Here is a 144179-nt window from a genome sequence, read left to right as displayed (position 1 = left end):
CAGAGGGGTCCATAGGCCCTCTCTCAAAGGCCAGTCTTTGTGAGATAGGTATGTAAATGGATGTCATCTACACCCAGGCAAGCCAAAAAGCTTGAAGATGAGCCAAGCAAGAACCAGCCAAGAGACATGAGTTGGCTCTGCTATCCAAAATCTTGATCCTGGCTGCTGGAGCTCACTAAAGACATATAGCGAAGGAAATAAATTAAAAGGTTTTTAAAGTAACCCTAACCACCAGGAAGTAATGCCAGAATATTGTCACTGGCTTGGCTCTTCTCTAGTCCTTCCACATTCACGAATGCCAGTAGATGGCTCTCAGCTAGCGTTTTTGCTCAGACCTAATTCCTTCCTTGTGTACTGCACTACATGATTCAATGATGGTATGGAGAAGGGTATGATCAAAAACACTTTTCAAAATAGTCAAGCTTTTTGATTAAAACACTCAATTTATTTTGCAAACTGATTAATTGTTTGTTACAACTAAACAAGGAAGAAAACACAATATTGGTTGTGCCCTATTAATTTAATTAATTGATTAATTAATATTTTTAAGAACATTTGTCAGTGCAGTTGACTCTATGTGAAGACAAGAAAGGCTAGGTCTCAATATTTGCCTTTCGTGAACGACGAGTGATCAACAGCACAGTTTAACAATTCACACCACAAATCTGTTTTAATCACTCAGACAAGCCTAAATCCCATGGACGAGGAGGCATGATCTCCCCTGGATTAGAGCGTGCACGCTGTTAATATGTGGCCTTTCCTTTGGAATTCATAGCTGTGGTAATATTTATACAAAAAAATCAAAATGATGCTGCTAATTTGAAACTAATAGCAGTTGAATGTGCCACAATTTATCTCTACATTATAGCTGAACATGAGATTTACTGTGCCAAAAATGCAGTGAGATTTCCCAGATATTTACCACCAATGAGAGAAATGCCTGCAATGCCTGTTGCAGAACTCCACACACAGAATTACAGTGACCTGCTGCTCATTTCAGGTTAAGAGGCATGCACTTGTGGAATTCTATGCCTCTGCGATAGTCAGGGCCCATAAACTGATGGACATACCCCTCTTTTTGCCAGTGAAGTTTTATTGTAGGGGCTGATCTCATGTTTTTCCAAATGTGTGAGATATAGGAAGAAAAGATAAGAGCAAATGAGACTGAGGGCTGGAGGAGCCGGATTAAAGTGTCAGTGACCATCACAAAAAAGAAAAAAAAATTCATCGGGCCTTGCGTTTTTTTAAACAATGTGTGAAATACCAGCAAACTGATTTACTGAAAACTAACTTTTCTAGTGATCAAATTAGACCTCCACTTCTGAATCATATACTGTTTTCCTCCAGTTTCTAATGTACACATGGATCAAAACAAAGAAAAAGTGAGCTATCACAGTGCAGATAATCGCTTGCTTTTTAATGTAAAATGGAAATGTGGTATAAATGGATATGAACATGAAAATTTAGTGTGCATGGTTGGACTATGAACATTGCTATTATTTATAAAAAGAAAAGGAGTACTTGTGGCACCTTAGAGACTAACCAATTTATTTGAGCATAAGCTTTCGTGAGCTACAGCTCACTTCATCGGATGCATACTGAGGATGCATCCAATGAAGTGAGCTGTAGCTCACAAAAGCTTATGCTCAAATAAATTGGTTAGTCTCTAAGGTGCCACAAGTACTTCTTTTCTTTTTGCGAATACAGACTAACACGGCTGTTACTCTGAAAGCTATTATTTATGTATATTACATATTATATTATGTAACCAAGATCAGAGCCCCATTGTGTCAGGCACTATACAGACACTTCATAAGAGGGTGTCCTTGCCCCAGGGAACTGGCAGGTTAACGAGACAAGTCAGACAAAGAGTTGGAAGAAAGAAAGTATTCTGGGAGATGGCACCAAAATTGCATGAGACTTCAGCCCCAAATGGTGGAAATATTGCAAGAAAATTTGATCTGGCTTTGATTTCCACTGGATTCCTGTTGCATCTAGAAAACAAGACTCCTCCTTCAGTCATCTTGGGAATTGCAGAGTTTGCAGTATACTGTAAGAAGCCACACTCTGAACAATTTGGGTAACATTAAATATTTAAAAAGCTGCCTCATTCACAGATCATAGTCAAATCTATACTTAATGAAGGAGGAGTCCTGTGGGAAAAATAGGATATGATCATGTAATAAAAGACCGCATCATAAATACACACACACAAAAGTGGGCAGGTGTTAAGATTGCTCCAGCAACCTTAATTTTTGAGTGCTTCACGTTATAACTTTTACATGGAGCCACTGGGGTTACTCCGGATTTACACCGGTATAACTCAGAGACAATCTGGAGCAGAAGTTTAAGTTATAAGAAAAAAAAGGATTTGTGAACTGCACCTGCTTTTGTGAATCCAGAAATAGTTTGAAAGGCGCATGAACCCTTGAACTCCATGAGACTCTCCAGTTCCATTATTTGTTATATTTTGTCCATGGAAGGACTGTCTTAAAAGAGATCAGGATGCCTTAAGGAAACATTTATTGACACAGTTCAATTACACTAACTATCCTTTTTCAAATCCTTTATGCTAGCATTATATATCTAATAGGAGCAACCTTTTTCTCCAGTTCTGAGACGAGAGAAAACTTTCCCTAGCTTGTTATTGAAGAATGCCCTTTGATGCTCTGTGTCCTGAGCTGGTAACAGAGTTCTCTGGTAAGTGACAGCTAGGCCCAGCTGTCAAAACATTCTGAGGACAGATTGTAATAAGGAACTGGTTGTGTGATGTGATGATACTCTGATCAACAGTCCAAATATAGTGTTGCTGTTCTTTCCTGTCTTTTGAGAACTGCTTCAATGACCACAACATGGGTTGAATCCTGGTGAAGGACTGAGTGCTTTTATTTCCCACAGCCTTCACTTTGCTGGAACAGGAACACTGGAAGATGGAAATCCACTTGTGGATGTACATTGAGGCACGCAAAATTAAAGGCCACTTTTGAAAATCTGGCCCCAAGTAACCTGCTGTGGTCACAGAACAAGTCAGAGGCAAAGTGGGGAACAGAAACCCAGGTTCTCTGATTCCCAGGCCCTTACTCCAAAGGATTCCACATGTCTCTTGTGTATTCTAGTCAGCAATATCCCTTATTTTGATGGCTAACACCCAGCAATCCATTTTACAGGGAACTGGAGAATTTGAAAACCATCACCCTAAGCAGAATAGTTAGGGATATTGGCAACTGCCATATACATGGCTGCTTCTCTGCAAGGTTTTCAGACATCTACTTCAGTCATGTATGAAATAAAAGGAATGTTAGTTCCCAAATCTTCCTACATTTAACTATATTGACTATTACTAGAAAAGAAAGAATCATGGAAAATTGGATATAAATTTAGATCAGAAGCTCTATGAGGCAGGAACTATTTCTTCCAGTGTATTTGTACAGCACCCCAGTCCTGAAGGGGACCTGCAGGTGCTACCTCAGTGCAAATAAATATAATGCAAAGGCATATAGGGTTCTAACTGTAGTTCAGAACAAGATCCACATGCTTGTAAGTCAACTGAAGATTGACTTATCCACTGGAACCTTGACCCTGCAAGGTGCTGGCTGCTCTTAACTTCCCACTGATGATTCAGAATTGAGTTGTTAGCTACATATAATAATCTTTGACTAAAAGTCCTAGGAATGTATTGGTATTCAATTAGCTACAGGAGCATTTTACTATTGCTCCATAAATGCCATATGAACTCTATCTATCTATCTATCTATCTATCTATCTATCCTTTAGAATAATTATAATTATAATTAATTATAAATTACAAATACTGAAATGCAAAAGCTTCCATATTTAGATTGCCATAATATCCTTAATTCTCCCCGTTATGCGAAGGAAACTTTAATTGAAGATTGATTTATTATTGTGATGATTGCATGTCTGACCTTTAATTTTGATTTAGTGCAGGTATATCCAATGGCTTTACTTCACAATGTGTTTCAGTGGGATATGTTAAGCAGCTGAGAGTATTAGGGATATTTTGTGAAGAGGGATGTACAGATTCATGGATAGCATGTCCTTTGCTCTTGCCATTATCACTTGCTTGATAATAAGTGTGTGTGTGTGTCTGCTGCAGGGGAAGTGTGATAGCAGATAGAGATCAAGAAAGGGATGTATTTAATTCATTTTGGTTCCTGTGATAAGTTAAATTTTGTTGCACTGTTTATTAAGGTATTGCTATACAAAAAAGATGTTCTTTATATATCATCAGAGATAATAAAATGTTTTATGTATCCTTGGGATATAAATAAGCTGTGGTTATAATGTGGAAATCTGAAAGCACTGGTGTTTGAATCACTGCAAAGTTCTAAAATTATTTACTATCAAATGATATAAGATATTGTCTGGATCTTCCATTTTTTTCTTCTCTGCACATTGCCTTTTACAAGAAAACTAGCATTATTACTTAAAGAGGTGATTTTCATTATCCTTTCATTCCTGGGTGACTGTGTGTGAAACTCTACCTGTTTTCTTCCTGCCAGAATCAAGGTATAATCCATTAGTGTGAGAAGAATTTTTTTTTAAATGTTGACTTTCCCCCCGAGAAACTTTAATGAAAAAACCAGGAATAATAAAATGTTATGCAAATATTCATGAAAAATGTTCCCCATTTTTTCTCCAGCTCCTGTTGTTTTTCTGCTGCCCGTCAATTTAGTTTCTGAGCACTTCAACAGGCAGTAAGGATAGAGAAACATAAATAGATAATGCCGGAGTAAAGAAACTGAACTCTGCTCACTTCAGTTAACAAAATGGGACACAAGATTGGGGGTGGTACTGGGTGATTCTTTAGAGATCTGATTTAAGAGACTGGAGTTACTTGAGCTCTATAATTTGGTGTGATACAAAATGATATTAGAATATGATATTTGAACACTTTTCAGGGAGTTCATTTTAGGGCAAGATATCAATATTGGGAAAAGCACTAGACTTTATGTTGGCATTTAATAGTATTTTAAAAAGAAAACCTTAAAGAATAAAACTAAGTGATATCAGGACAACTGGGCATGTTGCTTGCAACTTAAGTGTTAGCATAAATGAAAGAAGCATCAAGGTAAGCTTTAGAAACACATTCCTGTTTTACATTTGGCCTGGAGGCGATCAAGACAGGGACCACAAAGAAAAGGATCAGGAAGCAAAATTCAAGCTTTCTGAATTTTCTTTGAGCTTGATGGTGCATCCCATGATAGTAAATAATTTGTTCTTTGAATTATATCTGAGCCACCACACAGCCCCTGTGAAATAGTTATGTCCGCCATTCCATTAACCCTTTCCCATTAATTCTGTGGGCATTATACCTCACCATAAAAATTAACTCAAGACTGAAACTTGTCATAAAGAGATCAATTGTCAAAGACACATGACTGTGCTCAATGCAATCAAACACCTCACTGAATGCAGCTTTGCGTGTCTTTTAGAATTTCCGACAGGTAGTGGTTAACCTTCAGTATGCTGGCTAATCCGGAAGGGTCTGATACTTGGGAACTAATTGCTAGGTTTTCCTGTAGAAATAATATGACAGATATTAGGGAGCGATTCCAGCAGAGATGATGCAGGGCAAATGGAGACACTTGACTGAAGTGTGTCCTGACACCTTGCCTACCCATTGCCTACTCAAAATTCCCATTGAGGCACAGCATAGGACTCCTGAAGTGATCTGCTACCATGATAGTGGTTCCCAATCCGATCCATGGGCTAGGAGTCAGCAGCGGGAGGCCAGCTGACTGACAGCAACCATCCAGGAGAGTTGGGCAGGCAACTGTCACGGATGTAGACCAAGCAATGCTGGAGAGGTAATCTGGCAGCAGAATGGAGGCAGGCTGGAGATAATCAATGTGGTTCAGGGTTGGGTTGTGATTAGAGCTGGATGGGAAATTTTCAACAAAATACTTTTGCTGGCAAATGCCAATTCATTTTAACCAAAACCTTTTGAGGAAATATACTGGCTTCAACAATATTTCATCAGGAAGGTTTCTCAGGTCCTCGATGGAATTTCTGATCAAAGTGAGAGAGAAAAGTCTGCTTGAGTCAGAGTAGGGACTTGAACCTGGGTTTCCTACATTCTAGATAACTGCCCTAGACACTGGGCTAGTGGGGGGGGGGTGTCTTTCTCTCCCCCATCTCCCTTTTTTTTTCCATGAAACATTTCATATGTGGAAACCTCAGTGGAATTCTTGCTTTCTGGCTGTGATGCTCTGCAGAGGTTCAGGAAGTCTTAGGTATGTCTATACGGCAATCAGAGGTGTGATTGCAGCTCTGGTAAACATATCTGTCCCTTTAATGTAACTAGTGTGACTAAGAATAGCAATGAAGATGCGATGGCACAAACCCTGGCATAGGTTATACAAGGCTGCCTGGAACCCGGGCTATGTACTTACATTGCTAACTTGGGCCAGGGTCCTTGGTGCCACATCTTCAGTGCTATTCTTAGCCGTACTGGCTAAATGAAATCTAGTGTGGGTATCCCTAAGTAAACTGCAATCAGACCTCCTACTGAAGTGTAGATTTATCCACAGGAGAGACCTTGGAAGGTGAGAGGAGTGTCTTTCTGCTGAGAGAATTAGAGAGGGAATAGCAACTGAGAGGGCTATGGGGTTCTTCGTAGGTGGAGAGGAAAGGAGGAGAAACTGAAAACAAATATGTACTCCTCCAGTTCTCTAAAGGCTAAAGCTGTTAAACTTTAAATCCACACTACATGCAGGAAATAGTTGAAGCTCGCATTCCATCTTGCAGCCCACAGTTAGTGGCACGTTTACCCTTATGTTTATTTTGGATTCTACAGCTGGTGTATGTGCATATCTACCACCAGTCAGCCAGGTCTCCTGGCCCAGTCAAACTAGCTCAGAAGATTATTTTGAGGTAACATGTGAAAAGCTTCTTTTTTCTACCTGCTACTGAAGTTTAAATTATGCAAGTTAGATTTCTGTTCCTGATTTGTGTCGTGTACTCACAAGAAGAGACGTGAGAATCGATCACATTCGCTTTGTGCTTATTTCAGTGTGATGCAAATTTTTATGCATCTGACCAATGACATATTGTCCCTATTTCCACTAGCAAATGCAGCTTTTCATTCTAAGCATAAGAACATATATAAGAATATAAGAATGGACCTACTGGGTCAGACCAAAGGTCCATATAGCCCAGTATCCTGTCTTCTGACAGTGGCCAGTGCCAGGTGCCCCACAGGGAATGAACAGAACATCAAATGGTCCATCACCAGTCGCCCATTCCCAACTTCTGGCATCCCTCCCATCCTGGCTAATAGCTATTGATGGACCTATCCTCCATGAATTTATCTAGTTCTTTTTTGACTCTGTTATGGTCTTGGCTTTCACAACATCCTCTGGAAAGGAGTTCCATGGGTTGACTGTGCGTTGTGTGAAGAAATACTTCCTTTTATTTGTTTTAAACCTGCTGCCTATTCAACAACTATTCCAGCATGGTGGAATTTCACCACAGACAACACATGCATTTGTTTCAGGATTTTAGATTTAAAGTTCCCATGGCAACCTTTACTCCGCCCTTTGGTATATACCAAAAAGAAACAAAAATGTTTAAAAAACCAGCTAAGGTTACTCAGTGACAATTATGTATTTACCTGGCATGTCTTTCACAAAATCAAATACTTAAAAGCAGTTTTTTGGAGAAATTACATATGTATGTGTACCTGCATTTGAGATTGATCAATATTTGCCACTAATATGCAAATATATAATTTTTCTCTTTATTTTTCACAGGGTTTACTTCTTTTAGCATTACTGATTAAAGAATACATGCGTGGCAGCAACTTGTGACCACCCCCCCAACACCCTGTTTGAATTTGCATAAATCTAAATATGTTAATATAAATTTACATAAAATGTTGCCTGTTGATAGCAGGACTTCCAGCTCCTCCCCAAAACAGAAACATCAATGAATTCATTTTACATCCCCAGCCCTGCCCCTGCCCATCCTCACATTGATTAATTCTGCATTTCCTTCACCCCAACCTCACCTCTGCTTCTGTACCCCAGACCCACATCTGTTCTGTACTCTTCCAAGCTACACATTTCCTCCTACCACCCAACACACCCAGCTCCTCCTGCAGCTTTGGAGGTGGTTCTTCACTTTCTCCTCCCCCTAGTCTGGGGAGGGGGCAGCTTGAGGGGTTCAGGAGAAACCAGAGAGAGCTTGGATCTGCAGAGTCTCCAGGGAACATCTGCTCCCCATCTGGCCCTGAGCATGCTAGGGATGAATGCTTAAGTAGCACTCCAATCCTCGGTGTACATGTGGGGATGCTAGAAGCATGCTGTGGTGTTGAGGGAGGAAGCAGCCTCTCAGCATGTGCAGCTGCACTGATTGGCCCTCCCCGAGAAGGAGGGGTAATGGGGAAGGGATGACCAATGAAGGGTTTCACATCTGCTACAAGTCTGGGGTGGGGTGGGGGGGGTGGAATCAACCAAAGGGGAAATCTCCCGCTGATGGCTTTTCCAAACAGGTCCAGCAGTGGGGCTGGTGCTTCTTACTCCCTTAGGCACTTCTGAAAATTGAATCCTATATGTATGGTAAACTCTGAAATGCATTCAAATAGTGATAGGACCACCATTCCCAATCCTATGTGGTGTTTATAGAAAACTAATAGAGATGAGTCCCATAGGATTTCTTTCATTAGATACATAGTGAAAAAATGAAGATACACTGGCAATGTACCAATATTAAAATATGGATTAGTGTTAGCATACCCTTTGAATTTAGAATAATAGAAGTAAAACCAGATAAGTTTTGTTTGGCATCTATTGTATGCCCTTGTGAAAGTGGCATACCACCATCTGAGCAGGCACAATGCCATCCTAACAGATGGCCATGAGTGGAGGCAGCCAAGAGACCATGTATGAACATCAAATGTGTTTGCTAAGGGCAGGAATCCAGGCTGTGAATGTTGAAATTGTTTTCCAGCCCAAGCTTCCGCGCCTATGGCTAAGAGGGCTGTTCAGTCACTACTCTAGTTCCGAGACAGATGAACAGCAAAAATGACAGAATCACTTCCGCAGCCATATAAAGTAGGACTCTGTGTCTGGTGGGTCAGGATTAACACCCTGGGGAGGGAATATGGTAAAAGGTAGTAACTCCCTGTTTGGCTCTTTGGCAAAGGCCTTCACAACATTATCTTAAAAAGTAGCTCAGATGGATTGCTCAGTTTTAGATGAAAAGGGCAAGGAACCCTCTTCCATGACTTTCTCAAGGCCTGTGTGTGAGTAATAGAAATTGCCTACAAAATGCAGTCATATCCTTGTGACAGACCATGGGGGTACAACCTGGACCGTGCAACCACCGTGTCCCCTTTTACTCTCTAGCTCAGGGTACCTCTCACACCGCTCTGATGAACTGTACTCAGGGAGACACCAGCAAATCCCCCCAGCTCCAGCCTTGCACGCCAGAAATGGACCATCTTACATTGCTCAGGACCTTCCTTTGAACAATGCAAGCTCATTAATTAATTCACCACTTCATCAAAGGACAGTGGACATGCACCAGCCTTTGTAATCTGAGTAGATTCCCCAAACACTTAGTTTAGACAAACTCACTGGTAAAGATAAAACATTAAAATAAGTTTGTTAAGTAAAGAAAGACAGATTTTTTAAGTGATTAAGTGGTATTGGCATAGAGCAGTGTTTCCCAAACTTGGGATGCCGATTGTTCAGGGAAAGCCCCTGGCGGACCAGGCCAGTTTGTTTACCTGCCGTGTCGGCAGGTTCGGCCGACCGCAGCTCCCAGTGGCCGTGGTTCGTCGCTCCAGGCCAATGGGGGCTGCGGAAAAAAGCGGTCAGTACGTCCCTCAGCCTGCACCGCTTCCCGCAGCCCCCATTGGACGGGCACAGTGAACCGCGGCCAGTGGGAGCCATGATCAGCTGAACCTGTGGACACAGCAGGTAAACAATCCGGCCCGGCCCACCAGGGGCTTTCCCTGAACAAGCAGCATCCCAAGTTTGGGAAACATTGGCATAGAATATCAGAGTTGGTTATGTAAGAAATAAAAAGTAAAATTGCAGTCTAAATCCTCAACTTAATCAGACTAAGCAAGATTTTGGGGTGCATAGCAGAGTAGAAGCAGCGCCCCTGTCAGCCCACGAGATTTCAGGCAGACATTCGTGCAGGAACTATGACACTGCCTACAACATTAACTCCCACTCAGTTGCACACCATGTGTGCAGAGATAGAAAAGGTAGCCAAAGACAGCATGGCTCCTAAGGGTATGTCTACATCACAATGTAAGCACAGGGTTAATAGAAACTCAAGTTAGTAGTAGGCCCTGGGTTTGTAAACCTAGGGCTTGCATGTCTAGACTCATTTGTAACCCCAGGTTAAGAATTGTTGAACCCTGGGGCTCCAACATCTATACTGCATTATGCAGGCCTGAGTCCAGCTACCCATATGTCAAACTTCCTAGCAGTGTGGGAAAACTTGATTGTCCACCAAACTTGGCTGTCCAGAGGACAAAGAAATTTGGCCTGTGGGATTGTGGGATACTTTTGGTGGATTCCCAGAGCATGAGCCTAGTAGGACTGCATCTTCACTGCAGAGCGATAGGGCTTGAACCCTGGGGTCTTGGCTTGCCTCAGGCTTGGACACTCCACCCCTGGGGTCCTGGGATTTTGAGTCTGATCCATGGCTTAGCGCAATTTGTGTGTTGATGGAAGGGGGTTGGGCTTGAGCCTGAGTTCAAACACTGGTCTTAGACTGCAGTGTAGACATACCCTAAGTGAGCAGTGGTGATGGTGGGGTGGGGAGGCCGGAGATTAACGTGGAGGATGGAGTGCTCAGAGTCCTGGCACCTGATTTCTCAGTGGATCCTCAGGATCCACAGCATTAGATGGCTGCACCTTCTACTTTCTCTGTGTAGCTACAAGACACTTCTGAGGAAGGATCTTGATCACTTCTTCATCCTCTGCAGGTCTTTCTGCCACAGGGCAGCATCTGAATTTGAAAAATATTTTAAAAGATTCGTTGGCATTCACTCCTCTGAGTGTCAGCCTTTAGTGATCCATGAAGCAAGTAATGCTGATGAGTTCATGGTCTACATTTATACAGCACCTTTCATCAAGAAGGATGCTAAAAGTTTAGCAGCTGTACATGTATGTGTGTGGAAATAACTCTCATCACTGAAATTCAATCTTCAACAATGCACAACTGCATTACACAACAGTTTCAGACTGGAAGTGAAGAATAGCACATGCAATTGAAATCTCGAGAGGTATGTCTGAACACCGCACAAGACAGAGCAGGTTAAGTGAGGTCAATTAATCTGATAAATTGCACGTGGGGAAGAGCCAGGGCTCAAAAGGCTGACTGAAGATGGAGCCCAGCTGAGAAGGAATAGGTAGGGCTGGTATAAAGCCAGGAACCTGACAGCAAAGAGGGGCTTCAAAGTAAGTAGTTTGCAGTCACTCCATAGGAGAAGGAAGGTGTGTTTGGGGCTACAAAGTTAGGCAGTCTGCAGTCACTCCCTGAGATGGCCTTCCAAGGGGAATAGTGGGAGGAAAAAACCTAACTAGATTCAAGACTGAGCTTAATAAGTGTATGGCAGGGATGGTATGATGAGACTGCCTACATGGCATGTAGCCAATCTGTGACTGCTAGCAGCAAATATCCCCAATAGTCAGTGATAGGACACTAGATGGGGAGGGCTCTGAGTTACTATAGAGAATTCATTCCCAGGTGTCTGAATGCTGGGTCTTGCCAATATGCTTAGGGTCTGATTGCCTTAGTTGGGGTCAGGAGGGAATTTTCCCCTGGTCAGATTGGCAGAGACTCTGGTTTTTATTGTTTGTTTTTTTTTTTGCCTTCCTCTGCAGCATGGGGCACGGGTCACTTGCAGGTTTAAACTAGTGTAAATGGTGGATTCTCTGTAACTTGAAGTCTTTAAATCATGATTTGAGGACTTCAGTAACTCAGCCAAAGGTTAGGGGTCTATTACAGGCGTGTGTGGGTGAGGTTTTGTGGCCTGCAATGTGCAGGAGGTCAGAGAAGGGCGCATCATGATCATGATCATCTAAAGCAGGGGTCGGCAACCTTTCAGAAGTGGTGTGCCAAGTCTTCATTTATTCACTCTAATTTAAGGTTTTGCGTGCCAGTAATACATTTTTAACGTTTTTAGAAGGTCTCTTTCTATAAGTCTATAATATATAACTAAACTATTATTGTATGTAAAGTAAATAAGGTTTTAAAAATGTTTACGAAGCTTCATTTAAAATTAAATTAAAATGCAGAGCCCCCCGGACCGGTGGCCAGGACCCGGGCAGTGTGAGGGCCACTGAAAATCAGCTCATGTGTCGCCTTTGGCACATGTGCCGTAGGTTACCTACCCCTGGTCTAAAGTCTGAGGAGGCAGTTTGTGCTGATAAATCCACTGAGGGGGCGGAGGAGGCCAGAAGATAGAGCGGAGAAGTAAGAAGGAGTATCACGGTATGGGTGCAAGCAGGACAGAGTTGCTGGACATAGGGTCTCTGGACTGGAACCCAGAGTAGAGGGTGGACCTGGGTTCCCCTACTAGCCACTGTGGAAGTGGCATAGAGGGGGCAGTGGAGCTGAAGACTGCTTGGGACAAACATGCAATGGGACATTGATATTCCAGAAGGGGAAGTCTATAGTGACCTTGTGCTGGAGGGCTGAGTCCAAAGAAGGATTACCCTGAGTCTGAGAGACAGGGGCCATGGTGTGAGGAAAGGGGCATTGGAACTGGCAGGAGCTACTGCCCTAAGCAGCCAGGAGAAGGCGCCATAGCAGCGAGTGAACTCCAATGAAGTAGACTAAATATAATCATCCCAAATGGAATAATCTCCTGAGCAAATATTTATTGAATACGGAGACTTTGGTTTGACTATATTTGACTATATTTGAGCCCTTTAGTGTGCATGAAGCTTTGAAAATGGCCTGCAGGATTCAACATCAAGTACATATGTTAGATCACAGCTACAGCTATTCTGCCTACTAATACTCGGAGGACCAATTTCACAGCTCCAATACCACCAATGGATATTACTCAACAGAACCTTAGACTTCCATTTAGTTTGTTGTAGTCTTCAAGTACTTTTGAATACTCAGTAAATCAGCAAACAATGGGATTGATTTATGAATGGTTTGTGAAGCCCCCCACTTCTTCCACCCCTACCCCCAAAAGCCAAGATTTACTGAATTTTGTGTTAAATTAATAGCATTCAAACAGCTCTCGTATCTGGCCAGGGCACTGGGGATAAGCACCACCTACTCTTCTGATAGCATCTCCACTGCTGACAGTCTCGGTTTGTATAAAGTACAGAAAATCTCACCCTCAGCAGCACGCTCCAATAGGTTAGCCACATCTAGTGAATTACAAACACCTCCTCCTGCAGCACTTGCCATTTCCTTGGAATTTCTCATTCCAGCATTGACCAGGCCCAATGTTTATGACAGCTGACAAAATCACAATCCAAGATGGTCTGGCTTAAAGGCCAGTACCCCTTACTGCTATCCTCAATCGGACAAGGAACACCACAGAAGCATCACCTCACCAGTGCTGAGTTTGGATGTGTACACGTTTGAGATTTAGGCTACAACTTCTTGCTTGCTTCAGGCATGATTTTATTATGTTTTCTACTTAAAAAAATAAAGCAGCATCTTTCTTAGTTTTTAGCAGTTAACTGGCCACTACAGAGAGCAACATACAATAGAGTCTATGAAAGTCTTATTTAAAACTCCACTAGCTGCATGTGGCTGATTGCTAATGAGAGCCAAAGCACGTAACTCCTTTATCCGTTTAAATTAAAAGCCCTGAAAACTAGAGAAGGCCATTTTTACATTTGTATTGATGTATCTTAGGCTTTTATACTGCTGACCATCGCTGTAGTAGCTGATCGCCTGCCACGTAAAATCGATAGCAATAGCAAAGGCCTTCCTGGCATCTCTGGCACTTCTCTTTTTGGGGTTAAAAACTCTGAGTGGGGAGGTGTTTGGGCTTTAATTATATTAGATTTTATTTATTTCATTTTTACTTTTTAGTTGGTTGGGATATTTTGGGTAGAAGGGAATGTCCATGTTATGAGTGTCATTTTTTATGGATTCTTATTAGATAGAGCAATAGCTAGCTCCACTCTCTAGATGTGGAATGCTTATAATCAAATCCAAAAAATTATTGGACACATGCATGCATTTTACCTGTCATATTATTCGTCCAGTGAATGAAATGGTTAGTTTGTTTCTGCGAGATTGTGTGACTAAAAAGCAATGAGGGAGCATGCATAGTAAAGTGTGCTGGGTTCCAAGGGTAGTGCTGCCATCTACTGGGGATCTGACAGTGGTTTATATGCACGCATTATGTGAGATATTAATACTATTATGGGGCAAAAAGTATTCATACTTCCTTGTGTGTCCAATTTTACAGGGGTTCTTCAGACAAGAGCTGGATTCCTCCTAATGGGCCAGGAATTGCACAGTTGAACACTTTTTGTTGTCCTGCTGAACAGGACCAAACTGCACCCCTACCTGCGGTCATTTACTTGCTGCTGCTAACTGCATTTGCACTAGTCAGCTAAGGAACTACACACATTCCACACACTATAGACTCTAATTCCACTTGGATATATGGTGCATAGGTTGGCATATTAGGAGCATTGGGAGCATCTCCTGACAACACTCAAGACAGTGCTAGCAAAGAGTGCATCCTGTGAGCACTAGTGTACACACACACACACACACACCTTGAGTACCAGTGCAACAGAGAGCAGAATTTAGCTCTTAGCCATTGTAAACTGAATAAGGGGCTCATCGGCTTTGGAGGAAAAACAAACAGCTTGCTCAGAGTCCGACAGCACTGTCACTCCAGAGAGCAGTGGTGGGAGGTGCTCACAGTTGACACTTGGCTAAATTTTACATGTATTCTTTTTTTATGCTCCAAGTCTTGCAGATTCTGTGCAGCTCATACAGAATGGATATGTAGCACTCTGAAAAAGAAGGATGTTTATGAGGAATAAAACAGGATTTCAGTTACTGTCTATATGCATCTGCTTTTTTGCGTACCCACAATTTTGATAGATGCTATGGCCACTTCAGATACATTCATTGTCAAGGCTCATCTCTTTTACAAAGTGCTTCAGGAACCCTAGTTCTTTCACACAGGCACTGCGTTGCACTCATAGGGGAAAATATAGTTCTCTAGATATATTTAAGAGCCTAGAGCTAAGACACACTCTGTTTCCCTTCTACACACATGCACCCCCATGCACCTCCCCCCTCATCTTTTCTTTTCCTGTCTCCCTACCTACTGGCTAGAAAGTATTAATGGTGATCCTGCCAGACAGAAGCTACAACTCTCTCAAATGAAGAGACTTGTGCTACACAGCTAGGTTTTACCTTTACCTCTAAAGCACTTTACCACTTTAGCCAGGGGTGAAAGTAACTTAAAGGACTTACCGGTATGCTGGAGTCCTGAGCAGGGGGCGTGGCCTCAACTGGAAGAGGCGTGGCCTTTAACTACCCAGGCTCTTTAAATCAAGATTTAAAGGCCCCGGGGCTCTGGCTGCGGTAGCGGTGGCTGGGAGCCCGGGCCCTTTAAATCACCCCCAGAGCTACCAGCTGCAGGAGCAGCTGGGAGCCCTGGGGCTCAAGGGTGATTTAAAGGGCCAAGGGCTCCTGTCTGCCACTACCACAGTGGATCCCCGGGCTCTTTAAATAGCCGACAGAGCCCCGGGGCCTCCCAGCTGCCACCGCTAACCCCAGGGCTTGGACGGAGATTTAAAAGGCCCGGGGCTCCGCTGTGGTAGCGGCGGCCAGGAGCCCCATGCCCTTTAAATCACCACCGGAGCCCTGCCACCACTACCCAAGGACTCCAGCAGCAGGGCTCGGGCAGCGATTTAAAGGGCCCCATGCTTGGCCGCTGCAGGGAGCCCTGGGCCCTTTAAATCGCCGGCCTTGGGAAGCCGGTCCGATCCGGAACGGCATACCGGCTCTTGCCAGTACATCGTACGGGACTGGACCAGCTTACTTTCACCTTTGACTTTAGCCCTGCCTAAGGATAATAAAGGCCAGGTTAGGATAAAAGATTTTAAAAGAGTACAAATAATTACAAGTCAGTTTAATAGCATATTAAACATATTTCTAAGAGACTAGTATAACTTTAACTCCAAATCATATTCTCACCAGGGCTGAGAATATAAGATCAGTTTCTTTGGGTGCTTCACAGGCATAAATATTGCTTTTGCCAATATTCAGACACTGTACAACATAATTATTTAATTATATGTAGACTAGCATCACAAAATTCATTGTACAGGTGTGTTGAAAGCCATTTTATAAAACGCAATTTTATAATGCTATTTTACCGTGTGACAGATGCATTTTTGACAAACAAGATCTATCGCTGTACATTAACTGAGTAACAAGACAGTTCATTTCTAAATGATACAAGTATACTTCAGACAGTACTATTAAGTAGAGAGGCTGAAGTTCAGGTGACAATCTAAAGGGCTTGATTCTTCACTGCTTTGCCCCAATGTAGTAATTTACACCAGGAGCATGCATAGTGAGTGTCAGATGCATAGTGAGTGTCAGATCATTGTGCTGTGAAAGAGTTTTGCATCCCACCTTGCATTCACTTTGCACAGGTGTAAATGGCTGTGAATAATTGGGTCAGAGAAATCTAACCATCCATCAAGAAGCTCTGGGAATAGTGTAACTTAGTTCAGTGCTGAAGCACAGAGCCAGCAGAGGGAGCACAAAGTATTGTTTTGTGGACTCCACAGGAGCGATTGCTTTTTTGTTTTCCTGGTTTCTTAGTGGCAGATCTGTAGATCTGCAATACCATCAGGGCAGACAGGCTGAAATCCAATTTTCCTTCTACTTTCAAAAATTAGTTTCCTTTCTTTTACATTCTCTTCCCTCTGCCTTGTTGGTGATGGATTTAAGAGCCTAATCGGATCTTCCTTTTTCTAGACCAACAATAATGGAAACAGGACTACATTAGTTTGGTACTAAACCAAATGTCTGTGTCACCTCACAATGAAGATGCTGATTATATTTATCATGCACTCAGCTTCTCAATTGTCTCAGAACTGCAATGCAGAACTCCCACTTTCTCCAGCAAACATCTCTCCGGTTCACCAAGATCTCCTATGATAACAGGTCTTGGTATTTAAAAAAAACCACACAACAACATAAACACCATGGAATCCAGGACTCCTGTGACAGCTGTGACCTAGGTCCAGCTTTATGTATCCTAAGACCTGGAATGGAAAAAGACAAATCCCTATAGGAAATTACAGTGAAATTCTTCTGGTTCCAGAATTTTGTTTTTATCAGCTGTGAATTCTACAACATTCTTTCACTCATTTTCAAAAATACCACTAATCAGGGACACTTATCATTATTTCCCCTAAGCAGGAGAAGGTTGATAGGCATTTGAAATGTGTGCCCAGGACTAGTGCTGGAGTCCCGGTTTGTCCCTCCACAAGGCTATAGAAGTGTTTGCTTTCAGCCTCATGCAAGGAAGGGAAGTGAGCTGTGGTACTATGAGACTTCAGTGTGTTTAGAGTGCTAAAGGGCAAAATGATTTTGCTGAATTTTGAGCCCACTTGATTTTGGGGTTTAAAAGTTTGACTCTAACATTATTGGGTTTAGAGAATGCAGGGGGCATAGAAGTAGGGAAAAGGAGGAAACATCTAAGGAAAAAATAAATATGTAGAGTTTTCCTATCCCTAATACATAACACAGGCTGCCCTCTAGTTAAAAAACACATGGGCCAACTTCATCTCTGCCTTTAAATTCCTACAGAATATGTTGGTTCCTACTCTTTTTATTGGCCAGTTAAGTTTTGGAACAGAACAATGGATCTATTATTGGTCTACAACTTTCTGAGGCTATTGGTCCTGCAAAGAGATCACTAAAACCAGATGGAGATTGGGACAAATTTTGAGGGGTCCTGAACTAATGTCAGCTCCTGTTCTTACTGTACCCTTGATCATTCCCCATGGTCCAGGTCTCATCCTAAGTTTGTTGACTTGGGAGGCCTTGACCTGGGCTTTCCCCTCCTGAAACAGTCCAGCTGCCTCTTATGACAATTAGAGGAATTCATTCAAACCCTGTCCATCATCTCTGATAACCCCAACTATGAGCGGACCGCCGAGGTAACCCTTCTGGCTTCACAGCGTGGATGCTGACCCATTAACAAGTACTCTGCTGAATTTCATCATTTGGCTTCTGACATCGGATAGAATGAGGTGACAGAGTGCAACCATTTCTGCCTAAGGTTAAACAAAGATATAAAGGACTAGCTTGCTCTGGTGGCGCCTCCGCCCATTTTGAACAATCTGATTGACTTGTGCATCAGAATCAGTGATTGCCTACTAGAGCGGCTCGCGAGCGTACCTTGATTCTCCAGAGGCCACCAGCCACCCATGACACCTCAACCACACAGATCTTCCCTGGCATCAGCGCTCTTGCAAGCCAACAGCTTGGTCCACACATTGCTGACATGGAGAAGTGCCAATGCCAGGCTTTGGCTTGTGCTTATATTGTGGGGAACCTGGCCATCTTGACTTGATGTGTTCCGCAAAGACTCAGGTGGAATCGGGACCAGAAAACATCAAATCCCCAGTCCTAAAGGAGCTGGTTTGGGCAGAGCTGGTCTTCTCCTCACTCCGGCAGTTCCCAGCAGCCATAGACCACAGTAGGCACAGCAAGACCCCTGAGTCAGTTTTTGATGCAACTCTGAATACCTCTATTGATTGGACTACCAGTAAGAGGCCCTAGTCAACACAGGGGGTCTCAGATAATTTTATGGACTTGAACTTTGTTAAGGCCCATGCTGTTCCCACCATACGCAAGGATTCTCCAGATCAGGTCAAGACTGCTGATGGGTCTCTTCTCTCCTTGGGACCAATAACCCACCATATCTTGCCAATAATGGTTATCACCCTCCGGGGGCATCAGGAAACCCTCCAAATGGGTTAATCTGGGCTCTCCAGGCTCATGCCATTCTAGGCAATCCCTGGCTTAACACCCATGACCACCACACTGATTGGCAGAAGAGGGACTCTACATTTTAACTCCTGGCATTGCCAGCTATCTTGCCTCCCAGGATCTGAGAACCAGATTGGTATCTGAGAACAGACTGCAATTCACATCACCTGCTGGAGTACCCCAACCCTCAGGCAGCAAGATCACCAGGACCCTTAGCTCCACCTGTCCTGGCCAAGATTCCTCAAAAATACCGTGACTTTGCCAGTGTTTTTGACAAGGGGAAGGCAGACATCTTGTCCCTGCATTGGACTTATGATTGCCCAATTGATCTCTAGCCCCAAGCTTAGATCTCATTTGGTCAGATATATGCCCTCTTTGAACATGAATTTTGGGATCTCCAAATGTATTTGCAGGAGAACCTTCAGAAGAGTTTCGTCTGCTCATCCATATCCCTGGAAGACACTCCAATTTCTTTTTCTCAAGAAGAAAGCAGCCGTGTATTCACTACTGGGCCCTGAACAAGGTGACTGTACAAAACCATTACCCACTCACCTTATTAATGAGCTCTTAAACCGGTTATTAATGGCCTGTATTTTCACTACATTAGATCTACATGGGCCCTATAACCTGTGTGTGTACATGAGGGAAATGAATGAAAGACCGCCTTTCGTAATTGATAGGAGCACTATGAATGTCTAGTCATGCCATTCAGCTGATGCAATGCTCCAACAATCTTATGAATCATATATTCTGAAATAGGGTGGACCATTTTGTCAATAACTGCCTTGATGACATTCTGATTTTTGACAAAGTTCTTCATGACCAGCGTATGTATAGCATTCTTGAAAGACCATACCAAAATTATCTATATGCTAAACTGGAGAAATGCAAGTCTTACCAGGACTCCCTGGAATTTTTTTGATATATCATCTCACTGAAGGGACTGGCAACGGAACCCTCTGCAAGGTGATGGCTGTCATAGATTGGGTGGCACTGAAGGATGTCCACGGAATCCAGAGCTTCTTAGGTTTTGCTAATTTTTATAGAGTTACCCTAGGATTCTCTGATTTGGCCTGCCCTCTGATAGCTTTGCTGTGAAAGAGAGTCCAGTTTTTATGGTCTCCAGAAGCAAAGCTTCCATCTTGATCTACCCCAATCCTGCCAGACCATTTACAGAGGAGGAGGATGCTTCAAACTTCATGCTAGGGGCAGTTCTTTCCCAACCTGCTGGTCTCGATGATTGGCTTCACCTGTGTGCTTTTTACTAGTGAAAACTCACTCCCGCTGACATGAATGATGACATCTTGGACAAGGAACTACTGGCTATAAAAGCAGCCTTTGAAGAATGGTGTCATCTTCTGGAGGGGGCTGGGTTCCCAGTCCAAGTTCTGATGGATCATAAAAACTTGCAATACCTAAAGATGGCCAGGTATCTAAACCAGCTGCAGGCACGCTGGTCCCTTTTGCACAATTTGAGTTTGTTGTCACCTACCAGCCTGAGACAAGGAACAGGAAGGCAGAAGTGTTGTTGAGTACTGCAACCTGGTGAGAAGACTATGGACCTGTCTACATTTGAAAAACGACAGTGGCACAGTTGCAGCTGCACTGCTGTCCTGCTTCAGTGTAGGCATTACTTATGCCAACAGGAAAGATTCTCCCATCCACGTAAGTAATCCACCTCCCTGAGAAATGGTAGCTAGGTCAACAGAAGAATTTATCTGTGCTACTGTCTACATGGGGATTTAGGTTGGCTTAACTACACCAATCAGGGGTGTGGATTTTTCACACCCCTGAGTGCCCGAGTTATGTTGAATTCATTTTCTAGTGTAAATCAGACCTATGTTCATGATTCTCAAGCGTTATAACATCATTTTTTCACCATAGCCTCAAACTTGTTACTCTCCATCTTCTCTCAGTTACCTAGCAATCCATTTGCCATCCAAACCCATCAAGCCATGGACCAGGACCAGACTGCCACAGTCTTTGCATTCCAGAACAGAATCCTATACCATGAAGCGCGCATCTATGTGCCCACAGGGGCCTCTCATCTTCAAGTCCTACATCTCTACCATAACACTCCCTTAGTAGGCCACTTCAACTGTTCCAAGGCCTGGTTTCTGGGAAATTTGCATGCACCGCTATTGCATCCTATGTAGATTCCTGTGAACTTTGCACCCGGACCAAGACACACACACCCCTATTCAAGACTGCTGGGTCCCCTCCCTCTCTGCCTCAGCCTTGAACCATCATTTCCATGGACTTCATCATGAATTACCACCCACCGAAGCCCACACTACCATTAACCTAGCTGGTACATTTTGTTCCATGCTGGGTGCATCCCTCTGCTGAAGAGACAGCCCGCCTGTTTGTGAGCAACAACTTTCATCTCCATCATTTGCCTACAGGCATGGTATCTGGCTGGGGTGGAGCCCAGTTTATCTGCTGCTTTTGGCAAGAATTCCTACGATGTCTGAATATTGATTTCCTAACATCACCAGCCTGTCACCCAACCACCAAAAGGCAGGCTGGGTAAGTCAATCAGTACCTACATTGTTTCCTAAACTATCATCAAGATTGGCTGTCCTTGGTCCCTCAGGCCAGATTTGCTTATAACAATGCCACAAGTCCCTCCACCAAGCAGACTCCTTTCTTTGCTACCTCTGATTTCCATCTTCATGCTCATCCAGAGATCCTCTCTGAATCATCCATGCCCACTGTTACTGAACTCACAGCCCCACATCCAGCAGGTACCAATAAATCCAGAGGCAGTTAGAAGTCACCAAAGCAACCTACATATGGTATGCCAACAAGTCCCACCAGCCAATACTTGGCTTCAGGGTAGGGGGTAATGTGTGGTTGTCCACCCAGAATCTATGATTGACTTGCCTTCCGTGAAGCTGGACCATAAGTACCTGGCAATTTTCCAGGTCACAAAACAGATTAACGCAGTTACATTCAAATTACAGCTACCACATTCCCTCAAGGCTCACCTAGTCTTCCATGTATTTCTTCTAAATTAATTAGTCAAGAATCCCTTCCCACTCCATACTCGTCCCCTTCCTCTGCCTATAACCGTTCAGGGACAAGAAGAATATGTGGGCTGGCAGATTCAAAACTCTCCCTGAGTCTGAAGAAAACTACAGTATCTGATTGGGACAGGAATGGCCCAGATGAATGTTCATGGGAACCTGCAAAACAAATCCATGCTCCGGATCTCCTGCACTTCTTCCACCACGCTTGCCCTGGGATCTGAAGATGGCACCCTTGGACTCAGGGGGCAGGTACTGTTGGGAACTGGGGCCTGCAGCACAGCTAATCTCCAGGCAGCCTCATCAGTACAGCTGGCCGCCTGATTGGTCACATCACCTGGTTGGCTGGAGGAGGCAACAGGCCAGTTCTTAAGCCAGCAACAGCTCACTGGCAACTCAATGCTCATGTCCACCTCTCTGCCTGCTCCTGTGTTACCTTGTTCCTGCTGCTTCTGCTTTGCATCCAGCCTTGCCTCAGTCCCATCCTTGCCGTGAACTCTTCCTTGCTTGATACCCTGCTTACCCCAATTCCTGCCTTCTGGCTTGACCTGTGGCTTTGGCTTCTGACTATGGACTCTGGTTTGACCCTCAGCTCTGGTATCTAATTCCTTGGCTCCAGCTTCTGACTACTGACTCTGACTCTGACCCTAGTCCTTCGTTCCTGATGCCTGCTTTGACCACTAGGTCTGATGCCTGCTCTGACCAGGAAGCTAGCCCACCTTCATCCCAGTCAGCTGACAAATTAGTCATTCAGATCTCACCATATTTTACTGCAGACCCTAGTGTGTTGTAAAGCTGTAAATGTATTTGAAAGTATTTCTAGAGGACCCAGAGGAGGTTCAGAGGAACAACCAAAGGGTTAATTGCCACAACTTACATTTACAATGGCAAGATCTTCCTCTTAAAAATTCAATGACGCTAAGTGACATTTAGTCCTTGGCAACTTTCTTAGTGAGGTTTTTTTTTCACAATAAGCAAGCCCTTAATGGAAAGTCCTTTTAGCAATAAGGCATGTATATGCTCATAAGTTCTTTCTAATACAGTAGTAAAGATTTAATGGGGTTTGACACCTCTCTTGCAGTATGTTTTCAGCTATTAAAGTAATAGCTAGTGGTATAAGGGACAGGTGGCAGTATCTACAAACTGGGCTAATGGCCCATCAACATATGTTTAGTGTATTCCAAACTATACTTCACATCCTCCTGTTGCTAGTACATTTCCTCTGGCCCCTCTTCTCAACAAAGAAATTTGGAGAGGAAAGGAAACATTAATAAACCCAAAGTGTTTAATTTAACAACAGATATAAATTTTAATACTGCTGAGAAGAAGGCTTATTTGACAAGAGAACAGCTCATTGCCGACTTCAATAATTTTGTTGCCAACATCAGTGAAAGGCTTTGACAAAACAAAGACTTTTTTAAAAATAGAATTATGGCTTTTCCGCAGCATTTGTTATTTGATCATGTCGTGCTACAGTATCACTTTTTAATAGGTTACAAAAGCGGAAATGTCATAGGGCAATTTTGTATAAATGTTTGTGAGAAAAAGGCAATGGCTGGAACCATGGCTTTTTCACCAAAATTATCCGCTTTCCTGAATGTGTCCCTTGGGCAAAATTTCCTTTTTGCATTTTAAGAGGTAGTATATTCTAATGGACAGGGCAGCAGAATGAGATTCAGGACCCCAGAGTTCTTTTCCTGGTTCTGCTGTTTGACCTTGAGCAAAAGTCTGTGCCTTAGTTTTCTCTCCCAAACCTTGTCTTTTTGCACTGTAAGCTCTGTGGGGCAGGAAATCTCCCTTATTATATGTTTGTACAGCCTCTAGCACAATGGGGTCCCATTCACAGGCAGCACCTCTAGATACTTTCAGAATACAACTAATAATGACAGTGATCCTGGTGATACACTTATATACAGTAAGTGCAGTCCTGCAGGTTCAAAAACAAATTAGATCAGTTCATGGAGCTATTAGCTAAGATGGTCAGCAATGCAACCCTGTGCTCTGGGTGTCCCTAAACCTCTGACTGCCAGAAGCTGGGACTCGACAACAGGGGACAGATCACTCAGTAAATTGCCCTGTTCTGTTCATTGCCTCTGACGCATCTGGTGCTGGCCACTGTCGGAAAACAGGATACTGGGCTAGATGGACCATTGGTCTGACCTAGTATGGCCGTTCTTAAGTTCTTAGGTGAATTCAGGGGTCTTCAATTGTCTAACAGGTGCAGAGTTCTCTCTAAGAGTTGTTAATGCATTGGTACGCCAGGGCATAAATGTGTAAACACAAAGGATGAGGGCCCAATTCTGCCTTGTGCAATCCCCACTGAAGTCAAAGTATTGTACAGTAAACAAAGGTAGAATCTGGATGGTTCATTTTATAGATGGATCAAAGAAGGTGTTTTGATTGTGCTTGGTGTCTGGCATTATCTCTAAATGTTCACTGGCAATCTGATTTAGAAGCTGTTTTATACATGATTCTCAGAAGTACTGTACTTCTGGGAATAACATCACAGCCACACCCGACAGTGTATTAACACGATTGGAACTTTTGGGGTACACATCCAGTAATGATGATGACATTCCAAATTAAAGTACCCATTGGGTTGGAGGCAGATCAGAAAGGCAAAATAGCCAAGCTAGCTGCGGAATCTGAAACATGCCTCTGTTTAGAAACAGCAATTCTGAGCTGAAATCACTAGACCCACTTTTTCCAAAGTATTTCACCTTTTTCATGGTGCTTTTAACTTGTTGAAGAGACAACACTCTTACCAGATGGGAAGCACCCTTAATCATAGTGGGAAAGGGTGCAGCAGAGCCTCTCTTGCTGTCAAATAGGCTGTAAGTTACTAAACAAGAGGGTCGAGAAAGGAGACAGGACTGGGAATTGAAGAAGGAAACCTAGGAAACATTCTAAAAAGTTATTTGGTATTCAGATGGCAGAAAGGCTGTCATATTTGCTAGAAGATGAAGGTGTATCCTCAGGTGAGGGGTGTTTTAATTGTTCATTTAATTCAGTAAGTATCAACCTTTGGTTAAAGCAAAAACAATGAGGAGTACTAGTTGCACCTTAGAGACTAACACATTTATTTGGGCATAAGCTTTCATGGTCTAAAACCCACTTCATCAGATGCATGGAGTGAAAAATACAGTAGGAAATATATATAACAGTACATGAGGAGATGGGAGTTGCCTTAACAAGTGGGGGTGAAGACAATTCAATTAAAGTGGGCTATTATCAACAGGATGAAAAATCACTTTTGTAGTGGTAAGCAGGTCAACTTTCAAACAGTTGACAAGAAGGTGTGAGTAACAGTAGGGGGAAATTTTTTGGTTCTTGTAGTGACTCATCCACTCTCAGTCTTTATTCAGGCCTAATTTGATGGTGTCCAGTTTGAAAATTAATTCAAGTTCTGCAGTTTCTCATTGCAGTCTGTTTTTGAAGATTTTGTTGAAGAATTGCCACTTTTAAGTCTGTTATTGTGTGTCCAGGGAGGTTGAAGTGTTCTCCGACTGGTTTTTGAATGTTATCTTTCTTGAGGTCTGATTTATGTCCATTTATTCTTTTGCTTAGAGCAGGGGTATCAAACACTCGGAGTTATTTGCTGAGGCCCGCCAAGCTCCCCCCACCCGCTGCCCCCCTTCCTACCCAGCGCGCCATGTCCCCACTCCTCTGCCTACCTCCAGGTGCTTCCCGCCACCAAACAGCTGTTTGGCACTGCTTAGTGCTTTCCAGGACAGAGGTGGGAGGAGTGGGACGCCGCGCACTCAGGGGAGGAGGTGGAGAAGAGGTGGGGCCGGGGCGGGGATTTGGGGAAGGGGTGGAGTAGGGCCAGGGAGGGGGCAGAGTTGGGGTGGGGACTTTGGGGAAGGGGTTGGAATGGGGGTCGGGAAGGGGTGGGAAGAGGTGGGGCGAGGTGGGGCTTCATGGAAGGGATGGAGTGGGGGTGGGGCCGGGGGTGGAGGCTTTTGTACCTTTATATGAAAAGGTGTCAGTGATGCGGCCCTCAGGCCAATGTACTAGTCCTCATGTGGTCCTCGTGGTGATTTGAGTTTGAGATCCCTGGCGTAGAGACTGTCTGGTTTGGCCAGTATACATGGCAGAGGGGCATTGCTTGCACATGATGGCATATATCACATTGGTAGATGTGCAGGTGAACGAGCCCCTGATGGTATGGCTGATGTGGTTAGGTCCTATGATGATGTCCCTTGAATAGATATGTGGACGGAGTTGGCAACGGGCTTTGTTGCAAGGATAGGTTCCTGGGTTAGTGTTTTTGTTATGTTGTGTGTAGTTGCTGGTGAGTATTTGCTTCAGGTTGGGGGGGCTGTCTGTAGGCGAGGACTGGCCTGTCTCCCAAGGTCTGTGAGAGTGAGTGATCGTCCTTCAGGATAAATTGTAGATCCTTGATGATGCGCTGGAGAGGTTTTAGTTGGGGGCTGAAGGTGACAGCTAGTGGCGTTCTGTTACTTTCTTTGTGGGGCCTGTCCTGTAGTAGGTGACTTCTGGGCACCCTTTTGGCTCTGTCAATCTGTTTCTTCACTTCAGCAGGTAGGTACTGTAGGTTTAAGAATGCTTGACAGAGATCCTGTAGATGTTTGTCTCTGTCTGGGGGATTGGAGGAAATGTGGTTGTATCTTAGAGCTTGGCTGTAGACAATGGATCGTGTGATGTGGTCTGGATGGAAGCTGGAGGCAGGTAGGTAAGTAGAGCGGTCAGTAGGTTTCCGGTATAGGGTAGTGTTTATGTGACCATTGCTTATTTGCACTGTAGTGTCCAGGAAGTGGATCTCTTGTGTGGACTGGTCCAGGCTGAGGTTGATGGTGGGGTGGAAATCATTGAAATCCTGGTGGAATTCCTCAAGGGCCTCTTTCTCATGGGTCCAGATGTAACTCGGATTCACCCAGGCTCCAGGATAAGGATAAGATGAAAATCTCACTTGGATATCCTTTTTGTTTGAAATTGGTGGAGTGGGTCAGCTTGTCCAGCAGCTTGTACATATGCAAGCTGCAGGAGTAAATCTGCAAATATTTGATTTAGAGTTAGAGCTTGTAAGAATAACCCCAAGTAAATAACAAACAGCCCTCTTGTATTCATCTCCTATGGAAACTTATAAATTTCTGTTTCTGTTAAAAATATTAATCCAATATACTTTTGTGCTGGCAGTGCTTTGCCATTGACTCTGTTGCCAGTAGATCACCAGTATAAATTTTGTCTGTGTTAGAATTAGAACCAATTCTCTGTACTCTGCAGTCCCTCAAAGCACTTAAGCAGCTGCTTAATTTCAATTTGAAGTCAGTGGGATTACTCAGATAAGTAATGTTAAGCATGTATAGAAGTATTTGGCTGGAATGGGTCAGCATGTGCAGCATCTTGCAAGATCGAGCCCTAAGGATGTTTTCCCCTTCCACCTAAAGGACTAATGAACATTTTCCCTTGGAGTCATGAGGAAGACTCCTCCCACAAAGTCTTAGCCAATCAGCACCAAGAAAGGCTCCTTTGTCCAATAACTAGAAGAGTTTTCACAAGTTATCCTTGGTGACATTTATTAAGATCATAAAGGTAACAGATAAATTGTCAAATGTTTATTCTGCTTAGCAAATATGTCCTCCGTCACCTGAATCCACTGTCTTCTACTCACTATACAAATTTAACAGGAAGGGGCAAAAGGGAATGAGGAAAGGAAAATTCACACATCAAGGGCCTGATTCCCATTTCATCTTCATCAATGTAGATCAGGAGTAACTCTATTAAGTCAATGGAGTTACCCCAGTACAAAAATCTGTGTTAGCAAGAAGAGTATCAAGCCCTATTTTGCCTTCTCATTTTGGAGCCCATTTCTGTGTTACTGATATTGACAAACATCATACTCCATGAAAAGTCCCACCTAAGTCAATGGGGAGAAATAGCATCAGAACTGGGCCCACAATTGGCAGCACGTTCTTTGAATGGCATGAATTTGATTCCCTTTTCACCAAACAGTTATCTATATTATCTATATTTATCACTCTCACATGGTATTAGAGCAGTACCTCATGGAGCATGTGTAATGTGAATGTAAATATCCTATGATACGACACGGCAGGTGCAGATACAACAAGATTGTGACATGAAGCAATTCTTTGCAGTACTGGCAACTTCTGCCTATTCTGGCTTCTTATACAAGGCTATAGTAATAATAAATAAGCTGGGTGCCTCTATGTGTGTAATGTCCTCTGCAGTTGTTAAGAAAGATGTATGGTATGTATATTTGATAGTAAAGAACAAGACTATAGGTTCTTAGCTGTTGAATTTAGCTCTATCGTATCAGGACTCAACTCCTCTAGAATGTGGTGGTCAGGGTCCCTCTATACTGCTTTTTCCGGGGTAATGAAATAAGATTCCTGCCATTTAAAATCATTCCAATTTTTTTCCCCTGTCTTTCTTCCTATATCTCTAATTTTTTCATCAGAATCCCTAGTATGAAATAAATCAGAACTTTCTTAATAGTCATTTTAATTCAAAATACCATGTTATGATTTCTTTAATATAGCTAGAGCTTTATCATACTATGAGTCTTAAAATACTTGCTTATTTCTCCTTCTTTAATAATTCCCAATTCCATTTGGGCCCTGATTATTATCTGGATGTCAAACCATGCCCAAATTATATGTCCATAGTACTGGAAGATGGAGCCCATTTTTTAGAAACTGGGCCTTAGCCTTTCTTTAAAATTACCATCTGGCTATTGCACCTCATGTTTCAGTAAAGTCTTTCCATTTGTCTCAGATTGGTTTGTTCCCCTTTAGCTGCCATGCCTTGATACTAAAGCAGAGATGGTTAACAAATATAAACTGGGAAAAATCAGTTGATCGTCAGTTTACTAAAGGCCTGATGGAGAGCTATAGCCGCAGTAGCTAATGCAAAGTTCTGGTTAAACATTGTCCTACCGTTTGCACTCTGCCGTCTGTTGTTTTTACACAAGAGCCTTAGCAGAGGTTGGAGGCAGTATTGACTTTGTAATTAAACTATTTTAACTTCAGGATTTTGTAATCGCCACATTTAAACCATCTGTTGTAGTACAAGGGTGATTTCCCCCACCCCCATCCCTTTTAAAGTACAAAAACTCCATAACGTTTTTAATTGCAATGTAGATTTCACAGCCTCTTGTTTCGTGGAGCTAGTGTGCCACCATCAATAGGGAAAATGAGGATAATTTCCTCTCTCTAGGACAACAAGCAAAAGCGCACACACTGTATCAGGAGACTTACAGCGGAGTTGAAGAAAATGCTTTTGGCTGGATTATGATTATAACCGTAAATCCTGGTCCCTGCTGCCCCCTAGGTTAAGGGCAGAAATAAACTGTGCCAACCCTTTTGTTGGCATGGGTTACTTCCCCCATCACATTGGTTCAGTTGTGCTGGCCAGCACACTGAGGGTGGGGTGGAACCTTAGCCCCACCCATTCCTATGCTTCCCCCTTGGCGCTGGCATGGTGTCTGGCAATGGAGATAGCCCACACAGAGGAGTAAAGGAGTCCTTATGCTTGGTAAAAGAATAGAGAAATTTAACCTGGGGTAAGAATGACAATAACAATAAGAGTGTGCATATCTATCTGTCTGTCCAGCCAACCAGCCCCATCACTCTAAGTAGTCTGTACACTATATTTCATCTGAGGCTCTCAACACTTCAGAAACATTAACACCCCTGTGATTTCCTTGGACAAGTCATTTAGGGCTTGTCTACACACAAAAGTTGTGCTATACCAGTATAATTAAAGCAATACAACCCCCTATTGTAGACACATTTATTGTGTATAAAAGAGCTTGGCTGGTATCCCTTATTCCCATACTGGAAAGGGAATAAACTACTTTTATAAGCACTTTTATACCAATATAACTGTGTTCACACTAGGGTTTTATACCTATGTAACTACTTCAGTAAAAAATCACACACCTAACCAACATAGTTATACTGGTATAACTTTTAATTGTAGACCAGAGATTAAGATCTCTCTGAGCCTCTGTAAAATGGGTGTAGGAGTCTTTTCTTTCTCCCATCCTTTGACTTGTTTGTTTAGATTGTACCCTCTTCAGGTCATGGGCTGCCTCTTACTGAGTGTATGTTCTGAAATAAAGCTATAAGTAATAATAATAACTAAAGGCAGGTAATGTATATTTCCCCCTTCCTCCCCTGATCTTACAGATAAGAAGATATCAATAGAAGGCTGGATCCTGATTCCCAGTCCCCTGCTCTGACCACTTATCACTACTGCCCGACCACACCATTAAATGTAAAATAAATATTTTATATTCTTGCTTATAAATATTTGTCTTTATTATTTATTCATTCAAACAACTTTTTGGAGCCCTCCTTAGAAATTCTCTTTAGCCCTATTTTACTGTCCCTCATTTCAAACCTCAGGTCTTGAGTTTTACCAACCATCTTTCCACTGCCAGGAAGTTGGAGGGAGCTCCTTCAGCTCAGATCCTGGCTACTCTGTCACCTCTCAATCATTAATAAAACAAAAAATGTATTTTATATCTCAGCGCAAAGTTCAAAAGGAATTATCTCAGGGTTCCATGCCCTCTGCTATACAGGAGGCCAGACTAGAGGATCACAGTGGTTCCCTCTGGCCTTGGAATCTATCAGGTGCAAATGGCCTGTGGTTTATAAAAATGGCAGAGTATCTTTAAAGTTGTACTTTAACAGTGCTCACTTTTTGCTGTCGTTCTACATTGTCTGGTACAGAAGCAGTTGCTATCAGCACAGATAAAAATGGTGACATCAGATATGTCACATGGCGTATGTACCTGAATATCAGGTATCCAATTGTTCTTCTATATGACGTGCTGATCACACATGATGCACAGGCCTAAGCTTTGATCTCAGCCCAGATTTGTTTGGCATTTTTTGTCTCAGGAGCTCTTCTTGAGGACAGCAGATAAAGTGGTGCTTAACAGAGACAGGTTTTTTACTGTTAAACAATGCAACCATGCTGGAAGTTGTAAGTTTGTATTTGTGCTTGTGGAGACATAGAGCTCGTCAATCTCTTGTCTATCTTAAGTTGCCTGGTCATAGATTCAGTTCACAGAATTGCTCACCAAAAGTGGAAATGTCTCCACAATTCTTGGAGGCTGATGAAAAGTTGAACAGTGTGACTTGAATGCAAATATGTGAGAAATTCCATCTAAATTAATTTTTAAAAAGCCCCCAAGCCCCACATAATTAGTTCCTTATGAGCCAGTTTTTTCAGCTCACATTTAATATACTATGTGTGTGACCTATTTAATGATACTGGGATTAAAATGCTGATACTGGGCTTTAATAGTCCTTAGTGCTTTTTAAATCAATGGCAGTTTTTTGACTGACTGACTTTCACTGGGAGAAGGACTAAACCCAATGTGTTAGGGATGGTGGTATTATTGTCATGATGAAAATCAAACTAAAGTGTTTTAACAATGATTATTATGAGGTAAGTAATATGTGTGCAAATGAACATGTCCTGGCAATTATAAGGAAAATAACTGCTGTTTGTTTTGTTTATGGTCCGTGTAGCCCTTCAGCATTTACTACTTCATAGAGTCATTTGAGTAATGGCAGTCAGGGAGAAACGCTGGGTGCACTTTAGAAAATCAGGTCACTTATGTAGGAAGTTAAATAGAGAATTGTCAATTATCAATTAACTGAATGAAGGGAACCGTTTTCAAGTGTTGAGCCCAGATTTTTAAAGATATTTTTAGTTGTTGTTCTGCTCAGAGTTGTAAATCCTCAATTACTTAGCCGGCTAAGTCCTATTTTCAAAAGATACACAGGCACTTAGGAGCCCGAGTCCATGAGTCTTAGGCTGCTAAGTGCCTTAGTCACTGTTGAAAATTGAACTTAGCTGTCTAAATCACTTAGGCTTTGCAACTCTGAGCAGAGCAGTGCCAAAATACCTTTAAAAATCTAGGCTTTGGTACCTAGAGTTAGGCACCTAAATTCCTATTTGCCCACAGAAATATATGATTTTCAGTGATGCTAAATGCCAGCATCTCCACTGACTTCATGGAAGTTGAGGGTGCTCAGCGCCTCTGAAAGTCAAACCACTTATCTAATAGAGTCACAGATTATAAAGTCAGAAGAGTCATTAGATCATCTAGTCTGACCTCCTGCAGAACACAGGCCAGAGAATGTCACCCAGTTACTCCTGTATTCTGCCCAGTAACTTGTGTTTCACTAAAGCCTCTCTTCCAGAAAAGCATCCAGTCTTGACCTGAAGACTTCAAGAGAGAGAATCCTTCACTTCCTTGATAGTTCGTTCCAATGATTAATCACCCTGACTGTTAAAAAAAATTGTGCCTCATTTCCTAACTGAATGTGTTTGCCTTCACTTTGCAGCCACTAGTTCTTGTTACACCTTTTGCTGCTAGAGTGAAGAACTCTTTGGTATGCGGTGTCTTCTCCGTGTGAAGGTACTTAAGTGCCTAAATCCAGATTTACAGTACATGAGTAAGTTAAGTCACCAAAGTTTGAACATTTGGCCAAATCCTCTAAATTCCTTTTGATATTAATCGTTGTTTAGCAATATATTATGCATTTAGGGTGGAAATTCACCTTTCAGATTAGGACTTTAGAGGGAGTTAAACGCTGAGGTTCTGCGTAGAGGTGAATGTTCTGGAAAAATCATGGAAACATGATTTAGCTTTGTTCACTGTGTCACGCACTAAGAGTTGTCTCTAATAGTGTTAAAAAAAACCACAGAGAGTCTTCTAATAGAAATTGAAGACAATTAACGTGGGCTTTAACAGGACTCCAAATATAAAAACTTAAACATATTGGCAACTTCAAAAATAGATATGAAATAGCGCTATAATGGCAGTGAAACCCAAAGGAACCCCATGTGAGCAACTTTTCAGGAGCATGAGGTCTGTACCTGTGGCGACCATGGTGGGGGTTGGACCAGCTCACTTCTAGAGCTAAAAGCATGAATATGAACTCAAGATCCCGTAGCTGAGGGCTAGAAACTCATATCCTCTGTAGGTTGGCCAAGGGGCCATGTTCCACACACTAACCAGTGAGCTACATAGCTACTCTATATAAAAAGAGCAGATTCAATATAAAGATGCTACTAAAGGATGCTAAAAGTCTCAGCTAATCTCTGAGACCTGCTCCTTCTCTATTAAAAATGAGAGCAGGTAGAGACGGTATTAGAGAGAACTACATTCCAGATTAGAGAACTACAAGCGCTGCATTTGGGTGGCAAGGGCTGTGATTTGTCCACTTCTCTCTTATAGTTACAAGCAATTTTAATTGGAGTGTAGGTTGTCTAAAAGATGAAACTTTATACATTAGATGTAATTATTTTTCTCTGTCAGTTGATTCAAGGAGGTGACTGTCTTGTAGAATAAACCTTCCACACGAAGGTGAATGTTAGGATGGGAGAAATACGCTATTAATTTACCATTATGAATGTACAGTACAGGAAAAAAACATAGAATATCAATCTCTTTTTAAATGCAGAATTTCACTGTATGTCTCTTTTTACTGTAGCAACCAGGGCATAAGGGCAATGTGAACATGTGGCCCTTTATTTGATCAAGGATAATAATCAACTAAGCCAAGAGAAAGGGAAGTAGATTTTCCTATTTCAATCGCTTAATATAATCTTTTATGCATTTCCAAATGGGTGTCTATCTGTGCTCTCATTGTAAGAGGGGAAAAACCTGCACGTAACAAGAATCTGAACAGGATAGACATGGAGGCTTTTAAGCATATGAATATTACTGAGCTCATTCGATAGCATTGCTTATTCTGCCTTTGGAAATGCACAATATGGACCTGAATTTCTGCCTCCTATCACCCTCATTCCCAGACCTGCTCCTCACCCAGAAGCGAAAGGTGGGCAGAAGGTCCCACTTTTGATGATTCAATCCCTTTAGAGAAGCTGAACTCGCAGATGCCCTGTTACCATGGAGAGCGGCAGTGGGATTTGTGGGCAGGATCTCCCACCTGGATAAGCAGCTTCCCTGCCTCTGGGAAGCTGCATTCACTAGTTCCATTTCCATTACCATCATTATTTCAATAATGTTGAGCTTTGAGCAGTTTTTCCTGTTGTGTGCCAAGCTGTTAGAAGTGATCTGCCGAAGCTTGCAGATGCTTACCCACCTGGGACATCATGCTGATCCCGAGTGCGGACAAAGCCTCTATTTCCCATTGAGATCTAGCCTGTCCAGGTGTATGTGGTACTAATGACCATTCAGACAGCGACCAGTTGCCCCCTTCGCCAATTCAAAGTCAATAATCAGCATAAGGGTATCTTATGTACTGCTGCTTTGTGCACTGAACCGTCTCGTCATTCTCCAATTGCATCATCTGCTGATCATGCGCTGTGCTATTTTGAAAGCATGCAAAGATTTTATTTATCTGGGATTCCAAAGGTACTGATCTTTGCAATAGGACAGAGATGTCTTTCGCAACTCACAAGAGCATGGAGGCTTTTTTATATAACACATCAGAGGTACCGGAGTCCCAGTGGTCCCCTCAGAATTACATTCATTTGAATTTTGATTTTCTTTATGTCCATGGCTGATGTCCATCTTGGAAATTATGCCATTTTTTGAGCAGCAGTCTTCTCGCTGATAAGTTTTCCTAGAAAGTGTCTGTCATCCACGAGTAGGCCAGAAATTTTAGGCTCAAGACCTGTTTGGATTTTTTTTTCCCCACAGAAAATTTCCACTTTTCTTTGGAAAACCAAAACCCCTAACCCCAACATTTTGGGGGTTTCAACCAATAAAAAATAAGTTTTTGGAAGTTTGTAGCCAAAATTGTTTGTCAGAAAACTCCCAAAAATAGAAATTTTTATGTCTGGGGGTTTTACAAAGAAAAGGACATGGGAGGGGGGGATGAAAGGAGGGTGATGCCCCATTTTCTGGCCAGCTCTAGAATTTATATTTCTGGCTGACTCCAGGATGGCAATAATAATATTTGAACCCAGGTTTTGGTCACATCGCTATACTTTTCCTTTTTGTGATGGTGATGCTCTGTGGGCAATGACTCGATGGGGCTCTATTTTTCTCAGGATAATTCAGCATAAGCAAAAAAGCCTGCTTGGAAATCCAGGAGGAATGTATCCGCCTGTACTATCTTGATGTATAATCAGGATGGTGCACAATCAGAAAGGATCTGACTCTTCTGAGGGGCAGCGTAGTTCGATGGAAAAGGGACCAACCAGGAAGTGACTTGTAGGTGTGCTTTTTCTAGTGCTAATGTTCTTCTGCTAGTTGGTATGCAGAGTATTTCTTCATGTGAATGGTGAAGCAATAGGAAATATTGCTTATCATTTCCATGTGTGTTAACACCACAGAGGTAACAGGGAATCTAGTATCTCTGTGTTCTGTTTTTGGCCTGCCCAGTCCTGTCAGCTCCCAGTTCCTGATGGCCTTCTACTCCAGTCTTTCACTTTATTAACTGTATCCCATGCATTCCTTTCTTTCCCATCCATTCATCAATGTTTTTGTATGTTTGCAGTCCTTATCATCCCTGTTTTGTTACAATGGAAGATCATGAGACTTGATATCTATGAGTTGAATATTTATACTTTCTGTCTGTGTCCTCTGTAACTGTCGCCCTCTCCATTCTAGTTGCTGCTGTCTGCATACATTTGTGGAGTGAAGGGGCTGTCTGGCTTGGCTTTCTTTGGCCTGCCCCCCAGCCATAACTGTTTTCTGGCTCTCTGTATTCTTCTTTGAACTGGGACCATTTGTGTTGGCAATTGGTTGGCAGTGGCACTAGTCACACCCCTTGTGAGGTTTCCCCATATAGTGATAATGTCTATCGTTCTATGTCCCAGGGCTATGCCACTGGTGACCTGAGTTGATGACTTTCCTTTTTCTGCCAGGTTCTTGCATTTCTCTGCCCCATCTTTAATTCTTTTCCTAACAGATTGTTATTAGTGGTGCCAAATAGCTGTGACACTGAGAGGAGCTGGCTCTACTGTACCTCCACCTTTCCGTGAGGGACTCTGACAGTGGTCTTGGCTTGTGCATTTGCAATTATTCCAGCTTTGGAGATGGCTCAGTTTCTCCACAAGCCCATAGCCCACAAAGCCATGAACATGGGCCCATTTCCTTGCAGCTCCACCGTCTTTTGTAGTTTCCCTTTACTTTCCACAGTGCATTTGTAGTGAGGGGCAGACTCTGTTCACTGGTACTGACAGTGGAGCAAAATCCCACAGTCAGCTTATTTTCAGATGACAAGTAGTACACCTCTGTATCAGTTCTGGAGATACATTCTTTCCAGTCCCCCCATAATTAAGGACAGCATCAGGGCCCATATCTATGAACTCTCAGCTACTTCTCTGGTATTAATATTGCTGCTTGTGTCTCAGTCACTTGCATTTTTATCTGTTTTATTGTTGAACAGAGAGCAGAGTAGAGGAATTCATTCATCCACCCACTCATATACTGCACAGTCCAAGCTCACTGTCAGTTCTCATCTCCCTTTTTTGAGGAGTGGCTCTCAGATTTTGGTTTTTGGAATATTCTTATTTGCTAGTGAATAATTGTGTCACATGCAATCTATACCTGCAAGTTTTTATCACTTTGAATTGACTTTCTGGAATATATATACTAGAAATGACACATGAATTTGTATACAACATATGCTCAAACTATTTAGACAGTATTTCCAAATGATCACTCTCCACTGAGTCTATTATTTACTTCTTTAATGATGCTACAATGCCAAAAATAAGAATCTTAAAAAGTTCTTAATGATCTGAATTCACATAAGCAAGCTTTAGATTGATCTTAGAAGGAAATTCACATTAAGTAGTGTAGCATTAAATATACCAAACTACACTTTTGACTAGACTATAAGGCCATAAAGGCACCGACTGCTCATTTGAATTGCTAGGATATCAAATCCCATGCTATTTGCCCTGTTTTTAATTAAATAACAAACTCTGAGTCTTCTGACCATATAAAAGGCCTCTTGATTGGTTGAGCCATTTAGATGATTATTTAAATATTAGAGGCTTGTTTTTTTTACGGCTCCTGCTGTCGGTAATGAATTACATCTTATAGTAGTTTAATATTTTAGCTGGCCTGCATCCAGTGTCCATTATAATGTTAATCTGCTAATATTTACTGATGGGTATTGAGATATTGGGTCTTGTCTTATCCAAAGATGAAGGGTTTAGGTGAAGCACTTTATGACAAAACCTTTAATTAGCTGCACAGATCCTTTTTCTGGATAACAGTTCCCCCTTTGGTTATATCTAGTCCCTAGATATTGTAGCAAGTGGGTAGAGTCACTCTCTCTCCTATTTGGCCAATCCCCATTGTGGTGCAGCCTTGTGAGACTTTTACCTTTGTGGTACCGTATATGGAGTTTGAAATCTGTATTTAAGTACTTCCCCTTAACTGCTCACTGCTTCCTGTATGAAAGGGAAGACCTAATATAAAATGCCAATTTATAAACTATAGTAAATCAGCACAATGATGGGGGAATAACATAGATGAGATTGCAGCTCTACTTTCTTTGTTACATATTCATAATCTCATAGATTTTATGGCCGGAAAGGACCATTATAGCCATCTAATCTGATCTGCTGTCTAACACAGGTCAGAGAATTTCCCCCAGTAATTCCATAGCTTCTGGCTGAGCTAGATCATATATTGTAGCAAGACATCCAAACTTGAGTTAAGTTTTTTGGCATAATGTGACATCATTTCAAGTCTCTCATTTGTCTTACAACATTTGTATAGTGAAGTGGGTCTCAACCTGTTTATCATTGTGGGGTGTTACCTGGGCCATCAGTTGAGAACCACAGTGCCCCCCCCCAATTGTCCCCGACAGATCCCTATGCCCAGCACCCTAGCCCCCGCCCAGAGACCCCTCCCCAGAGTGGGGCCAGGAGCGGATCCCACTGTGGGGCTGGGCAGCAGGACAGCCCTGGACCCCGCGGCGCGGCATGGCAAGGCAGGGCAGCCCCGGACCCGGCCACACGGGGCAGGGCAGCCCTGGTGGACCCAGACCCTGCTGCGCCGGCGGGGCAGCCTGGCATCCCGGACCTTGCCACGCAGGCCTGGCAGCCTTTAACACATAGCTGGGCTGCAGCTGTGTGCTAATTGGGCTGCATGCAGCCCGCGGGTTGAGAACTACTGGTATAGTGAGACTAGCATTGCTACCATTAGCAGAGATGACTTAAAGACATATCACAATATTTTTCTTGTTTTCTCTATTGTAGCCAATACATGTATAATCCTGTCTCAGATTGTCTAGATCAGTTGCCATTATGGAATACGGCGTTGGAGGGGCGTGTGCTAAGCAGTACTGCGGCTTGTTCCAGAGGCTGATATTTTATGCACTTCTTTATCGCAGTGTTTAAAATGAGAGGGGATTGTTACTTTGCTCCATGATAGTTAAATGGATGTTTTTCACAAGGGTTATTTTCTATGCTGTGAAACCATAGCAGATAAATGTGCACTCACACTGACTGTATTATTGCCTTTCTGCTGCAATCAGGCTTCCATGACAGAAGATACGGTAAAAAAAAAAAAAAGGAAATTAAGTTATGCAGGAGATGAAACTAAACTGAATACTGCATCATAAACCCATTTCCCCCCCACCATAAAAACCCAGTGGCTCCAACACATGGGGAAGTTCTAATCCTCATCTGAGTTGTGTATAATGGACTGAACTGGACGAATAAAACTAAACAGCCCCTTAAATTTGGGAAATTTGCATTTACATCCAAATCTGAATGCTGTGGCTTGAGACCATTTCTGTAGGATCCTGTCTAGGGTTGCCAACCTTCCAGGATTGTCCTGGAGTCTCCAGGAATTAAAGGTTAATGTTTAATTAAAGATTATATCTTCTAATGAACCTTCGCAGAATACATCCAACCAAAATTGGTGACTGTAATACTGTCTCCTCTTAAATGTATATGATGACAGGTTAGCATTATGTGTTTATTCCCATCAGGGCCAGCCCTAGACCTAATGGTGCCCCAGGAGGGGAGCATCTTTGGCACCTCCCCTCCATTTGTTAAACATTTGAATACCTTATTTTTCACTGCATTCGTAGCCCATTTTAGGACCGATGTGTGGTTTGCATGTTTCTGCATCTGTTCTTTGCTCTGTTCATGTGTAGGAACACATGTTCCAATAAATCCCTTCCTCCACTCACCGTTGCAGCCCCTTTCTATAGAATTCTTGAAAATGCTGTATATAGAGGCTCATGGGCAGGGCCAGCCCTAGACCAAATAGTGCCCCCCAAGCCTGGCATCCCAGGTCGCCTGCCCCTAAATCCGGCTCTGCTGCCCGCCCCCTCCACAAACACTCCTATAGAATCATGACCCTTTTAAAGGGAAAGTTATTAAAGCATAACTGGAGTTTTGCCATATGTTTTGATCATCTGCACTACATTCGTGTTGGGTACACAGAGCCCTAGCCAAAGGCCCACTGAAGACAATGACAGTCATTCCATTGACTTCAGTCAGCACTGGATTGGACCCATACAGCACAAATATTTTCAGAATTCCAGGAGATTTTGTGGCAGTTTCCATTTAATTTCAGTTATCTGGCAACAATATCAGGCAGTGGTATGAAATATTTAGAGGATAATGTTTGCAGTCTCTAAAGGTGGGATTTAAATAAGAAAGGTGTTTAAAGTTTTATTATTATTATTTTAAAAGAAACAAACTGCCCTAAAACATGGTTAATTCTTGTGGACTCTAACTTTAACATAAGTAGGAGCATAAGGCACTAAGCATTCGAAATTGACATTTTAATGCACAACAGTAGAAAACTTAAGAATTTTGATTTAGATTGATTTGAAGCCGTAAAAAATTGACCTTGTAAACATTTCCATAGGAGGTAGAACACATACATTTGACTATTTGTCAAACAAGAGAAAGTAAACAGTGACTCTGCAATCCTAATAAATAACAAGCATCACAGGCATTAAATAAACAATTTTTATACAAAAAAGGTTTACGTGAAAGACTGAAACAGTGTATTTAATAAATTAAAAATGGGAAAAATCATCTCTTCACAGCCAAGACATGTCTGCAAGAATCGTTGGTTCTTTCTGCTCAGCCTGAAGTTATGACTTCAGAACCGCATTGATGCTGACAATTTCTGAGCAATTCATGGGCAGGGCACAATCTGACTACAGCTTGTTTTCTGTGTGGGTGTTAATATCTTCAGGCTGGGTTCCTTAAGACCAGTTTTTAATACTTTTTCATCCCAGTCATTGATGGGCTTTGACAACTAACAAAACCACCGGAGGCTAGAACTGGAAAATAAGTGTAAAAAAATAAAATGCCTCTCCTAATTCAGGTGTCTCCAGCAGCTGCTCCCATGAAGACCGTGGTGATTGGTGGTAAAGATGGCACCATCTCTCTGTTGGGCTGCCCATGGGAGTCCAGCGTTTCCTGAGAGGGATACTGGTTAGATGTTCCGTACATGCACTGGGAGGAGGATGCAGCTATTGCAGTTTGCATATTAGAAGCTGTGAAAAGAAAGGTAACTATCACTGCACGTTGTCTGTTCGATTCTCTCTATCTTAATCTACAGTTTACTTTAATTAGGTACAGGCCTGTATTCAGACATGCCATCTCCCTAAACACAGGTAATGGGGAGGGCAGGGGGGCTGAAATCTGAACCCATTCTGGATTCAGATATGAATTTCCCAAATGGCTCCTCTCTTTCTAAAGGGATAATCTAAAATCCCAGATCTGAAGGAACATCTCTGAATTTTTAGGATGTTACAAATCCAGCTGAACTTCACAGCAGGAGGCCATCTCTAACACAAGGCGTGCAAAATGAAGCATGTTTGCTATTCCTCCTCCTCCCCCATCAAGCATCATTCATTCCAGTATTGACTCTTAAGGCTTGTCTACACTTACAGCGCTGCACCAGTGCAGCTATGTTGCTGTAAAGCTTAGTGAAGACGCTAACTGCACCAATGGGAAAGGTTCTCCTGTCAGGGTAGCTACTCCACCTCCCTGAAAGTTGGTAGCTAAGTTAACCGGAGAAGTCTTCCCGTCAGCATAGTGTGTCTACACCAGGAGTTTGGTCGATACAACTGCAACGTGGCAAAGTCACACCCCTGAGCAATGTACTTGTACCAACATCTGTTAATAGTGTTGACCAAACCTCAGACTGCACCATTGCCTCCAGGTGTAAAAAATCAAACCTTCCACCTGGCAAATATCATCACTGGACACAAAAGGCTCTTGATGAGGACAATCCCTAGAGTGTTTTTTCCCTGCTGAAGTTTCTCTTAAAGAAGCCAGCCAGCCAGCAGTGGCTATTTGGAAGTCTCCAGAAGAACCATAGTTAAACACTGTTTGGGGATTTCTTTATGACTGGCACAGGTGAATACAGCTCTTTAAGAAGTTATTGCAAGGAAAAGAACAAGGGCACAGTTAAGTGGCAGGATGAGTGGGCAGCTGTCCATTCGTAGATTTGGGGAATCATTTTTAGTCTGACTGTCTTGCCCAAATTGTTGCTCACACTTATTACCATGATTGTTCTCACAATCAGGAGACTGTATGTGCCAATAGCAAATTAACTGTTTTCAGATTTGCCAACAGGGATACCTGACTGGCATGTGCAGCCACAGAATTAGTGCACAGTTCCACAAAATTTTTTGCATATTTCAAAAGTGTGGCCCTTTTAGTCAAAACTAGTTTAACTAGAAGACAGATGCAAATCTCTCGGAGAAAGTGGGCAAGAAGGAGCCAGAAAGAGAGCTGGGGCGATCATATTCAACCACATGTGGAGGATAGCCCTGAGCATTTCAACATTGCTAAGTCTTGAAAATTGCTAACCATTAACCATTAAAAAAAGGGAACATCACCAATAACAAGTTATCAAGACTCAGGCTTCAGTGGTTTGGAAACTCCAAGAAAAGGCATGATCTAGTAGAGTGCAAGTGAGATGGGATTCAGGCTGAGCTGAAAACAAATGCCCTGTTCTGTGAGCATTTTTGAGATTTTGAAAAAAATTCCCATCCTGAATCGTGACAAAAAATCAAAATCGCAGAAATTTTCCGAGAACTGGCAGAAATATTTTACAGTTTGGGTGAATGAAAACATTTCATCGTGATAACGTCAAAATATTTTGTCTGAATGTCAGTCTTCCCCCGCCCACCTTTAAAACCTTTTTTAAAGTCTAAATAACCAACATTTCTAAATGAAAAGTTATTTCGACTCAGAAACCTCAAACTTTTTGTTTCAAATGTCAAAACTGGATATTTTGGCAATTTAGAACCCCCCCCCAATGGTTGTGTTATTGTCATGTGAATTCATAAATTCATAGATTCCAAGGCCAGAAGGGACTACTATGATAATTTAATCTGACCTCCTGTACAACGCAGGCCATAGAACTTCCCCACAATAATTCCCAATGCACAGTTTTCAGAAAAACATCCAATCTTGATTTAAACATTGTCGGTGAGAATCCATCACAACCCTGGGTAAATTGTTCCAGCGGTTAATGACTCTCATCATTAAAAATTTACACTTTATTTCCAGTCTGAATTTGTCTAGATTCAACTTCCAGCTGTTGAATTGTGTTATATATACCTTTCTCTGCTAGATTGAAGAGTCCATTATTAAGTATTTATTCCCCATGTAGATACTTATAGACTGTAATCAAGTCACTCCTTAACCTTCTCTTTTTGAGTTGGGAGATTCATTGAAGCTTGAACAGTTTCAGTTTCCCACAGCTAGCATTTTTGGACCAAAAAAAGTTTTGTTGAAAAATTCCTGACCAGCTCTACACGTGATCTGTCTAAAATAGAAGACATTATTCTTGCCTCTTTTGCCTGTTTATTGCACAAGATAGGCAGAAAAGTGGGGAAAAGAAATCAAATAGCTGAGGTCTAGAAGCAAATACATATTATGTATATAGAGCCTAATTATGCTGTGATTTACATCTTCCTTGCAGTTCTTCTGACCCCATTAATAATATTGAATCAAAATAAGGGTCTAGTATAATGCAGCTGACTTCCATGGAGTTAAAGGGGGATGAACTAGTCCTTTATTCTTAATATTTACCTTTCCAACCACCTTGGGATCACACAGTTCTCACTCTGGTAAAACTCACTGACATCAGTGGATGTTTTGCCTTAAGTAAGGACTACAAGATTTGGCAAAGGTGTTTAGACTACACTGTATTAAGGTGTTACCAGGTTCATAGTGCTTGCTTGATCATCAGAGGTACTTACTTATGGGGGTCCGACAGACTATTGAAGATGAGGAATCTGTATAGTAGGAGCCTGCCTGTTTTCTTCCATTGTCATCTAAGATGTTGAGTGGGTCATGAATGTCATTGTATGGCGGCAGTGGTCGAATGCTGCTTACACTACTGATTACAGAAACATGCTGATCCACCATTGAGCCAAGTCTGTGGGATTCTGGGTAGTTTATGTTGTTTCCATAGTATCCTATTGATAGGAGAAAAAACAAAAAAGTAAAATAAAATAACTACATAAAAAAGAAAGATTGCTCTAGTGGCTTGACTGCATGACTGGGAGTCAGAAGATCTGGGTTCTACAGCCATCTCTGTTAGTGCCTAGCAGCGCGACCATGGGAAATCCATTACCCCTCTGTGCCTCTGTTTCCCCATCTGTCCAATGGAGGTAATAATACTTCCCAGCGGCACTGTGAGATTTCAATTAGTTAATGCTAGTAAAGTGCTTTGAGAACTGCTGACAGATCATGCTCTTGAAGAGCAAAAATGATTATCATCAGAGATGGGTCAAAACCAAACGCTTGCAGCTGAACCCATTAAATTTTAGGTAGTCTAGGAATAGCATCTCTAAGTTGAAATTCATTGTTCCAGGTCAGCTCCAAAACCAGAAGGGGCCAATTTTCTGGGTTCCTGATATGCTGTAGAGAAAACCTAACTAGAACAGTCACCCTTACAAGAATTTGGTACAGTGGAATGCAAAGCAAAACACTTAACTTTTATATGGCCTTCAATTCAGACTTCAAACCCTAGCTCAAATATCTGGATCTAGTTCCAAACCAGACTTCTTCATTTTCTATTTATCCTTGTTTTGTTCTCTTGAATATGTATATGAAAAACTAAACAAGGATTATTTATAGAACTAATATAAATTAGCTACAAGTCACTGGTTGTAGTGATTATGGTACAATAAATCCATTATGTAAAATCCACTTCTTTTAAGTTTTCCCTAACTAGCTACAGTATGTAGTTCTTAGTGAATTCCTTGGCACACAGCTTATTAAACACTAAGGCATTATCTATGTGCAATGAAGAGAGAAGAGAATCTAAAAACTTGCCCAAGATTTTGGCACAGAGTGAATCTTTCAATGTAAAGTCAGAGTCAAACCTATCTCAGCCACAATCAAGTAGTCAGAGGAGCATCTACTCAGCTTCATATCCCTAATTCAATTCTGTGCTTTTGAAAATTTGACCCATAACAGTAAACAGATTTTGAAATGGATAGCCAAGAAAAAATACAAGAGAAGAAAATTCTAATTATAATGGTATTGCATATGTGCTGTGCCTTTCATCCTGAAGGACCCGAAAGCACTTCATAAACTGATCTACAAGTCACAGTCCCAATAGGAATCATTTCACCGACCACATCTCTGGGGTGGGACATGGCCACTGTTTTAAGTTCACAGCAATCCACACTAGGACCAAAATCCTGAATTGCAACCAAGCTGTGCTTTAAGCTACTTTTGTTTTGCTACCCTTGCCTGGGGGCAAGCTGGCCACGGGACTTGTCCTGGTATTAAGAAGAGCAACTTGAGGGTTGCTCCATTTGATACCAGCTGCCGAAGGGGCTCTTCCAGCAATGGAGATTGCTGAAGCACAGAGACATGGGCCATACTCCCTTTATGCTCGACAGGCCAACTCTGCTAGAGGCAGGTTAGCACAGGAGCTGCTAAGGCACTCTGTGCCACCCGGGTATCCCCTGGGGCAGTAGGAATCGGGAAGTCAATCCTCAAGTAGCTAGTTACACTGGCTTTACAGTTGCTTTGTGTCATCAAAGCAGTGGCAACCAGCCAGGGTGCACAGGAGGATTGAAGTTGTGGACAGGAATTGAAGAACACCTTATGTGCAAAAGACAAAGAGCAAGTATTGCCTCTGGGTATGAATACATAATCCGAGAGAAAAGAAGATGATTATAAAGATTAATACCATTGGAAGCATTAGGGGGATATGTTGCTCCTGGACAGGCAGCAGACACTGAATTGCCCAGGAAATTGAAGCTCCCAGTGTTCAAAAACTGCATATTGTGTGTGTCCTGTGTAGTCGAGGAGGGACCGTAGTTGGAGGGAGACCTGGGATTGTATGGAGACACAGCACAACTGCTACTGAAGTAGTCTCTGGAGAACTGCTGCTCACTCAAGGCTGCGAATCGACTGTGCTCTGCCCTGTGGTGATAAACTCCTGAAGGGGTAGGGGTCTGGGGCCTGAACATGGCCTGGTAATTGGAATTGCTTCCATAATAGCTCTGATTGGTTTGTGACAAAGTCTGGTAAAGGGGCTCTGAATAGGAAGAGCAGTGTGAATGTGTGGATAACACTGGGCCTACACTTGGCGGTCTCCCAGCCATTGGGCCCTGGTTGATAACACTTCCTCGATTGGCCATGGCTGGGGAAATGGGTGGAGTCATCAGATGACCAGTGCTTTGAGAGAGCTCCAGCTGACCTGAAAGAAACAAACATTAGTGTTTGGTAGTGTTCATGCTGTGATATTCTCAGATGCTGACTAGAGTGGGTTTTTCTAAAACTGTAAATATAATACAGTGGTGAGTGTGTGTTATGGGTTCCCCTCTATGCTGCTCTGCAGAGGATCTGTGGGCCCTCAGTTCAATCTCTGGTGTGCTGGCCAACATGGCAGCCACCACATTCAATGGAGGAGGGGGGCACCTCTGGTATTCAAACTGCTGTGGACCTCAAATGTTTGAAGCAATGATGCTTCTATCCACTGCTCAAAGGAAGTTCCTCCTGAGCATCTGAGGTCCACAGTGGTTCGAATCTACAGATGTGCTTCCACTTAATGTGACAACCACCCTCTACTGGCTAACATGCCAGGACTGAACTGGAGAACTCTAGAGCTAAAAGCATGAGTGGCTCCAGCTCCAGCTCCAGGGCAAATGCTCTGCAGCTAGCGACTGTAACAACTCATATCCTCTTTGAATTGGCTTAGGGGGGACCCATAACACAATCACCAGTTGATTACATAAAGTTTACACACTGTTATTCCCCCTTTAGTAACTATAGACTAAAAGAGCAATTATATCAATAAAGAGAAGATCCTGATGCATAGAATCACAGAAACGTAGGGCTGGAAGGGCCCTTGAGAGGTCATCTAACCCAGCACCCAGAGCTGAAGCAGGACCAAGTGTACAAGACAATCCCTCACAGGCGTGTGTCTAACCTGCTTTTAAAAACCTCCAATAAAAATCTCCACAACCTCCCTTGGAAGCCTATTCCAATGTTTACCTATCCTTATAGTTAGAAAGTTTTTCCTAATATCTAATCTAAATGTCCCTTGCTGTGGGGCGATTGAGCCAATTACTTTTTATCTTTCCTTCAGTGGACATGGAAAACAATTGATCCCTGTCCTCTTTATAACAGCCTTTCACAATTTTGAAGATTGTTCTCAGGTAAATCCTCAGTTTACTTTTTTTTCAAGACTAAAACACGCCTGTCTTTTTTAACCTTTCCTCAAAATTCAGGTTTTCTAAACCTTTTATCATTTTGTAGCTTTCCTCTGGATTCTCACCAATTTGTCCACCTCTTTCTTGAAGTGTGGTGCTCAGAACTGGACACATTACTCCAGCTGAGGCCTCACCAGTACAGAATAGAGCAGAGCAATTACCTCCTGTGTCTTATATATGACACGCCAGTCAATACACTGTTGACTCATATTCAGTTTGTGATCCATTATAACGCTAGATAATTTAGAGCTATTTGAGTTATTCCCCGTTTTGTAGTTGTGTGATTGATATTTTTTCTTTCTATGTGAAGTACTTTGCACTTGTCTTTATGAATTTCACATTGATGAAGTCAGACCAATTCTCCAATTTGCAATCCTGTCTTCCAAAATGCTAGCAACCCCTCCCTGCTGGCTGTAATTCACAAATTTTACAAGCGTACTATCCACTTCATTGTCCAAGTCATTAATGAAAATATTGAATAGCACTGGATCCAGGAAAGACCCTTGCAGGACCCCACTTGATAAGTCCTCTGAGTCTGACAGTAAACCACTGATAACTACTTTTTGAGCAAAAGTGCTGACTCTGTGGGTGCTCTGGAGCTCAAGCACACGCGGGAAAAAATAGTGGATGCTCAGCACCCACCAGCCATTGTGGTTCTGTGGCCCTAGGGCTGGCCATCAATCAGCTGTTCGGTGGGCCCCGGGGCTGGCTGTCAATCGGGGAGGGGCTGGTGGGAGGCACTTGCGGGAGAGGGTCAAGATGAGCGAACTGTGGGCAGGGGGACATCGGGGGAGGGGGTGGAGTTGTCAGGGGAGGGGGTGGAGTGGGGGAGGGAAGAGGCGGAGCGAGGGCGGCACCTCAGGGGAAGAGGCCCAGCAGGACCAGGGCCTTGGGGGAAAGTAGGGGTGGAGCACCCAGCGGGAAAAACAAAAGTCAGCACCTGTGTCTTTGAGTATGGTCTTTCAACCAGCTCATAGTAATTTCATATAGACCACATGCCATTATGAGAATGTCACATGGAATGTGTCAAAAGCCTTACTAAAATCAAGATATATAATGGCTACAGATTTCCTCTTATCTAATAACCCTGTCAAAGCAAATAACCCTGTCAAAGAAGGAAATTAGGTTGGTTTGCCATGATTTGTTCTTGGCAAATCCATGTTGGCAATTCCTTATTACCTATTATTTTCTATATGCTTAAAAACCAATTAATACCTGTTAGCTGCATATTTTCACTGTCCCCAGTGGAGAAGGGGTTCAAACCAGAATATAAACTGCTGTGCTGGTTGGCAGACAATGACACATACGTTTGCTCTGCAAGGCACTCATTTTTGACTGAAGTGTCACTAGGAAGGGTAGCAGCTTTGTTGCGGTTTGCGAGGAAGCAAGAGCTTGGTGATGCGGTAAAGGCAGCTTTACTTGCATCTGGAAAAGTATAAGAAAATTCTTTTCAGAGTAGCAGCCGTGTTAGTCTGTATCCGCAAAAAGAACAGGAGGACTTGTGGCACCTTAGAGACTAACCAATTTATCTGAGCATAAGCTTTCGTGAGCTACAGCTCACTTCATCGGATGCATTCTTGATTGTGATTGTATGCATATATAGCATGTAAACTCACTGTCTGTATACATCAGCATGTGAACCGGCTGATGAGAATACAAGGGGCCTGTTAGTGATTCATTAACATTGTTTGGTCTCTTATTTTAAAACAAAAATCCTACAAAGCCTCCAAATTTGACATAGTCAACATATGCAACTTTATTAGTGTCACTCTAGTCTTCCCCTTCCCTGCTCAAACGCCTTCCATTGTGTTCTATGTCCATAGACCTACATCATAACAGAAGAACTGCTCATAAATGAAGCAATACCGGTAATTATTTGGGTCAAATGTATCCCTCTGGAAATGTCATTAAAGTAAGTGGAAACACTCCAGCCATGAAGTCAATTGAGTTACACCAGGAATGAATTAGGCTTATAACATTTAATCCTTAATCATATGAAGGGTGGAGGAGGGGAGCTCAAAAGCCCATAAAACTCATACATTTTATAGTGTTGCCTGGCAAAAAGGTACTTGTTCTTTCCAGTACTTCTCAAGTTCATTGCTCACCCTGGGTGAAAACCTGGCGCCAGTGAAGTCAATGGGAGTTTTGCCATTGTCTTCAGTGAAGCCAGGATTTCACTTCAGGTCCTCAAGTCCCACCCGAGTCCCCAAGTTGAATGCAAATTTTTCATAGCACAAAACTCTGTAAAGCTGAATAATAATAATAATAATTAATTAATAATAAAAGGCCAATTTCCCCCCTCAGATTAAATCAATGGGAACTGCTTGTATTAAAGAGCAGAATTTGACCATTAAGAAACGAAAAGCTGAAGACTGATTTCATTTAGACTGGTGTAAATCCAAAGCAACTCCATTGAGCCCAGGTCTCTCGATTTATATGGTGTAAATGAGACTTGAATTTGGTCCAAATACAATTTCTTGAGCTTTACTGACCTTTATTCATCTCACAGCAAAGTGCCTGGAGTATGATAAAAGTGTCAAGGTTAAAGTAGAATGATAGCTGGAAATGCTTAAAATGCTCTTTTAAAATTCCTGTTGTGCCTTTGCTCATATTAATACTTCACCAAGGATACATTTACACTGGAATAAAAGACCTGCAACATGGCCGCAGCTGGCGTGGGTCAGCTGACTCAGGCTTGTATGGCTCGGGCTGTGGAGCTAAAAATTGCTGAATAGATATTTTAGGCTTGGGCTGGAGCCTGGGTTCTGGCACCCTCCCACTTTGCGGGGTCCTAGAGTTTGGGCTCCAGTCTGAGCCCAAACGTCTACATAGCAATTTTCCAGCCCTACAGTCGGAGCCCTGCAAGCCCAAGTCAGCTGACCCAGGCCAGCTGTGGGTGTTTAATTGCTGTGTACATGTACCCTAAAGGTGAAATACGGCTCCAGTCCTGTAAAGACCTTAACTTTAAGCATATGGGTAGTCCAACTGGAGTCAGCGAGACTACTCATGTACTTAAAAGTTAAGTATGTGCATACGTCTTTTCACGGTCTGGGCTTAAATAAATAAATAAAAACAAAAGGAATCAAATGTAACAATCAAGTTACCCAAATTCTTCATATACTTGTCCAATAGATTCTGGAGTTCTTGTTCTTTGTCATTGTTGAACTGGGTCTCCATGGCAAGCAGGATGTACTCATCTAGTAGCATACGGATCAAATGAAAAGAACCTTGGCGGGGGTGGAGGGAGAGAAGAGAGAGTGTAATGAAATTATCTTTGTGACCATCTCTCAACACTTTACAAGAAGCAAGTGAAACAAACAAATAATTGTTGGACTTTAAATGACCTGCCAAGACCAACAAGGAATAGTGCCTAACTTCTCGCTCTAATCTCTGTTTGCACTGGCCCACCTAGCTCAATATGTTTACTATCCTGTAGGCTATTTGGCCACTAATTACATCAAAGAAAAATACTGATGAAAGTGAGACATGCTTTATACATGAAGAGGGCACACACTGGAGGTAGATAAGGCTGCACTCCGCTAGAATGAGCCTGACTCTGCTCTATTTCTGTTTGTCTTGTACTAAATAACCAGACAATGGTCCACAGAGTCCTGGAGTTGATTTCAAGGAAACACCACATTCAAACCAGATCTCCCACTACAGCCTTTTCAAATATCATTTGAATGAAAAATAAAAATGTAACATCCAATACAGAGATCAGTTGATAAATGATGCGCTAACTGTAATTTGTGCTGAAAAAATTTCTAATTTAGAAATATCAGTTTCTAAAGTGTCTAAAGGACACTAAAATGTTAAAAGCTTCAAAGTATATGAAGTGTGAACTTGAAATCTTAAAACAAATAGGAGCAGGATGGTGTGTGTGATGTCCATTATCCCAGAGCTAAACCATAAAGATATTTTGTTAAATTCCTTGTAAAACGGCTTGATGTGAAAAACAATTATTTTTGCAAACTGATTCAGATGTATTATTCTTATTTAAAATCACTTATCTGGACCTCTTTTCTTGGGAAATATGATTGTGTATTTTATTGCCAAGTTAAATAATCATAATATTACCTTGTTCTTACATAGCACATTTAATCATTATTATTCGTGGTATTATTATTGTTATTTAGATCTCAGTACTTTACAAAGGCCAGTATCATTATCCCCATTTTATATGTTGGGAAATTAACTCCTAGCACTAACTCAAAAATGACAAAGAAATATCAAACCTTTAAAAATTGACATTAATCCTAGGGTACCAACTAATTACTGCTAAGAATGTTCTTTAAAAATGCAGTTGGCAATGTATATAGAATAATTATTTGGGCTCTGGTCAGAGAAACATTCGCCAGAAGACAATTCCATATGCTTGGGAAGTCTGGATAGAGTTCCAAGCAGGTAGTTCATAAAGGAGGGGTTTTATAAAGCCAAGGGTACCAAAACTTGATGCGTTGTTTAGGGTGAGATTATGCATCACTCGGGCACCAAAAAAGCTCCATTTGAGAAGGAAATCTTGAGCTCTCTTCTTCAGTGACCTCCCATTTTGTTTGCTTGCCTAAAAGAGAAAGGAAGAAAGAGGAATCTATAAGTAAATTATGTTGACTCCTACTTGTCGGGAATCTTATTCAGCCTGTGCACGTGGCCACACAACACAGCAGGGGAGACAGGAGAGTGGTGTCTGCTTGGCAGTTCACGGGATATCTTGGGCAGTCTGGCAGGACAGTTTGGCTGCATGACACGCGCTCTGCATGCACATACTTAGTACTTCAGAAAGGATTAGTGCGCGCTCTCGCTAGTGCAAGCGGGCTGGGGACCCGGCCAGGCCTCCAATGAGGCAGGCTGCTTTCCCTTTTGGCTGTGAGCTGGATGGTTTTTCTGCTGGGCTCCCGTCCTAGTACTCAAGATAGTAATACCGCTCTATACATGTATAGGTAGAGAGGAAAAAACTCTTTGCACTGTATTATGCCACCTACAAACAAAGAGCTGGAACTGATCCCTGTGCTTAAACTTCATATGTATACTATTCAGTGGGCCATTTCGCTTGTCAAACAACAAAATGGGAAATCTAGTATCTTAACACTGGGGCTTTTAATGCTAGCGGCTCATTGTTGTCACTTCACCCTGACAGGGCTTTGCTTCATGTGCTAACATTATAACCTGTCACTTTTGCAAACAGAAAGAAGCGGTGTTGTGAATTTGACAGTGACTGCACTTTAACATGAACAGAAGGTAGAGGGCAATGGGAGGATTACATGTTCTGTAAATGATTAGCTCTGACTCAACTAATCTCGACTCCTACGGGGGACTATTGGTAGGGTTTGTTTTTTTCCTAACCCTGGGAAAACAACCCTGGAAGCCATACCTGCTTGCCTTTGTATCGTATTACATAATAGATGCTAAAGGGGGATGATCTCCTATCTTTTCTGCCTGCTTTGTTTATCACTGATTGTCTAAAAGAATATCCCACATCACATTTTAGATTGTAACAGTCAAATTCTGCCTTCAGAGAAGAGGGCTGAAACCTCACTTAAATCAGTGGGAGTTGTGCATTTGTGTATGTAAGACAGTAAATATCATAATGCTGCTTTATAAATCCATGGTACGCCCACACCTTGATTAGTTTGTGTAGTTCTGGTTGCCCTGTCTCAAAAAAGATATATTAGAATTGGAAAAGGCACAGAGAAGGGCAACAAAAACAATTAAGAGTATGGAACAGCATAAGGAAGTGTTATTTACCCCTTCACATAACACAAGAATCTGGGGTCACTTAATGACATTAATAGGCAGCAGGATTAAAACAAACAAAAGGAAGTACTTCTTCACACAACACACAGTCAACCTGTGGAGATCTTTGCCAGGGGATGTTGTGAAGGTAAAAACTATAACTGAGTTCAAAAAAGAATTAGCTAAGTTCATGGAGATAGATCCATCAACGGCTATTAGCCAAGATGGTAAAGGATCAACAATTATGATGAGATAACTGGCTCTGTGGATGAGGGGAAAGCAGTGGACGTGTTGTTCCTTGACTTTAGCAAAGCTTTTGACACAGTCTCCCACAGTATTCTTGCCAGCAAGTTAAAGAAGTATGGGCTGGATGAATGGACTATAAGGTGGATAGAAAGCTGACTAGATTGTCGGGCTCAACGGGTAGTGATCAATGGATCCACGTCTAGTTGGCAGCCGGTATCAAGTGGAGTGCCCCAAGGGTCGGTCCTCGGGCCAGTTTTGTTCAATATCTTCATTAATGATCTGGAGGATGGCATGGATTGCACCCTCATCAAGTTTGCAGATGACACCAAACTGGGAGGAGAGGTAGATACGCTGGAGGGTAGGGATAGGATACAGAGGGACCTAGACAAATTAGAGGATTGGGCCAAAGGAAATCTGATGAGGTTCAACAAGGACAAGTGCAGAGTCCTGCACTTAGGATGGAAGAATCCCATGGACCGCTACAGACTAGGGACCGTATGGCTAGGCAGCAGTTCTGCAGAAAAGGACCTAGGGGTGACGGTGGACGAGAAGCTGGATATGAGTCAACAGTGTGCCCTTGTTGCCAAGAAGGCCAATGGCATTTTGGGATGTATAAGTAGGGGCATTGCCAGCAGATCGAGGGACGTGATCATTCCCCTCTATTCGACATTGGTGAGGCCTCATCTGGAGTACTGTGTCCAGTTTTGGGCCCCACACTACAAGAAGGATGTGGAAAAATTGGACAACGTCCAGCGGAGGGCAACAAAAATGATTAGGGGACTGGAACACATGACTTATGAGGAGAGGCTGAGGGAACTGGGATTGTTTAGTTTGCGGAAGAGACGAATGAGTGGGGATTTGATAGCTGCTTTCAACTACCTGAAAGGGGGTTCCAAAGAGAATGGATCTAGACTGTTCTCAGTGGTAGCAGACGACAGAATGAGGAGTAATGGTCTCAAGTTGCAGTGGGGGAGGTTTAGGTTGGATATTAGGAAAAACTTTTTCACTAGGAGGATGGTGAAGCACTGGAATGCCTTACCTAGGGAGGTAGTGGAATCTCCTTCCTTTGAAGTTTTTAAGGTCAGGCTTGACAAAACCCTGGCTGGGATGATTTAGTTGGGGATTGGTCCTGCTTTGAGCAGGGGGTGGGACTAGATGACCTCCTGAGGTCCCTTCCAACTCTGATATTCTATGATTCTATGATTCTAAGGATGCAGTCCCACACTCTGAGTGTCCCTAAGCCTCTGACTGACAGAAGCTGGGAGCGGACAACAAGGGGTGGATCACTCAATAATTGCCTTGTTCTGTTCATTCCCTCTGAAGCATCTGGCACTGGTGAATATCAGAAGACAGAATAGTAGGCTAGAGGGACAATTGGTCAGACCCAGTATGGCTGTTGTTATATTATATGAGGGCTGAATTAATCTCTAAGGGCTCTATTCAGCATTGTACTTAATAATAACAATGCCTATTTCTTATATAATGCTTTTTATCAGTAGATCTCAAAGTGCTTTACAAAGGAGGTCAGTATCACTATTCCCATTTTACAGGTGGGGAAACTGAGGCACAGAGAAGGGAAATGACTTGCCAAAGGTCAACCCACAGGTCCACGGCAGAGTCAGGAATAGACCTCAGGTCTCCTGAGTCCAAGTCCAGTGCACTAGCTACTAGATTACACTGCCTTCCCTTAATGTACTCGCTTACATTAAGGAGCTCAGTAAGATGATATAGGACGTTAGCATTACAAACCATTATATTTTCAAACAAAAATAATTGAAAAAAAGTTCCTCTCTCACTGGAAAGGCTTGATTCAGGATTTGGTATTTGACTTTAGATCACTGATCTCACTATCAGCTGAAGCACTGAATTTTCCTCATCTCTTTGTTCTTCTAGATGCTTACGAATCACAAGCTGGGATGTCATTTATTATTCCAGATATAACCTGGAACTCTGAATGCAGGTCTTAACAGGCAAGGAAGACCCAAATTTAAACTATTTTGTTTTGAAAATATACGTGTGGTTGGTCACAGACAAGCATAACAATCTTAATTTAACTGTACACAAACCTTCACTCTTATGATTTTAAATTTGCTTTACAAAAGATTTTCAATTCACAATTCATTATTTTATAAAAATAATTCCCACCAAAATCTTGAGTAATACCAGTGCACTCAGCCTAAAATCACAGCGAGGCACTTTCCATGCGGTTATTCTTTTCATACAAGAAATCCTTCTGCAGATTAGCCAGTCCTGATTCCATCTACCACTTTTTCTTACACCACACTTAATGTCACACAAATATCATTTCGAAAAAAACAAAGATCTCCGTCTCTGAGGACCAAATCTTGCTCACACTCATTTGAGCAGTGCCACTGATGTCATCTATACAAAGGTAAGGTGTGAGTCTTTTATTTATTTTTACATCATTTTGGAAGTGCTGATTTCAATGTCGTAGTCATATAGAATTGAGGTTTTCATATATAAAACACTTGCGGTGAGATTTTCAGAAGAAGTGAGCACTGGCTTAACTCTGACCTTATTGGAGCAGATCCTCAGCTGGAGTGAATTATCATAGCTCTATTGACTTCCATGGACTGATGACAATTTACAGCCACTGAGGATCTGTCTCATTGAAAAATCATTGTCTTCAGGGAGAAGAGAGTTTGCCCAAAGCTGAGTACTTCTGAAAATCCCATCCTTGAAGTCAGTGGGACTTCACTTACATGATTAAGGGGAGCAGGATTTGGCCCTGAATCAGACAGAGCAGTTGAAAGGTACCTTGATAACCCTTTGCTCAACCACAGTATCCAACCATTCAATAAATGATTCCACAGTGGCATTCTTCTTTAGCAGGTCCTTCAGTTCTTGGAACACTGTAATAGAGTCATCTACCATGTAAAAAGGAAAACACATCGTTGCTCGCTCCTCTGAGTATGAGAGAAAGCCACTCACCAGTCACTGACAATTTTGTAGCATGGAAAGGAAAGGAAAGAATTAGAGCATTGAAAGAATGGAAAATTCACCAAGGAAGCAAGCATTCTTGTTTGTGAGCTTTTTGTTTTTGTTTGTTTGTTTTGTTTTAAAAAGCTCTTCCACATTGCAAATTATGGGAGACTTTAAGAAAATGGAGAATTTTCCCATAAAATAAAATTACACACTAAGATACTGACATTTTTCATTAGTTCCAGGATCTGTTCTTGGAATCATGTCTAACTCTAAATTTAATAGGACAAAGAACAGCTTTACCATACTGTAATATGGATGATCGAAACAATGGATGACTCTCAGAGTGTCTTAGGTTTCTCTGACTTCTTAGGTTCTTACAACATACAGCAAAACTAAGCTACTAACCCTTCCAAGATTCTCCTTTTCTATAAAATGTCTCATTACCTGTCCAGTGAATTCCCAGCTAATCTCTCTTTTCTCTCATGCTAGGAGAGCAAGAACAGAAAGGAAAATATTAAAAGAAAGAAAGAAAGAAAGAAAGAAAGAAAGAAAGAAAGAAAGAAAGAAAGAAAGAAAGGAAAGAGCAACTAAAATGAAAATGTGACTAGATTGTGAGGCATTTTTAAGAAAAGAAAGAACAACATATACTTTGTTCAACCTTCCATGATCAAAGTAACAAAATGTAGAAGAACATAGATGCTGCTGCTCTCAATTCTGCCAGTTTTTGTCCAAAATGTTCCTTAAGTGATTAAAAAATATCTTTTGTCACCACTTAGTATATTCAGGCACTGAGGAGAAGGTGGCTAAATCCCTTTATTCTGAGCCAATAGCTATAAGAACTGGTAAAAAAAATAGAAAAATGATTGTGTGAAAAAATTCAAAATTTTGTAGCTGTTTCCATTATCTAGTTTTTGTGACATTGTCTAGGATATATTTACTGACATTTTTCATTTTAGAAAAAAGGCCATTTTCAACAACAACAAAAAGGTTTTTATGCAAGCAATGTAATCCAGCTCTAGTAGCTATTAAATAAAGCTACAATTAAGTATTAAACATGCTTTTAGATCTGTTTCTTAAAACCCGTAAACCCCATCTTCACTATCAAATGACTGTTAAAGAGACATTTTTCAGAAACTAATCAGCTGTGTTGACCTGTGCAGATGGTGGCTAACTTTTAAAAAGAGTTCTCATGACAATTATCAGATAACACAGATATTTTCTCAACAACCATTTTAAAAATGCCCAGCTGGGATGCCAATAACTGACACAACTGTAAAAAGAAAAGGAGTACTTGTGGCACCTTAGAGACTAACCAATTTATTTGAGCATAAGCTTTCGTGAGCTACAGCTCACTTCCTTGGATGGATTCAGTGGAAAATACAGTGGGGAGATTTATATACATAGAGAAGATGAAACAATGTTTTCAAGACTGATATTTGCATGCAGAATTTGGTAAAAGCTTCCCTTTTTGTTGGACACATTGGGGCCATTTAATGGCTTTTTTAAAATTCTGGAGGTGAATCCTGAATTAGCATAGGGCACTCAAAACCTGTAAGTGCAAAGACATTTTCTTCAATCCATCGTCACACAAACTAATTAAGCATAAAATGCAATTTTTTTTATTTTACAAAATATCTTACCACAGACTTACATTCAGTGTAGACTTCCCCATCAGATTCCATGCTGCCTGAGACTGTGAGAAGAGCTTGAGACCCAATGCTATTCAAATCTACCTTCTCAATATCAGCCACCATGGAATTCACCACATGCTGATCAAAGAGGGCTGGTCGAGCAATCTGCAAAAGACCATAGAGTTAAATGCTAAAATCTGCACCTGTGGAAAGAACTGAATAATTTGTGGAAGAGGAAGGACCATGCGCTCTTTCCTTCCTTTTTTCAAGGCTGAGGATTGATGTGGCTTTTTCACTGATTAGATACCACCATAAGAATACAATTATTTCAACATTGACCAAATTGAACTGCCATGACTGAGTGAGAATTGATTCAAGCTCCATATTAACTAACTCTTAGCTTCCCCTTGCTTAGTTACATATACATTATAATACTTTGTTCTACTAAAGTGCCTTCCATCAGAGGCTCTCAGAGTAAATTTTCAACTCCACTGTGATATTTCTGAGTAACAGCCGTGTTAGTCTGTATTCGCAAAAAGAAAAGGAGTACTTGTGGCACCTTAGAGACTAACCAATTTATTTGAGCATAAGCTTTCGTGAGCTACAGCTCACTTCATCGGATGCATACCGTGGAGAGTGTAGAAGATCTTTTTATACACACAAAGCATGAAAAAATACCTCCCCCCACCCCACTCTCCTGCTTGTAATAGCTTATCTAAAGTGATCACTCTCCTTACAATGTGTATGATAATCAAGTTGGGCCATTTCCAGCACAAATCCAGGTTTTCTCACCCCCCCCACCCCCACCCCCCACACAAACCCACTCTCCTGCTGGTAATAGCTTATCTAAAGTGACCACTCTCCTTACAATGTGTATGATAATCAAGGTGGGCCATTTCCAGCACAAATCCAGGGTTTAACAAGAACGTCTGAGGAGGGAAAACTGGGGCACAGAGAAATTATATGATGTGTCCAAGGTTACACAGGAAGTCTGTGGCAGAGGCAGGAATAGCCTCTTGTGTCTTAACCACAAGACAGTGTTTCCTCTGATATAGTACACCAGATAATAAGATGATGTTATTTCATAATTGTGAATGACTGCATGTTACTGGTGCAGAGCTAGCACCACTTACATGGGTAAATCACAAGTTAATCCAAAAGGTGATGAACTCACTAACCACTGCACTGAGGAAGTCATCACTGGGAGAAAGATCATTTGATATTTTCCACTTTGGGAATAAACAAATACCCTTTTATCCCACTTCATAATTTGCTTGCCAAAGCATGGAAAGATTTGCAAAGAAAACTCCTGTGGGGATTACAGTGTTGTCACCTGAAATGGTAACAGACTCATGGGTCCAATGACTATAGCTGGTCAAAATATGGGAAAGTTTTTCATGAACCTTTCACTGTACAGTGTTTTGTAGTGATTCAAATTCTCATTCTGGTCTCCAAAGCTTACCTGAGCTAGGTGTAAGAATGATGTCTGTCGTTTCAGAGAGGAAACAAATCTTCGTGCAATAGGCAGTTTCTTAGCTGCCAGGTCTTCTGGTAGATTTTCTAGAGATGAAACAACCCACTGTTCCCAGTTTTTAGCAAAAGTTCTTATATCTGCCAATAAACTACAATAAAAACAATATATTTAAAAAAGGCCAACATTATGGTAAAATATTGCATCAGTTTAAGGGGAAGAGTTTGAAAAGCCAAGGCCATCGGAGATAGCAGCAGCACAAAGACCTAGACAGACAAATAATCTGCAACAATTTTTCCCCCGGGGAAAAGAACAGAGAGGCTCTACGGATAACAGATAATAGTCACATTCTTAAGGCATTGTTGGCAGGTACTTAGATATCATGATGATGGGTGTGATGCAAGAACCATAATAGTATTCTGAAAATAGTGGAAATTAAGCTTTCGTCTCACATAACAAGCATGTTCTAGTCCCCTTTGTCTTCAAAGAACCTTCACTCAACCTATCTGCCTCTCCAGCTGCTGCCCCATCTACCTTCATCCCCTTCCCTTCCCCTTCAGATTCTCTTCCCCAAACTGGCTACTTTGTGCCACCCAAGTAATACGAAGGAGCTGGAATCTGGCCTTAGCTGGCCAGCTGAGAGCTCCCCTTTCAGCTAGATGGTTTAGCTAACTGTTGGGATATATGCCATGGCACGAGAATGGCAGAGATGTACAAACGGCTACCTTTAATGAATTAACTCTAGCAGAGCTAGCAGGAGTCTGTCTACCCATGCTGCGAATCACACCTCCCAGATGTAGTGTAGAAATACCTGGGGGGACTATACTCATCTGGTATAAATTAGAGCAGGCCCAAGGCTGCCATAATTAAGGCCGGCATTGGAGGTGGTAGAAATTGGCACCTAGAATAAGGGCCGTAACTGGCTCCTTGACATCTCTCTCCTTACCACTCTCCTAAGAGCCTGGTGCAGGAAAAGATCTGTCCCACGGTGTCAATAGTGATTATGGGCCTAATCCTGAAACCCTCAGTCATGTGAGTAGTCCCACTAAAAACTTATGCTCAGATAAATTTGTTAGTCTCTAAGGTGCCACAAGTCCTCCTTTTCTGATTTCATAGGGCCCACTCACACAAATAAGGGTTTCCATCATTGGAAATTTTAAAATGGCATCATCATTCAGTCTACTTTGATTACAGCTGTAATGTGAAAAACAGCAGCGGAACAGAGAGCAACATACCAGTAGAGTCAGACTTTAAAATATTTTGGAAAAAATACACGCAGGTCTACATCTATACATTCCATCAGTTCAGACTGTAGTTTGCCCTGTACTGCACCATTTTAGAAAGGTACTTAAAATTTATGTTGTGACTGAGTAAAAATGTTCTAAGCTTAGAATTCTATCGTCACATCGGCTGTTTATTCCATCTCTCTTTGGAGCATTTGATTGCCTAACCATTACCCAGAATATAGCATTATAGTAACTGCCAAGTACCCACCTTTCTGGCATTTCTTGCATTGTTGCAGGGATGAGTACATCTGTGAGGACCTTGAAAAAAGTAATAGAAAATTGATTTACACCTCCATAGTCAACACATTCATACAAAGAAATTTAACTTCTGAGAAATTTAATTCCCATTGTAAGTTCCTGGAGGACTCTTCCATTTACACCTCTTTGAATCTTTCCTCAGGCCTCTTAAGGAAAAAAATTCCAGGTAACGAGAAAAGAACTGGACATTAAAATAGGGGTCTCTTTGCTTTGTTAGTTTTGGATATTTTAATGTAACAGTTGAAGCTCACAGCATTGTCATGTTTTCGTATCTGCTGCCTTTATTCTGATCAAGGGAGTCACACCAAGTTAGTTATAATAATGCATTTCATAGAGGTCTGCTCCAGAAATGTCTCCAAAATTCCCCTGTTTTTGTCACACCTGAGATTATTGTTATGGAACCAGCTGGTAGTGTTAAATTCAGCAATGATGACACTATGGATAGGAAGGGTGGCTTGGGGGTTACAGCGTTAGATTGGGACTCAGGAGAGCTGGGTTCAATTTCTGGCTGACACAGACTCTCTCCATAGCCTGGGGCAAGTCAGTGTGCCTCAGTGAAATGGGGCCACTGATACTTCCTTTCCCCACCCTTTGCCTCTCTTGGCTATTTAGATTCTTTGGGGGCAGGGATTCTCTCTCACAATTTGTCTGTAGAGCACGGAGCCATGCTCCTATCTTAGAAATACCTTAGGTACGTATATGACCCCCATCATCGCAGTATCTGAGATAGCTCTGTAGACACTATGACTCAGGCTGGACCTCAGGTTCTGAAGCCGAGGGAGGGGCGCTGGCTCAGAGACTTGCTGCGTAGAAGTACTCTAAATCACCTGCCTACAGTCACACAGGAAGACTGTGCTGGGGAAAAGACTTGAACTCAGGTCTCCCAAATCCTAGGCTAGTGCCCCTAAGCATTAGACCATCCTTCCTCTTGTATGGGTGGAGCCCAGAGGATTTTCAGGGTCTGGTGCAGGTCCCGGGACTCAACCTCAAGTAGGGGCTTGGTGCAGGGTGGGATTCTAGTCCCCTGGTGGAGCAATTAGGGTGAAATAGCAGTGAATATTATCCTCTCTGATGGGTTTTATTTATCTGGCACAACACAGGGTTTCTTATACGTCATATAATAAAATGAAATTTGTTTCTACGAATAATGTTAATGGTATAATAATACAATAAAATGTTAGTTTATGTTTGACAATTGTTATGCCAAGAACACCTTTAATGCTTGAAAGTGAGAATTAGGGAAAATGACATAGAAGAAATAGCAAATTCTTTAATGTGATGACGTTTTGGGGAATTCCACTATTCCAGATTTTGAATTCTGCGCTTTGTAGTATTTTTTCCCTTTTAGCTCAATCTTAGTTTAATTTGTAACAAATACTTATGTAGATACTGTGTTTTTAAGCAGAAAATCCATGATAAACTCAAGGCACAACATGTCCTGTATCTGGAACTGATGTTAAGTGGCACAGTCCAAGAGCAGTAATTCATCTTTATACTAATCTCCTACACTTTTTATTGATTTTCATAATCAATTGACATGAATCTAAAATTTGCTACTCTGTTTGCTGCTTGATATGCTTCTATGAAATCCTTTCCCTGCATTTTGTAGATTTTTTTTTTCATATTTTTATCCAGTCAAGAAATGAACATAAATTACAATAAAAGACTCAATGCTAACTAGGTCCAAAGCTCTCCATTTGCCACAAACACTATTTTTGATAGGTTTCAGAGTAGCAGCCGTGTTAGTCTGTATTTGCAAAAAGAAAAGGAGTACTTATGGCACCTTAGAGACTAACAAATGTATTTGAACATAAGCTTTCGTGAGCTGAATGCATCCGATGAAGTGAGCTGTAGCTCATGAAAGCTTATGCTCAAATAAATTTGTTAGTCTCTAAGGTGCCACAAGTCCTCCTTTTCTTTTTACTACTTTTGATGTTTTCTGATTTGCAGTAGCCACTTCATTTAATCCACATGCAACTGTGAAACCTATCAGGAAGATAATGATAATCCTTTGTACTTATGTGATGTCTCTTATCTGAGGATTTCAAAGAGCTTTACAGCTATTAATTAAATAAGGGCCAGATTTTCAAAAGATCTCAGCACCCAACAGCTCCCAAACAGGTGTTTGAAAGAGGCTGTTTCCATTTTATGAGTGCTAAAAAATTGAATCAGGGAGAGATCAAATGCCAAATGTTAAGGGCCTCCCTCAGGCCTGGTCTACACAAAGTTTTTAGACTGATTTAACTATTTCGGTTAGGGGAGTGATTTTTTTTTTTTTTTTTTTGGCCAAAAAAGTAAAATCAATACAATTCCTAATATGGATATCAAAATACAGGTATAAAGGTTTTTATCCATGTCCTACTCAGCCAATGAAGTTACTGTGTATTTCCTTGAGTAAAACCTGAGTAAGAACCTCAGGATTCGGTCCTAAGTGACCTACTCAAGAGCACACAGCAAGTAGGTGGGAGAGGAGAGAATAAAGTCAGTACAAATTCTGCTCGGACACCAACTTTATGCTAATGATTATAGTGAAGTTGCTGCTGATGTACAGAGGTGTGAGGGAGAGGAGTCAGGCCTCAGGAATCTTGTTCTAACTTCTGCACTGTATTTTTACTCAAACACCTCCTGTTAAATAGCTGTAGATTGACCCCGATTATCCACAAAACTGAATGCTTAACTCACCTTGTAGAGTACTGAGTCGCAAACACAGAAGATGTCAATGATAACAGGATTTTCGAGCAGGGGAAGAAGGTGGTCAGGCATTCCTTGCCAAAAATGTAATAAGAAATGCTGGATCTGGGGAGGGGAAACAAAACACAGAGACAAATAATGTCTTTTCTGCTACCTATGCATATATAACCAAGAATGCGTATTCAAACAGCCTCACCTCTTCGAAGTTCCCATTAATTGCATTGTCAAGGACACACTGACAGTGTGTTTTGTACATCATGATAAGGGTATCTACCTGTTTTGGAAGAGAGAAAGATTAAATAGGATCTCTTACCACTCTCTGTTAGTGCTGTGATGAAGTAGGTTTCGGCTGTCTTTTGCTAGCATTGAAGTACAGTATATCAACCTTCTAGCATAAAAGGAGTGAAAATGCATGACCTTCAGAAAACAGTGGGTACAGCTTTAGAATGGGTAACAATGAAAGAGGCACGCATCTCTAGTCCTGTATCAACGCTTTTAAGGTCCAATCCTGTTTCAGACCTGCAGAATATATTTTGAAAGTTTACATAGGCAGTGGCCAGTTTATCCAAGTTAGGTGGTGAAGTATACCCACATATTTGAAAGTAGGATTAATTCCCAAGAGTAGTACAAGTTAATCATTAGGCTACTATAGGCGTCTATGAGTGTTTTGAAACATCATTGGGTGGACAAATGGGGAAAAAAGCTGTCAGTCACTGGTCAAAGTTTAATCATCACCTTTCAAGAGCAAAGCTTTAAAGAGCAGAATTTTTCTTTCATCTCATGCAGCTGATTCATCTCTAGTGTATTGCTCCTTGATTTTAATGGGATTGCAGAGGTGTGACTGACAAAGGAATTTGTCCCAGTGTCTGAAAAATGGGTAATATTCATAACTAGAGTCGTGCAAAACATTTCCAAAGAAGCCTGACATTAGACAAAACTTACCTGATCATCCAGATTCAGAGAAAGTTTGTTATGGTTTGTGAAACTTTCCAACATACCAAGGCCCAGATTAAACTCAGGTTTGCATGGTTTCTGCTAGGGCTCTCAATTAATTGCAGTTAACTCATGTGATTAATTAAAAAAAATTAATTGCAATTAAAAAAATTAATTGTGATTAATCACGCTGTTAAACAATAGAATACCAATTAAAATTTATTAAATATTTTGGATGTTTTTCTACATTTTCAACTATATCGATTTCAATTACAACACAGAATACAAAGGTTTCAGAGTGGTAGCCGTGTTAGTCTGTATCAGCAAAAAGAACAAGGAGTACTTGTGGCATCTTAGAGACTAACAAATTTATTTGAGCATAAGCTTTCGTGGGCTAAAACCCACTTCATCGGATGCATGCAGTGGAAAATACAGTAGGAAGATATATATATATATATACACAGAGAACATGAAAAAATGTGTGTTGCCATACACACTGTAATGAGAGTGATCAATTAAGATGAGCTATTATCAGCAGGAAAAAAAACCTTTTGTAGTGATAATCAGGATGGCCCATTTCCAACAGTTGACAAGAAGGTGTGAGTAACAGTGGTGGGGGGAATAGTTTTATTTTGTGTAATGACCCATCCACTCCCAGTCTTCATTCAAGCCTAATTTAATGGTGTCCAGTTTGCAAATTAATTCCAATTCAGCAGTCTCTCATTGGAGTCTGTTTTTGTAGTTTTTTTGTTGTAATATTGTGACTTTTAGGTCTGTAATCAAGTGACCAGGGAGATTGAAGTGTTCTCCGACTGGTTTTTGAATGTTATAATTCTTGACATCTGATTTGTGTCCATTTATTCTTTTACGTAGAGACTGTCCAGTTTGTAAGTTGCACATCATGTGCCAGCAATGCCCCTCTGCCATGTACATTGAAGTGGGTTTTAGCCCACAAAAGCTTATGCTCAAATAAATTTGTTAGTCTCTAAGGTGCCAAAAGTACTCCTCGTTCTTTTTACAGAATACAAAGTGTACAGTGCTCATTTTATATTATTTTTGATTATAAATATTTCCACTGTAAAAATGATAAACAAAAGAAACAGTATTTTTCAGTTCATCTCATACAAGTATTGTAGTGCAATCTCTTTATCGTGAAAGTGCAACTTACAAATGTAGGGTTTTTTTGTTACATAACTGCACTCAAAAACAAAACAATGTAAAACTTTAGAGCCTACAAGTCCACTCAGTCCTACTTCTTGTTCAGCCAATTGCTAAACGAAACAAGTTTGTTTACATTTACGGGAGATAATGCTGCCCACTTCTTATTTACAATGTCACCTGAAAGTGAGGACACGCTTCCATGCTGATGATGCTCGTTAAAAAAACAATGCGCTAATTAAATTTGTGACTGAACTCTTTGGGGGAGAATTGTAAGTCTCCTGCCCCGTTTTACCCTCATTCCGCCATATATTTCATGTTATAGCAGTCTCAGATGATGACCCAGCATATGTTGTTTGATTTAAAAAAAACTTTCACAGCAGATTTGACAAAACGCAACGAAGGTACCAATGTGAGATTTCTAGAGATAGCTACAGCACTTGACCCAAGCTTTAAGAATCTAAAGTGTCATCCAAAATCTGAGAGGGATGGGGTGTGGAGCATGCTTTCAGAAGTCTTAAAAGGGCAACATTTTGATGCAGAAACTACAGAACCCAAATCACCTAAAAAGAAAATCAACCTTCTGCTGGTGGCATCTGACTCAGATGATGAAAAAGAACATGCATTGGTCTGCCCTGCTTTGGATTGTTATCGAGCAGCACCCGTCATCAGCATGGACGCATGTCCTCTGGAATGGTGGTTGAAGCATGAAGGGACATAGAATCTTTAGTGCATCTGGCACGTAAATATCTTGCAATGTCAGTTACAAGAGTGCCATGCAAAAGCCTGTTTTCACTTTCAGGTGATATTGTAAACAAGAAGCAGACATTATCTCCTACAAATGTAACCAAACTTGTTTGTCTGTGCGATTGGCTGAAGTAGGACTGAGTGGACTTGTGGGCTCTAAAGTTTTACATTGTTTTATTTTTGAATGCAGGTTTTTTTGTACATAATTCTACATTTGTAAGTTCAACTTTCATGATAAAGAGATTGTACTACAGTACTTATATTAGGTGAATTAAAATATGCTATTTCTTTTGTGTTTTACAGTGCAAATATTTGTAATAAAAAATAAATATAAAGTGAGCACTTTACACTTTGTATTCTGTGTTGTAATTGAAATAAATATATTTGAAAATGTAGAAAACATCCAAAATATTTATATAAATGGTATTCTATTATTGTTTAACAGTGCAATTAATTTTTTCTATCACGTGATTAATCATGATTAATTTTTTTAATCACTTGCCAGCCCTAGTTTCTGCACCTTTTTGGTGTAGGGAAAAGAGGGGAATGTGCCAAGAGAAACAAAAATAAAAGATGTGTACAGATCACGGTGTGAAATGAACCTGCTGATTTTCACACAGCTACAATTATGACTACAACTGTGTGGAAAATGGAGGATGAAAGGGACAGTCAACAATGTATTCATGGAACTTTTGGTAGAAATTTATAATTTTGATAATTTTTCATCAAAAAAACCAACTTTGGAAAATTTCAACTCACTTTAGTTGTAACATCTAATTCCAGCTTCTACACTTTCAGAACCTCCACTCACTTAAGTTTCTTAGCATTTTAACTATCTATCTGTGTAGGTTTTTCTAGCAGCTCCCATCACCATGGTATCTGAGGTGCTTCTGGGCATTTCCTAGAAAGGACGATCCTATTCTATCCTTTTCAGATACTATTTGAGCTCTGTTCTGGACCTGTAAATATTTTCATAGATTTCCAGCTGTCTTGGATGCAATATTTGTTCCCTCCCTGTCTCCAAGAGTCAGACTATGGTGCAGCAGTCAGGAAGTTTCTGTCAATACAGCCAAAACAGGGCCCATGGCTTCAGCACAGGTTTTGATGTGGTTATTACCTGGCTAGCTCCATCTGCAGAGGCTGAACTATCCTGTATTACAGCTCATTTTAACCACAACTGAGAGCCTGTCTACATAAGAAGTTTTCATTGGTTTAACTTAAATTGATTTAAATTCTCAATACCATGGGTGGCGGGTATCATAGGCTGGGGGAGGCTGTGCCTCCCCAAACAGCCAGGCATAGCTCCACCCATGCTCCGCCCCCTGTTTCTTGCTCTGCGAGGTGGCTCTTCCCATGTGCTGCGCGGCTGGTGCTGGGGCCACGCCACTTCCGGTGCTCCGGGGGCTGGGTGCACTAGCCTGGGGCGGGGGCCAGCGGCTGCGGCTGCAGGCTCTGGGCTCCCATGGGGGGAGGGGTGTGGAAGGTGTGGGGTTGTGGGCTAGCCTCCCCAGGCCAGCAGCTCACATGCTGCCCATTCTCAATACAACTTCCCAACTGTAGCAAATATATTTTTCTTTAGCCACAAAAGCAGCATGGGAGCTTCTGTTTTGTTGTTGCCCTGAAGGGAGTCAAAGTGGGGCAGCAACAGCAGGTCAGAAGGAGCAGGCCAGTTGAGTATGCCAGGCACCCTCTGCTGCCCTCAGACTCTGCTGTTACAAGAGTGGTCTATAAATGAGAGACGTCTATCCATATGTAGATAGTTAGCTAATGGATTATATGCTAGTAGGTGGTGCTCAACAATATATAGCATGGATTTTGTAGAGGACCAATGAAACTTGTTGTGCACTGCAAATGGCTTCTTACATGTAGCTCTTCATAACAGAGGCACAAAGGCTTCCAAGGCCTTCACTCCTTTCACTCTTTCAGAACAAGTAGGCATGAGCCCACCAGCTCCTCCCCTGATGGGATGGCTCAGAAGGGGGACAGGCAGCACTGGAACACCTGGTCAGTGGCCATTAGGGACTCAGAAAGCCTTCAGAGACCTCTAATCTTAGTACAGCAGCCACCAACTTGGCCAACACTGGGGGACTGAAGCAGCAACTTTCAGAGTTTACAGCTTGTGGTAAAGATCTAAGCTATGCAGTTCAGGGCCCTTTTAACGGATTCATATCCTACATGGATCAGACACATAACACATGTACTAACCCCTGGGTTATGTAAGCAGAACTGTTTATTGGATGGTTAAAGTGCAAGCGGGAATGGGGTAATAATGTGTATTTACTTACAATATTCACAATTTATAATGTACACTGTGTTGTTCAGTTACATACATCATCCATACAGCAACAATACCATCGGACTTATGTAACTGAGCAATGCAGTACAGACTTCCCATGCTACAGTCAAATATGCAATTCAAACAATATTGTGACCAAGAATTATTTGCTACAAAATTCATGAATAATTTCAAATAATCAGCACACATGGCATTTTGTGATTTGTTCATAGACAGTTGATGAAGAGGGGAGGTGGGGAAAAGTAAATTTCTTCTAATTATTTGTTGTGAATTATTTGCTCCAATCTAATCAGTAAAAACTGACTTTAAAATCCAAAGGCATTTGGAATGAATACAGCTCCCAACTATTTGTTTGTTTTGCCCTCCCCTTGTTACATACCATCAGTTCGTAAAATACTAAGTCAGTTAATAGGTAAATAATTCAACCACCTTGCCAATGGTGAACCAGTTAATCGGCATTAGTAAAGGTCTGCCCCTTCTATAAATCAGTCAACTCTGTTTGATTGTGGACATTTCTGGCTCTTTCATGTCAATACTGTGATCCTCAAAGGCTGAGTGAGATATGGAGAAAAGTTCTCTGACAGTTTTTGGTCTGCAAGTCAAGAAAGAAGCATCTCTCATTTTACCTTTTCTTTAGAAATGCACCCTTGAAGAACAAGGTGTTGAGCACTGGGGAACTCTGGAAGAAGTGTTCCAGTTTTGGAACTAAGAGAATATTTCCTAGTGAAGCCACCCTGAAATGTGTAAAAATACAGTAAAATTAGAAATATGTAATACTGCCAACACCACCACCAATTAGTATTTAACTGATGTTATATCTTATGAGACTCCCAAAGTTTCCAAAACTTTGGTTAAATTCAGATAATACTTTCAAAATCTGAAGGTTTCAAAACTTGGGTCACTATTCAGTAAGATACTTAAGCATGTGCCTAAATTTAAGCACCATCAACATTTGCTTTCACAGTCGTACAAACCTGGAATCACTCCACTGACTTCATGGAATTCTACTGGCTTCAAAGAATTGATTCCCAATTTATAAGTGAAAGCAGACTATAATCTCTTGTGTTTAAATGGACATACATAAAACATACACAAAGCTTTGTAAAACCAGGTGATCACATTGGGCCAAATTCATCTTTGGTGCAACTCCATTGACTTTAACTGAGTTATATCAGAGATTAATTAGACACATTTTTTTCTGGAAGGGACCCTTTAGAGAGTATGGGCCCAATCCAGTGCTTAATTTGTGCCATGGCTTGCCGGGGGGGAGTCCTGGCACCTCTAGGTTTGGCAGTTCATAGCCCCAGCACTTTTGAGCTTGCTGCATCAGTTTGAATGCAAAAAAATTGCTTGATCCCCGGCACCTCTTCCATTACAAATTAAGCACTGGCCCAATCCTATTCCATTGAAACAAGTGGGAGTTTTCACAGTGAGACTCAAATTGCCTCCTGAAACACTAATAAAACTGTAAACACCACGCCCTTTTCTTCTGCTGGTTGCTCATTTCGGAGGTAAGCTCCCATTCATTTATAAAGGTTCCCAGAACAGTCTAACCTTCATACACGTGATTCCCATTCATTCACTCTCAGGAGCTGAACTAAGCTCTGTGCCTTGCTGCTTTCTCACACCTAAAGGAGTTGTCCCTCATTCAAATGGCAGTGGCCTATGATTTTGGCTCAATCCCTGCTGAGGATAGTGATGCCTGGAGGGGTGTGTAACCACAGTTCATTACAAATGTACAGCAATACTATGCAACAATTCAAGAGCCCAGCACTGAAGTCCCTAGTTTTGCCTGACTGAGGTCTCCCGGACTGCGCGTAAGGGCAGGAAGTGAAGAATAAAATCATGCCAGGGATAGTACGGAGAGGCAAAACACACTTAACCAAGCTGCAATTTGGCCAGGACACTAAGGTCAACTCTCTCTTACCAAAAAAAAAAAAAAGAAATGCTGTGGGATTGTTGATAAGCACAAGGGGTCGTGATGTCAGGCTTACATCTCCTTGCAAGATAGTATTCTGAGAAGCACCAGGCCGCCAATTATCCTGGGGGCACACTGGTTCAGTACTAACTCAGAAGGAAAAATGCCTCCCTTCTGGGCCAACAGTACCACTTTCTGCAGTTCCTAGATGTTCCCTACAGAGCTCCCATTCAACCGGGGCCCAAATTAATCTTGTAAGCCCCTGGCAGGATCACAGCCAAAGGTAACACAGGTGCTGGCTATACCCCGAGAGGAAAACTTTCAGGGCTGGAACTGCGGCCCCAAACACTGATGCTAGCCTTTCCCTTTCAGAGCGACGGCAGGTGCAGATGATGAAACAATGACAAGCCTGCATGTTCAGATACTAACTGAATGATAAAACATGACAAATCAACGCTTCACTAGTTTGCTGACTTTATAATTCCCACAAAAACCTGGCTGCCTCAGCCCACTTCTCAGCAAAGACTGAACAGTAGCACCCTGTATAATGTGAGGTGTGACGTTACTAAGACTTCCTAAGCTTTACAACATATACCACAGTGCACTATGAAATATCGTGAGGAAAATGAAATGATAGTGGTCAAGATAGATGGACAGAGTACATTCTGTGATGCTCTCCTGACTTGTTGAATTGTGTTTGCTCACACAGGATTACAGGCTGCCTGCACAAGTCCCTGTGTTCCATCTCTGCCTCACTTAGTCCTCAGTGCACAGAGCCTTGCACCGGCCTTCTGCAATGACAGGAATTTCACCTTTATGAATCCACTCATTCTGAATGGGTTTCCTCAGTTACTACTGGGTGGGATTCAGCCCGGGTACTGGGCCAGCCACATTTAAACCCTGATTTGAGAATGTAAGTGGTACTTAAATTGGCCTTGTTCTAGCCCTCTGCATATGGGTGAGTTTCACCCTAGCGTGACTTACCAAGTTTAATGGGTGTACCTCAACATAGTGCAAAGAAATACAGTAAAGTGTGTAATTCTGTGGCCACTGAAGCAGATGTAAGGATTTCAACAATCTGAGTCAGCCTCAAATTAAATGAATTCAGAATACCAAGAACTGAAGCTAGGTGTTGTCCACCATTTATTTGCCCCATTTTTTAATCTTTTGACTTACATTCTTACACTGATCTGTTTCGTCTGAGGCTGTGTATTTGCATTTGGAATACCTTAAATTCAGATTTGAATGAACACTTCAGACTTCCAAACAGTCTTTACTTTATCGTTAAAAAAACCAAAACAGAAAGCAAGGAATGACAGACATGTGCTATTTGAACAGCACCTTGCCTGCCCCATCGACCTATTCAAACACAGAAAAAGAGCTAAATGAAAGAAATGATGGAAATTTAAATTCTGTATTGTCTTAAACATTAGACAGTTGAAACACTGTTTTTAGTCAATATTTCTGCAGTTCTTCAATTGCCTATCAGCATCCAGAGTTGTTTTTTTCAATCGATAACAGGAGCAATCTGGGTGCCTTTATTACGCAATTACCCATTAAATGTATTAAAAGCTTTGATTAAAAGAAATTAGTGCATAAACGTTTTTTTAAAGAAAAAACATTTGCACCATTTCATTGTGCTAATGGACTTATATGACTGTATCCCACTTCTAGGTTTGATATTTTAACCCATTGCCCCCTGCCCTTTCATTCTAATGCCGTCTGTTTCTAATGGCTATTTAACATTAAGATAATGACAGCAATATTATCAGCCTAATTAACCATGCAGACTCTAATGGCACACTAACTGGTTTAGATAAAAGAGTTTCTGATATCTCCTTGTACAGAAAAAATACTAAAATATGTGATAAAACATACCAGAGGTAAACAATGTGCCTGGCATTCAATGTTCATCCAAGTTTCATTTAGTCTGTACCTATAAGATTTTAAAATCTTTTCAATGTTTCTGTGTTGCTGGTGAGAGTGACATCTAATGCAATCGTAAATCCTTTCTGCAAAAACTAATTGGACAAATTGCCTAGGGAGGCTGTAGAATCTCCATCACTGGAGATTTTTAAGAACAGGTTAGACAAACACCTGCCAGGGATGGTCTAGTACTTAGTCCTGCCTCAGTACAGGGGACTGGACTAGATGACCTCTCGAGGTCCCTTCTAGTCCTACATTTCTATGATTCTATCGTATATTCAAGGCAGTGAGTAGATATATAGTTTAATGTAAGGAGAGTTGAAAAATTTTCACTAAATCTTTTCTGGTCACATTCATTTTAGTTTTGTTTTGAAACTTGACGGCATTGTCTCAGACATACAGGGCTAGACTATACAACCCTTACATTGAGAACCCTTACTCACAAGTGCAATCTCATTAACTTCATTGGGATTACTCTTGAGAGCACATTCTTAGCAACCTGACCAAAGGTTGCACAATCTACTCTATAATGTACTGTTTCAATTTTCAAGCAAACTGGGGGTTGGGGGAACCACTCCCTATTCAATAGTACTACTATGAATAATGGGACTACAAGTAAGAGAAAAAAGGGCACAGTGCTTACCTCATTCTTCAGCTTGCTTCCAGAAAACCTTTGAAAACAAATAGATTGTATTAGTACATCAAAATTGAGCACTGTGGTTATTTTAATTAAACATCCACAACAACAGCTTCTCCCCCACACACTGCACTGGATGGGAAAATGATCCTGGTAAGCCTGAAAAATAAACATATCTGGGCAATTAGCTCTATTCCTCAACTTCTATGGCCTCCAAGCTCCTGAGAACATCATTAAAGTCATGGGGGACCGTCTTTTAAAAGTGACGACTTTAGGGCAGTGACCAAACAGAAAATTCTAAGACCCAGGTTCCATTCAGACTTCAAACCTGTGTCAGAACCTCACAAAAGTCTGTAAATCAGGGAAGCATTGGACCCCAAATCTAGAATATTTTAGAACTGCCCTAGCAGAGAATAAGACTAATAAAAAATAAATGAAAGAAAAAAGAGTTTAGACTTTCCCCTTTGAGAAGAAAGATAACAGCATAAAATAGTGTTTGCCAGAAACTTTTCTAGAACTCGGAATGGTTTCAATCCAAGAATGCATGTATCTCTGATGGAAAAAAATCATTAATAACTGTCAGGAATATAAAACAGTATAGACAGCATTCTGTGTACTATGGGCCTGGTCCAATGGCCACAGAAGTCAATGGAAAGACTCCCATTGGCTTCACTGGATGTCAAAGCAAGCCCTAGGTGCAGTCACTAGAAAACTCAAGTTGAATCAGATCTACTACGTTAGGTAATCCCGGGTGGCAAGGTTCTACAAGGATCTGCACAATGATGAAAACAAGTCAGTTGTGGTTTGTTTAATTAATAGAATTCTCCCTTATTTTAGCTGCAAGGTGATAAGATTACAATGACAACATGAAGTTTTATAGTGACATGGGGCGATATTGTGGTTTCAAGCCATTGAGATGTGTTGGGGACAGGGAGTGGAGCTGACATGGCCAGAGGTGACCCAAGGCATTCTGCCTGCACAGGCCAGACACAGGGAAAATGGCTCAGGGGAATGCCAGTGAGTGTCTTGGAAAGGGGAAATGTGTGTTCCTTCCAAACCTCATGTCTGATGCCAATACCAGAAGGCAAGCAGAGAGGGCAGGTGGGTAGAAGAACTCCATTGCCTACAGAGATGGAGCTAGGGGCCTCATAGCTAGATGTGTATTGTGGACAGAGCTGCAAGGGGAGATCACCAATTCAGCATATAACTTGGGCAGCTTTTGCTGGGTGTGTTCCTCCAAAGCCTCAGTCACAAGCTAAAGCTGTTCTTCCCGCAGTACTATTGGTAGGAGTGTGCTACGCTTCCTCCTTTGAAGGACAGGGGTGGAGGAGGCAGATTTTTAAAAGTATTTAAGCACCTAAAGATGCAGAAAGGTGCTTAGTGCGGTTTTCAAAAGTGCCGAGGCACTTCAGTCTCATGAAAGCAATAATTGTTAAATACCTGGGAGTGCTGGAAAATCTCACTAGCCACCTATCTGCACCATTAGGCACCTAACTCCTTTGAAAATCTGGCCCTGGGTACTTTTGCATTAACTCCATTTTCTTTCACTCAGCAGCACTGGAGCTTGTAAGGCCACAGGCTTGAACCTAATGGCGCATGGCTCTGGCTGAGATACTGCCCAGGGCCATTAGTGATATGGTCCCCTTTGTGCCTCTCACTCAATTAAATGAGCAATTTGTTCAAGATAATTCTGCATTACAAAATAATCTCATCTACAAATGTGCCAAAAACACCCCCGCAACCCTTGATAAATACTGGATAAGGAAATGGCAGGTTCAGATTATTATACCCAGCAACTGCAGGATCCCCCCTTTCTTTAGATGACCAATGCCAACATTAGCCTCATGTTTTCTGTTGTGCCCCATTTCTTATGCCAGGGACCCTGGGCGATAACCTGAAGCGGCCAGCAGCTGAATTTTCTATATATGCCTATGAACTCATTTATCCTTTTCCTTTAACACAATCCCACTATGGCTGTATTTTCATCGACAATGAAAGCCTTCATTCAAGCCATATGTGAACAGAGACATTTGTTTTATGAACTATTAATCTTTGTTTGGTAAACCAACATGCAGCTATCATAATTTATTGATCTTGCTAGCTGTCCCTTAAATAAATATAATTAGAGCTTCTGGTTTAGGTTTCAGCTTGATATTTGCCAGTAAAAGAATCAGTAAATATTAATCTACACTGAAACCAGCCCTCCTGCCCACAGGTGCCAACTTCACACCATTCCCTGGCAGTTTCACAATGGTGAGCTGCATTGGGTGGCAAATGGAGAAGACTGCCACACAAATACGTATAAGCAAAATGCTCTGAAAATTGAGCCTCACTATTCTAAATTTAGTGGGCTAGTGTAAATGGTATAAATGGCATCGCTCCCTTGACTTCAGTGGAGGTATGCTGAATTACACCAGCTGGCCCATTGTGTCCAAAAATTTAACTCTGGATTTTTGGGAGTAAATTACTGCCCCAAACTAGGAGCATTAAAACCATGAGAGAACAATATTACTGGTGCCTCTATACTACAGTGATAGGTGTCCTGTGACTACCTTACGTAGATAGATGAGATTAAAATTAGATCGTCGCTGAACATCATTCCAAAATACAGGGGCAGAGACTTAGTCTCAGCAGTCATGTTACTGTACCTTGTCAACCCTTTTCCAGAATACACAGAGTGGTAATACGCGCTGCTTTCTTTAATGCCAATTCCATAGTAATGATACCTATGAAAAAGAAAAGGGACACACATAAAGGTCTACAGGGAACTAAACTGGTGCTTAATTCAACTTTTCCTTAGACTCTATTTTAATTAAAGTAATGTTTCATGTCACTGGGACAGATCCTGGTCCCACTGAAGGCAATGAGAATATTGGCTGGATGCTCCTCTTAGGTCTTGTCCACCCACAGTGCGTGCATTGATTCACTAGTTAAATCAGTGCAACTCCCTTCACGTGGACACTCTTGACATAACACACAGTTGCACTGGTTTAAGTAATTTGGTTTAGAATCACAACTTTTAGTTAAACTGGTCAACTTTGTGTGTAGACCAGGCCTAAATTGCATTGGCATAACCCCTCCAAACTCAGTGGAGTTGCATCAGCTTAATTGAGGGGAAAATTTAGATTAAGTCCCCTTTGTATATTTCAAACATAAACAATAAAAGTAGTAATGTGTTTAAAAATGACTCATTAGTGTCACATTAGTATCACTTACATCAACATCATTTCCTCATCTATAAAAGCTAATAGCTTACTTTTATATAGCACTGTTCATCCAGAAGGATGCCAAAGTTATAACCTGGTTTATAAACTCTCTATATTAACCCCTTCATCCCTGATATTTTAAAAAGTGTTCAGTAAGGAAGGAGATACCTAGAGGGAGGGAGAATTAGGTGGAGAAATTCTTAAGGGTTAGAGTTGGTGGGCAATTGCAAGATTCCTGATGGACAGAAGAAGTGAGATGGAGAGAAGAAGAATAATCACCTCAGGGTGATTAGTTGCATCACATGGCACATTGATAACTAGACTGGAAAAACTCTAGTAAATGTATGAGATGAAACAATCCTGCACTGGCAGGAAGGCTAGATGGTCTCACAGATGTCTAGATTCAATGGCCCTGATTCTGGGTGGGGGTATAAAATGGGGTTGTGTCTTCTGATTCTCCAATATTCCTATGCTCTGGTAGAATCTGGAGAGTCACTGGGTAAGTGGTGGTGAGAAAGGGTTGGGGCAGGAGGCCAGCCCCCACTTTTCCCTATATATTGTCTTGCCAGTCTTCCTGTAGTTTAGCTCAATCTGAAGGGCTTAGCTCAGTCTGAGACCACATAGGCTCCTGGAAACTTCTACTTCTACTTTTCAAAGTACGAAAGTCACTTTTAAAGTAAGAAGTAAAAGCACCATAAAGTATCATATGGAGGAGAAGAGGAAGAGGACCATGTGCTTTGGAAGTGATCCAGCATTGCATTATTAGTCTTGAAAGGTGAAAGAGACCTTAATTTTATGGCATCAAAGAGGTTTTAAATGAAATCTTTTCAAGAAAAGCATTGACTTTTCAGTCTGTGCATCAGAGCTAGATCATCATTTCCCAGTGTAACAAAAGAACTCAGTGTAAACAGTTATCATGGTGAAAATCATTGTTGAACCTGTTGCTACCAACCTGTGTTGGAATAGATACAATTACTAATGAAATACTTGCTCCCTATGATGCTACGGGTGATCCTAATCTACCAATGGACAGTACATCTATATCAAATTGCTGTGCTCTGCAACCAAATTTGGGCCCTGATCTAGTATGATACTTAAGCGCATGCTTATTTTAAGCACATGACTAGTCCTGCTGACTTCAATGAGACTAAGCACGTGCTTAAGTGTTTTGTAGAAGAGCTATCTCCACAAAGTGGTATTTCTTTGATGATGTCTCTGAACAAGTTGATAAGCAATCCCAACTCAGCACTGTTGTTCCTTTTAGCATAACATTGTATCCTCACTGTTTTCTCTCCTGAGGGAGAAGGAAGGCTAGGAACGGTAAAAGATGAAGGTTTTTATATTTTCAAAGCTGACATGGGGATTTAGATACAACTCCCAGGAAAAGCAATTTTGATGAGAGTTATGTGTCTAAATTATCTGGTTGGCTTTGCAGATCCCAGCTGAAGTACTACTTCTGCTGATGGCCAGCTTTGCTGTCAGCAGTCAAGGTTTTATAGCTAAGGAAATGTGATGCTAAGTGGTCATTGCTAAACACATTACTGCTTTCATTGTTTACCTGAAATTTATGAGTAAAGGTAACTCCACCAAAACACCGTGATACCCATTAACCCTTGAGAAGAGCAAGATTTTGTCACCTACATTATCACCATGTCCCTTGGTTCTTTGCCATGAGTATATTAGTGTGAGGATCGGTGACGTGACTAAGTACACATGAGCAGGCCAATTTTAAAGATGCATTAACATAGCTCCGAACTATGTCCACCTGCTTGAATCATTCCATTATTTGTGACCAATAGTTGCTCTGTAAAATCGTATCAACAGGTGCCTTAGGCCCTAAATAACACCAATCAATGTCATAATGCTAAAGGATCTTACCTCCATAGCATAAACTTCTGTATCTGATCTCTCTTATGGATAGAAGTCATGAAGTTTCTTTCAGCCATTGTATTCCATATATTCTATATTAAAGAGTTGGGCTTGAACCAAACTTCTGGATCTGAACATTCCTGACATTTGGCAAAGTTCAGATGCAAACTTTTCACTCTGAGCTCATGGACATTTTTCTCCCATTGCACTGAAACTATTTTAGATGAGATTTAAGAGTGTTTGATATGAAATGTGTGAGAATATGTTCTAAAAAATCAAACTTTTATCATTTAGCAATTAAATATCAAGAGTTGTACATTACATTAGAGAAAATATTATACAGAGATACCACCCGTATTTAAAAAATGTTAAGTGCATTATAATATATGCACCATTGATTTGCTCATTTGCACTCTGTCACTAAAGCAACTTTTCAGATCTTACTCTAATATCTGAAATCTCTCAGCAGCTTCAAACACTTGCCATTTTTTATTTTCAAACTAACCTCCTACAAAATAGTTCTTCTTTCCCAACAAATGTGGAATTCTAATTCATTATATAAAATATACAACTGCATAGCTATATATTTACTATACTGCATATGATTATTAGGAATAAAATGAGATCCATGATCGTGAAGGATTTATTTCTTGATTTTCTCAACAGAACTATAAAAAGAAACAGACTAAACTGCTTTCCTTTTTTATTTCATAGGTCTGCTGTAACATATGTTCCTGTGCAACTAGTAGCCCTGATTTTAGCTTACACTGACACAAATGATGGCTGATAAGGAAATGATAGGATTAAGCTGTTCAGGGACTTGCAATAACTTGTTATCACGAGGCCAGCTGCCATATCAGTTTTATTAACCCACTAAATCACTCCTAATAAATAAGATAATAGTTTTCAGACACGATGGATAAAAGCTAAGATTTAACTGATCAAAGTCTACAAAGAAATTAAAATGTAACTTGAGCTCAAACACAATCTCCTGTGTGTCTACTCTACCCAGTATGTACATTTTCCTGAGTAGCTGTCACAGGTAATTCACAGATCATGGTGATTATTGTTTATTATTTCTATTCTGGGAGCGGCCACATTATGCTAGGCATTGTCCAAACACACAAGAGGACACAGTCCCTGCCCCAAAGAGTTTACAGACTATTATATACTAATCTGAGACAGTGTTTACAGCCTTTTCTATAGTGGGTCTCCTCCCATCTAGCTGGGATCTAGCCAGGATCCCCATCCCTTCAGCAATATGGGAAATACAGGGTAGTCATGACGAGAGCTGATTGGAAGCCTGCTCTACAGTGAAACGTGCTCTTTCATCTAAGCCAAAAAGTTCTGGTTTCAACAAAGATTTCATCAAAATGGGGTTTGGGATCCAGGAAGAGAAAGAAAGATTCTTACACCCTAAAGGGCAGTTAGGGCACTGTCCTGGGATGTGAGTGAGACAGGTTAAAGGCTCTATGCTGCCTAAATCAGAGGGATCTGGGGTGAAAAACTCTGCTTTCAATCAGTCAGAGCAGGGACTTGGAGCTGTGTGCCCTACCTACCATGACACCCGCACACATCTCTGCCTCTCTGCCAACACAATTCTATTGTCACAAAAACCTTCCAGTGCAAAATGAAAACAAATGTTGGGACCTCAAAAGCTGCTGAGAAATGGAATTGTCATTCTCTGGTCAGCTCTGGTTGTGGCTGTGCTCTATCACTATCCTGACATATACGAGGTGAGAAGTACATTGTGAGATAATTTATTCATGGAAAGTGCGGGGGGCGGGTCCTTTGAAATATTAGATTGTAAGCTCTCTGGGGCGGGGACTGTCTTTTGGTTCTATACTTGTACACCACCCAGCCCAATGGCATCTTCACTGGAGTTTCTAGATGCTACAGTAATACAATTAAAAATACTAAACAAGAATCTAAACCTTAGAACTGAAATAACTCCATTGTGTTACATTCTTTAAAAGAAAGAGTCTGAGTGCGAGGAAATGACTGTGTCCAGCCGAAAGAACCCAGCTTTGCTCCCTACCGACATGTCTGTATTATAATGTGGTGCCCAGTAGTACCTAACCTCACTCAAGCCCAGGTTCTGACCTGCTTATTTTCATTAGTGAGCAGTTAGGCTATGTCTACGCTACAAGCCCTACAGCATTAATGGAAAGGTTCCTACATTAATGGAAGGGTTTTTTCCATCAGTGCAGGTAATCCACCTCTCTGAAAGGTGATAGTTAAGTTGATGGAAGAATTCATCCACTGACCTAGCTGTGTCTGCAGTGGGGGTTAGGTCAACCTAACTATGGCACTCAGGGCATGAAATTTTTCACATCAATCTAGATAATCCACCTCTCCGAGAGGTGTAGCTAGGTTAATGGAGAAATTCTTAATAACCTAGCCACGTCTAGAACAGGACTGAACTATGGTGCTCAGGGAGTGAAATTTTTCACAGCCCTGAGCAACATAAGTAGGTCGATCTGATTTTTAAGTAAAAAGGAAAAGGAGGACTTGTGGCACCTTAGAGACGAACAAATTTATCTGAGCATAAGTGAAGTGAGCTGTAGCTCACGAAAGCTTATGCTCAAATAAATTTGTGAGTCTCTAAGGTGCCACAAGTCCTCCTTTTCTTTTTGCGGATACAGACTAGCACGGCTGCTCCTCTGAAATCTAATTTGTAAGTGTAGACCAGGTCGTCTCAGTGTAAATGAAAATCAGGCCCATGATGTTTTCAGAAAAAAAAAAAAAAAACAGATAAAAAAAGAAGATCCCAATGCCGGATGTTTGAGCGAAGCCTCTTGGTGCCTTACCCATCCGAAGAAAGCGTTCAAGAGCAGATAATCCATAGGAAAACATCACTCATTGATACTGTCAAGCTCAGTGAGCCTGTGCAATCTGCTGAGCAAACGCCGGATGAGCTCTATTTCTGCACTAATGTTGTACCACGTCTTCGAAAAGAGGTGTGGGCAGTGACACTCATCTCTACACAATTAGTGCTGGAGCTAGATCCCCATTTATAAATACATATTTATAAACTGTGCTATTACCTCTCTTTTAAACACCCCCCTCAACTTCACAGAAATCAAACCACCTGACGTTTCACAGATGTGGGATATTTACTGAAGGTAGAATTGCCTTTTTGAAGGTTTGGGGCAAAATCTGGTAACTGTTTATTAGATATGACAGGTCCAAAAAACTGAGGTGCATTTTGGGGACTTTTTTCTGGTATTTTCTGGTTTATCATAGCAATAGAATGGCTGAACCGAAGGTCCACATTCATTGGGCTATGTGGGCCTTTAGAAGAACTTGACTAGTCTGGAGAATTTGTGAGCTAGTTAGTTATTTATGCATACAATGCCAACCCCATAACGTTTAGAAGTCTGTATGAGATCAGAACCAAAGTTCTGGGACAATACATCAGTCCACACTTACATTAGGATGCCTGTAGCCATGACTGAGCTGCTACAATAAGAGATTTCACTAAAGCAGACAATGCATGATCACCCTTCCACACCGCCATGCCCATCAGACTTTTAACCAACACAAGCTTCTTTCCAATAACAACTTTACTCCAAAAACTTCCTTTCAGCATTTAAAGGTGACCTGCAAAGGGGGAAAAACGAATTTGCATTCCATTTGTTATTTTTCTTTGTGGTATGTATAGGGTGACCAGATAGCAACTGTGAAAAAACGGGATGGGGTGGGGGGGTAATAGGCGCCTATATAAGAAAAAGTCCCCAAAAAGGGGACTGTCCCTATAAAAACGGGCCATCTTGTCACCCTAGATATGTAAATAAAGCCTGAAAGATTGTTGGGCTTCCCTCCTCAACTATGCCCCCCCCCATCTTGTCACTTTACAATCGAAATTTAGGTCTTGTCTCCCCTATTTTTCCTGGAAAACTCTATGGACCATTGGGAAACTGGTAGGATTTATGACATGAGAGAAATGAGGCAAGTGGAATAGAGTTGATAGAGATGGGAAGGGATTTTTATTCCAAATATTTAAAACACTTTGGTTCATTTTGTTTTTGTTAATACAATGCCTGAGAAACACTCGAGAGGGAAAAAATACGTTGCTATTAACAATTTGAAATTGTTAATTTTTAATCAGAGAAGGATTTGATTAAATCCTAAAGCTAAATTCCATATATGACATCTCCAGTGAGCTCGCCAAAAAGCCAGGGAACCGACTTGCCGTTCCTGATATTTCTAAGATAAAGTCCAAAGTAAAAAAATAAGCAGCAGAGGGAAAAAAAACTTTAAAAAACAATCAACCAAACATCCTTCAGGCCATATAATATAAATAATTCAAGAAGAACACAACCTTATGTTTTCCTTTTGCAGACCACCTTTATTTTCTGTACTTTGTTTCACAGGTAAGAATTTTTCACACAGTCTTTTCCCAAGAGTTTTCTTATTACTCTTATTGTTATGGTTTTCCATCTTTGTTTGTTTATTTTTTTCCTTGTTACTTGTCTCTGTTTTTCAGTCTTGCCTCAATAAACCATCACTCTACTGTGATCTCTTCTTTGAGTCAAGTCTATTTTCCTATACCCTGATTCAGGAAGGCACTTAAACACATGCCTAACTTTAAGCATGAGAGCAATCCTGGGACTATGCCTGTATTTGAAGGCACATGCATACTTAAGCACATCTTGAATAAGGTCCAGAATAACTATGGACTAGTGCAGATAGATATATTCACAGAAACATGGATACCATTTATATCCCTTAACGTTCCTCATAGCAACATGGGCATTCTTAGGAAAAACTTCTTCTGAAACCAATAGAAATTCACAGATAAGAACTTGACTAAATTGGACTCAAGGTTGAGAACTGCTAACTTTTTTGAAAAATGCCTTCTAAGAACAATAAAGTTTAACCAGACCCCCACTCCCCAGAAAAGTGTCCCCCTCACTTTTGAAATCCCCAGAATTCTAATTTCAGTATAAACTTTACAAAACCCAACTAAGTACGGAAATTAGCTTTTAAGGTCACTCTAACAATCTTAAGTCTTCCCTGGTAGCACAGCCTCATAGACAGTCAGCTTCAGACAACACAGAATGTTGCATCATTAACTTCCCACTGTTGTACAGCCTATACTCTATGTGGATGCATGGATAACGGTGCCTTACTTTGAATGGAAGAGAGTTTACTGAAATACCTGATTCCTAATTATTCACTGATTGTGCATCAAGGAATCATTTAGAACACCCTGCCTCTGTCCAATTTTGGTTTTCATCATATATGGTGTATTGGTGCATCAGTACACTACATTGCTCCTTACGTCCTTAAGAACATACACAATCCATGGAAAGACACACTTTTTACATTCTTGAACCAAAATCAAAATCACATTGGGGAAACTCAATCACACTTCCTCAGAGCTCCTGGGGTATTCAGAAAGAAAAGATGTTGTCATACTATGAGATTCACAATAACATTACACCTGCTCTGCCTAGAGCTAAAAATGTAAGTCCAGGATGAACACCGACATCATTTACACACTAGGCATCATGCTTACTTATCATAAACACACATGTAAAAAATCATCATGCTGTACTCCTAAAGCACAACACTCCACAGACCAGCTATACAAATCAGCTGGTGCATCTGATGAAGTGGGTTATAGCCCACGAAAGCTAATGCCCAAATAAATGTGTTAGTCTCTAAGGTGCCACAAGGACTCCTCGTTGTTTTTGCTGATACAAACTAACAAGGTGACACCTCTGAAACAAATCAACTGGTTGATTAGACTGAAGAAGTCTGCAGCTACAATTATGAACTCTCAAAGTCCTTCTAAAACTGTCCTTAACAAAGGTCATTTGTATATTTTCTTCTAGGTTTAGCACTAAATGTCTGTCTCTAGTAGTTTCAGCTGAAGCTTTACTGTAATTTGGAAATGGGAGTGAAAAGCTGCCAGGTTTGCAAACCAGAATAATAACAATCATAATTCAATGATGCAATTTTCCCAGCAAAAATGAGCAAGTATAACAAATACCTGACAAAAGTTTGGAAACACCACAAAAGATCCATGACATTATAAAGATAATGGAAAATCTGGGAAAAAGCCATTACATTTAAAATCATGCATGCAATAATTTTTCTAAAATTCAGACTGTTTTTCAGTTCCATCTCTCTCTCTCTCTCACACACACACACACACACACACAAAATGTCATCTGTAGCTCTAGTTATCTGAATGCAGATTTTGTGGTTTAATGCATAAAATACAGACACAGAAGTATTGCATGTTGTACTGTCTATATGCTATGGGGATACAGGGATAATTGTGCCTTACTTTGAATGGCCTCTTGTCCCAAGCCGCCGTGTGGTAAGCAGGGGGAATTTCTGACGAATGGTCTAATGAGAAAGTCAGGCATATTAGTTTCTAGCAAGGGCATGTTTCCTTTGTCAGCAGCTCTGAAAAGTTTGTCTTGAAAAAGCAAATGTTGAACAGTGGATAAATATTTATTCCTGAACATATTAAAAATAAAGCGTAGACTTGTAGTATAAGAGGAGACTGCAGAGACCGAAAACTGTTACATTTGTGATTCATGAATAAGTGTTATTTCAATGCTATCAAGATCCACAAACAACTAAACAAATTGTTTATGCTTTCTAGAGCCCAGAGTAGAGGTGACTTGAAAGATTAGGGCATTCAATACCCTCAGTCATCCCACTTTGTAACTCCAGAGCTCCCCATAAGTGTGTACATGCAAACACACACACACCACAAGATCTCCTACCCAGTCTCGCTCTTACTTGTCACCACAAAGACTAGTTGTCTTCAGGAGAAACCCATTCAATGGGTTGCACTTAAGCAGTACTGGATTCTTTGCCCCAGCCTCTAGGGAGGCCGTCAGGTGGAACAAAAGGACCGGTAGCAGGGATTCTACTCCGGCAGGTACTGTGGGGTGTGTCTGGGCTCTAGGGGAGGAAGGAAGGCATCAGGCCTGTGTGGGCTGGAAGGTGTTTAGGCCCTGGGGAAGAAAGGTAGGTACCAGGTGTTGGCACTGGAAATGGAAAGAGGAGATGCCGGGCCAGGGAGTGCGCCAGGGGACTGAAAGTACTTGAGAGTGCTTCTGGAGGAGGAGGAGAAGCAGGAGTACTGGGGAGTGGGTCAAGGCTGTGTAGAGGGGATGACACAACTGGGGACCATGGGGAACAGGGAAGGGGCAAATGACTCCTTGTGATGGCTCCTCTCACTCCCCCCACCCTGAACCAAGCTGCAATACTGCAAAGGCTGGAGAAAGCCAGCTCAGGGAGAGCTCCCCCACCGCAGTGCAGCAACAGGCCAGGATTCTAAAATCATGTCTGTCCCACTTGAGCAGTTCAGGGTGGGAGGAAACTGCTGGGGTGATCTCATAACACCCACATGAGAAATGACATCACACTGTGCTAAAATGTTTCAGCAGGTGGGGGTAGCTTTTAACACCCACTCCTAGCCCTACTGCACCTGCTGGGGCCTCGGACTCAGATCTAGAGACTGACTCATGCCAGTAGGACAGCTCTGCTGCATGAGAGGAGGAAGCAGTGGGCACTCCCTTCCCTGGCAGGCCAGCTTTGCTGGTTGGTATATATGGGGGAGAAATGGGAGAGAAGAGATATGTCCTCACCCTCACCTACTCCCTTTCAGACAGATAGTGCCAAATGGGGGAGCAGGACCTATGCTTCCCAATGGGATTGTGGCCAGGCTATGGGAGTGGGGTGCTCCTTACTGGTCGTAATCTCTGCCTGAATAAAATACAGTGACAGAAGGATTTCCATTGACAGTAGGATACAATGACTGAATGCTTCCCATCCCTCTGACAGGGCATCACAGATCCACAGGGTGTGCTATGCCAGCCCTCGACAGGTGAATATTTGAATTTTGATAGAACCTAGGATCTCAAAGCACATTGTGAACACTGCTTGGTTTAGTTTTTCACTCCGTGGGAAGTAGTTTTATTACAAATCTGAGGCATAGAAGGGTAAGTAATTTTTCTAAGCTTGCACAGAGAGTCAGAGACAAAGCTAGAGATAAGATTCAGGTGGCCTGGTTCCAATTCCCTTTCACTGATGACTCAGACACAATCACTCTGGATTCATCTTGATGCATATTAAACAATACTAATGGAAACCTGAAAAAAAAATGACCCAAACAAAACTGCCGTTAATCCTAAGTAAGGATGGCAGGATTTGGCCCTTAGATATTTTGTTTTGTAATGGATTGATTTTTCATCTTAAATGTGCAATCTGGAGGCTAAGACATACAAATTTCTCTCTCTCTCTCTCTCATACTTATATGACCCCCCGCCATTGCCCTAGTATCAGAGTGCCTCACACTTTTAATGTATTTATGATTACCCCCATTTTATAGATCAAGAATTGAGGCACAGAGGGACTAAATGGCTTGCTCAAGGTCACACAGGAAGTCTGTGGCAGAGCAGGGACTTACACCCATGTCTCCCAAATCCTAGGCTAGTGCCCTAATCGTCTTTCCACACCAATAATAGTTTCAATGAGGCTTAAGGCAGTAGATGTACAAAATGAAAAGTCCTTTATCCCATAAGCAGAGGAAATAAAATTCACAATAAAAATACTGTTTAAGTGGAAATTTGTTGTTTCCCCCAATAATACTGAAGTCATTTAAGCAATGTGAGATGGGAACTCCCCAAATACATTCAATGCAGGTAACAAAATATGAGGAGTGAACGTTTTATGATCTGGAGTTGATTTCCATTACCGTTATTTCATTAGACTAACAAATGCATTTCTGTAAGCAAACTGAATGGATCAGTGGTGTTTTACAAAATTGATCTGTGATGCCTTCTTTGTTTTCCGTTTCACTAACTGTATGTATGGGATTTAATTTGGAAAGTCCATATCTCTCACTCTGGTTAAATGATTTTAGGACTAATTGGGTGGGAGAGGTTGAAGGGGGGAGGGGGGGTTCAACAGTTTCCCACTTAGAAACTCATTCTGCTCTGAACTCTTCTTCTTCTCCTACCGAACCTCACAACATTTCTCTCTGTTATTGCACTAAAGACTGCCAAGTATAAAGCTGTGTGCTCTGTCCCAGATCCCTCAGGCTGCACCTTTTATATGAAGAATCACATCCCTCTCATTGCAAAGCAAAGGTTGCGAGAGAGAATGTCTCTTCCGTATTTCACAGTGCAAATCAAGAGGAATCTTAATTTCATTCCTTTGAGGTTGTTGTCTTAGCCCTGGTCTACACTAGGACTTTAGGTCGAATTTAGCAGCGTTAAATCAATGTAAACCTGCACCCGTCCACACGATGAAGCCCTTTTTTTCGACTTAAAGGGCTCTTAAAATCAATTTCCTTACTCCACCCCTGACAAGTGGATTAGCGCTTAAATCGGCCTTGCCGGGTCGAATTTGGGGTACTGTGGACACAATTCGATGGTATTGGCCTCCGGGAGCTATCCCAGGGTGCTCCATTGTGACCGCTCTGGACAGCACTCTCAACTCAGATGCACTGGCCAGGTAGACGGGAAAAGAACCGCGAACTTTGGAATCTCATTTCCTGTTTGGCCAGCATGGCAAGCTGTAGCTGACCATGCAGAGCTCATCAGCAGAGGCGACCAGGCAGAGCTCATCAGCAGAGGGAACTGGGGCCTGACGATATGTACCCAGAACCACCCGCGACAATGTTTTAGCCCCATCAGGCATTGGGATCTCAACCCAGAATTCCAATGGGCAGCGGAGACTGCGGGAACTGTGGGATAGCTACCCACAGTGCAACGCTCCGGAAGTCGACTCTAGCCTCGGTACTGTGGAAGCACTCTGCTGAGTTAATGCACTTAATGCACTTAGAGCATTTTCTGTGGGGACACACACACTCGAATATATAAAACCGATTTCTAAAAAACCAACTTCTATAAATTCGACCTAATTTCGTAGTGTAGCCATACCCTGCGACCCTGTTCAGAGGGAGCAATGCAGGTTTAGTTGGACCCCATTTAATTCAAAGACGCAGGGGCTCTAGAAAGCATAAGGATTTGTTCATTTCTGAGAGTCATGATAACAGGGGAGGAGTTAAACATGCTTCTGTGGAAGAATTAGTCTGACAATCAATGGACCGCCAGACGTTTGCTCCTTTACCTTCCCAAACGTCGCAGCACAGGCAGGTTCTAGCTTCTCTTTCCTGCAGAAGTCTAAATAATGTGCATAAAGGATGCACCTCGGTAAACAAACTCCCTCACACACGATGTAGTTTTCTTCCAGCCTGCAGAGTAAAAACAATCACCAGAATGAAAAGCCACCCCGTGGGTTCCCCCGTTTTGTTGTCCCTCCCTTCTTTCCCACTGCCCTGTCTGCAACATTTACTGAGAGCTCTCACTACAGCTTACTAGTCAGCAACTTACTTACAGCAGCTTGGGCAAGATGGAGGAGTGGAACGGCGTATGCTGGTCTGCTGTGCTTTATGTGTGACAACCAGCACGGCAGCTTTCTTCTCCAGCAAGAGGGAGAACAAAATCACCGCCGCCAAATAAGGGGAAGGATTCCTCCCTGGTGTTACTCCCTGAAACGCAACTGATTTACCCGCAAGGATCATTTTAACCCTATCACTTTTGACTGATCCAGAGCCTAAATCTAGATCCTGATTCGGTGCCTGGACTAATTCAATATGCAACTTCTGTCTAAAAACCCAGAGAAACTGGAAATGCTTATTTAGAAGGGGCTGAACTGGAATTGAGGCACAACCTCATCTAGAGGTTATTTTTGTTTCCCAGACTCCTGTCTGAACGGGTGTGAGCCTGCATCTCTTAATATCTTGCCACTTCATTTAAAAGTGACACAGAGGCTAGCAGTGATGGACACCAAGGTGGTACTTCAAGGAATGAAACGAAGCCTGGTCCTTTCATCTCGCATTCGGTGAATATGGCGTGTGGGGATACCTGTGAGCTCTCAGCCTTGGAGCTATTTCACCCCTGGCCCATTTCTACCCCTCACTATTATCAATGCCATTCCCACATAACAGCTTCCTCTTCGCTCAAATTGCATACATGCATAAAAGGACTTGCTGTAGAAACCTCTATTGAATCGGTTTACGGCCCACTCCCCAGCTTAAACTAGTCTGAGAAATCTGGGGTAGCAATGCAGTCCTGTGTTTACTTTATATGGTTTTCACTGTTAGAGGAAGTAATCTAGGGCTAAATCTGAAGTTTGTAACAAAGATCTCGCTGACTTCAGTGGGAGATTTCCCTGACTTCAACCATGCTCCGAAGGGAATATTTCCCAAAAAAGGGCTGTTCTTGGGTGTTTTCTTTGCTCGAATAAAATACAGTAACATCAGGGTTTCCAGTCTGGGAACAATGACCAGCTGCATTACAATTCAGTAAAACTACCAAAGGCATGACAATTAACTGTTCCTTTCACAAATGTATGTCTTAATTAATCACTCATCTTCACGTTTTTCCAGGATATGGCTATTTATTTTTAGAGGCAGGGGTAACAGTATCGCATTGAAATAAACTGGTGCTAGGCAGCTATAAATCAGATGCTGGTTAATATTGAATTATTGGGTAACCAGAAGAGAATATTTCTGTTGGGATCTTTATGCTTTCAATTGATTTCTATTTCGGAGGTTTGGCTCAGATTGTATGTTGAGCTGCGATAAATCAGTAGCAGTGAAAGTATTCGTGAACAGGTTTACACTTCCAGAGACATGGCCTTAAAATGAGTCCCACTGCGTTTTACTACATTCTGCATTAAAGCTAGTAAAAGCCACCCATATACTCCCTAGCAAATCTACTTCAGATATCTTGTGAGCTATGTTTTTAGATCGGTTTTTTCCCCTCCAAAACAGCACCAGATTAAATGGCAAATATTGTGAAAATGGGCTACAGAGACCAATTTCATGACTGGGTAAACAAATACTTAAATTCCCTTTGTGGTCCGAAATCTTAATTGTTGATTCATTTGACCAATATACAGCAATAGACGCATTTCTGCAAGTAGTAAAGTAACTTCCTTTGGGAAAGCTTTCCTTACACAGATTTTACCACCCTAATGCACTCAGACTTTGTAAATAATTATTAGCTTTCCTCCCACGAAAGAAAGAAAGAAAGAAAGAAAGAAAGAAAGAAAGAAAGAAAGAAAGGAAAAACTCCTTGTAGTACAGGTGTGCTCTGTGTGTAGATGGGCAAGAGCCTTACCACTGTAGGGTGAGCTGGGTCTGTTTCTTTTTGTCCTTCATAATCTGCGTGATGGTTTTCTTCGGAGACAGGTTTTGGTCGAAGGATTTTATTTTACTGTCATGAATATCTGTATCCTCCTCTTCTGAGGAAAGGGCTTCACTGTTAAAATGTATTTCTGAGTGTCAGGGGGAAAAGAAAATAAATCCAAGTGCATCGTTACATTTGTTTATCACATTTCCATTTGAAAGAGTATTTTCGATTTCCCTGATTCAATCCTAAATTCCCTTCCTTTGATTTTATATCTCTGTGGGTACGTTGATTTAGATATCCGCACGCGGGTGTATTACACAGATACTTGTTACATGTCCCTACTCTCTGCGATGAATTAGGTTAGACAGATAGATCTATCGAGTTCATCTAATGTATCTATGCAATCGCCAAGTACGAGCGATATCTGTGTAATGTGACCGGTTGTGTATGCCAGGGATGGTCTAGCACCGGCACTACACTCCTGGCTTTGAGATGACATAGACAGCCTCAGATCCAGGACTACACCTATCTACCTAAGACTCCTGGGGCGCAGGGAACCAGCCCTATGGACACACTGAAATAGACCCGCTGCCTGCAGGTGGGAGCGGAAAGCGGGGAGATAGAGGCACGATCCGATGCTCTTCAGAGGGCAGTTACACCGCAGTTCCCCCGCGGGGGTAGCGCTCTTACCTGACTTGATCCCAATGGGCAGGCCAGGCTCCGGATCGCCCTGCTCTCGGCTGTCCAGCGAACTGGCTTGCTGCAGCGCCGGGGCGCATAGCCCCTGCTCCGGGTAGGAGAGCAAGGCCTTCCCCAACAGGCCCTCATAGCAATCCTCCTGGAGCCCGGGGGACCCCTTCTGCGAGGGCTGCAGGAAGGAGTCTTCTTCTCCCTCCGGCGCCTTAGCCATGCTCTTCATTGGCACATTCCCCCAGCTGCGTCCATGCGAGCAGCAGCCCCCTCCCGGGGGCAGGCAGGCGTCTCACGCCTTCAGCAGGGCTGGGGGCGCAGGGGGCACCGACAAGGACATCAGCCCCTGGGCCAGCCCCGCTTCTCCCCCTCCCCCTCCAAGCAGCCTGGTGCCCTAGAGGAGTCTGACTCTGGGTGCCACTCTTGCAGATCAGCCACCCCAGCCACGGACACTGGCAGGATGCCTGCAGCAGGAGAGGGACGTCGGAGGCAGGTTTGGCTTAACCTATAGTCCCAGGGGGCTGCATGGCTCCTCCGTCCCAATGAGATCGGGCCCCGTTCACAGTGCCTCGCGCGCGCCACACGCCCAGCTGCCTGCACGCCCTTTATGCTAGCCGGCAGCCGCAGGAGCGCTGCTCTTCCCCCATCCCTCCCTGCAGAGGGGCAGGTCCCAGCGAAGAGCCCCCTTCCGCGGGAGCCGCCGTGTGAACTCCACGGGATCCGACGTCACTGATGGGACTGAAAGCGGTTTAGTCCTGGCCCCGGGGGAGTGAGTGGGGGGACCCGGCGCAGAGCCGAGCTGGAGCAGGGTTAATGGTTAACCCCGCAGAACAAGTATTTCTGATTGTGTTTCTAGCCCGCCTTTCATATCTCCAGCGGGGCGGGGTCCCCGCAGCACCCAGGGGCTTGAGAAGAAGCAGCGGTGCCCACGGTCACGCAGGTGGAGGCAGAGAAACTTACAACCAGGCTGGCAAACAAGTGGCACTGGCGCGCAGCCAGGTCAGGGCAGCCTGCCCAGCTGTCCCGGGTCAGATCCTTCCTCCCAGAGGGAAGAAGACTGGCCAGCTGAGGGGGGGAGGGGAGGAGGGGCTCTGCATCTCACTGAGCAGGGCCAGGGATCAGGGAAAGAACACAGTGACTTACATACATACCATCCCCCAAAAGTCGGGCTCTGGCTCCACCCTGCTCTGACCCTGGCATTCACTGTGGGTCTTTAAAAGGACTTGCGTTTGCATTGCTCTTTAAGGGAGAGCACAGAGCTGGGTGGGCATTTTGCGTCGGGTGGGTTTGCCAACTGGCCGAAAGGGACACGTTGTGGAGAAATGTGTCGATGATCAGAAATGTGTCTGATACAATCGACACCTTCCCCTGGCCTGGTTTTGGAACTCAGCCTTTCCATTTTTCATTTTCAAAATGGCTTTTTGTTCTGAGGTTTCTTTTCTTTAAAATTCTAATTTAAAAAAAAAATCAAATGGTCAAAATGGGAAAGAAATATTTTGATTTTATTGAAATGAAACATTTCCATCAATCCAAAATTATTTTAGTCATTTGTTGATGAGAATTTCGTTTGACAGGAAATTTCTGATTTTTGTGTGTGTGTTCAGGTTCCATTTCAGAATGGGACAAATGTTGAAATCATGGAATTTCCTGTGCAATGGGAAATCCAGTTCCTGCCCACCTCTGGAGAGCAGCGCTCTTACAGGCATGCAAACTTAACATGAGCTGAGCACTAGATAGTTTCCTAGCTCTGGGCTGATGTGCCAGAAAGGGAAGAGGGACAAAGAGTTTTGCTTTGCCTAGGCCTTGTTCCTGCACCAGCTAAAACTTTGCTCATCTTACTTCTGGTGTACAAGGATTAAGGCACTCTAGCATTGACAGTGGTAAGGACAAGGAAGGGGGAGTGTGAGGGCGGAGCTAGGGCCCCACCCCTTCACTGGCACCAGCTTGCAGTGTTGGACCATCACAGGGTATGTGATTCATGAAGCAGCTGCTCCAGTGCGCACTCTCCCAGTCTCCATTACTTTGCACTTCATGGCATCATTCACGCCTGTGCCAAGAGGCAGAACACTACCATTCTAACTTCAGTGGTTTCTACCCACTCTGCAAAGGTGTCAGATGACACAAGGTGTCCAGTGAAGTTGATTTTCAGCCTTTCCTCATGACCACAGCATCAGCCCAACACAGGTGGCATTGCCAAGAAAGGCTTGTCTGCGCTCATATATGCCAAAAGGATCAGAGCTACAGTGTGAATATGAATGACAGGATTTAGAAATGGAAAAGACCTATGAGGTCATCCCAGTCATTCCTCTGCCAGGGCAGGATTGTTCCTACTAGTACATTTCTTAGTGATTCGTTCATTCTACTTCTAAGTGTCCCAAGTGAGGGTGTTTTCCCCTTTTCCCTTTGGATATTATTCCATGGCCTAATAGATCTCACCGTCAGGAAATCATATTCAGCCAAAATCTTCCCTTATTTACTTTCATCTTGTTAACTCTTTCTGTGACCCTCTAAAATTTCTCTCCCCCCAGGAGGAGAGGGACGTCGGAGACAGGTTTGGCTTAACCTATAGTCCCGGGGGCTGCAGGGCTCCTCCATCCCAGTGAGATCGGCCCCCGTTCACAGTGCCTCGCGCATGCCACATGCCCAGCTGCCTGCACGCCCTTTATGCTGGCCGGCAGCCCCAGGAGTGCTGCTCTTCCCCGATCCCTCCCTGCAGAGGGGCAGGTCCCAGCGAAGAGTTACACCGTTACACAGTTTGTACATCTGTAAACTGCTACCATGTCCCCTTCCCCTTAGTCTTTACTCAGTAGTTATCACTCAGCATTCAAACTACACACACAAGACCAAATCCTGACTCAATTTATACTTCAATTCTTACTCAGTCAAAGCGTTCATCAGACCAAATTCAACCCCGAGTTTCACTGGTGCAACTGCATTGCCTGGTGTAACTGAGAATTGAATGTGGCTCTTTGACTTCCCTGAGAGTTCACATCACTGAGACAGTACTTTGGGATTTGGTCCACAGTAATTAGCTCTTTCAACATTTCCTCTAAAGTAAATCCTTCCAGTCCCTAATTATTTGTATCCATCTTCTCTGAGCACACTCTAGTGTGTTGTGTCTTTCTGGTAATGAGGTGCCCAAAATTGAATGTACTATTTCTTGCCAAGGAACCTGATTCTATGGCCTTGGGAGTAACTCCACTGAAATCAACAAGATTATGACAGTGAAAAATGGATTGAGACAGTGGTGAATCAGGCCTAGGGGCCAGCTGGCTCCCATCCTTGGTGGAGTCAGACAGTTATGACTGCCTCCTCTACAGAGTGCCCCCTTCCTTTAACACACCTGCTCTGGTTCAGTCATGATTTGGCCTATTGAGAGAGAGAGAGCATGCTGAAAAGAGCCACTGCTTCAATTAACTTTACTGAAAGTCTGCAATGACTTTTAAGAGCTATTTAAGCAAATCTAAATGCTCAATGAATTTAGCAACCTTTGTCGAGCTCATATAAACAGTCATCTACTTGTCCTTTCAAAGCCAGTGAAAGATTGTCCTGTGGTGTTGCCAGCTTAATATAAAACTAAGCATATGTTTGCAATAGTAAAGAAAGAAAATAGGATAGACTAGAGCACCTAAGCAAACACACACCGAGTGTATGAGAACTAGTATCTCATCCAGTGCCACATTACGTGAGCAAACATGTCTATTCTATAATTAATAGAAATAAAATAAGTAACAGTTTTTATAAATACAGGTAATAGTTAACTGTCAGTTATTCTTTGCTGATGCTGGGTAGACAGTGCACTTTAATAAGCCCAAAATAGTTCCGACAGGTTTTATTTGAAAAATATATGTTGATATACTAATCCACGGAAGGAAAAAATATCCTGGGGGTATTGAGTTACAGTGTGTAGAAATAGGTTGCTTGAAAGCAGAAAAAGCAAAAATGCATTTGGCATTTATAATTTCATCAAAATCCAATCCCCCCACCTTATTCTTGGGGCTAAAACCCCTGTTCTTGCCTTGGTCTCCATCTTTCCCTTTGACTACTCCAGCCTGAACTGCCTTGTCTCAGGCCAGTCTGCTTCCTTCCAGTCTAGCCAGGGTCCTGAAGCAAAAATTGTTACTTTCTCATTGCTTAAACTATATTGCTCCCATATTATTGTTATTTGCCCTCAGTATTACATCATGGGGATTTCTTTTTAAAAAATAGCCTTCAAAACTTACAAGATCTTTATGCATAAAAAGGGGAAACCTACTGTCTAAAATTTGTTCCCATGAGTCACCAATAGCGCCTGACCTCAAATCAACCCCTTAGATTTGGGTAGTTAGGAGTGTTATTAAACCCTATGCAGAATTCCTGCATTTTAGGTGCTCAAATGCACTCATTGTCCTTGACTTTCCTTAAGGTTCTCACAATGTCTAACAGAGCTGTCTTCTGGAGGACACTGATCATGATGTCTTGTACTCTTAACATGTCCTTGAGCTGCTCCTCATACCTTTTGGGATCGCTGTAAGTGCTCCAACAATCACAGGGATCGTCTATGTTCTAGTTTTCTGCAATGGATCCATTTTGTGGCAGCGTTCTTCATTCCTCACTGTCTCCTCTTGTTTCTTTTTTATGCTTCTATCTGCTGGCACATCACTATCAATTAACATGGGCTTTCCTGTCTTCTTTTCTACAACCACTATGTCCGGCCTGTGACACCTGCACCGTTTGTTCTGAGACAATTACCAGATCCTACAAAATCTTAGCCTCTTTGTTCTCTAGAGCACTTTCAATCTGGTGGTCGTAGTTCTGCATGGCTCATTTGAATCTATACTTGCCACAGAAGCTCCAGTGCGGGCACTCGTTTAACCTCGTTGTACCTGTCCATTTACTCTCTCCCAGCCAGGTTCCTGCAAGCATTCAGTGTGCAAGCACTCCTTTTCGGAACACATTCTGCAGTTCGGGGATCAGTTCTGTTGGTCAATTTTGTTGTGACTGTAATTAAGTCTTAATGACTGCTCATGTGCACTCATAATAACTCTCTGTCTCTCTTTTGAGGTTTGCAGTGTATTCTGTAGCTCTGTTGGTTCCAGGATATTAGAGAGACAAGGTGGGTGAGGTAATATCTTGTATTTAACTGGGCCTGAAGAAGAGCTCTGTGTTGGCTCAAAAGTTTGTCTCTTTCACCAACAGTAGTTGGTTCAATAAAAGATATTACCTCACCCACCTTGTGTCTCTTTTGAGGTATCCTTCTACAAGCCATGAGTTTGTTAATCTTGGTTAATCGCTGAAGTGTTCAATCTCTCTCCACCACTTTCCATGCACTGATTTCTGTGTAAATCTTTCAAGTCTGTCCTTGACAATTTGTTTTCTACTTTTTTTTATTGGGCTTTCTTGGGCTGGGATACACAGACAGCCATTGCTTGTTATTGCCATCAGATAATCTTCTACTCTGGCTGACTCCTTATATATTTTGATGTTGCATTCTTCATTGTCAATTGCTTCCTCCACAGATAGCAGACCTTTTCCTCCATTGCAAGATCAGATGTAAATCCTGTCCATATCTTTTCTTCTCCTCTTGATTTTGCTTGATCACCCCAGCAGTGTATGCTACAACTGGTATCACTCACATATGAATGGCTCCAGTCAAATTCTTCAAGTTGAGTTTTGTCCTTATACCAGTTCTTATTCATCTGTAATAATCTTTTCTCACTTCTCCTTTGACTTCCTTATGTTGTAATTCCAACAGTTCCCTAATTCCAAGGCGTTATTATTATTATTGCTAGTATTATTGTAGTGCCTAGTGTTCTAGTCATGGACCAGGACCAGGTTGTGCTAGCGCTGTACAAACACAGAACTAAACAATGGTCCTTGCCCCACTCATAAGAACATAAGAACCACCATACTGGGTCAGACCAAAGTATCCTGTCTAGCCCAGTATCCTGTCTTCTGACAGTGGCCAATGTCAGGTGCCCTAGGGGGAATGAACAGAACAGGTAACCGTCAAGTGATCCATCCCATCGCCCATTCCCAGCTTCTGGCAAACAGAGGCCAGGGACACCATCCCTGCCCATCCTGGCTAATACCCATTGATGGTACTTATCCTCCATGAATTTATCTAGTTCTTTTTTGAACCCTGTTATAGTCTTGGCCTTCACAACATCCTCTGCAAAGAGTTCCACAGGTTGACTGTGCATTGTGTGAAGAAATACTTCCTTTTGTTTGTTTTAAACCTGATGCCTGTTAATTTCATTGGGTGACCCCTAATTCTTGTCTTATGAGAAGTAAATAACACTTCCTTATTTACTTTCTCCACACCAGTCATGATTTTATAGACCTCAATCATATCCCCCCTTAGTCATCTCTTTTCCAAGCTGAAAAGTCCCAGTTTTATTAATCTCTCCGCATACGGAAGCTGTTCCATACCCCTAATCATTTTTGTTGCTCTTTTCTGAACCTTTCCAATTCCAATATATCTTTTTGGAGATGGGGTGACCACATCTGCACACAGTAATCAAGATGTGGGCGTACCAAGTATATATAGAGAGGCAATATGATATTTTCTGTCTTATTATCTATCCCTTTCTTGACGATTTCCAACATTCTGTTTGTTTTTTTGACTGTCACTGCACATTGAGTTGATGTTTTCAGAGAACTATCCACAATGACTCCAAGATCTCTTTCTTGAGTGGTAACAGCTAATTTAGACCCCATCATTATATATGTACAGTTGTGATTATGTTTTCCTATGTGCGTTACTTTGCATTTACAATCTACATATAAGACAAGATACAACATATGGGGACAGACAGATGGGGGAGTACAAGGAAACAGAGAGATGATAGTGGTCAGTATGATAGGCAGTGGTCTCATCACACCAACAGCCTAAACCACTGGCAAGATATTTGTGGGCATCATAGCAAAGGAGAGTTCTGAGGGGGGATTTCAAGGTGGATAATTGAATAGCTTTGTGGATATTCCCAGGGAGCACCTCCTAAGTGTGAGAGGCAGTATGGGAAAAGGTGCTTGTTTGAATATTTACCAAGCTGGCTACAGAAGGCCCATGGCCTTCCCTAGCATATCTGAGCTAGCAGCCCTTTACTTCGAGGCTCTAGACAACTCTGCCTTCACCTATATTTGTACTCACTTCCGCCTACTCACTTCCCTCCACTTGAGCCTCCAACCTAAACACTCCTCTTTGTAGTATATATGTCAACATAGGCAAGGTGTTTTGATTCTGTTTTCCACATCCTGCACCTTAAATGTAACAAGCCTCCTTGCCTGTCTGTTGAGGAATGGTGCTGTGAGGCAATTGAAAAGAGGTCTTACAAAGTGAGTAACGCACTGTGTGCTCTCTCGCTCTCTCTCTCTCTCTCTCTGTGTCTCTTGGAAATTTATATTTGTTCTTTGTTGTTTGACACAGTCTCAAAAGCAGTCAACCAGACGGAAAGGGCATGTTTTTGTCTTTGGTTATTTGTGTGTTTGTGTACGGAAAACATATTATCTTCACCATGTCTTACCACTCTTACCTTTGGGCCTTCTTCCAAAATTTCTTTCAAGTCTGGAAAAGCCTCCTGTTTCTTTTTCACTAAATAGCTCTGTTTCTTAGAAAATCTCACTCTTTCCATGAAGCCTTTCAAGATGGATTTATGCTAGAAACAAATTCACATCTGCATCATCATTAGTCTGTGGCCTTTATTTGGCTAAAAATGCAAACTCTATGCTTGTCTAAGACCCTTGGAGCAAAGACTGTGTCTTCCTCTGCATACTACACAGATTTGAGCACACTAGTATTCAATTAAGTAATACAGTAGGCATGGATGGACTCTCATGTTACATTATGGTGCATTCCCTTGTGCCAGATGTTGGAATAGTGTTTTAGAAGTTCATGAGACTAACCTAGTAGTATTTCTAGAACACAGTATTTCATGTTTTACGTAGTAGGGTTTTGAAGCCAGTAATGCAATAAGGTTGATTTCACTTCTTTCCCCAAACGCTGACTCAGACTGCCTTCACGATATTGCAAACATCTTTTCTCCAGGGAGAGAGGAGTACATTTTTAGAGTAGGTGGGTATGCTCAGCTCCCACTGGCTTCAACTTGCAGCTTGAATGTTCATCACATCTGAAAATTGCGTTCACTAGATCAAGCAGGATGCCAGCTTCAGTCAACACTGCATTGGATGAAGTCTAGATGACACTGGGAGTCAAAATCTATCTTCTTCACAGCCCGTAGGCACAGAACCCCTTTATTTGTTCTTTTCCCATTCAAAGTCACGGTCATAGTTTCTGTGCCTACACTTCTAGTGGTGGTTTCTGGTGAAACTCATGGACGTGAAACCACCAAAATTCAACAGATTTTGGATACAGTCCTGAAAAATTCCTCAGATGCCTGTGTTTGGGCAGGGTGTAATAGTCCCCATGTGTTCAGTGGCACACTAGAACTACGGTGCACAATTTGTATGTGATATACTTTTTATGCCAATTTTCGGAATTTGGAACCTACCAAATGGGTGCAACTTTTCTTCCTCATGTTGCCAGCAGAGCACATGGTATTTAAATGTTTTGATCTTTATTTACATTAGTATGACTTAGCTAGATGGGAGAATCTGTGTGTTGAACTGAAAACTATGTGGAAGATAAATGTGTAATAGAAATCAAATTTGTCATTGATTTGTTCCTGTGTAACTTTTTTATGTTGACATAAGTGTATAGAAACTGTTTTATATCCTCTCTTGACAAATACACTACAATAGAAATTTTTACATGGTGTTGACTTCTGGATTATTAACATCTATTTTTTGGCATGGTCAAACACTTATTCCTTTCCAAATATATTTATAGTTCTTTAAATGTACAGAGTATTCAACTTCACACTATTAACATGTTTAAAGTAAAAGGCCAGGTCCCCAGCTGATATAAATGGGTGTTGCTCATTGATTTCAGAGGAGCTATGCCAGTTTACACTAGTTCTGGCCCACTGACTCATTGCAGATGATCAATGATCATCAGTGCCTGGAGTAAAGGTTGTGATTTATACACATTTACACCTAATTTTATTGGCTTTTTTGGCTTGAAAATCAGCAAGTTACACCACTCATTGAAGTGAGCGGTAGCGAGGTCTTCAACATTGTGCTTTGAATCCTATTTCTGTGATACGCTGAGGGTTTGGGTGAGATCAGATCACAAAGGACATTTCTCGGGCATATAAACTGGCAATATTTCCACAGTATTTAGTGTATTGTAAAATTGAGCTACAAATCTCTTGCTGAATTCAGGGGAGGTTTTCTTCACCCCCAGCATGTGTCCATGTTTCCATAGTATTTTATACAAAAATGGCCAAATTCAGACCTGGAGTAACAGGGACCAGGCTGCAGCATTTAGTTCCAGTGTGCCACAGAATACACCGATTCCTAGATTTGAGCGTCAGAAGGGACTGTTATGATCATCAACAACACATGCGGTAGAACCTTAGCAAATGATTTCTACCTCAGGCCCATAACGTCTGGTTATGTGTTAGAATGGCAGCCATCCTTGATTTGAACACTTCAGGTGACAGATAATCCATCACAGACCCAGGTAAGTCATTCCAATGGTTATTTACCCTCACTGGTTAACATTTGAACCTTATTACTAGTCCGAATTTGCCAGGCTTCTACTTCCAGCCAATGGATCGTGTGATGTCTTTGTCTGCTAAGTTAAAGAGCCATCTACCATCAGAAAGCTTTTCCCCATGTAGGTACTTATAGACTGTGATCAAATCCTCTCTCAATCTTCTCTTAGATAAACTAAATGGAGTGATCTTTTTTTTTTAAGTCTATCACTATAAGGAAGTTTTCCAGACCTCAAATCATTGTTGTAGCTCTTTTCTGAACCCCTTCCAATTTGTCCACATCCCGTTATACGTGGTCAAACTCATCGGGGAGTTTTCCCAAAACTACATCTAAAATATGCTGAATTTTGGTGGTTTCATGTTTGGTGGTTTCAATAATAGTCTTGAATCCAAGTGTCATCCAAGTTCACTTTAAAGTAGACCATGTGTGTGCATGCACACACGCACACATGGACACGCACATCCAGGTGCAGAAAGGAAAACTTTAGACATTTCAATTTACCACTGTAGATTATCACACATAATTAAAACAAATGGGTCTTTCTTATTCCTTGGCAAGCCACGGAATAACAGTTAACACATGCCCCCTACAGGATTAATGATATAATTCCATGCTATCTATATACACTCTGGGTTAAAGCAAATTTGTTAGCAAAAAATGCTATTGAGTCCTGCTTTTTAAAAAGTTGAAAAAATGGGCCATGTTGATAACTGGCATGTGTTCTCCATGGTGTCACAAAGAACTTGTTACATGCTCATGTTTGTCTTGGTAATACCTGATTGGGCAATCTTTCCCCCTTAATATTGAAAATAGTGTTTTCAGAAGAAGGTCCACAAACATAGTGCGTGAGCTGATAACCATTTCATGAAGACTATCATTCAGGGCTTAAATTCAGCTGGAGCTGTCTGGAGTGGAGCTCCAGTAAATATTTTCCACCAGCGGGAACCCCCACATCTCCCACAGGGCTGAAAGCCTGAGCCCTGCATGCCCTGTGGAACAAAAGCCCCGAGCCCCAGTGCCTCCCATGGGTCCTGAGTCCTGATGCGCCCTGGAGGGTTGAATCCCCAAGCCCGACACCTCCTGTGAGGCTGAAGCCCCGAGCCCCGGTGTGCCCCCCTGCGGGGCTAAGGCCCCCAGCACCACCCTCACCCCCCACAGGACTAAAGCCCCCTGAGACCCCCACACCACAGCTGAAGCCTGGAGTCCCAACTGGGGGGTGCATGGGGCTCTGGGAAATAATCTCTGAGAATTTAATCCCTGCTATTATCAGTACAAAAACAGAGATTTAGAGAGCAAATAAATTCACCACAGAACTGTAATGAGTGCTTCCTGAGGAACAAACACTGATCACCAGTAGATGGTGATGTTTGAGCATTTATTTCCTGCTTGCTCTAGATCCATTCTCTCATTTTCTGCTCTGATTTTCTTTTAAGTGGAGAAATAGCCTTGTTTGTGCAGGACTGTGCACATCTCTTTTCCCCTCTTCAAGTGACATTCTACACAATGTGAATTATTATTTTTTATTTGTATTTCAATAGCTTCTCCTCCACCCAGAGGTCCCAGTCAGCAACAGGGCTTCATTATGCTGGGTCTTGGACAAATAAAGAGGAAGACATGGTCTCTAGCTGAGGTCGCTAACAATCTAAAAAAAAGTATAAAAACATGTGGGTGATGCTTTGAGAGATGTGTTGTATTTTTTCTTCTATGGTACCTTTCATTTGAGAATCTGAATATTAATGAACAAAAATTAATCAATTTTAGCCTCTTAGCACCCCTCCTCTGTCCCTCCTGCCATGAGTTAGGTAAGCTGCATCGATACAGCTATGCTGATGTGAGCGTGTAAATGTAGTCATGGTGTAAGATAAAGACTCCCTGTGCTTCACTCGGAATTAACTTTTTTTTTTTCAGTGAAGACATACCTGTCTTTGCCAAATTTTGTGAAAATCTTTTTGTGCTTAACACAAGTGTATGCTCCTAAGTGCTTGCCAGCTGCAAATGGTTTTACAGGTTATGTTTACACTCTGCCTAGGTGGAGGGTGTCCGTGGGAAAGAAGGTAGGGAAACCAGATGAGATTTTCTATGTGCAGCTATTCAAACAGCTTCACCTTTTCCATGAATTTTCCAAGAACATGGACTGAGGCTGGAGGATCCATTCAACCTTGACTGAGTGGCATGGAGAGTTTTATGCAGATATTTCACACAGTTCTACTAGCAGCCCTCACTTGTGTATAGCTGGAGTAGCTGAAAATGCCTGTTAAGAAGGTGTTAAGGGAGGCAAGTCATCAAGGCCATGAAACAACTCTTCTTTTGTGTGAGACAGGTAGCTCGGATGCTTCCATAACTCATTTTCATAACTAGTACTACAGGACTGGAAAGGGTGCTTAATAGGTTTACATGCCTTTCTTTGAACAAATGGCTTGAACTAACTGTGCTATTATACAGGAACATTCAATTTTATGTCTCAGATTTGACATTCAATCACTTACAGGTTACCACCACGGCTAGTCAGAGCACACATGGAAACATTCAAGAGTGGCAATTTGCTAAGTAAGAAGAATGACATCACACTGCCCAATACCTGGTTATTTTGGGCGTCCTGTCAATTACTTCATCTGAAAAATCCTTTTCACATTTCATTTATATATGTGATTAGCTAGGGCCTGATTCTCAAAGGCAATCAGAGGCCTAACTCCCATTGAAATCAGTGGGTATTAGCTCCCTTTAAGGATCTGGGCCTTAGGACCTGATCCAGAACCAATTGAAATCAATGGCAGACTTTTCATTGATTTCACTCAGCTCTGGATTAGGCCCTTAGTTAGCAGGGCAAAAGTGCCATTTTTCTTGTGTAATTCTCTCTCTCACACATTGTCACTGACTTATCCTTCTGCATTCTGGCTGAGGTGTACTTTCTTTGATATTTGTCATCCTTGACAGAAATAAAGACATTCATATGCCAGCCAGTCTCAGAATTTGACCAAAGTTTAATATAATTTGATCAAAGTTTTGCTTTTGTTCACGTTATGTACCTACAGGGCTTGTCATTAACAGGTCAGCATTTGCCACTAGATGACATGTAGGGCTAAATTCACAAAAGGACTGATGCACCTAACTGATACTTTTAGGCATCTAAATCCCAGAATCAGGTCCCAGTGGGATTCACAAAATCCCTGCTCAGATGCCACTGAGCCCTGTAGATATCTAAACTTGCTTGGTGTCTGTAGCCTGGTGGTTAGAGCACTCACCAGGAAGATGAGAGACCCAGAATTCACTCCATAACTTTTTTAATAATTATGTATCTGCAGTGGAACAACTTCAGAAGGATGGACTGAGGGAGGCCCCCATCAGAATAGCCCATTGCTCACAGCTTAGGGGACCCACCTAATAGGCAGCAGATCCCTGTTCAGATATTGGGTTTTTTTTTTACCCCCTCACATGGAGTGGGGACTGAAACCCAGGGCCTCTCATTTTCCAAGAGAGTATTCTAACCACTTGGCTAGAAGTTAGGAGGCAATGCCTCCTAGATCCTTCTCCCCAGGGCTCTTGCAAAAAATCACCTAATGCCAAGAGAGTTGTTTGCAGCTGAGAATCCCAAGCGAAAGGAGGCACCTCCCTGTAGACTGAACCTAGATGCCTCTGTGTGAGAGAGGGGTGGGGCTTAGCGCATACCCCTTGGCTTGGCATCTCAAGGAGCTTTTGTGAATACCATTCTGAGGTGCCTATTTCTCCCCATTCATTGTACAGGGAGCCTAGATGCTGAACTCAGACTTTGGGAATCACAGAGGTACCTAAAAGTTAGATGCAGTGACACTGAGCATCACAATGCCTAAGTTTCTTAGTGAATTTAGCCTATAGTAGCCACAGTTATTTTTCTATTCTAAAGCGTAGGAAGAAATTGTGGTGTGCTTCTATGAGGCAACTTTTGGCTAAAGCTGATTTTTAATGGCTACAACTGTGTATCATATATTCAGTGATGGTCAGAGAATGGCCAAACTGCTTATTAAGTGCCTGTCTTCAGAGGGTTTTGGATCAGGCCATAATTGTAAATAACAGTTACATGTATGTTTTCAGTAGTGGTGTATCTGTGTTAGTCCCATATGAGGGATATGAGAGAGACAATGGGGGTGAGGTAATATCCTTTATTGGACCAACTTCTGTTGGTGAGAGAGACAAGCTTTGAGCTTTCATATGACCCGAAGAAGAGCTCTGTGTAGCTTGAAAGTTTGTCTCTTTCACCAACAGAAGTTGGTCCAATAAAAGATATTACCTCACCTGCCTTGTCTCTCAGTTAAATGTATGTTCACTGTACTCAGTACAAACAGTTATGGAAGCACAGTGCCCTGAATGAAAACATAGATGTTCTCCCTCAAAACCATTGAGTCTGATATCCATATGACAATGGGACAATGGGACCATAGCTGTAAAAACAAATCCTGATCAGAAATACCTTCTTTTATTCTTTTAAAGTAAATAAAAGTTGCTTAACTTTCAAAGTTTCTGAGCACCGGGGTAGAGGAATCTTGGGATGCAGGCCCAGTGATGAGATGAGGATAAGTGAAATAGAGATGGTTAATTCCTTGCTATGACTCTAATCCCACACTCTGAAAAGGATTGTGGGATTTGAGATGGTCAGAGCAAAAATAAGGGGGGTGGGAGACTGGGAACGACTGTTATAGTCCTCAGAAATACACAGCAATGTCTAGGTTAACAGCTTCCTGTGAAGTAATGTAATAACAGACAATGGGGCAACAAGACTGCCTCTTTCTTACTTTCTGTTTATGACACCAGACCACAGGGTACAATATCCCCTTAGTCACAGCCAGCCTCAACTAGTCCATTCCTTTAACTGGAACTCCTTAAGTACCACCTGTTCAGTCTGGAAGTGTTTTGAAAACATCAGAGAGGCCTTTACTGTGTCTCATCAACAGACTAAATGAATGGCAGATTTGTGCCGGATAACAAATTTAACAGTACAGCCTGCTGCAGTTGGAACCTGATGTACTCTGTAGTTATAGGCCATTCGTATCATGTTGTAATTAAAGGTATTTTTGTGCTTCAATCTTCTGAACTGCTGTTCAACTCTGTGCCTCATAACAAAACAGTACATTTAGTGGGGATTTGTTTTGTCTCTGCTCACTGGTAATCACAAGAGCTCTGCAAAATGTTTGACTCAAATCTCAAAATCATAGGTGGCTTGAGTCTGGCCAGTAATTCATCAACATTTTTATCTGTCTGCAAACTGTGTGTCAAAGCTGGCTAGGGACATTTTTTGATTCATAGTGAAGAAGGATGAGCTTGCAGTTAAGGTGCTAAACTGGGAACTGAGTTCCATTCTTGCCCCCACCACGCACATCCTGCTTTCTTTCCGAAGAGTCACTTTATCTCTCTAGTCCCCATTTGTAAAGTGTCGATTTAGTCTCCCTTTTGTCTGTCTAGTTTGTAAGCCTTTTGGGGCAGGAATTGCCTCTCAGGGTATGTCTACACTTTGATAAAAGACCTACAGGACAGCCGTGACTGGCCCAGGTCAGCTGACTTGGACTCACAGGACTTCGGCTGAGGGCTATCAGGTTGGAGTGTAGACATTCAGGCTCGGGCTGGAGCCCGGCTCTGGGACCCTCCCCTATTGCAGGGTCTCAGAACCCAGGCTTCAGCTGGTGCCTGAACATCTACAGTGCTGTTTTATGGTCCCACAGCCCAGCCCTGCGAGCCTGAATCAGCTGACCTGGGCCAACTGTAGGTCTTCTATTGCAGCATAGACATACCCTTGCTATGTGTATGAACAGTGCCTAGCTTATCCTGGTGGAGGTCTCAAGGTGCTAATGTAATACAAATAATAACCAATTACAATGTTGCTTGATATCTGTGAAAAGGGACCATGACATTTTTTTTGCCCAAGAAAGAGAAAGGCCTTGTTCTTTACAAACAAAGGTTAATTGATAAAGCGGCTGGAGGCATCAAGGACAGGGGTGTCCTACATGCCAGTCATTATAAAACTAATTGGCAGCAGTATGGGGAGAAAAGGGATGTTAGCAGCAACACTGATCATAACAAAACAAGGTACATGAAAAGGCACTGGAAGAGCCTGTCCTCATGCACGTGGCCCCAGAGCTCAAGGAATCTGCAGAAGACAGAGCATTCAGATGTTGGAAATGTATCTTATGACTCTTCTGTTGCAAAAATGAGCACTCACCGATGTGAGTAAGGGCTGCACAATATAACCCACAATAATTTTATATGAATGATTTAGGCAAGGGGGTTCTCAAACTGGGGTTGTGATCCCCCAGGTGGTCATGAGTTTATAACGTGGAGGTCGTAAGCTGTCAGCCTCCCTCCCCAAAACCCTGTTTCACCTGCAGCACTTATAACAGCGCTAAATATATAAAAATGTGTTTTAATCTATAAGGGGGCGTCGCACTCAGAGACTTGCTGAGTGAAAGGGGTCACCAATACAAAAGCTTGAGAACCACTGATTTAGGCTGACCTAATTGAAATCAGGAAGAGCCCCCCATAATCTCCTTTGTTGTTCACATAAGAACACTCTTCACTTTCCTTCTGGGGATAAGACATAGTAACCAAGATCAGCCATCAGCAAACCTAATTCATAGATCTTTTTTTTAAAGAGGCAATTATTCAAAAGAAAGCGTTTGATAGCTTTTCCGTCTTATACTTTTTCAGCATTTTTTTCTTATATGTAAACTTGCTGCTAACAAACACTGATTTATATCCTGATTTCTCTAGTTCCGGTTCAATGTCACTTCATTAAAAAGGAGGCATTTCCAAAGTCATTGTTTACCAATTTAAATGAATATAAATAAAACAGACTGGACAAGTACTAGGCCTGGTGAACATGAAAGCTGTCATGGGAATGAAGCTCATGGTGGGAAACTCAGAGGATGGGTTCAGCCTCAGACTCTCTGAAAAACTCATAGCATAAGGATTCACACTACCATTTTGACAGTCTGTGAATCCTGATTTTGAAATCTGAGTAAAAAGAGGGTCCCAAGAAAACTGTGTGAGGATTTAAAACGTGGCAAAAGAGCACTGGGAAATCATTGTAGCAAAGTAAAAAGCTGATTGTTTTATGAATTGAATTATACGTAATAATATTAGCACTTTACAGCTTCAAAGCAATGCAGATGCTCTAAAAGGTTAATCCTCACCATCTAGTACCATTATCCCATTTTTACAGATCAGGAAGATAACCCATGCCATGGGCTAAATCCCCTCTGAGGCTGTGTTGACACTACAAGCAAGGAGTGTGACTCCTTCTTCGTTTACACATACTCATGCTAGCTCTCATCCAGTTAGCACAAGTATAAATAGCCGTGTAGTTGCAGTAACTCTGGTAATAGCAGCAGAGCCAAAGCTGAGCTGTGCCAAGTACAAACCCGCCTGAAACCAGTGGGTATATACTCAGCATGGTGCTACCTGTGTTATGGTGGCTACTCTGCTATTCCTACTAGCTTGAGGAGAGCTAGTGTGAGTATGTGCCAATGAGCAGGGAAATCACACCCCTAGCTTGGAGTGTAGTCACAGCCTGGATTACATCTTTGCAATTCCATTGTGATTTTCCCAAGGTCATTCAGCAAGTCAGTGGTAACATTGAGGTTAGCACTGTGGAGTTGTTGATTCCTAGCCCCATCCTTAGATCACACTGCCTCTCATTTAGAAAGTATCTAATTGCACTTTGTAGAGATGGGAGTGGGGGAGCCTAGCACTCTTAGTTCCTTTATTTTTAGACGTTAAAATGAACCGAATGCTTAAAAAAATGCTGGATGGATGAGATTAAACATAAGGGAGCCAAATTCAGCCCTAAATGCATAGATGAAGCTCCCACTGAAGACAGGCATGTGCATTTTTGGAAGATTTTGCATGACGTTTTATTTACCACACAACAGGCAGTGATAGATGCGGAAATAATAGTCTCTCCCCACAATTCCCCACCAAGCTCTCTTTAGCCCAGTTCTGGAGAGACACCTCTATGAGTGAGAGAGCTGTCAGCTCTCCAGGGCCCATGTGAAGGCTCTCAACAATGGTGCCAGCTGTATGTGTGTGTGTGTCCATGTGCAGTCACCAGAGAGACAGGGAAAAAGAGACAGTCAAGGTCAAAGCATCTGTGTTGAATCCTATCAATCCAGTTATCCATTCAAGGGAGCCTCAGCTGAGATGATTTTTTTCCCCATCCCACGGGATGACGTTAGAACATTGTTTTAAAACAATTGATATTAATTACAAACTACTTCTTTATCCAGAGCCTCTTTGATTTTGTCTTGTTTCATCTCTGGCTTTTAGAATCATAGGATATCAGGGTTGGAAGGGACCTCAGGAGGTCATCTAGTCCAACCCCCAGCTCAAAGCAGGACCAATCCCCAATTTTTGCCCCAGATCTCTAAATGGCCCCCTCAAGGATTGAGCTCACAACCCTGGACTTAGCAGGCCAATGCTCAAACCACTGAGCTATCCCTCCCTAACTTAGTATTTGAGTTGCCTGTGGTTCCAGTGCCAGAGAATTCGGGAGGCAATGCCCAGCCTACGAGTCCTTGGAGTTGGGAGTTGCCAATGCTACATGCTATTGCAAAATTAATTGGCTCTTAGTGTTGGTAGTAATGTCCTTGGCACTCATCAGTGCCAAAGAGTCCCAAGTAAAAAGACAGTGCAGCTGTGCATTCTAGCAGTGTTACTCATTGTTATGACAGGGTGGTGGGGGGCAGATAGAAACCCAGAGGTGGATTAAGATTTAACAGGTCTCTGAGCACAAAGACAGGTTTCAGAGTAGCAGCCATGTCAGTCTGTATTCGCAAAAAGAAAAGGAGGACTTGTGGCACCTTAGAGACTAACACATTTATTTGAGCATAAGCTTTCATGAGCTACAGCTCACTTCATCGGATGCATTCTTTCTTTTTCATACTCCTTTTCTTTTTGAGCACAAAGAATTTCCCCCCCCACACACACACACTTCCCTCACCATGGGGCCACCCCCACTACTTCTTCTCTCCCTCGAGACCTTCTCCCCACCAGTGGCTAGGCCAGAAGACAGAGCAGGGCTGTGGTAAGAGCTGCGGTAGCTGCCCAGGGAGCCTGAGTCACTGTGGGCACCCCGGACCCTCCAACTGCCCTGGGCAGTATGCACCTGGGGGCTGGGACACAGACTGGAGGCTGCTCTCAGGCCCCAAGGCTCCCTGCCCAGGAAAGGTGGAGGGTTCGGGGCTCCCCACAGCGACCTGAGCTTCCTCGGTAGCTCTGGCTTCCAGTCTGGACAGGGGGCAGGGCCCAGGGGAAAGAGAGGGAGGAGGAAGAGGAGGAGGAGGAGGGCTGGGGCCACAGTTCCAACACTCCTGGGGGCCCCCAAATTGGCTGGGACCCCTGGGTACAGGTCTGCAGAGTTCCTGGAACAATTTGTATAATGGGGGTGCTGAGAGCCATTGAACCAAACTGTAAACCCTGGATATGATGGAAACCACTTGAAGCCAGGGGGTGCGGCAGCACCCCTAGTTCCAGCACCGATGCAGGCCCTGTGGACCCGTGCCATTGTGCCTATTGTTTTCCAGCTGTGTATCCTAAAATGATGTCAGTGATTCCGAGCAGCCGGGAATGAAAGCTTAACTGAAGATGCAAGTCCATGTGTTCATTCGCCTTTCACACAATCCTGGAGTGGCCCTTACATATACTAGTATGGAATGAATAGGCATTTCCCTATCCTCCAGGTTGTCCAATTTAAAAGAATACTGTCAGATTAAATAGCATATATTTAAAATGCCCTCACTTATGTTATTAATAAAACCTAACCTATGCATTTATAACCTCTACTTTACTTTTCATCTTTAATGGTGATTTATTGATTTTGTTTCTTTCTTGCAGCTTGGACAATGAGGCATTAAGGGTCTGTCTACACTGCAATCAGAGACGTGACTGCAACTCCTGTAGGCGTACCCACACTAGCTTTAAAATAGCTGTGAAGCTACGGTGGCACAAGCTTCATGCCGGGGACACTGGGTACATACTCGTATTGCTCGTCTACACTGAAGCCCCTGCTGCCAGGTCTTCACTGTTATTTTCAGCCTAGATAAAAGTTAACGTGAGTAGGTCTACACGATCTGCAGTCACTCCTCCAGCTGCATTGTAGCCCATACCCTTAGAGTCCAAGGTAATGAATATATTTCAAGTATTACAAACAGACAGAGATACACAGGACAAGAAGTTTCACTTTAGTTTCAACTCAGTTTCACTTTCTGCTCAAATACTCCCACAACGGTATCATGCTATTTGGTTTGCCAACACTGTACTGGAAGGTGTCAATCCAAATAGAAAACTGCTTCAGTGGAATTTAAACATAAAATGTCATGGCAATGTTTCTATTGCTGTTAAGTTTTGTAAAACCCCTTGCTTTTTATAAAAACTACATTTTAGATTTAAATCAACCTGCCAATGACCCTTTGGGTATGTCTACACTACGAAATTAGGTCGAATTTATAGAAGTCAGTTATTTAGAAATTGTTTTTATATAGTCGACTGTGTGTGTCCCCACACAAAATGCTCTAAGTGCATTAAGTGCATTAACTCGGCAGAGTGCTTCCACAGTACCGAGGATAGTGTCGACTTCCGGAGTTTTAGAGTAGCAGCTGTGTTAGTCTGTATTCGCAAAAAGAAAAGGAGTACTTGTGGCATCTTAGAGACTAACACTGTGGGTAGCTATCCCACAGTTCCCGCAGTCTCCACCCCCCCATTGGAATTCTGCGTTGAGATCCCAATGCCTGATGGGGCAAAAAACATTGTCGTGGGTGGTTCTGGGTACACGTTGTCAGGTCCTCCCTCCATGAAAGCAATGGCAGAGAATTGTTTTGCGCCTTTTTTCCTGAGTTACCCGTGCAGATGCCATACCACAGCAAGCATGGAGCCCGCTCAGCTCACTGTCACCGTACGTCTCCTGGGTGCTGGCAGACGCGGTACTGCATTGCTACACAGCAGCAGCAACCTATTGCCTTGTGGCAGCAGACGGTGCAATAGGCCTGATAACCATCGTCATCATGTCCGAGTAGCTCCTGGCCACCTCGGTAAGGTCAGTCAGGAGTGCCTGGGCAGACATGGGCGCAGGGACTAAATTAGGAGTGACTCAACCAGGTCATTCTCTTCAGTCCTGCCGGCAGTCATACTGCACCATCTTCTGGTGAGCAGGCAGGAGATGAGGATGGCTAGTAGTCCTACTGCACCATCTTCTGCCGGGCAGGCAGGAGAGGAGGATGGCTAGCAGTCCTATTGCATCATCTTCTGCAGAACAGCCAGGAGATGTGGATGGCTAGCAGTCCTACTGCACCGCCTGCTGCCAGCCAAAGATGTAAAAGATAGATGGAGTGGATCAAAACAAGAAATAGACCATATTTGTTTTGTATTCATTTGCTCCCCCCTCCCTCCCTCCGTGAAATCAACGGCTGACAATCATTTTGGTGAGGTCTGTCAGGGGCACCTTGACAAGTTTAATGGAGATTCAGTTCTGCCTGAAATACCAGGGGGAGGGATAGCTCGGTGCGTTGAGCATTGGGTTGAGCGTTGGCCTGCTAAATCCAGGGTTTTGAGTTCAATTCTTGAGGGGGCCATTCTCTGTGACAGTTGTTTTTGTTTCTCCTTGATGTAAAGCCACCCCCTTTGTTGATTTTAATTCCCTGTAAGCCAACCCTGTAAGCCATGTCGTCAGTCGCCCCTCCCTCCATCAGAGCAATGGCAGACAATCGTTCCGCGCCTTTTTTCTGTGCAGACACCATACCACGGCAAGCATGGAGCCCACGCAGATCACTTTGGCAATTCGGAGCACATTAAACACCACACGCATTATCCAGCAGTATATGCAGCACCAGAACCTGGCAAAGCGAAACTGGGTGAGTTGGCGACATCAGCGCAGTCACGAGAGTGATGAGGACATGGATACAGACTTCTCTCAAAGCACGGGCCCTGGCAATGTGGGCATCATGGTGCTAATGGGGTAGGTTCATGTGGTGGAACACAGATTCTGGGCCCGGGAAACAAGCACAGACTGGTGGGACCACATAGTGTTGCAGGTCTGGGACGATTCCCAGTGGCTGCGAAACTTACGTATGCGTAAGGGCACTTTCATGGAACTTTGTGACTTGCTTTCCCCTGCCCTGAGGTGCAAGAACACCAAGATGAGAGCAGCCCTCACAGTTGAAAAGCGAGTGGCAATAGCCCTGTGGAAGCTTGCAATGCCAGACAGCTACCAGTCAGTCGGGAATCAATTTGGAGTGGGAATATCTTCTGTGGGGGCTGCTGTGATGCAAGCAGCCAATGCAATCAAAGATCTGCTGGTATCAAGGGTAGTGAGTATGGGAAATGTGCAAGTCATAGTGGGTGGCTTTGCTGCAATGGGATTCCCTAACTGTGGTGGGGCCATAGACGGAACCCATATCCCTATCTTGGCACCAGAGCACCAAGCTGGTGAGTACATAAACTGCAAGGGGTACTTTTCAATAGTGCTGCAAGGACTGGTGGATCACAAGGGACGTTTCACCAACATCAGCGTGGGATGGCCGGGAAAGCTCGCATCTTCAGGAACTCTGGTCTGTTTCAAAAGCTGCAGGAAGGGACTTTACTCCCAGACCAGAAAATAACCATTGGGGATGCTGAAATGCCTTGGGGACCCAGCCTACCCCTTAATGCCATGGCTCATGAAGCCATACACAGGCAGCCTGGACAGTAGTCAGGAGCTGTTCATCTACAGGCTGAGGAAGTGCAGAATGGTGGTGGAATGTGCATTTGGACGTTGAAAAGCACGCTGGCGCAGTTTACTGACTCGGTTAGACCTCAGCGAAACCAATATTCCCACTATTATTACTGCTTGCTGTGCGCTCCACAATATCTGTGAGAGTTAGGAGGAGACGTTTATGGTGGGGTGGGCGACTGAGGCAAATCGCCTGGCTGCTGCAGCCAGACACCAGGGAGGTTAGAAGAGCACAGGAGGGTGCAGTGCGCATCAGAGAAGCTTTGAAAACCAGTTTCATGACAGGCCAGGCTACGGTGTGAAAGTTCTGTTTGTTTCTCCTTGATGAACCCCCCCCTTGGTTCACTCTACTTTCCTGTAAGCTAACCACCCTCCCCTCCTTCCTTCGATCACCGATTGCAGAAGCAATAAAGTCATTGTTGCTTCGCATTCATGCATTCTTTATTAATTCATCACACAAATAGGGGGATAACTGCCAAGGTACCCAGGTGAAGGAGGAAACCACTGGTTGGGGTGGTGGAGGAGGGAAGAACAAGGCCACACAGCACTTTAAAAGTTTAAAACTTTAAAACTTATTGAATGCCAGCCTTCTGTTGCTTGGGCAATCCTCTGGGGTGGAGTGGCTGGGTGGCCGGAGGCCTGCCCACCACGTTCTTGGGCGTCTGGGTGAGGAGGCTATGGAACTAGGGGAGGAGCGCAGTTGGTTACACAGGGGCTGTAGTGGTGGTCTGTGCTCCTGCTGCCTTTCCTGCAGCTCAATCATATGCTGGAGCATATTAGTTTGATCCTCCAGCAGCCTCAGCATTGAATCCTGCCTCCTCTCATCACGCGGCTGCCACCTATCATCTTCAGTCCACCACTTACTCTCTTCAGCCCGCCACCTCTCCTCCCGGTCATGTTGTGCTTTCCTGCACTCTGACATTGTCTGCCTCCATGCATTCGTCTGTGTTCTGTCAGTGTGGGAGGACAGCATGAGCTCAGAGAACATTTCATTGTGAGTGCGGTTTTTTTGCCTTCTAATCTTCACTAGCCTCTGGGAAGGAGAAGATCCTGTGATCCTTGAAACACATGCAGCTGGTGGAGAAAAAAAAAGGGACAGTGGTATTTAAAAAGACACATTTTATAGAACAATGTGCACTCTTTCACGGTAAATCTTGCTATTAACATTACATACATAGCACATGTGCTTTCATTACAAGGTCGCATTTTGCCTCCCCCCACCATGTGGCTAGCCCCTCCTCCCGCCCCGAGGCTAACAGCGGGGAACATTTCTGTTCAGCCACAGGCAAACAGCCCAGCAGGAATGGGCACCTCTGAATGTCCCCTTAAGAACAGCACCCTATTTCAACCAGATGACCATGAATGATATCACTCTCCTGAGGATAACACAGAAAGATAAAGAACGGATGTTGTTTGAACGCCAGCAAACATACATGGCAATGCTTTGTTCTACAATGATTCCCGACTATGTGCTACTTGCCTGGAATTGTAAAGTGTCCTACCATGGTGGAAGGCTGCCCTTCCCAGAAACCTTTTGCAAATGCTTTGGGTGTACATCCATGAGAGCCACGAATGCCAGGGCAAATTAATCATTAAACACACTTGCTTTTAAACTATGTATACTATTTAAAAAGGTACACTCACCAGAGGTCACTTCTCCGCCTGGCGGGTCCAGGAGGCAGCCTTGGGTGGGTTCGGGAGGTACTGGCTCCAGGTCCAGGGTGAGAAACAGTTCCTGGCTGTCGGGAAAACTGGTTTCTCTGCTTGCTTGCTGTGAGCTGTCTACAACCTCCTCCTCCTTATCATCATCATCTTCCTCGTCCCCAAAACCTGCTTCCGTGTTGCCTCCATCTCCATTGAAGGAGTCAAACAACACGGTTGGGGTAGTGGTGGCTGAACCCCCTAAAATGGCTTGCAGCTCATCATAGAAGTGGCATGTTTGGGGCTGTGACCCGGAGCGGCCGTTTCCCCCTCTGGTTTTCTGGTAGGCTTGCCTCAGCTCCTTAATTTCACGCGGCACTGCTTCAGGTCCCTGTTATGGCCTCTGTCCTTCATGCCCTGGGAGATTTTGACAAAGGTTTTGGCATTTCGAAAACTGGAACGGAGTTCTGATAGCACGGATTCCTCTCTCCATACAGCGATCAGATCCCGTACCTCCCGTTCAGTCCATGCTGGAGCTCTTTTGTGATTCTGGGACTCCATCATGGTCACCTCTGCTGATGAGCTCTGCATGGTCACCTCTGCTGATGAGCTCTGCACTCACCTGCAGCTTGCCATGCTGGCCAAACAGGAAATGAGATTCAAAAGTTCGCGGGCCTTTTCCTGTCTACCTGGCCAGTGCATCTGAGTTGAGAGTGCTGTCCAGCGCGGTCACAATGGAGCACTCTGGGATAGCTCCCGGAGGCCAATACCGTCTAATTGCGTCCACAGTACCCCAAATTCAACCCGGCAAGGCCGATTTCAGCGCTAATCCCCTTGTCGGGGGTGGAGTAAGGAAATCGATTTTAAGAGCCCTTTAAGTCGAAAAAAAGGGCTTCGTCGTGTGGACGGGTACAGGGTTAAATCGATTTAACGCTGCTAAATTCAACCTCAACTCCTAGTGTAGACCAGGGCTTTGATAGTAGTTTGTGGTTAGTGTACCTGTGTGATTTGGGGGTCAGGGACAGAGTGCAGTAGAGAAACTGCTTGTTGTACATATACTGAGCCATGCTATAGGATTATAGAGTACATGACACAACAAGCATGACAAAAGAATTTTGTAATTGTTTTCTTTGCTGCTGTTGAACTTGCCACTTGAAAAAAATGTAATATAATACATCCATGTTGCTCTCTTGCTTTTTATTCTTCCATAGCATTTATATCTTGAAATAATATCAGTGTTATGTCACCATATAATAAAAAGCTATCTTCAAAGTCCATCTTAAATAATTAGATCATATTGCGTTTTGGGTTGCCAACTCTGGCTGGATGAATTCCTGGAGGTTTCATCACATGACATTATCTTTAATTAAAGATTAATCTTCAGTTGCTGGAGATTCACAATCCTGGAGGGTTGGCAATCCTAGTTGTGTTTTGAAGCCTGGTGAGGGAATGTTTGGTCTGTTCTGCAATTCACTGAACTGTTTTACCTTCATCATCCCAGTATAAATCTCTCAGGTCCAATGGTGCAAGGTGATAAGCACTCACAACCCCCAGTGATATCAATGAGCATTGAGGATGTGCAATACCTTGCAGGATCAAACCCTCAGTCACTCTGCTGTGACTCAGAGCAGAATTTGGATGGCTGTTTCCTAACTTCCCACTAATTAATGAAACTATGAGCAGTAGCAGACTAGCTGAAGCATAAGTGCTGGTGTTTTCTTAAAGATCCAGCTCCTGGAGTCATGTCGTTATGTGAGAATTTCAGCTTTCATTTTTTTTAAAAAGTAAGTTTCTAGACCTCGTACTTGCAGAGAAAAGCTTGAAAACATGAACTCTGAAGGTTCAAACACCAAAAAGCAAATAAAAGAACCTCAATGTATTATCATTATTATTATGCATCTCAGGATTCATCTCACCAAAAATTGTGAATGCCACAGCTATTCCCTCCAATGTGATTTCTTTATCACTCGTGATTTGTGCTGGCAATACTAAAGTTAACAGTTTTAAAAACACAAACGTTATCGCAGTCAATCCATAAATCTTTTCAATTTATAATGTGCCCACATGCAGGCAACTCAATTCTACCATCAATTTATATGAATTCAGGTAAAAGATCGTTGTGCCCATGTAAATGAGAACCAACTTTGGCCGATAATATTTAGGAATCAAAAAATATTCTCATTACAATATATCTGAAGTAGAGGGAAAACTTAGAACCAGTAAAGCCACTCATGATTAGTGTAAAGGCCAGCTTGGCTGCCCTTGGTTGTGAAATCACTGTTGTAGTTTCATTTAAATCAAAGGGTTTTGTTTCAAGTTAGAATATATTTACAGAGTCTACATACTGCCATATGATGATACTTTCTCCCACCACTGGGAACAAAACAAAAATATGAAGTTCCCAAGTAAGTGTTAGAAATCAATGTAAACAGCCATGAGTGTGAGAAGATGGAAACCATGATGAGCTTAGGAGAACAGATGGCCAAGCACCCGAGTCCAGCAATCACCTCTGTTGCTGGGTCAAGTTACTTATGCCCAGGCCTCTAACTTCCAGATATTCTTTTTCTCAATGCTTCTCTGGTTTATGAATCTGCCTGTGAACTCCATTTGCTGCAAGAGCATGCAAAATCTTTATAGCAAATTGCAAAACAACTGGAGATGAAAGCTTTTTGCACATAGCTACAAATTGAAAAATGGGCCCATTTTGCAGAAGATATAGTTAAACTAAGTGAATCTTCTGAGAAAAATCAGGGATTAAGAAAATGGGCCTATTTTATGGGAGAAATGACTTTTGCGTTAAAAACATCCAACTTTTTGACATCAGAATAATGACTATATCTAAATGTCAGGGGTGTGAAGATGCATTAACTGAAATGGTGAAAATTTTCAGCCAAATGTTTGTGGAATGAAAATTGTGAATGCTGCACAGCTATTCCCTCCAATGAGTTCCTCACTGCAACTCTGTCCATCATTGGCTCTAACTAGTTCTTGTTATCTTTTGGTTAACCTGTCAATACAAGGAATTGCATCTTCTTCCCTGGCTTTGAATTTCACCTTACAGGTTATGAATGTAATGCTGATGGCTCTCCCACATATAATAAACACAGGAGCATGGCTCCAAATAGATGCAATACCAAGCTCCAGAGTAATCCAAAGGTTCCACACCTACAGCTCTGTGGCTGAATCTCTAACTAGTATGTGTTTTACCACAACCAGTATATTCCGAATAAAGGAGGATACATTTTCATGAGTGGTTTTATTTATTCCTGTAACTGTGGCTTTGAAGGGAATCTCTTATTAGTTGCTATTTAGTAGAAATTAACTAACTCAACAACCTGTAACTTATACTATGGCTAGCCAGAGGTAATACTGAAATATTTCCTTTGTGTGAGCAATTAGTGCTCGCCAGTACCTGCACTCCAAAAAGATGTAGAAAGTTAATGTGTTAATTAATGGCTTAAAATAATCTGTGTTAAGTCAGAGCATTTGAACAGAAGACTATCTACTGATTTTTCCCCATACCTCCCTCTCTTTGTAGTTTCTTAGCAGAATGGTTTCCTGCAGATTCTTTGTTTGTTTTTTTCCAGGAAATGTCTACGTACCTTATCTCAAAGGAATTTTTACTGGGGTCACCTGCTCTCGCTGTATGCTGTTTGCAGAAGTGTGTTTATCCTTATAACACAAGCCTTACTACCTGACCTGTGTCTTTTCAGTTCTTTTAAAAAAAATAGCATAAAGGTAATAATAATGAAGAACTTGGGTCAAATTTTGAGAAGTGCCGAAGTGATTTAGGGGTCTAAATCCCATTCTTCAAAGTGACTTACACAGCCCCAGATTTTTAAAGATATTTAGGCTCCTAACTCACATTGATGTCAATGGGAGTTGGCACCTAAATAACTTTGCAGATCTGTGCCTTAGAACCCTAAGTCTCACTGAAGATCAATATGGATTAATTTGCAGGGTTGGGCCCTCTGTGGATGTTTCAAGGAACAAGCACACTTGGTATTAACTTGTTTTTGTTCTGAGAAGAGAGGAGATAAGGTAAAATAAATAAAATTGGGTGATTTATTCTAAAAAGAAAACAGTCAAATATATTGTGTTTGAGTCACATCTGCCACGCCTAGATTTTGTGGGCCATATTTGTAAAAACTGGCTTCCATTTCTCCACCCATTGCTGTCTGAAGGTGACTGGTGTCCTCTTAATGTGTCCTGCAGAAAAAAATAGAATGTGTACCCATGCTTAAAGGCTGTATCACAACACACCTATATTTTGCACAGCATGAAAGCAACCTTAGTTTTGGAGCATCCTAATTTTTAAGTACTTGACTTTGCCACTCAGATAACATTATATTCACTTGCTTTTTGTACGTAATACATAGAGAAGAAAAATTACAAATGGCATGGGAACTTATTTAAGACATTGTTTGACCTTCCGTCATATTCCTTGGTGTAATCTTTCCCTTTTAAAGGGCCAGAATCATTCCCATTAATGGAAGTTCAAATTGTTCCTCCCTTCATTAGCGAGGGACACTGCAGTTGGTAGAGGTGGGGTTTATTTTTATTACTGTCTTTCCCCCCAATGGTTCTGTAAAGGGAAAGCTTTAATCTCTCACAGCTTCATAGGAGCCTAATCAGTAGAGGCTGCACTGATGATGCACTGTATCAGCACATGTCCTGACTGCATCCCTCCCCAGCCAGAGCAGACCACTTTTGAGGCTGCACAGGACGACTACAGGCCCGGCCTCACCCACAAAAAGAAGATTGACAGCTCATAGCGTTATTAGAACCCTCCATTGGGCAGACGTTCCACCAACCCAGCCTTCCACAGAGTCTACTGTAGCAAAAGCATCATGGATCATGGGTGATTCCAGCCCACAGACTGCATTGTGTTAGCATAGATATTACACTACTAAGTCTTCAAGGACAAAAAATATACATTTTCCCATTACGTAACTCATGTGACAGGGGCCTAGAGGACAAAACTAATTACCTTGAAAACTGACTTTCTTTCTTTAGGAATTAATGTGTTTGGTTTTCAGCCAAGCTCCATTTGACTGTGGATGATTTTTTTACTTTCTATGACTGTGACGACCCTAAGCTTTTTCTGTTGGCACAGTCTAAAAAGCAAAAGAATAGGCTGTCCTCTGCTCCATACTTTAATTTTCACTTTTTAAAATGAGCTTACACTGTTATCAGTATGTACAAATGAGTGTTTGAATATAATTAAAATAACGTATTACTTTCTTCTTCTTTTCTTTCTATTTTTCTTCTTCTTCTCGCTTGTGTGTTTGAACAGATTGAGTCAAAAGGCCTCGGGTTAAATTCCACAGTGATGTTAGTCTAGAAAACAGCATTTTTTTACCCGCCACTGCCTCTTCTGGTTTGACTTTTTGGCCATTTGTGAATGGAGATAAACAAGATGATTCTCTGTTAGGCTTAGGGTTAGAGATAAAGTTAGAGTCAGGTTTAAGAATAGCAGTGGAGTCATATCATGGTTTAGGATAAGATTAGGGTCAGGGCTGTGGCTAGGGTTTAGATTAGGGTTAGGACTGCTATGCCAGAGCAGACCCATGGTCCATTCAGCCCAGTGTCTGGTCCTCAACAGTAGATGCTGCAGAGGAATGTTCACAAAGCCCTGCAATATGCAGTTATGGGATAACTTGGCCCCAAGGAAAATACTTACTTAAACTCCTTTGGTTTATGCCTTGAAGCATAAGGGTACATATCTCTCCCAAAAGTCTTTTTCAAAAAAGTCCTTACTATTCTAAATCTTGATATTCTTATTCTCCATATTTATGTCCAGTCTTGTTTGAATCCTGCTAGGCTCTTGGACATGAGTAATATCATGTGGCAATGAGTTCAACAGGATAATTGTGTGTTATGTGAAAAAAGTATTTCCTTTTTTTCGCATTTAAATTTGGTTTAAATCATTGTGAAAAAAATGTAGACAACCAAAGATTCAGAAATAGTTCAGGCCGAATAGTATCTGTTTCTTATCCTTTCTAGGAGCCTCCACTCCTTGGCTACCCATGCTACTGTGGCTTTTTTAATACTGACATTATTATTTCCCCTCTAGATCCCATGTAAATAAGAATGTAAGAATGGCCACACTGGGTCAGACCAAAGGTCCATCAATCCCAGTATCCTGTCCTCTGACAGCGGCCAATGGCAGGTGCCCCAGAGGGAATGAACAGACAGGTTATCATCAAGTAATCCATGCTAAAGGACAGCCTGGTATCTTTCAACCGGAAGTAAGCTGATGGGGAGTTGCTTCATAAACAGAATTTCACAACCACTCCTAGCTGTCGTATGCTGGAAGGATTTTGGCTGAGTTTTTGCTCTTATTTCATAACAATGTCCTATTAGTTAAGTTTAGGTTCTAGTATGAGTTTATTTTATTTTACATGTAACCCTTTGTTTCCAATATTTCTACTTGCTATCAGTTGAATCTCTGTTCTTTGTTAAATAAAAAGACTTACTTAGATTTGTTCATAGAGAAAGCGTCATGTGTTAAGTGGAGCTGTGCTCTGCTGGGAAGCTGTGGTATACTGTTCCTTTGGGAACAGAGCCTCTGGGACTGTGGAGCTAGTGCTCAGGCTGGGGGCAGCACGTGGAGCCCCATGGCCCTCCCGCTTAGGAACCGGACCTGCTGGCAGCTTCTGGGGTGCAGCACGGTGTCCCAGGACAGGTAGGTTCTAGTCTGCCTTAGCTCCACAGCACTGCTGACTGGACCTTTAACGGCCCAGTCAGCAGTGCTGACCGGAGCTGCCAGGTTCCCTTTTTGACTGGGTGTTCTGGTCGAAAACTATGTGAGGTCCCTTTTCTGTGAAGGGGTAACAGACAGAGTCTGTGTCCAGCAACTGTGCCAGAGCGGCCAAAGAAAGAGAATGCTGGAGCCTACCCAAACTTTTAAAGCTTAAAAACACACAGGCCTACTGCTTGGGGCCCAAACAGAGCAGCCTGGTGAGTGTGCAAAAGGGGAGCTTTACCAGGGCTGTGACACAAACCAAGAGCAAGATATAGCCATGTCCCAAAAGCAAGGCACGGGACCACATTTCAACTATGGGAAGGCGTGGAGAGATCATCGGGGAAGAGACTGTGGCAGGAAGAATTCCTGTCAGAGTGGGGGGACCACAGAGGGGGCGCTTAGCAGGCTGGATGTGGGATATTGTTCCAAGAATAGAGTGTATGAAGGAAGTCTCAGTGTCTTGATGGTGAGAAGAAAGTAATCAAATTTTAATAAGAAACAGGAAGCCAAGGAAGAGATTGATGTGGTTGTCGCAGCAGGCCAGGAAGTGGTATTTTGATAGACTGAAGTGGGAGGCAGCCAGGAGAAAGTTGCAGTAACCTACCAAAGCATGGACAAGGGTTTAAACTGGGGGGCGGGGGGTGGCAAACTACGGCCTGCAGGCCACTTCCAGACTATCAGGCTTTTTAATCCAGCCCTCGAGCCCCCGCTGGGGAGCGGGGCTGTAGGCTTCCCCCCCTCTGGCGCTCCAGCTGGGAGTGGGGTCAGGGGCTCTCTGTGCGGTTCCCGGAAGCAGCAGCATGTCTCCTCACCGGCTCCTAGGTGTAAGGGAAGCTGGGGGGGCTCTGCACGCTGCGCCCACCCCAAGCCCCACCCCCACAGCTCCCATTGGCTAGGAATCATGGCCAATGGGAGCTGCAGGGGCAGCACCTGCAGATGGGGCAGCGTGCAGAGCCACCTGGCCGCACATTATCACGCATTAGCTTGAGATACCCATTTTAAATCCTACACTGATCTAGTGCATGTAGCCCCATATTTATATTGGCTTAACTAATAGAAAAGAAATATCTGGTGCCCAGCTAAATTGTTTGTTTTAGATGTTATGGTATGAGTAGTCAACGATGGTGTCACTCTCTGAAATGAATTTTCACTCTCGTTTTATGGACATTTTGGGAGGATTTTGCAGAGTGGTTTAACCCCCATTTGTGTTTTCTTGGCTTTAGCTGGTTTTTGGTTGTTGGATAATTTATCTCTTGAAGATGTGCCTTGTCAGACTCTCCTGTGAGGCTGCAACTGCACTAAGAACTAGAGGTGAGATTCCCAGCTCACAGACAGCGATGACCCAGGCCTACTGATAGTGGGGGAAGGGCGACAGAGTGAGGGCAGCTGGCTTCAGCAGTGTTACTAAGAATGCTCAGTCTGGGTGAGCATGCTCAGTCCAAACCAAGCAGCCATGTGATCCCCATGTCCCCACTCCCACACCTCGCCTCTGCTCATGCTAGCCTGATGAGAGCTAACGTGGGTATAAATAGTAGTGTAGCTGTGGCAATATGGGCAGCAACTGCATGGGTCACCCATGCTGAGTAAAAAGAACAGGAGGATTCGTGGCACCTTAGAGACTAACCAATTTATTAGAGCATAAGCGCTAATGGCTCCAGCCCATTTCATCGGATGCATAGAATGGAACATATCGTAAGAGGATATATACACATACAGAAAATATGAAAAGGTGGGAGTTGCCAGACCAACTCTAAGAGGCTAATTAGTTAAGAGGTGCGATTATCAGCAGGAGAAAAAAACTCTTGTAGTGCTACTCAAGACGGCCCATTTCAGAGAGTGGACAAGAGGTACATGCTGAGTACTTACCCAGGTGGATTTGAACTCAGCATAGCTAAGCTGCGCCACCACCGCCACTGCCTGTGTTCCTGCGGCTACACCACTGTGTCCACTCCAGCTAACCTGCATCAGGCTCCCATGGGAGCTCGTAGTGCAGCAGCTACAGCCTTAGACACATATGAACGTTCATGCTTCACCCTGACCTTTTCTCCCTTATCTTCTCTTCACTAGACTCAAGGCTATGACCTTCGGACCTGGATTTGTGAGGTACTGAACACCTTCTGGGAGACCCGGAGTACCTTCAGCTCATAGTGATTTCAGAAAGACTTTGCAAGAGCAGGTCCTTTAACTTTCACTGCTTAGGAGCCTTTCAGGTGAGCTGTTCACTCCTCAGTGATTTCAGAAGGCCCCTGTAAGGAAGACATCTACCCATTGATAGTTTGCTGGCCAGAGAAATGATAGGGACATCAGCGGAGTGAGATGTAGACAACAGCACTCACAAGTTGGCATTTGTATTGAATGAACCTTTAATGGATTAGGGATTATGAAACCACAATATTTACAGTACTCTCAAGATCAAGGGAGTGATGTAAGAAGCTAACATTTTTTTTAAACAGACCCTTTGAAAGGCAAAACATGTAGGGTGGTGGGAAAATAGCCTATCTTTAACCCCGCTCAAATGCAAACATGCATAAGAGAACCATTTAATCTCCTCCCCTCCACCTTTGCGACATTGATTTACACCAGGGCCTGGATCAATGTGTATAGTTTCTCTTACTACACTGTTGTTGTTATTATTATTGTTATTTATTATCTTATTAAAATAGAAGCTAGAGGCCCCATCTGAGTTGGGGCTTCATTGTACTTTCACATAGTGAGGGACAATCGCTGTCCTCAAAAGCTTGCAATCAAAATGGACAAGACAGATGAAGGGAAGTATTATTATACCATTTTGCAGCTGAGAACTGAGGCACAGAGACACTAGGTATTTAGTCACCTAACCCCCATTGAGGTCTGGGTCTAAGTAACTTGCCCAAGGTCACAAAAGAAGTCTATGGCAGAACTAGGAACTGAACCCAGCTCTCCTGAGGCCCAGTCCAGTGCCTTAATCACAAGACCCTCCTTCCTTTCTTGGAGTGGTAATTTTTGTATAGGAACAGACACAGGAGAGATGTCAGTGGATTTTGATCCCTCTCAACTCAGAATAACATTAGAGTACAAATACATGATGAGATTTTCTTTTTCAGTGACTGCTGTGTTCCAAAATATGTTAAGGGCTCACCTGGGCCTTGGCAGCACAGCCCTGAATGAGAGATGTCTAACCAGCTCCTTTGGATGGCAAGTAAGGAAAATGACCAAGGGCCTTCCTCCTTTCCCATTCTCCCATCTGCACTGAGCATAAGCTTGGCTTAGCTGAGGATCTGGAGCTTTATTGCACATTGTTTTGTAAAGAATGAAATTAAACAGTGATTATGTTTGAAAGAAAACGGTATTAAAACATGTCTTCCCACAAGTCCTACAGTATCTCATAGGGTGGACATTACAGAAAAGAATCCAACATGCTCTGTAGGACTCTCCACTGTTAAAAGCAATTGCAAGGGCAGACAGATACTGCAAACTTATTGTTGTTTGAGCCCTTGCAACATAGTCTCTCTCTTTTTGCTGACACAATGTACCTCCAAAGTTATCGTTAGATAAAATTACCTTCAGTATAAGCACCAGCTCAACCCTGCAGTTGTGGCCATGGACAAGATGGAAGGAGCAGAAGATCAACATGTGGGATCAACATTTTTCAGAGTAAGCTGAGGCTGCATCTAACTGGCACCATATCCAGTTCCTTCTGACTGCACAGATATTCTTCAGTGTGAACTCCACATAGTCACGGCCACAGTTTTTGGGAGTGGAGTGCATCTGGACAAAGAGGGTTTAATGGCATTTAATGGCACTGACAATGAAATGGATGCCATCTAAATCTACAAAAAATATTTTGCAGGAATTAATGCTGATCTTGCCTGCACTATCTCCCATGGGAAACATCTGCCCTTCAAATCCCCTTGGAAAGGAAGTTGGGGCTCAGACACAGATGGGAATACAAGTGAGGAGCCATATTGCTATGGTGATGGAGAACTTTGAGGGTCAGAGAGAGGCTGGCCTTCCACAAATGTTCCAAACCTCAGAATTTTTTTGTGGCCTCACCATGTCTTCAGAATTGGTAAGTCATGTCTTCTGCTCCTCCACAGGCTATTAAACCCAGCCTGCCATGGAGAGTCACATGGTAAAAACAATGACTTTGGCTCTCGCATAGCTTTTTAAGTACAAGAGCATCATATGACCATGTATTTTTTCTAAAACAAAACAATTACCAAGGTATCCATATTATGCAAATAATGTAGCAAGCCCAGTGATATGACTGGAATGTATCAGAACAACAAACATTTTGCAATATACATTTCATTTTTATTTAAAGAGCAAAGAATCACCTACTCTTAGAACTGCCTTGACCAGCTGAGTCAGCTGCAACCAGTCACAACAGCAGAGCAGGGAAGAACTTGCTCTCTCAGATTTTGGTTTCTGTTGTTCTCCAGTCACTGCTGCTTCAAAAGATCATGTTCACAGGACAGATAAAATCTAGCAGAGCTCATGTACAAGGCCACAGTGAGACAAAGCTTACTTGTCATCTTGACCTCCCTGGTTTATTTATGATTGCATGTCCAGACTGCACTCATCCAAAGTGGAAACACTTAACACTGACAGATTATTGGGGCTGGCATAAAAGAGCAGAGCTAATCACAGCCATGTACAAGCATAGAATCTGTGCAGTGACAGTTGAGAGGTGACACAGTCTGAGCTATCAGAGGAATGGGCTGGATCATTGTAGGAATATGCTGAGAGGGGATCAAATGTTCAGTTCAGCCACAGTACCTGCATTTCCCATCCACATGAACACTGACTGGGTTCAGAATGAACCAATATGGATAGAGGAGTTTATAAAACTTGCTAAAAGGTGGTGCAATTGGCCACACTTATGAAATGGTATAGGACCACTTGTGTGTGTGAACATGGAGTGTCTCACAACTGCTCCAGGTGATTGCACCATTACTGGAAATGCCCAAATCCTCTAATTCTACACAAGCAAGAACAAGAGGAGATAATCAAACTGAAGGAAAGCCACTCCTTCATAGACTAGAAAAGCATTTCAAAAGCATTCCATTAATTACTAGCCTGTATCTAAAGCTATTTCTGTCAGAATTACCAACAGACTTTTGGATCACCTAGGAGACATCTGGGTGTCTCTTCACATAACATGGAGAATCCCCTGTGATCATCCCTTTCTTCTTTCAAATAACTCCAAGGAGCAGATGTTTATCTTAAGTTTCCAACATTTTCTTAGGGTCTGTCAGGTCATTCCAGCTTTCCCTTAACTCTTCTTCTGCCCATCAGTGAGGAAGGGCCCATCTTTTCCCCAAGCACCTTGGTTGAGTCCACGGTTCACAATTCAATTGGCTTCCAGAGTCAGATCACAAAAAAAGGTTCTTTGAATGAGCATCACTTTTGTCGAGGAGATGCAATGAGTACACCTTTACAAATCTTCTAGCTTGTAACTTACACCTTTCTACACCAGAAACGGGCTTGATATTTCTTAAAGAAACCTTTCCTGTTTCTCTGCAAACAAGGAATCTCTTAATGCTATGATACGGAGGGGCTTCATGATCTGATTTTCACCTTGTAAATTTCCAGTTTATAAATATTACAATGCATCAATGAAACAGGGATTTTTCAACTATTTAACTGATTCTACACTAGTAGATTATGTATATTTATCTGGTCTGACAAAGCTCTGTCCTTGCCTCTGTGGGTCCTGCGTTTCCTGGCGGATTTTGCTAGCCTCAGAGGCTCACTGTGACCCTCCATGTAACCCTTCTCTCTCTAGAGGCAAGGGTCACAGTCTACTGAGCCATTTTCATTATAAGCCAGCGAGGGAGGTGAGGAGAAGTTATCCTTCCTTGCACAGTCTCTGTTGTCTCCCAGTCTCAGTGATTAATCAGGGGGCAAAGCCGGGGGGGGGGAGCCCAGGCCCACCCTCTACTCCGGGCTCCAGCCCAGGGACCCTAATAGTATCAGCTATGGTAGCTGACCTTTTAGAAACATGACATGTACAATTCCCTGGGCTACTTCCCCCACAGCAGCCCTCACTTCCTCAAGCTCCACTTCACCCTTACCTCAGGGCCTCCTTCCTTGTGCCTGATATGGTGTGTACTACTCTGTCTCTCCAACAGCGCAACTTCCTCCCACAGCTCCTGACATGCACACCCACCTGACTGACTGGGAGGCTTTTAACTAGTTTCAGCCAGCCCCTGATTAGCTTCAGGTGTCCCAATCAACCTAGCCTTCTCCCTGCCTTCTGGAAAGTTCTTAATTGGCCCCAGGTGTCTTAACTGACCTGGAGGAGCTGCCATTTCACTTATCCTGGTACCAGGGATTTGTTTACCCTGGAGCTAATATATCTATCTCCCACTACTTTTCTATGGCCATCTGGCCTTGCCCCATCACACGGGCAAAGGTATTTTTAAGCACCTAGCACCTTGGTATCCAAGCAGCAACAGATAACCAGTAGTAGGATACAATGCTAGATATAAAAGCTTAACCCAACTATCCACAAAAATGTTTTACACAGTATTGGTCCAAGGGAGGAACTCCAAACAACTTAGGTTATTGCTCACATCATTTCAGGATATTTTTATAAATACCATCAAATTATGCACAAATTATGTGTAATGTTTATTCTGTCAACTTCCATTTTCCAAAATGAGGCAACAAGGATTTTGTTTTCTAAATCTAATCCTCCTGTGTAAAAATGACTAGCTTGTTGCAGTCAGGGCAGGACAGAAATTCCAGCTCTCACCTGCTTCTAAACCACAAGTCATAATCCCTAACAAGTCTTGAATGATCAAAACTGTAATCTCATTGTATCCTTGATGCAATAGTCAATGTTAGGCCCTTGAAAGTTAAATGTGTAAAGTGTCCATGTGTTACACTAGAGACACTTGAATCTTTCTCACTAGCTTCTCAACGGAATGTCTAGCTTAAATTCCAAGCTGTTCATATCTCAGAGGATATCATTTTGGTACGAGATTTACAAGAATATGTATATAAAACGAGATGGTGGATGGCATTTGCTGGTGCAAAAGGCTATGTAATGAACAGTGATTGCTCTGTGAGTTTGCTTGGGGAAAAAACCTGATAGAAATCTCTATCAGTATGTGCTATGCCATCAATATTTAATAAGCATGCATGTAGGAACACGGAATATTGCATGGGGTTGGTTAGTCCCAAAGTAGGGGTGGTCCACATGTAAACCAGCATAAGTACACTACTGTCAAACTTGATTGACAAATCCTGCTGTGCACAGCATCTGAGTAAGTTATTCCATTTCTGAGATGGAATTACTAGCAGTGCTAAGTGGATCCACGCCTCCACTTATTTGCATGCTGATATTTGGCTTGATTCTGATCAGATTCTGGTCACAACGCAATATTGTGCTAAGTGGCTATACTTACGTCACTCTTGGTGGGTGAATACCTAAGTTGTTACAATAGGTTGCCAGAATTTGGCAAATAATGAAAAAAAAATATGCAGCCAATTTATGTTAGACACCCACATACAACCCAGACAAATATAAGATACATCCATATGCAATTTAACCTACAAAATGTATTGAATATATGCTTGTCCCAAAGAGAAAAAAAATTAAGTTAAGATTCACCTTTAACAAAGAGATTTGAATTGGAGAATGCAGTGTTCAAAAACTGCTAGAAGGTAGAGGATAACCAGACACAATATTACTAGGAACACAAAGGTTTCAGCAACTGATGAATATGGAGACATCACAGAGTTATACCTTTTCTTTCTGTCCATCTCCTGGCTTTCTCAGTGCCTAGCTGAAATCAGCAATGGGATGAAGAGTAGTAATTCATGTAGCTGTGGCCTCCAAGCTTGATTACTGCAACTCAGAACTAATAATGAATCTACACACCCGCATAAAGCTCCACCTGGTACAAAATGTAGAAGTCCATCTGTTTAGAAACATGGGTCACTTCTCTCTCTGCAGTAGCTCCATATTCAATACAGAGTCTAGTTCAGGGTCTTGGTCCTGATATTCAAAGCCCTCCATGAAAATAGTCCTGAATTGTGTTGCTCCACAACCATGTCCTCCCATGATAGCTACATTGCACTGAAATCGTGAGAGTAACACAGGGGGATTCCTGGGCCTGGAAGACAGAACTTCATGGGCCTGGGAGACAGTGGGACCTAGGCTATAGAACTCGCTAGCTGAAGAGGAAAGAATGACCATAGGTCAAAGAAAGATTCACCAGATGTCAGCAAATATAGAGGGAAACGTGCAACAGAGATTTGTGATCAAGTTGCGGTTTGTCAATACAGATTCAAGATTGAGTGTTTCCATTTGCCACAACCGTCCTCAGTGATGTGGTAGTCTGTACTGCAAGCTGGAAAGCACCAGCCACAGAGATGCTTTCACCCGTGATGTTTAGATTACAATCCTTATAAACAGAGCAATGGTACTGCATTACACCAAGCAAATGGAGGTGGGTCATAATATCATTATTTATGATTAAACACAATTAAAGGCTGCAACAGATATGTAAGAATACCTATGCAAAATACCAGGCCAACACAGCTCCTAACTCAGGGCTAGATTCAGATATCACTTAAAGTCATAGAATCATAGAATTCAAGGCCAGAAGGTCCCACCAGATCACCTTGTCTTACCTCCTGTATATCACAGGCCCCCCAACACCACCCAGCACCCACATGCTAAACCCAACACCCGAAATTAAACCCAAATATTGCAGTTCTCAGGAGACTAGACTATTGTGTCCACAGGCAGATAATAGGTGAGACCGAGGTGCACCAGAACTCAGGCCCCTGCGATGGCAGGGAAATGATTGAGTGAGAGACACCCAGAAAGACACCCAGAAATCCTGGCAAGTGACCTGCACCCACATGCTTCACAGGAAGGCAAAGAATAGTCAAGGTCACTGCCAATCTGACCTGGGTGAAAATTCCTTCCTGACTTCACATAACGCGATCAGTGAGCATGTGAGCATGTGAGCAAGAACCAGCCAGCCAAGCACCTGAGAGAAAGAATGCTCAGGGCCACCTCAGAGCTGTGGCCTTCCCCATCCAGTGACCGATCTCCAAACATGGCCATCCCTGATGTTTCAGAGGAAGGAGATAAAAACAAACAAACAAACAAACACAAAACAGAATACAATGGCAGTAGGGGAGGAATCCCTTCCTGATCCCTGCAGGTGGGCAGCTGAAACCTTGAAGTCTGAGCTTTTAGAAACATAAGATATAAACAGAAAGTGAGCCCCAAGGCTGTCGAGTGCTGGCCCCTACCATCACAAGCAATCCTGTCATAGAATTGCACTCATAAACTTGTCCATCTATCTTCAAACTAAGTTGTTTGCCTCCACAATGCCTTTTGGGAGGCTGTTCCAGAACCTTACCCCTCAGATGAGTAGAAACCTTCTTCTCATTTACAGTCTGAATTTGTTCAGTTAAACTGTTCCAGTTTAAATTAATGCTTCTTGAACATGAATGATCAGAATTTTACACAGTATTTTGAATGAGCCCTTACCAGTGCCTTGTACAATGGTATTATTATTTCTTGCTCTCTCTGGAAATGCCTCACCTGATACATCCTGGGTTTGCATTGGCTGTTTTTACAGTTGCATCACACTATTGGCTCATAGTTACTGACTGACCCACAAACCTAGGTCTCTCTCCTTCTCTGTTGCTTAAAATTGATGAGCCCCCTCCTTGTAGCAGAAATTCTTTCTTATTAGACCCTAAGTGCATGATAATTTCATCCCATTTCTGTCAATCTGGTCTTCAAGGTCATCCAGATCTCCCTGAGTAATATTCCGATCCTCCTCTGTGTTGACAATGCCTCCCAACTTTGTATCAGCAGCACATTTCATTACCACACACTCCTTTTTGTGCCAAGGTCATTAATAAAAATATTGACTAAGATTGGTTGCAAGAACGATACTTGAGGAACTCCACTGGTAACCTCCCTCTAGCCTGATTATACATTTTTCAACACAACCTGTTGCCTCTTCCCCTTTATTCAGTTCCTAGTCCACCTGGCATTTATTCCAGCCTCCAAGACAGGAGCTGTGCCCACTCTCTCCCAGAGGGGGCACTAGAAAGGTATAGCCTACTACTGTATCCCATCACATTCAGGAGTTCAAAAGGAGTCCCCGATAATGTCACGGCAAACCTGGTGGCGGAACTTTGTGACTTTGTCCTCACCCATAACTATTTCACATTTGGGGACAATATATACCTTCAAATCAGCAGCACTGCTATGGGTACCCGCATGGTCCCACAATATGACAACATTTTTATGGCTGACTTAGAACAACGCTTCCTCAGCTCTCGTCCCCTAATGCCCCTACTCTACTTGCGCTACATTGATGACATCTTCATCATCTGGACCCATGGAAAAGAAGCCCTTGAGGAATTCCACCATGATTTCAACAATTTCCATCCCAACATCAACCTCAGCCTGGACCAGTCCACACAAGAGATCCACTTCCTGGACGCTACGGTGCTAATAAGCGATGGTCACATAAACACCACCCTATACCGGAAACCTACTGACTGCTATTCCTACCTTCATGCCTCCAGCTTTCACCCAGACCACACCACATGATCCATCGTCCACAGCTAAGCTCTATGATACAACAGCATTTGCTCCAACCCCTCAGACAGAAACAAACACCTACAAGATCTCTATCAAGCGTTCTTACAACTACAATACCCACCTGCTGAAGTGAAGAAACAAATTGACAGAGCCAAGAAGAGTACCCAGAAGTCAACTACTACAGGACAGGCCCAACAAAGATAATAACAGAACGCCACTAGCCATCACCTTCAGCTCCCAACTAAAACCTCTCCAACGCATCATCAAGGATCTACAACCTATCCTGAAGGATGACCCATCACTCTCACAAATCTTGGGAGACAGGCCAGTCCTTGCCTACAGACAGCCCCGCAACCTGAAGCAAATACTCACCAGCAACCACACACCACACAACAGAACCACTAACCCAGGAACCTATCCTTGCAACAGAGCCCGTTGCCAACTGTGTCCACATATCTATTCAGGGGACACCATCATAGGGCCTAATCACATCAGCCACACTATCAGAGGCTCGTTCACCTGCACATCTACAAATGTGATATATGCCATTATGTGCCAGCAATGCCCCTCTGCCATGTACATTGGTCAAACCGGACAGTCTCTATGTAAAAGAATAAATGGACACAAATCAGATGTCAAGAATTATAACATTCATAAACCAGTCGGAGAACACTTCAATCTCTTTGGTCACTCGATTTCAGACCTAAAGGTCACAATATTACAACAAAAAGACTTCAAAAACAGACTCCAACGAGAGACTGCTGAATTGGAATTAATTTGCAAACTGGATACAATTAACTTAGGCTTGAAATAGAGACTGGGAGTGGATGTGTCATTACACAAAGTAAAACTATTTCCCCATGTTTATTCCCCCCACCCCGCACTGCTCCTCGGACGTTCCTGTTAATTGCTGGAAATGGCCCACCTTGATTATCACTACCCTAAAAGGTTTTCTCCCTCCCCCGCTCTCCTGCTGGTAATAGCTCATCTTAAGTGATCACTCTTCTTACAGTGTGTATGATAACACCCATTTTTTCATGTTCTGTGTGTATATAAATCTCCTCACTGTATTTTCCACTGAATGCATCCGATGAAGTGAGCTGTAGCTCACGAAAGCTTATGCTCAAATAAATTGGTTAGTCTCTAAGGTGCCACAAGTCCTCCTTTTCTTTTTGTGAATACAGACTAACACGGCTGTTACTCTGAAACCTTTTATTACAATTGCATTTGATTAACACCTAGTTGAACCAATTCTCTTCATAGTGATTTGGCACTCTACCAAAATAGGCAGTGTGTTGAGAAGTTATTGTGAAGATATAACAGTAAGTTTGCCAATGTCAGAAAAAATCAAGTCTGATGAGTTTTATCTACTCTGTATCCTAAGGCTATGGTGCTGTCTGTGCAGTAGCATCACTTGGATACTGATCCACAGTAAGTAGGATAATGAGTAGTTGTGATACATTAACAGAGAGCAACCATTGTAGAACACACAGAGAGCAACTGTATGCTAATCATTAATATTTCTTTATCAAAAATAGCTTTTTAAAATAAACTTTCATCAAAAATTATTTTCTAAATTTTATGAGGTTTATGAAAACTGACAATCCAAATTTTGTTTTTTTCCCATCTTAGCCCATTTTTTCCCTTTTCAGAATGGAAAGGGGGTGCTGAAAAAAGGTGGGGAAAGAGAGGGAAAACTGAAAAACAAAAATTTTAAATAAAAATGTTTTGTGAACTAAACCGAAAAAAAAAATCAGTTCTGTTTCCACAACTTTGAAATGAGCATGTTTTCAAAAATTTCATGATTGATTGATTTATTTATTGCCCATCTCTACTAATCATATACAAATGGCCAAAAATTCTAGAAGTGGAGTCTATGTAACTTCCTCCTCCTCCTGACACCCCTTCATCGGATGAGTAGGACCCACACTACATTTGGGGGTGGGCAGGATCTTGAGGGGACAGTGCCACCTGAAGCTGGGTAGAGCCAAGAAACAGCCTTTTTAGGTCTCCTTAATTCATCCCTATGGTATATGACCTCCTTGGCAACCTGAGGATTTTCTGACAGAAAACCTCTCCAAAACGAATGCTACTGTTTACAGCATACATTTCTCTGTGACTTTTACCACAGAGCAAGGATTAGGGCACAACAACAGACTGAAACCATTGGCAGTGTAACTACTCTGAGAATCATGGTGGGAAAAACAAAATCCAGGCTGCCACTCCAAATATTGGTCCAATAATGCCCTCCTCACAAAAAGTCCATGGAAGGAAGGCCCAGAAAATTCAGAACAGAGTTTCAAAATGAACCTTCTAATTTGCGTGGTTTTTTTTTTCACAGTCATGGGCAATTATTAATGGTAGCGACATTTACATGGAGGTTCAGTGTCTCTCTGCTGTACATTTGGCTACCCATTGACATGAAGTATTTCATGTGATATAGTTCTGTGGATTTGGCAGAAAGTGTTGTTGCTGAGAGTGGCTATTCCCTGCCATTCACAAATCAGAGCCATCATGTTCATGGAGATTATTTCTGCAGAGTCAATCAGAGAAGAGATGATACACCCATTCCTTCTAACAAAATATAGCTCAGACCAGCTTGTTTTTCACTGATTTATTGCCTTTCAGGCTCAAAAAGCAGAGGGCATGATCTGGCCCTTTACTTACTCAGCACGTGATCCAAAGCCCATTGAAGTCAATGGAAGCCGGGCTTTGGATCAAGCCCATCCAAACATGTATTTTATACCAAGATGTTAAACAGTTCTCAGAAAATGGCTGTGAGGAAATGCAGTCTGGAGACAACTTCTTCTTTCAGGGACTGCTCCAAAGCCCACTGAAATCAATGGGACTCTTTCCAATATCTTCAATGGGTTTTGAATCAGGCCTTTAAAGCTTTTTGTGGCAAAATTTTGGACATGGTATTTCTACTAGTATTTTACACAGTTTGAGATTCATATGCCTTGGGTTAGAAGATATTCAGGATATGCTTTTGACAGAGTATTCCAAATTTACATCAAAATATTTGACATATGTTTCATATACAGCCCAATAATATATTACTGTAAGTATACAGAATTTTTGTGCCCAACATCCCATCTATTTTATTAAATCTATTTCAGGGCTCTTGCTCAGCTGTTTGTAAGAGTATTGCATTAGTGGCATCAGGGAAATACCATGAGCCATTTGAACTAAACACAGGCATCTGGTGAGGTGTGACGAGCTTTCAGTGCAGCCCTTTTCTTTTGCTGCTGTTTACAGGTGAAATAGGAACAGTGTTGTTGGCACTGTAGCTAGCTTAATTGACTCAAGGCAGCTAGTAAGCAACTGAAACAGAAACATGGCATTAGTTGCTTTGTTGATCCCCTGCTTTGTGATCAGCTTTGATGTCACCCACTCTTGCCAGAATGCTGACAATTTTGTGGGTGCCAGTTCTCCTGGGGACATTGTCATTGGAGGTTTGTTTGCAGTTCATGGCAAAATGCTACATCCAGAAGAACACCCCATGAGACCAGTGATTCAGAATTGTGCTGGGTGAGTAACACTGCAAATAATACAAATGAAATACCAAGATGATATAACTGAAACTACGCATGAGCAGACACCAAAAATGCTTGATAAATTGCATTTCTGAATAATTATTTCTTAAAAACAGGTTAGTCTTCTGAATCCTCCCAGTAAGGGCGGGGGGGGAGGAGTGCATAGCACAGTGTAGTGTAATAATATGCTCCCCAGAAGATACTGTGACCAGCTGAACTTGGGGCTGACTCTTCCTCTGATCACCTGGATCTATTTACCCCTGGAAGCAAATGGCATTGGAGGTTGGGGTTGAGCAATCTTTTTCATTTCAATTATCATTTTAGCTCTGATTTGTTTTTATTTGCCTAAACAGTACTCTAATGTATTATTATTTATTATCAGTAGTGCCTAAGAACTCTAGTCCTGGACCAGGACCCCACTGTTTTGGGGTCCTGTACAAACACAGAACAAATAGACAGTCCTTGCTCCAAAGAGCTTACAATCCACCGTAGTACCTTGCTGACAACCTATAGTAGTACCTTACATCTTAAGTATTGGCCATATAATAATATATCATTTGAACATGTTGTACTGGCCAGCACTCTAGATTGTTTATGTTCTAAATTATGGTATATTCTTTTTAATGAAGGTGGAGAAATTGACTAGGGGAGAGGCTGTTCTAGATTTGATTCTAACAAATAGGGAGGAACTGGTTGAGAATTTGAAGGTGGAAGGCAGCTTGGGTTAAAGTGATCACGAAAGGATAGTGTTCACGATTGTAAAGAATGATGGAGGGGAAAAAAAGAATAAAAAAAATGGATTTTAAGAAGGACAATTTTAGCAAACTCAAAGAATTGATAGGTAAGATACTATGGGAATCAAGTCTAATGGGGAAAAAAACTTTAGAAGAGATGGCAGTTTTTAAGAGAGACATTATTAAAGGCAGAAGAGCAAACTATCCCAATGAGTAGGCAAGATAGGAATAGACCGCGCTGACTTACCCAGCTTATCCAGGAGATCTTCAATGACCTGAAACTCAAAAAAGAGTCACACAAAAAGTGGAAACTAAGTCAAATTACAAAGGATGAATATTAAAAAAACAACACAAACATGTAGGGACAAAATTAGAGAGGCCAAGGCACAAAATGAGATTAAACTAGCTAGAGACATAAAGGGTAATAAAAAAACATTTTACGAATACATTAGAAGCAAGCAGAAGACCCAGGACAAGGTAGACCATTACTCAATGACAAGGGAAAGACAATAACAGGAAATACAACAATGGCCAAAATGTTAAATGCCTTTTTTTGTTTCAGTTTTCACCAAACAGATTATCAGTGATTGGACGACTAACAAAGTGAATATCAGTGTAAATGGGACAGGATCTGAGGCTCAAATAGGGAAAGAACAAGTAGACAAGTTAGATGTCTTCAACTCGGCAGAGCCTGACAAAATACATTCTAGACTGATTAAGGAACTGGCTGAAGAGATCTGTGAGCCATTAGCAATTATCTTTGAGAGGTCGCAGAGGCTGGGAAAGATCGTAGAGGACTGGAAAATTATCTATCTATAAAAAGGGGAATAAGGACAACACAGGGAATTATAAATCAGTCATCTTAACTTCGCTATGCAGAAAGATAATGGAACAAATAATCAATAGTCCAACAATCAATTTGTAAGCATCTAGAAGGTAAGGTAATAAGTAACAGTGAACATGGATTGATCAAGAACAAATCATGTCAAACCAACCTAATAATCTTCTTTGACAGGGTAACAAATCTTGTGGACAGGACTGGGGGAAAGCAGTAGGTAATATGATATTTCTCAACTTTGGTAAGGCTTTTGATACTGTCTCACCTAACCTGTTCATAAGCAACCTAGGGAAATACAGCCTAGACAAACCTACTATAATATGGGTGCACAACTGGTTGGAAAACCATACTCAGAGAGTAGTTATCAATGGTTCACAGTCAAGCTGGAAGGGCATATCAAGGGGTGTGTGCAGGGAGTGTCCTGGATCCAGTTCTATTCAATATCTTCATTTGGATAATGGCACAGAGAGTACACATATAAAGTTTGCAGATGATACCAAGCTGGGAGGGGTTGCAAGTGCTTTGGAGGACAGGATTAGAATTCAAAATGATCTTGACAAACTAGAGAAATGGTCTGAAATAAATAGGATGAAATTCAATAAAGACAAATGCAAAGTACTACATATCAGAAGGAATAATCAATTACACAAATACAAAATGGGCAATGATTGCCTAGGAAGTAGTACTGCAGAAAAGGATCTGGAGTTATTGTGGGTCACAAACTGAATATGTTGCAACAATGTAATAGTGTTGCAATAAAAGTAAACATCATTCTGGGATGTATTAGCAGGAGTGTAGTAAGACACAAGAAGTAATTCTTCTACTCTACTCGGCACTGATAAGACCTCAGCTGCTGTATTGTGTCCATTTCTGGGCACCACACTTCGGGAAAGATGTGGACAAGTTGGAGAAGAGTCCAGAGGAGAGCAACAAAAATTATTAAAGTGTTAGAAAACATTACTTATGAGGAAAGATTGGGGAAGGGGGGTGAAGGGTTTGTTTAGGCTGGAGAAAAGAAGACTGCGGGGGAGACATGATAAGACGTTTCAAGTACATAAAAGTTTGTTATAAAGCGGAGGGTGATAAATTGTTCTCCTTATCCACTGAGGACAGGACAAGAAGTAATGGGCTTAAATTGCAGCCAGGGAGATTTAGGATAGATATTAGGAAAAAATTCCTAACTGCAAGGATAATCAAGCACTGGAACAAATTACCTTGGGAGGTTGTGGAATCACCACTGAAGGATTTTAAGAATAGGTAGACAAATACATGTCAAGGATGGTCTAGGTCAGGAATCAACAACTTTTGGCATGCAGCCCACCAGGGTTGGCCCCCTGGTGGGCCGGGTTGGTTTGTTTACCTGCCGCATCTGCAGGTTCAGCTGATCGCAGCTTGCACTGGCTGCGGTTCGCCACTCCAGGCCAATGGGGGCTGCGGGAAGTGGCAGCCAGCACATCCCTCGGCCCGTGCTGCTTCCTGCAGCCCCCGTTGGCCTGGAGTGGTGAAGTGGCCAGTGGGAGCTGCGATTGGCCAAACCTATGGACGCGGCAGGTAAACAAACCGGCCCGGCCTGCCAGGGGGCTTACTCTGGTGAACCAAGTGCCAAAGGTTGCCGATCCCTAGTCTAGGTAATACTTAGTCCTGCTTCAGTGCAGGGGACCAGACTAAATGACCTGCTGAGGTCCCTTCCAGTTCTATGATTCTATGATTTTCACTTTTGCAGCCTGAATCTTAATATCCTTGCTCAGTCCTTATTCAGCAAAAGTACCCACTGAGAACTTTGATTAATGAAGAGCTTCAGTATCTAGCTATAGATTTGGGGCAGAATTTTGAAAAGCACCTGAATGAGTTAGGAGCACTTGTCCCATTGAAAGCTATTGCTCCTAATTCATTAGGTACTCTTCAAAATCCCACCCTGGGTCTTTTACGAATTCAATAAAATACTATTTCAAGGATCTCATTTTGAATATATAAATGATAAAGAAAAACCAGTACTTTATGTTTCAAACACACATTATTTGGATTTCAAATACATATTTTTTACATGAAAATGGATTATAATTTTACACACTTCAAACACCTACTTAATTTATGCATTTATTTTGCTGTTTGTTAATGTTCTATTTATAATACTCCTAGTGGCTGTTTATGACTACAACTTTGTCAGACCCAGTAGTTTTCCTTCATGCTTTTTTTTTTTAAATCCTAGTACAAACCCTCAATTTTCACTTTGAGTTCTAGGTTCAAAAGAACACAAAATCTAAAAGTGCAAAGCAGTTGAAATATTCAGGTGTCACCTGGTTTTGCTTCACAATTATACAACATTGCAAATTTTGATCAATTTTGACGTAAAATCATAAATTGTCCCAGGTCCACTTGAAATTGATTCCAGCTTCACTCAAAGCCTTGGCCAAGTGTGGAGATGAGGTAGTGTTATTGTGAATATTTTGTACATCGCTACTTATGATTAAGGGTCTGATCCAATGGGAATCTTTCCACTGACTTCAGTGGGCTTTGGATCAGGCCTTAAGATCATCCACCCGAATGCTATATGGGTTTCAGATTATAGTCTCAGAAATGTTTATTTCCCTAGAGTCTTTTCTCTTTTCTGTTTAAGACCATAAGAACATAACAGCTGCCACACTAGGTTAAACCAGTGGTCCACCTAGCCCAGTATCCTGTCTCAGACAGTGGCCAGTACCAGAGATTCAGGGGACATGCACAGAACAAGGCAATTTTGAAGAGATCCATCCATCTTCCCCTCCCGGCTTCTAGCTGTCAGAGGTTTAGGGTCACCCAAACATCTCTGACCATCTTGGCTAATAGCCATTGATGAACCTATTTTCCATGAACTTATCTAGCTCTTTTTTAAACGGTTATATTTTTGGCCATCACAACATCCCACAGCAATGAGTTCCACTGGTTAATTGTGCATTGTATGAAAAAATACTTTCTCTTCAGGCGTATGTTTAGGGATAATGCTTCAAACAGAAAATTATGCCCAAATCCTCAGGTGATGTATGTTAGCAGAGAGCTCTGAATTCAACAGAGCTCTGCTGATTTACACCAGCTGGGGATCTGGCTCATTAATGTATATAGTTTGACAATTGAGTAGCAAGGTATATTCTGCTTTTCCATGACATGCTAATTCTTATTTACATTGTATTAAAGGTTTTGTGTTGGCTTCCTAAATCTCACATTTGAATGTGAGACAAAACAGTCTAAATTTAATATTTTCCCCCCAAACCAAACAAATCACACGTAATAACAATTTTGACATTTCATTTTAGTAAATGTCAGGGGCTAAAGAAGAGGGTTGGGAACTGCCTTTGTTCCAGCCTTGATTCTGCAAATCTTTACTTAAAGTAACAATTCTGTTTCATGACAGTTTCGAAATTCAAGTGTTTCTTCAGACTCTTGCGATGATACATGCCATTGAAATGATCAACAATTCAACGCTGTTATCTGGAATTATACTGGGCTATGAAATCTATGACACTTGTGCAGAAGTTACAAAAGCCATGGGAGCAGCTTTGAGGTTCCTGGCTAAATTCAATGCTTCCAAGGACACAGTAGAATACAAGTGTAACTATTCAGACTACATACCAAGAATTAAGGCTGTCATAGGATCCAGCTACTCTGAAATAGCAATGGCAGTTTCAAGGATATTGAATTTGCAACTAATCCCACTGGTAAGTTTGGGGCAGTATTTTTTATTTTGAATAGAGGACCAAATGTAGCACTGGTATAAGTAGGCGCTGCGCCAATTGAAATGAATGACAGTTGCACATGCTTATGCCAGGGTGGGATTTGGCCCAAAGACTGTCTGTTGTCTTCAGGAATCAAAGAGGGAAAGTGCTTCAGCATTCCCTCTAATTTTTCCCATGCCTGTTCAAAATGAATTTTGTGATGTGCACTATCACCTCCATATTGGTGCACCTAACAAAGTTCACATAGTGGGGGTGGGACCGAGGGGTTTGCAATGTGGGAGGAGGATCAGGGCTGGGGTTTGAGGGCTCAGGCTGGGGGTGTGGACTATGGGGTGGGGACAGGGATGAGAGGTTTGGGGTGCAGGCTGCCCCAGGGCTATGGCAGGGAGAGAGGACTCCCCCCGCTCTATCTCCCCACCACGGCACCTGGGCTGAGGGGGAGAGGCCCCTTTCCCCACCATGGCAGGTGCGGGGCTGGGCTGGGGCCGGGGGAGGGGCACCTCTTCCCCGTCTGTAGCAGGTCCAGGCTGGGCTGGGGCACCTCTCCCGCAGCTATGGCAGGTCTGGGGCGCCGCTGAGCTGAGGTTGGGGGAGGGGCGCCTCTCCCCCCAGCCGCAGCAGGGCTGGGGGAGAGTGTCTCTCCCCACCTCTCCCCACCGCGGCAGCTTCAGGGTTGGGGCCGCAGGATAGGAGCCTCGCCCCCAGCGCAGGTGCAGGGCGGGGCGGGGCTGGGCTGCGGCCGGCAGGGCGGGGCGCCTCTCCCCGCTGCAGCCCTGAGCGCCTGCGTGGCATTTAATAGGCTGCTGCGCGGCGGCATGGCTGCGCAGCTTAGAGGGAACTTGGGTGGCAACCTGCCGGCGCTGACACTGCAGTCACTCTCTTTCAGTTGTTCAATGGAAGGGCATAAAGCCAGTGCTCTGAAGGGAGTTGTTCATTTGCCTTCAGAGCAGTGGCACATGATGATTTGGCCCAATCTGTCTAACTAGAAGGGCTGGGGAAACTGAGGGCCTGATCCAAAGCTCACTGAATCAATGGGTGTCTTACTTGGTCTTGGGTGACTGTGTTAGTGTCTTGTCCTGTGCTGGAAAAAGACGAAGACCTAGTCTGGGGATAAATCTGGAAATTCTCCTCTCCTGCTCCCTAGAGCATCCAAGGATTGGTGGAGCACATGGTGCTCCAGCCACATCCTCCCTGCAGCCAAATATCCTTCTCCGTCCCTGACATGGAATCCATGAGACTGGAATGGAATCACTGAGACTGCTCACATGTTTAAATTTAGGCGCATGCTTCAGTACCTGCCTTTGGGATGCTCCAGTGGTGCAAAAGGGGTGGAGTTGGGACCAGGATCTAGTCCTGAATGCACTGCTAACAGTACGGAACACATCACTTTGACTATAGGATAGGACATAGTAATTAGAGAGCTAGGAATAAGATATATAAGATCACTAAATCCCTCCTTCTGCAATGATAGGAAGGGGTCATGTTCTCCAATTCCCCTATTGGGCACGTAACAGATATTAAATTGATCCTAAACTTGATCTTAATCAATAGGCAGGTTATAGGAACAAATCATACATTGGCACAGGGGAATGGGAAAGATGACCTAATAGAGGCTTTTCCCATCACTAATTTCTATAATCAGCTAACAATTGTAATAGTTGGTATCAACCAGCCTGGTCATCCTTCCCTTGTTGGCAAGTTTGGATGTATTGTGACAGTTAAGATGCCAATATTACGTGCAAAGGAATATGTGCAAAGGAAAATCCCAAAAGACAAACGGATTAAAAGCTACTTTGGTTTAAGTTAAACTTTTCCACTCATAGATATCCGAGTTATATTCCATGGCATCAGTGCATCAACCAGTTTTATAAAAGAATTTGTCTCACTCTTTCTGGGACTACACTTTCCAACTATTTGCTACTGTTTTCTCAAGGAGGTTCCTCCAGTAGATATTGAGATTGTATATATTTTTTTAATTAATTAAAGTTCTGATAAATGAATATGTATCTGTGCAAATTGTTCTGCCAGGCTTGATGATAGTGTTGCCCTACAAAGACTAAGGATACCAAGAGTCTGAACAGTAACTATTTGAATACTTCCAAAAATTTTTATTAGTGTCTTTTAATAGGAGGTTGATGTCATCTGAACAAAGTTTATCTGTAAAATAAAATGACAGTACTAGCGTAGTTGTCATTTCTTCTTTTAAAACCAGATCCTCAGCCATCATTAAGATCCCTTTGTGCTACCAGAATAGGACAAAGGATCAGAACTGCAAAGGTATTTAGATGCCTAAAGATGCAGATAGGTGCCTAGGCACTGTTGAAAATTCCATTAGGCACTTGTCTGCGTCTTTAGTTCTTTAAATACCTTTTTGAATCTGGCCCAGAGTCCTCACACCAGCCCTAAATAGTCAGCTCATCTTTCCCCTGACATGGAGGAATCCTCAGCTGGCTTTGTATCACCCACTCCAATTGTCTAGCAGACTGGGAATGTTGGGGACAGCAAAGGGGTAGGGAGGAGGGAGATCCAGGTTATGACAGGGTGGAGGTGGAGTGTGATGAACTGGGTGATCCTGGGTTGCTGGAAATGTCTCTGAAGCCCCCAGCCAGCCCCAGGATTGGGGGAGGCACAAAGATGGCTCAGAGCCACCTTTGCCTCTCCCACCCTCAGCTGCAAACTTGGCACACCTGAGGATTAAACCTTTAGTACAAAGCACATGTTCAAAGAGCAATTTTTATAGCTTTGGATCCCTTGGCATCGACTCAGAATTCACAGTTTCTGTAACCGAAATGTTCTGTCCCTTCCTAGGTTAGTCACGCATCAAGCGCTGAAATCCTCAGTGACAAAATCCGCTTTCCTTCCTTCTTACGCACTGTGCCTAGTGATTTTTATCAGACGCGAGGAATGGTCCGCTTGATCCACAGGTCTGGATGGAACTGGATTGGATTAATAGCCACCGATGATGACTATGGGCGTTCTGCTCTGGAGAGCTTTGGGATACAGGCCATGGCGAACAAGGTCTGTATCGCTTTTAAAGAAATGTTGCCAGCCTATCTCTCTGATGGCACCATTAATGCCAAAGTTAATCAAGCACTCGAGAAGATTGTCAAGGAAACCAGGGTAAATGTAATCGTTGTCTTTCTCAGACAATTCCATGTGACGAAACTATTTAAAAAAGCAATTGAGAGGAACATACATAAAATCTGGATTGCAAGTGATAACTGGTCAGCTGCCGTCAAGATTACTAGCATTCCCAACATCAAGCACCTTGGAACAGTTGTGGGATTTGCATATAAAAGTGAAAACATGTCTACTTTTCATGATTTCTTGAAAACCCTGCATTTGCAACCCACTGAAAACAACATGTTCTTAAAAGAATATAGCGTGCTTTTGTCAACCTGCGCACATGTGGAGGACCAGGATTTGAACAAGTGCATTTCAAATTATTCTCAGGAGAATCTGATCTACCAGGCTGGGATACGCAGTCAGATCTGGAGAGATGATTTTCTGATGGACAACATTGAGCCAGGATTTATCCAGAGTACTATGCTCGCAGTCCAT

General features: G+C 42.4%; 2 protein-coding genes across 5 annotated transcripts in view; one reads left to right on the top strand and one right to left on the bottom strand.

Moving 5' to 3' along the window:
- Nucleotides 1-39622: 39622 nt before the first annotated feature.
- RFX6 (regulatory factor X6) lies at nucleotides 39623-90943 on the bottom strand. Its single transcript, XM_007056767.3, has 19 exons — nucleotides 90521-90943; nucleotides 89819-89975; nucleotides 87762-87885; nucleotides 83956-84017; nucleotides 75228-75305; nucleotides 72586-72613; nucleotides 68725-68832; nucleotides 63161-63238; nucleotides 62956-63069; nucleotides 60224-60273; nucleotides 58721-58880; nucleotides 57279-57423; nucleotides 55460-55569; nucleotides 51149-51266; nucleotides 49810-49932; nucleotides 47921-48130; nucleotides 45178-45690; nucleotides 43229-43447; nucleotides 39623-40522 (listed from the first exon to the last, which is right to left on the bottom strand). The coding sequence occupies exons 1-19, from the start codon at nucleotides 90747-90749 to the stop codon at nucleotides 40329-40331; spliced, it is 2820 nt and encodes a 939-aa protein (XP_007056829.3). The 5' UTR covers nucleotides 90750-90943; the 3' UTR covers nucleotides 39623-40328.
- A 44103-nt stretch (nucleotides 90944-135046) lies between these two features.
- The window catches only part of GPRC6A (G protein-coupled receptor class C group 6 member A), a 17504-nt gene continuing 8371 nt past the window's right edge, over nucleotides 135047-144179 (top strand). The window contains exons 1-4 of one of the 4 annotated variants that reach the window (XM_043542838.1): nucleotides 135244-135331; nucleotides 136633-137006; nucleotides 140297-140600; nucleotides 143427-144179. The exon at nucleotides 143427-144179 is cut by the window's right edge and continues 75 nt beyond it. In XM_043542838.1, the coding sequence (XP_043398773.1) occupies nucleotides 140331-140600; nucleotides 143427-144179 (1023 nt within the window). In that variant the 5' untranslated portion in view covers nucleotides 135244-135331; nucleotides 136633-137006; nucleotides 140297-140330. Of the gene's footprint in view, nucleotides 135332-136632; nucleotides 137007-137085; nucleotides 137150-140296; nucleotides 140601-143426 lie in introns of all 4 variants that reach the window. The other 3 variants (XM_043542839.1, XM_007056773.3, XM_043542840.1) reach the window with 3 other exon arrangements.

Source organism: Chelonia mydas, chromosome 3 (assembly GCF_015237465.2).
Source record: "Chelonia mydas isolate rCheMyd1 chromosome 3, rCheMyd1.pri.v2, whole genome shotgun sequence".
NCBI classification, from domain to species: Eukaryota; Metazoa; Chordata; order Testudines; family Cheloniidae; genus Chelonia; species Chelonia mydas.
Note: the sequence above shows the minus strand (reverse complement) of the source record. Positions and strands in the feature narration are given on the sequence as shown.

What these genes read in the sequence shown, in the direction of transcription:
- RFX6 (XM_007056767.3), bottom strand. Translation starts at nt 90,749, where the DNA reads ATGAAGAGCATGGCTAAGGCGCCGGAGGGAGAAGAAGACTCCTTCCTG. An exon ending in TCTGGAAAAGGGTTGACAAG is followed by an intron (nt 72,614 to 75,227) that starts GTACAGTAACAT and finishes TTGTTTTCAAAG; the next exon opens with GTTTTCTGGAAGCAAGCTGA. An exon ending in CATTCTTACACCTAGCTCAG is followed by an intron (nt 57,424 to 58,720) that starts GTAAGCTTTGGA and finishes GGTCTTTTGCAG; the next exon opens with ATTGCTCGACCAGCCCTCTT.